This window comes from Panthera tigris, chromosome A1 (assembly GCF_018350195.1).
Source record: "Panthera tigris isolate Pti1 chromosome A1, P.tigris_Pti1_mat1.1, whole genome shotgun sequence".
Lineage (NCBI taxonomy): Eukaryota > Metazoa > Chordata > Mammalia > Carnivora > Felidae > Panthera > Panthera tigris.
Genome location: NC_056660.1, coordinates 19,962,531 through 20,106,709, shown reverse-complemented (window position 1 = coordinate 20,106,709; position 144,179 = coordinate 19,962,531). Strand labels below are relative to the sequence as shown.

Sequence of the window (144,179 nt, the reverse complement as noted above, 5' to 3'; positions counted from 1 at the left end):
TAAAATGAAATCTATGAGTCCTTTTAATCCTGCAGGTCTTTGAATTCTTGTTATTCTGTGGGGCACAAAACCCCCCTGGGACCAGGAGCTATAGAAATAACAATGCCCCATTTATTGTCAATTCCTACTTCATTTCCCTACCATGATAAGAATGAGCCACGGGAAAAAATACATCTTTTATGTCGTGTCATCTTATGTTAAAATGCTACCAAAACTCTACCCTTGATATGAGCTAATAGAAACAGATTTGAGGAGTTGGGCTCCTGGCTAAACACCTATATGTGATTGGGGCTCCTGGGTGGCTCAGTAGGTGAAGCATCCAACTCTTTTTTTTTTTAAGTTTTTTTTTTTAATGTTTATTTATTTTTGAGACAGAGAGAGACAGAGCTTGAACGGGGGAGGGGCAAAGAGAGAGGGAGACACAGAATCGGAAGCAGGCTCCAGGCTCTGAGCCATCAGCCCAGAGCCCGACGCGGGGCTCGAACTCACGGACCGCGAGATCGTGACCCGGGCTGAAATCGGACGCTTAACCAACTGAGCCACCCAGGCGCCCCTGAAGCATCCAACTCTTGATTTCAGCTCCGGTCATGATTTCAGCTCAGGTTGGTGAGATTGAGCCCCTTGTCAGGCTCCGTGCTGACACTGCAGAGCCTGTTTGGGATTCTCTCTTTCCCCACTCTCTCTCTGCCCCTCCCCTGCTTCTGCGTGCGCGTGCACACACACACACACACACACACACACACACACACTCTTTTTTTTTTCAATATATGAAATTTATTGTCAAATTGGTTTCCATACAACACCCAGTGCTCATCCCAAAAGGTGCCCTCCTCAATACCCATCACCCATCCTTCCCTCCCTCCCACCCCCCATCAACTCTGTTTGTTCTCAGTTTTTAAGAGTCTCTTATGCTTTGGCTCTCTCCCACTCTAACCTCTTTTTTTTTTTTTCCTTCCCCTCCCCCATGGTCTTCTGTTAAGTTTCTCAGGATCCACATAAGAGTGAAACCATATGGTATCTGTCTTTCTCTGTATGGCTTATTTCACTTAGCATTACACTCTCCAGTTCCATCCACATTGCTACAAAAGGCCATATTTCATTCTTTTTCATTGCCACGTAGTACTCCATTGTGTATATAAACCACAATTTCCTTATCCATTCATCAGTTGATGGACATTTAGGTTCTTTCCATACTTTGGCTATTGTTGAGAGTGCTGCTATAAACATTGGGGTACAAGTGCCCCTATGCATCAGTACTCCTGTATCCCTTGGGTAAATTCCTAGCAGTGCTATTGCTGGGTCATAGGGTAGGTCTATTTTTAATTTTCTGAGGAACCTCCACACTGCTTTCCAGAGCGGCTGCACCAGTTTGCATTCCCACCAACAGTGCAAGAGGGTTCCCGTTTCTCCACATCCTCGCCAGCACCTATAGTCTCCTGATTTGTTCATTTTGGCCACTCTGACTGGCGTGAGGTGGTATCTGAGTGTGGTTTTGATTTGTATTTCCTTGATGAGGAGCGACGTTGAACATCTTTTCATGTGCCTGTTGGCCATCTGGATGTCTTCTTTAGAGAAGTGTCTATTCATGTCTTCTGCCCATTTCTTCACTGGGTTATTTGTTTTTCGGGTGTGGAGTTTGGTGAGCTCTTTATAGATTTTGGACACTAGCCCTTTGTCTGATGTGTCATTTGCAAATATCTTTTCCCATTCCGTTGGTTGCCTTTTAGTTTTGTTGGTTGTTTCCTTTGCTGTGCAGAAGCTTTTTATCTTCATAAGGTCCCAGTAATTCACTTTTGCTTTTAATTCCCTTGCCTTTGGGGATGTGCCGAGTAAGAGATTGCTACGGCTGAGAAGGCTGACCACACTCTTTAACAAACCTGCATTCCTAGCCCTGGCACCTTGATTTGGAGGTCTCCTTATTGGAAACCTTGAAGACATCTTTCCACTTCTAGCCCTCCCTCCTTCCCTCCTTCCAGCCCGTAGATTAAACATGAGACAGGTCACGTTTATATATGATCCATAAAACCATAGGAGCCATTAAACTGCAAGAACCTTGCACGTCATGATCTCGAAGTTTGTGAGTTCAAGCCCCATGTCGGGCTCTGTGCTGACAGTTCGGAGCCTGGAGCCTGCTCCAGATTCTGCGTCTCCCTCTCTCTCTCTGCCCCTCTCCTGTTCGTGCTGTGTGTCTCTCTCTCTCTCAAAAATAAATAAACATTAAAAAAAAATTTTTTTTTTCACTGCAAGAGCCTGTGCTCCCTCCCTCAACAGTGAGACGATCCCCATGTCTGCTCGATCCACTTGAACCTTGCCAGGAGCATCACTCCATGGGAAAGCGGAACAAGGGGAGCTGGAGTTTTCCTGAGTTAGGCCTCTTGCTCACGCTGTCACAATAAGCGATTAAAGGCTTCCCTGTTGCTTTTGTGTTTGGGGTTTTAGTCGGCTACTCTGACACCCTTCGGCTCAGCTGAGCTCCGGACAAAACACACAATCATGATAATATGCTTTAAAGATATCAGAGGTTAATTTTAGATCTCATAACACACATCATTGTGAACTATTCCTGCATTCACTGATACATGCTTTTAGGGGCACCTGGGTGGCTCAGTTCGTTAAGCATCTTGACTCTTGATTTGGGTTCTGGTCATGATCTCACGGTTCATGAGATCGAGCCCTCCTCTGCAGGGGGGCCTGCTTAGGATTCTCTCTCTCCCTCTCTCTCTGCCCCTCCTCAGCTCTCTCTCTCTCCCTCTAAATAAATAAACAAAGATTTAAAAAAATAATAATACATGCTTTTATGCTTGTTAGGTCTCCTAAGAAGGCCCACTGTAGCCAGACAACCTTTTTCTTCTATTACGGTCATTACAGCCTTGATAGCTTTTCCGAAGTCTGCTGTCAATACGCAGAAATCTTACTGTGACTAATAGTTAATTTGAGACTCCTCTGTTATTTCTATGTCTTGTCCTTTTAACCTTCCCTGAGCCCCTTCCAGGTACTCGTCTTCCTGTTCTTGGCAGCCCCCGCGTGAGTCTCAGCTTACCTACCGTTCAAGCGAGGCTTATAATGGCGTAGAAATACATCATCAACCTGCCTATCACTCCTTCCTTCAGGAGAAGCATTCTCCTTACAATCAAAGTTGTCAAGGTGGGGACCATGCTGACCACACTTTAGTGCCGGGGATGGGCATGTGACTCAAGCGAGGACAATCAGAAGGCTCGGCTCTATGGCCATCATGATGGTCTCAGAGACAAGACGTGTAAGCCAGGCTGAAGCATAGTCTTCCCAAGGATTTTTCTGCCGCGGATATGGAAAAGGTTTCTTTTTCTTGTTCTGGGAACTTGAGTCCTAAAATCTATAAATTCAAGATGCTTTGAGACAGCTTCCTTGATTGGAAAAAGCTGCCTGCTATGGGAAGAATAAGGCCAACACTGAAAGGAAACAGAAGAAGAAGACAGAGAAAAAGATTGAATAATCAACTCTTTGGGTCCAAATGTACCTCAAGTGCACTTCAGTTCTACAGTTACATGAACCAACACATTCATTTTCCTTTGATCTGAACCAGTATGAGTTGAGTTTGTCGCTTGCAAACCAAGAATTCTGATTAATATATACAGTACATCACAGTTGTGTGTTCGTTTGACATAATGCTCTCCTAGATAATTGTGTTAATGAGACAAGATCTGAAATTAAAACTCTAAAGTGAAGATAATAGCATTCAATTAATTCTGTCACATATTCATTTATTCAATTGTCATCATGAAGGGTAAGATTTGGGAAAGAGGATAAGAAATCATTTATAGCATAAAGCCCTGATATCTCCATTGCAAAATTCTAATCTCTGTAAGATGACTAGAATATAGCTATTTCTGCTTGAGAAATGAGTGGTTTCTGCCTAATTTTGAATTTTTGCCTTATTGTGTGTTCTGAATTAGTACTTCTATGAATGGAAAATATTAATTCTCATCAGAACCCATTTGAATTCTGACAATAGTTGTGATTTATATTTGCATCTAATTACGTTTTACTAAAAGGAACAAAATAGGAGGTGGCAGAGACTGAATCCCATTCAGTCCTGAAGAGGAAAGGGAGTCTACAGAAATTATAAGAGTCTGGTAAAGTTGGACGAGAGTAGATGTGTGAAGAGCATTATATTTTCACCACCTGAATGTAACACGAGGCATAGCACTCATGCAGGATGTCAGTATTTCTTGGCTCTGGGTTCCCAGTGAAAGTAGGGCTTCTCTGACTAAATGCACACACACACACACACACACACACACACACACACACACACACACATACACACACACACTTTCACTACATGCATGCTCATACACACATCAGCTCAGATACTCTCTCTCTCTCCTTCTCTGTCTCCATTCCTGGCTCTTTAAACACAAGGAGTTACCGGCCACATTTATTATCCAAAAGATTAAAAATATAATTAAAGACTTTCAAAAGTGTAAACGTGTCTACAGATTCACTCATTCCATCTCTCCTTTTTTATCCACTCCAGGCCTTTAACATCTTCCAAACAGACACTGTATGGTTTACTAAAAACATACCAGCCCCTCTCCAAATTTCTGATGGCTGCCTTAGATATTTTATACAATCATCTACAATATTTTTTCTACATGCTGCTAGGGAAAAAATAATTTTCTTTGAAGAGGCTTTATGATTCTCCTTCCTGTTTCCTCCTGTTCCTGTATTAATTAATCTCCAAGGTTTTCAATCGGTTTAGTTCCAAACTCCTGCTGCATATCAGTACTACCTGGGGAGCTTTTTTTGGAATCCAGGTGTGCAAGCCTCTACTCTACAGCCTGTCACTCACAGTGTGGTCCAGGGACAAGCTGCACTAGCATCACCGGAGAGCTTTTTAGAAATGTAGAATCCCTGGCTCCACGACAGCCATGCTGAATCAGAATCTGCAACAAAAATCCCCATGTGATTCTTTGCACATCAGTGTCAAATAGCGTCTACAGATCATGGTCAACAGACCTGCTCCCTTACCGCTCCATTCCTATTATCAAAAATTCTGACTTCTACTTAATTAAGAATATTATGTAGTGCACTTCAATTTGATTTATTCTTCATCCGTACCTTGCTCCAACAAAATTTAAATCCGATCTTAGACCACAGGAAGAATAGGCTTTAAACTTTGTAAAGGTCCTCTTTAATGTCTCATTCCATTTATTCTCAGAAGTATATTCCCTGTAGGCCTGGACCACTAACGCGTCCTGAGCTTTATCTTCTTGTATTTCTTGACCTTTGCTTCCCATGTAGGTTTTACTTCCAAGGCTGTTTTATCTTATTCGTGACATTGTCTTTCATCTTCTGCTACTAAATTTTCAAAATCGTTCCTTTGACAGACTTCCCAGGCTCTTGCCTTTCATCTTACTGACCAACTTTAATTTTGGGTAACACGGAGACCCCATTTTCTGTAGGCTCTCAGGCTAGATGCAACGACCTATTCCAAGTATTCAATTTCATCTCTAGGAAATTGTCAATATCCATTTTCTGGCTGTTCCTACTTGACTTCAAAATGTCTGGATAAAGGTGATTCATCAATCACTGTGACATTTTATCTTCCCACTGCTGCATGCTTGGTGTTACTCAAACCACCTTCTGAGTGGTCCTCAACTTTTCACTTTTCATCTGGAGATTTTGACGTCACATAGAGGCAGTAGATTGAAAACATACACCCAAAAGTGATTGGCTGGTTATAATGAAAGCCATACGGAGTAAGCAATGATAATCAAAATATGAGGGTTGTTATGAATGAATTCTGCCTCTGTGTCTTTGCTTCCTCACTTCCAGAAACTTCTGCCACACCCTTTCAATAACCCCTCCCATGACTAGACCCTGGACGAGGCCATCAACAGGCATTGTCCACCTCTGACACCCTGAAGGCCAACTTCCCGCTTTCTTATCAAAAATCGTTTATCGGTCAGACTTGTAGTCCTTCGTCCATGCCTATTGACCCTGAATCAGGTGAAATCAGTCAGAACATGAACTCAGCCTTACTGCGGTTTCCATAGGAAATCGAATGACCTAAGAATGTCAGGATTTCTGACGTCATTGCTAAAGATTTTGTGAAATCACGCAGAAAGGTCACATCCCATATGGTATAATAATTACTGTTCTCCAAAGTCCAGACCTTCCCGAAGAGGCCTCCACCCTCCTCACCCAACGAAAATAGTATGTAAATCAGAAAGGGTGTAAATGTACTTAAAGTATTCCAATGTCCTTATATTAGCCAAAAGGAGACGAAAAGTATTTAACATTAGACCTTGGTAAGGTAACAATGCATGCTGTAATTTCTAGTGTAACCACTAAAAGAAAACTGATATAATATGGTTGACCCTTGAGCAACATGGATTTGAACTGTGTGAGCCCACTTACACACAGATTTTTTTTCCAATAAATACGGCATAGCATTGTAAATGTATTTTTGCCTCATGATTTTCTTAGTAAAAAGAAAATTATCTTTTCTCTATCTCACTTCATTGTAAGAATACAGCATATAATACATGTAACATACAAAATATGTATTAATCTACTGTTTATGTTATCTGTAAGGCTGATAGTAAAAAACTCATTTGTGTGTGTGTGTGTGTTTGATTATATCTTTATTGAGACTCCTACTTTATGGGTATTTTAGCTAGATACAGACATCTAGACTTTCTTAATTCATTGAGGAAGTAAGTTCACTGCTTTCTGACTTCTTTTATTGCTCACGAAACGTATTGCCATCAATTCTTTAAAAGCAATATGTCTTTTTTTCTTTAATCGCTTTTAAGATAGCCTCTTCGTCTTTAGTTTTCTGTCAGTAATTCTTGGCTCTGGGTCCCCAGTGAAAGTAGGGCTGTACTAGGTGTGGCATCCTTTTAACTTTCCTTCTTGGGAGTCATACAATCCTTAAATATGTGATTGGCGTCCTTCCATAGAAAATAGTCACTGTCTCAAGAAGTAGAGCTTCTTCCTCATTCTCTCCACTCTTTTTTGGTCTGATTTAATGTAGGTTGAGATTTTCTTACTGTATACTCCTTCTGCTACTTTCTAAAGTTTTCTTTTTTTTTTTCTGGGTAACGACTATATTTTCGGTTAACGTAACCAGCCCCTGGGTACGGTAGTCAGAACCCTAAAGACTATTTCACTCCAAAAATATCATTTAAATACCAAACCAAAACACTGTGGGTTTTAATGGTGGTTTATAGGAGAGCAGGTTATTTTAGACAAATTAATAACATGCCTTTAAAACCATGTAAGTGGAGGAGGGTCAGCAGGAAAGTACAGACCTCAGCTTGCCCTGCTGCGTGTGACCCATAGAGGGCTCTGTTGTGCTCACTGCTGCTTCACAACTCTCAGTCCTAAAGGGCAGGAATAAAGGTTTACCATGCAACCCTTCATAGGGCAATAATGGACCAGCCCAAGGGGGAACACGTGGATAAACTTCAACTCCATTACGGATTCAGGATTTTGGTGGTAGAAACTAACCATCGTGTTTAACACGGTTTATACAGGAAATTACTTTCTGGGTTCTGGACACATGAAATTTGTACATTTCTCTATGCACTCATTTTTTTAATTAACATAGTTATGATTATGCTTTCTAAGAGTATCTGGAGCTGTTAACTAAAAGCCAAGTAAAGCATACTCTTTAAAAACAGGAAGGGGGCGCCTGGGTGGCTCAGTCGGTTAAGCGTCCGACTTCAGCTCAGGCCACGATCTCATGGTCCGTGATTTCGAGCGCCGCGTCGGGCTCTGGGCTGATGGCTCAGAGCCTGGACCCTGCTTCCGATTCTGTGTCTCCCTCTCTCTCTGCCCCTCCCCCGTTCATGCTCTGTCTCTCTCTGTTTCAAAAATAAATAAACGTTAAAAAAAAAAATTTAAAAACAGGAAGAAAAAACAATAATTTTAAGAAAGTATAGTAGATGTTATCAGGAGGTTAGGATAAATTGGTTACTGTGGTTGAGAACAAGAGTTACTGCCAAAGACTCCTGGGAGGTCTGTATGGTGAAGAAACATCTCCTAGCATTTCCCCACTGGGCATGACCCGAGGACTGGCTGGGCGGAGAGATTGCTGCTGAGGAGCCCAGGACATCAGCAGGTTCTTTAACATCTCTGGGACTGCGTTCTCCTCTGTAAAAGTAGTGGGATTGACAAGGTTAACTTCAGGTCATTTTTAGATCTACAATGCTGTGATTCATCCTTGATTCACAGATCGGTATTTTTAACTGCCCCAGTTCATCCAGAGAAGCAATTTATTTTTCCTAGCATTGATTTGTAGAGGAAATTTGTCACAAAGTTCTTTATATAAGGCACATTGACTAACTTAACTGATAATGTGCTTACTATCGTTTTGCAAAGGATAAAGAAATGCACATTTAGCGAATTAGAGAAAGACAAATGTCATATGACTTCACTCATATGAGGACTTTAAGATACAAAACAGGGGCGCCTGGGTGGCTCAGTCGGTTAAGCGTCCAACTTCAGCTCAGGTCATGATCTCACGGTCCGGGAGTTCGAACCCCGCATCGGGCTCTGTGCTGACCGCTCAGAGCCTGGGGCCTGTTTCAGATTCTGTGTCTCCCTCTCTCTCTGACTCTTCCCCGTTCATGCTCTGTCTCTCTCTGTCTCAAAAATAAATAAACGTTAAAAAGAAAAAGATATAAAACAGATGAACCTAAGGGAAGGGAAGCAAAAATAATATAAAAACAGGGAGGGGGACAAAACATAAGAGACTCCTATATAGAGAGAACAAACACAGGGTTGCTGGAGGGGTTGTGGGAGGGGGAAATGGGCTAAATGGGTAAGGGGCTTAAGGAATCTACTCCTGAAATCATTGTTGCGCTATATGTTAACCAACTTGGATGTAAATTAAAACAAACAAACAAACAAACATGGTTAAAATTTTAAAAAGTACGAAAAGAAGAAAATAGTCAAAAAAAAAAAAAAGAAATGCACATTTAGTAAGCTTTTCTCATGATCTCCTCGCATAAAACTTGAGGACAAAAAGTAAAAGTGAACTCAGTATTTCCTAAAGTTTGTTCCATTAGTCTTGGTTGCAAAATACAATTAAAGTCAAAATTTTAAATAAAAAAAGAAAGAAAGAAATGTTAATTAAAATGTAATTACAATTCTTGAAAAGAGAAATTAAAAGATTTTAAAGATAAAGAAAGCTTTCTGTGATCAAACAAGGAGGAAAAGTCATAATGCACATTAGCTTGCCAAGGCTCTATAAGGATAGGTCGTAAAGACTTGTTTTTAGAGCTACGTTTCTCAAAACTTTTCGTTTGCGGGGCACCTGGGTGGCTCAGTCAGTTAAGCATCAGGTCACGACCTCCCGGTTATGGGATGGAGCCCCACATCAGGCTCTGTGCTGACAGCGCAGAGAGCCCTCTTCCGGGGTGCAGACTGCCATCTTGTCATGGTATTCCCATGTGGTGGGGAAAGTGGGAAAGAGCTCTCTAGGGTCCCTTGTAGGAGGGTACCAATCTCACTCATGAGGGCTCCACCCTTCTGACCTCATCATCCCTCAACGATCCCGCCTCCCACTACCATCACAGTGGGGGTTAGGATTTCAACATGTGAATTTGGGGGGACACGTTTAGTAATAATTGGTTTCATGTAAATGTAAAGCTTTAAAAAATGTTTATTTTGAGAGAGAGAGGGTGCGTGAGCACACTAGTGGGGGAGGGGCAGAGAGCGAGGGATTCAGCAGATGGCGGCTCTCGCATTCTGGAAGCCTTCCCTTCGGTAGCATTTGTGTCGTTGTGGTTTCTAGTTCCCCTCTTCCATCACTGCCCTCCCTCCCTCCCTCTTCTTTCCCCTTCATACTTCCAAACAGGGTGTGCCTCTGTGCACCAGGTCTCCCCATCCCTGCCACCCGACCGCTCTCTCTGGATCACCTTTTACTTCCCCCACAGTGTTAATGTCATCTTTGGGTTGATGGCTTCACAGTGTTATCTCCACCCAGCCCCTTGGTCATATGCGCCTCTGAAACACACTTCCCTCCTTCCTACCTCGGGGACTTTAGACTTGCGTTATCCAGCATAAGCAAGGGCCCTGCCAGTCATTCTCAATCACATACCCTATTTATTGTCCTTGTAGTATTTGCTGCAAGTTATCAACATTTTGCGTATTTATTTGTTACTTTGTTGTTTGCCTCCTTCAGTAGGAGGCAATCACCTGGAGTGCAGGACCATATCTGTCTGTTCTCCCAAGTATCCAGCATGGTGCCAGGCACACAGTAGGTGCCACTACATTTTTGTTGGATAGATGAATATGATTCTTGTGGCTTCTTAAGCTAAGAGTCCCCTCACACTGTTCTCTGGTGATTGAGTCTAGAACATAGAGTCTGGAACACCTCAAAAAAATGGATAGTTAACAGAGCTTTTAGATGTCTCCCTGAAGGATCAAAGCTTCAAGGGAGTTTGGGAGAACTGGGTGGGAGTAATTCCCAGTCTACTTCTCTGAAGAGTTCCCTAAATGCCAATTCTGACCCATTGTATTTTTCCAAAAATAGCCATAAAAATACCTCCCATTCCACATAATCTTCTTGAAATGTGGCTTTGATACTCCTCCTATTGAGAGGTAGCATCTATATTCCCTCCCCTTGAACCCTGATGGGCTTATAATTTTAGCAATGACATTGTGTCTTAAAAACTCCCTTGAAGAAATAAGCAAATATGAAACAAGGCTACATCATAAAAGGCACTACAGCTTTGGGGCAGCTGGGTGGCTGAGTCAGTTAAGCGCCCAACTCTTGATATTGGCTCAGGTCATGATCTCAAAGTTTTGTGAGTTCAAGCCCTGCATCACACTCTGCACTGGCAGCATGAAGCCTGCTTGGGATTTTCTCTCTCTCTCTCTCTCTCTCTCTCTCTCTGCCCCTCCCCCACTTGAGCTCTCTCTCAAAATAAATAAATTTTATTTTTTTAAATTTTTTCATGCTTATTTATTTTTGAGAGAGAGACAGATGGCAAGTAGGGGAGGAGCAGAGAGAGAGGGAGACACAGAATTGGAAGCAGGCTCCAGGCTCCAGGGTCGGAGTTGTCAGCACAGAGCCTGTTGTGGGGCTTGAACTCACGAACTGAGACATCGTGCCCTGAGCTGAAGTCAGCTGTTCAAACGACTGAGCCACCCAGGTGCCCCTAAATAAACTTTAAAAAAAAAAAAAAGCAATACATCTTTCATCTAGTTCTCTGGGAATGCTTGCTCTTGAAACGTAGCTGCCAATCTATGAGAATGCTCAAGCAGCCTCATGGAGAGGCCGTTAATAGATGCTCTGGCCAACAGCCTCAGATGCAGTAACAGAGGAAAGCCAATGTCGGCCACCAGATGTGTGAGGAAACCTGACAGATGATCCCATTCCCCCAGTTATCATACCCAGCCTTGGAGTCTTCCTAATTGAGGTCCCAATAATATAACAGAGGTAAGCCATCCCCAAATCTCCCCTGTCCAAATTCCTGATCTACAAAAATCTGTGAGCATTATAAAACAGGTATTTTTGTTTGTTTATTATTTAAGTCCACGTTAGTTAACATATATTGCAATAATGGTTTCAGGAGCAGAGCCCAGTGATTCTTCACTTACATACAACACCCAGTGCTCATCACAAAAAGTGCCCTCCGTAATGCCCTTCCCATCTAGCCCATCCCCCCACTCAACACCCCACCAGGAACCCTCAGTTTGTTCTCTGTATGTCTCTTATGGTTTGCCTTTGTCTCTGTTTTTATCTTATTTTTCCTTCCCTTCACCTGTGTTCATCTGTTTTGTTTCTTAAATTCCACATATGAGCGAAACCATATGACGTTTGTCTTTCTCTGACTGACTTATTTCGCTTAGCATAATACACTCTAGTTCCATCCACGTTGTTGCAAATGGGCAAAATTTCCTTCATTTTGATTGCCGAGTACTATTCCATTGTATAAATATACCACATTTGCTTTATCCGTTTGTCAGTCAATGGACATTTGGGCTCTTTCCATACTTTGGCTACTGTTGATAGTGCTGCTATATATATGGGGGGGGGCAGTGTGCCCCTTCAAATCAGCATTCCTGTATCCTCTGGATAAATACCTAGTAGTGCAATTGCTGGTCGTAGGGTAGTTCTATTTTTAATTTTTTGAGGAACCTCCAATCTGTTTTCCAGAGTTTCTGCACCAGTTTGCATTCCCAGCAACAATGCAAAAGGGTTCCTCTTTCTCCACGTCCTGGCCAGTATCTGTTGGTTCCTGAGTTGTTACTTTTAGCCATTCTGACAGGTGGGAGGTGGTGTCTCATTGTGGCTTTGATTTGTATTTCCCTGATGATGAGTGATGTCGAGCATCCTTTCGTGTGTCTGGATGTATTCTTTGAAAAATTGTTTGTTCATGTCTTTTGCCTATTTCTTCACCCGATCATTTGTTTTTTGGAGGTTAAGTTTGATAAGTTCTTTATAGCTTTTGGATACTAACCCTTTATTTTTATTCATATGAAATTTACTGTCCAATTGGTTTCCATACAACACCCAGTGCTCATCCCAACAGGTGCCCTCCTCAATGCCCATCACCCACCCTCCCCTCCCTCCCACCCCCCATCAACCCTCAGTTTATTCTCAGTTTTTAAGAGTCTATTATGGTTTGGCTCCCTCCCTCTCTGACCATTTTTTTTGCTTCCCCTCCCCCATGGTCTTCTGGTAAGTTTCTTAGGATCCACATAAGAGTGAAACCATGTGGTATCTGTCTTTATCCGGCATGTATTTGCAAATCTCTTCTCCCATTCCTTGAGTTGCCTTTTAGTCTTGTTGACTGAATAAAACAGTTTTTGGACTTTATTTCTTTTTCAATGTTTATTTACTTTTGAGAGAGAGAGAGAGAGAGAGAGACAGACAGACAGAGTACAAGTGGGGGAGGGGCAGAGAGAGGCACAGAATCTGAAGTGGCTCCAGGCTCTGAGCTGTCAGCACCGAGCCCGACGCAGGGCTCCAACTCACCAACCGCGAGATCACGACCTGAGCCAAAGTCAGCCGCTTAACCGACTGAGCCACCCAGGCGCCCCTGAATGAAACAGGTTTTCGAGGCCATTATGTTTTAGGGTTTTGTTAACAGCGATGGCCACTGGAACACTGATATTCTTTGTTGTTAGTTATAAAATGATCCCTAACCTCTATCAATTGGACAAGTGGCAATGTTGATACAGTTGTGAAAATCTGCACACGAGGGTTCTTTCTGTCTGGCGACGGGAACCGTTCTTTCACTTCCGTGTAAAGGCAATGTGCTGTGGTGTGCCAGGGGCAGTTCATACTGGCTTATGAGCCTGTGCATACCTTCCAGACTGGCCACAGTGGAAATACTTACGCCATAGGAATTGGCAAGCACTACAAATTAGGGCTTTTTGCTCCCCCTCCGGAGCAATGGCTTAGCAGCACACCATTAGAAATGTGCTGCTGCATTTTTTTTGATAATAATATTTCCACCTGATTGCAAAAAAAAAAAATAATAAGTTTGACTTCATCGGCACTTTTTCTCCCAAGGCTGCTCTTAAGCCTGTGATGTTCTAAGAGCTGCTCGTGAGACTGAAACTTGTAGGTCGGCTCCCCGACTCTAATATTCTCTGCAAGGACTTCCACATGGGCTGTTCCATCCCTACAGTGTACCTGACACGTGGTTACAGACAGAGGCGGAGCGAGCCCAGATGTTCTGGGAGGGGCTGGATGCCCCGTGATGCCCTAGGACGCAGGGGTTTTCCTCCCCCCACTCAATGTGTTCATAGAAAGCTCTCCTGCTAACCACAGCAGTGACAAAAATACCTTCAGTGACAAAAATCAAGGCAGCACAGTCTGTAATAATGTTGCAAATTACCTAAAAAATATATTCTTGTATGTGAGCATGTGCATGAAAAATGTCTGAAAGGAAGCAGAAAAACTGTTGGAGGGAGTTAGGTCGAAAGGACAAGATGTTTGGGGTGGAAAAAACCTGACTTTGCATTTATATGGTTTTGTTCTATTTGAATTTTTTTTTTTTACCATATGCATCTATCCTAAAGCTTAAGAAATCACATCAATGACTCAGTAATAGCTTAATATAACTTAATAAAATCATGTAAGATGCTTGAAGTCCTTCTAGACAATTTTGTCCTGTTCATTTTTATTGTGCCTTCAGTTAGTATCCGTTACTCAACTGTGCCTGTTTAGATTCACTCCAACCCCAAGCAGTAAACCAGAACCATTCTTCCAAAAAGGGCAAGTCTGTTTTGCTTGCTTATCATTGTATCTCACAGCACTTAGAACAGTACCTCGTGCACAGCGAAGGCAAATAAATAATGAAAATATATAGTATGGCAGATGGTGGCTAGCGCTATGAAGAAAATTGAGCGGAGGTTGGGAGGGATAAAGTATAAGTTTTTAAAAGGTGACTGGAGGAAGTTTTATCGATAAGTTGATATTTGAGTGAAAACAGCGGATTGAGTAAAGCAAGGCATGAGACTATTGGAAGTAAGAGATTTCTAAACAGAAGAGTAGCAAGTGCAAGGGTCCTGAGGTAGGAGAGGTTGATCAAATAATATGCTGAATTTCTTTCAAATTTTACATACATGTGTACGAGATCACTTTAAAACTTAACGAACGAATATGAATGCAATAGATTTTGTGTATTTCATCATTTCTTTAATTTGCAGAGTTAAACACACTAACCAAGTAAATAGTTTTGTTATTTCAAGCACATGGAGATTACTGTTCTCAGGGGATTAGAGCTGAGGTTACTATCTCAAGAGAATTGGGGTGACTCGAGAAATCCTGGGTGATTCCTGAGAACCAAAGCTGCCTCTTAACAAGTTGCAGCTATGCAGGGCAGTTTTGCAAATGACCCTGAGCCACAAGATTTGAGCACCCTTTTATGGACATTATCCCAGTAAGGACACGCGGTCCACACTGGTGTAATGGAGTAATCTCTTAGCTCATACCTGGATTCAGGTTCACATTGCCTAATTCTCAAGTCTGATTTGAGTCTGCAACCCCATGGACTGGGATCAATAAACTCTATTTCGCCTTCCATAAGATGGTTTCCCACTCATCTAGATCTTTCCGAGTCTCCTCCTTGTGCTCCTCGCTTCAACAGTGATGTTCCCAGGGTCTGTTGGACTCTGTTCTTTCTCTTCCTGGCAACGGCTCTCAATTAAATGTTCATAACATTCTCCCTGTGTTAATCCACCTCTCCAACACCTGATTCCCAGCATGTCTGACTATGAGCTATAGCTTCTCCATCACTGTGGTAACACCTTGTTTTGCTTTTCTGCCAGGGCTTTCTGATTCTCTCAGCAACCTCTTCATCTCATTCTACTTGACCTCCTCGTGATATTTGACACTCTTTTTTTTTTTTTGAAGTATAGTTAATGTACAATGTTGTATTAGTTTCGGGTGTACAACATAGTGATTTGACAATTCTTTACGTGACTCAGTGCTCACCAAGATATCTGTAGTCACCGTCTCTACCACACAAAATTATTACGATATTATTACCTATATTCCCTACGCTGTGCTTTTTATCTCCATGGCTTACTTATTGTATACATGGAAATTCGTACCTCTCAATCCCTTTTACCTATTTGGCCCATCCCTGACCCCCTTCCTCTCTGACAACCAACCACCGGTTTGCTCTCTGTATTTACGAGTAGGGTTCTAGATTTTTATTTGTTTGTTTGTTTTTTAGATTCCACATATAAGTGAACTCATAGGGTATTTGTCTTTCTTTGTCTGGCTTATTTCACTTAAAATATCATGTTCCAGATCCACCCATGCTGTCACAAATGGCAAGATCTCCTTCTTTGTATGGCCGAATAATATTCCATTGTGTACATATTTTATATATTTTATAATTTATACATATTTTATATACATATGAATACACACACACATATGTACCACATCTCTATTCAGTCATCTATCGATGGACACTTGGCCTACTTGCATACCTTCTTGGTTCTTACAGATTATCTGACATTCTTGATGACAAAGGTCCTTGCCCAAACTCTACTTTGGCTTCTGTAAGATAGTTTCCCACTAATCTAGATATTTCCAAGTTTCCTCCTTCTTGTGCTCCTCTCTTAAACAGTGATGTTCCCAGGGTCTCTTGGACTCTTTTCCTTCTCTTCCTGGCAACGGCTCTCGATTAAATGCTCATAGCATTCTTCCTATATTAATCCACTGGGAGAAGTGAGACAATTTCCACCCCATCCCCACCACCACTGTCAACATAACTCATGAGTAATGTCACCTGCTCAGCGTTAAACAGAAAAGTCAGTAACGCAGAGAATAATATTAACCATATATAGAAGAAAATAGAGAGATGGCGCATAAATACAAAACTAAAGCTGTTTGTGTCTGTCCAAGCCCAATAAACTGGCTTGGGAGTACCTTCCCCTCCCAAAGGCACAACTGGAGATTTTTAACTAAGAAAGCCGAAATCTGAACTATCGCACTTTGTTCTTGCTGAAGAAAGACTTGAATAGAAGGGTGTGGCTAGCAGGTGGCCTAAAGAAAGAGTAACAAGACAATGCCAATCTGTCCACGTGTCCAACACACAGACCAGAGGAGAGGGAACCCTTGTGGCCAGATCTGAGAGCTCACTGCCATGGTTCATACCCTGTTTTCCCACCCCCCTATCCCATAATCTGCCTGAAGTAAGCAGCCCAGAGCCAGGGTACTTAAGAAAAGAATCTCATCTTTTGCTATGTGGGCAAGAAAGAAAAAAATCAAAAAGGCACCAATGTCCCAGCCCCTACCTCAGCCCCTTCCTTATCTTGGTCCTCCGGTGGAACCCCTCCATGGGTGCGGGCATATGTCCCCTCAAACTGATTGTGGCTTCCTGCAAGCAGATGTAACGGGCTCTTCCAGGACCATAAATCATCAACTTGAGATTCTGTCACGTCCAAGGAGAGCAAAAGGAAGAGGCTGGGATCTCGAGACTGTTAACTCAAGAATCAAACCTCCTACGCTCAAATCCCAGCTCATCCACTGACTGGTTATATGCCTTCAGCAAATTACCTGCCTCACGGTACCTCATTTTTCTGGTCTGTCAACTGGGGATAAGTAGAGCATCTAACTCACAGGGTTTTAAGCATCCAATGAGTTAATATATTTGAAGCGTGTCGAACAGTGCCTGGCTCGGAGTTAAAGTCTCACTATCCTCCTAATGGGCAGGGAGGAGCAGGAGAAATACCACAAATCTCAGCAGTCTTGTGCTCAGAACATTCATTGTGCCTCTCCTAATTTCTGCTCATTAGAGCAGAGCTTGCCTCCTCACTGATTCTTTTCCCCCCATGGCAATTACATCAGAAGCATGGCGCTTCTCTCTCTGGTTATTTTTTTCTAAGACCCAAGCAGAAGAAAGGAATCAAAGAACTATTCGCTCAACTGCTTTATCTTCCTCAGGGTAAAAAGTTTAATAAATTAGAACATTCTTCCAGCTGGTTCCTGTGGAGAGTACAAAGTTACCTTTTGAATTATGATATATTTTGAGCTAAATATTTCTGTCTAAATGCAGAACATTTCTGCAGCCTGGTGTCTTCTAGGTTGGTTGTTTGCTTTTTTGTTTTTATAAGGGAGCAAAAACCATCTGTAGAAAATAATTCTCATGTATAGACAGAAACTGCTTCATTATTTTCACCCTAACCTCAAGTTTAGCTAAAAGCACAAACAACACTTTAAGACACAGCCTCAAACAGTGCCTAGAAACTTGTATGTGATTGTTCTGGACCAACAGTTCAAAAAGAATCATTAACCTCACTTCTCTATCATGGGTTTTATACTCACCAAACAGCCTTCTGATTATAATGTGTCTTACACTGATTTGTCCTCAGACAGGGAACGTACTGAGCAGTGAACTTAAGTCTTTGGGAGAACTTAGTGGTCCTATTTCTCACTCTAAATTAATGAACTGACGTGTTGGCCATACATCAATCACTTGTGAGTTAGATGTATACAAAACAGCCCCTAAAACACCGGTTAGTTCTGCGGGGCCTGGCAAAGTAGAGTTCTTCATCCTCTGAAGCTTCTAGAATGCCATGGCCACGTTCAATTTTGATTGCCATTTTGTAAGCCCTGATGGGGATCCACCTGGTTTACCTTTATAACATCTCCATTTGGTTCTTTGTTCCTGTAGCGACTACCATAGCTACATCTCCTGCTATGGCCTCTATCTGCCAGGGAACCCTAACTGAATCCCACAGACATGTCAAGGCTCAACATTTTTAAGATATAGTGTGTAGTCTTGTCCTGCAATCCCACTCTTCCTTCTGCCCCTAAGGGTGCTGGGAGATTATGGAAGGGATTTAAGCAGAGAAGTAGCATGATTGGGTTTGCATTTCTATAAAACTTCTTTATCTGGTGTAGAGAATATATTGTTAGAGGGCAGGAGTGGGTACAGGGATGCCAGTTGAGAGCGATTTCTATCATCTAATTAGCAACAATGTTGACTGAGTTCTTTCCATCGGAGATGAAGAAAAGGGGACAATTCAAGAAACATTGACAAGGTGTACTTATGATGATTGGATGTGAAAGGTGGGACAGATGGAAGTACCAAAGATGATTCCCTGGTTTCTGGTGGATGGTGGGATTGTATACTAAGAAAAGCAGCAGGTTTGTGGAGAAGGATCATAATTTCTGTTTTGGACATGTTGCGTCTGACATATCTCTGAGGTATCTGAAGGAAAAATACCAGGTAGGGAATTGAACTTCAGGTTGGAGCTCAGCTAGGAGAAATGGGTCAAAGATGCAAATTTAGGGGGCACCTGGGTGGCTCAATCTGTTGAGTGTCAGACTCTTGATTTCGGCTCAGGTCATGATCTCACAGTTCCTGAGTTTGAGCCCCACATCGGGCTCCAAGCCGACAGGGCGGAGCCTGCTTAAGAGTTTCTCTCTCCCTCTCCCTCTGCTGCTCCCCTGCTCTCTCTCTCAAAATAAGTCAACAAACTTTCTTTTTAAAGATGCATATTTAGAAGTCATCAGCATATTGATAGTGCTCGTATTCGTGAGCTTGCATAGGGTCACCAAGGTAATGAGTGGAGAATGAGAAGAGAGAGAGAGAGAAATTAAGACAGATTCTAATACAGGAAGTCAGATTGATCTGTAGGATTTGGCAGAGGAATCTGAGAAGCAATTTTCAGAGATGGGGGAAGAGAACCAACAGGGGACGATATCAAGGAAAGGGAGTGCTCCAGGGAGGAGGGTGTGGCTGCCTGTGTGGGCTGCTGCTGAGAGGTCAAAAAGTTTCTATAGTCTTTCTGTTGGGAAAAATTCTATGATAGGATTGGAAAACACTTATTAAAAGAAACAACAACAATAACAAAAACCTCTCTGGACAGCCCTAGGTTATGTTTTGAAATGCAATGTAAATCCTAGTTACATATAATAAAGCAACTTTTCAAAAATGATTTATGCAGCACCAAAATAAGGAATTGAAAAAAACAAAAAACAAAAAAACAACCCTCACATAATGGTTCATCCAGAAAGTTGGTCACTGCGATGTCACACATTTCAATGTTTCCAAATATCTCAGTGTTTGGCATCATATAAACGAAATGGGCAGATGTATGACAGTCTTTTTTTTTTTTCCATGAATCATCCCAATATTTAGCATCATGTGCAAAACAACCCAAAACTTTCCACAGCACACTGACCCAGATTCCCTTCCTTTTAGCATAAAACCAGGGGGTTGCGCCTTGATCTTTTGGGTTAATGCACTGTTGGTTTCTTAAATCACTTAGAACACCATTTGTCAATGTTCCCAGACTCACAGATGAACCATCACATGTGTTTCCTCCCACCGTGAAGCCAAATCCAGATCAATTTTGAGTCAGCCGCACACGCCCTCTGAGGTTGCCATATCAGGCCTCGCTTGTTTCCAAGGTGATGAAGCTGTGCAGTTAGTTACTATTCCAAAGCACACGGCTAGATTCCCATCACTATGATATATTCCATTTTCTATTCAATTTCATCCCCAGGAGAAAACTCAAGGGTTATATGGAATTGCACATTTAGACTTGCCCTTCTGTCAAACATTAATAGGATCATGGAATCATAATGCAGAGGGAGGCCTGGGGAACTCACGGGGTCAATACACTCCCCTTCAGCGGGAGAACATCTCACCTGACCCCAAGGAACTAAGGAATCCTTGTATTTAAAAGAGCTGCTTTCCCTTTCAGAAGAGAAGATTCTACAACCTCTGGCAAACAGTTCTCTGTGCTTAGCAACCTCTACCCTGTGAGAATCCTAGGTGCCATGTCAAAGCGACCATTGCAGTCGAAGACCGCTAACCAAAGATAGAATGGGAAGAAAATGACCTAATTTACCTCGAGATGACTCCGTATAATACTTTGAATTCTGGAAAACATCATGGAACAGTGAAGGCATCAAAGCACAGCCAGTTCACAATGTAATGTTTTCCACATTATATTACTCACGCCTGGAAGAGTCCAGAGGTCACTTGGGTCAACTCTTGAGAGGCTGTGGGAATTAACCACTGTCACTCATGGTACCCTTTTTCCAGACTTCTTCCAGTAAGTAAATCTCCCAGTGGGATGAAACTTAATTATTTTGGACCATGTCTGCTCTGTTACGTATTCTGCCTTGCCCATGATGAATGCTTTAATAAAACTGTAAGTCTTTTTTCTAAAACAAGGTGAACATCTTTGAGAATTTTCTGGTTTCCTCCAAGCGCTTAGAACACTCACAGCCCCTGTGTTCGGTCACCCTTTCAGCAACATTTGCTGAATGCCTGCTGTGTGCCAGACTCAGTATCCAATGCTAGGCACAGAAGTATCTGTGGTAGTAACACTCACCACGTGTGAAGCCCCGTTTTAGACCGTGAAGGTTCAGGGGTGAGCAGAATAGCCTAGTCTTCGTGGAGCTCGTAATTTACAGGTGGAAAAAGGGAATGATCAAGGAACCACCAAACCAAATGCAAAATCACCTCTTCGTTAAGACCCTCTGAAGGCATAAATAGGGAGATCCATCTAGTCAGGAAGGAAACAATTACTGACAGGTGATCTGATGATGACCAAGTAGGTAAAGATGGGCCAGGAAGAGTATTCCAGATAGAGAAACCAGCGTATGCAAATTCTCTAGGCTGGGAGAGGAAGCACAGTTGGTCGTCTGAGGAGGTAACGAAGGCCGGTGTGGTTGGAGCACAGAGTGGAGAGAGAATGGGGTAGGGGTGGCTGTGATGACATGTGACTGGAGGTTTGGTACCATTCTGGTCTCTGTCCTAAGAGCAACAGGAAGCTATTACAATCCTTTAGGCTGTGGAGGCGGTGACACCACCAGACTTGGCCTTCAGGAAGAGTATGGTGACTCGATGGGGACAGAGGGATATGGATGTGCGGAGCCATTTGGAGGCTAGCCTAGAGAGGAGGAAGAAAGGACTGACATGATGGCAGTGGAGTTGGGGACAAGTCGAAGATTTCAGGGCACCTCTAACAAGCAGAAACGACAGGACTTGGTGAGGCATTGATAAGCAGTTAAGGGAGAGAGAGTTTTCAAGGAGGACCCCTAGATCTCTGGCTGGCGAGTAGGATACATGCTGGTACTCTTCACCGGGATGAGGGATGGGAGCATCATGGCAGGGGTGAGGGTGGGGGAGGTGATCATGAGCTAAGTTTTGTATACCTTTAATTGGAAGTGCTTTTGAAACATTCAAAGAACGATGCCAAAGAGATAGTAAGGCGGTCAGGCCTGAGGCACGGAGGAGGTGTCAGAGCTGGAGATTCATGTTAGAAGTCCCAGCTGAAACCATAGGCCAAGGGAGAGAATGCAACAGAAGAGGAGAAGGGGGCCTAGGGACAGAGATGAGACCTTCGGTGAAGACCGAGGGGGAAGCCCGCGTGGGAGACAAAGCAGATGTGATCAGAGGGGTGGGAAGAAAATTAGGGAGTGTGATACCAAGGGAAGAGTCTGTCCAAGAAGAAACGACAAGTTAACAGTGTCTAGGGAAACGAACACCTACCTAGAGTAGAAAGGAAACAGGGGTTGTAAACAGAGATAATGCTTTCCGAAAATGTGCTGTGTGAGGAGTGGCAGTTGATGAGAGAAAACATGGCGGTAAACAGGCTAAACAGGCTGGGGATTTTCTTTCCTTTTCTTTCTTTCTTTCTTTCTTTCTTTCTCTCTCTCTCTTTCTTTCTTCTTTCTTTCTTTCTTTCTCTCTCTCTTTCTCTCTTTCTTTCTCTCTCTCTCTCTCTCTTTCTTTCTTCTTTCTTTCTTTCTTTCTTTCTTCCTTTTTTTTAAGTAGGCTTCACACCCAGGATGGGACCCAACATAGGCTTTAACTCATAACCCTAAGATCAAGACCTGAGCTGAGACTGAGTCAGCCACGTAGCTGCCTGAGCCACCCAGGTGCCCTGGTCTTTCTCTTTTTCAACATGAGACAGATGAGTGTATTTCAATGTCAGTGGAGAGACCCATGAGAGGTTGAAGAGACCTCAGATAGAAGGAGCAAGCAATAGAGAACAATTTCTGAGAAGGCTAGAGGGGATAGAAGCCTTAAGTGGAAAGACTATATTTTGAAGGTAGTCATTGTGGGTGTTGACAAGGTCAGTTTCTTAGACTATAAAAAAAACAATGACCACATTACCAGAGCAAGTAGCATCATTGCCAGTGTCAGGGAATCCCAAAGATACTGTCAGTTGATCTTGTCCTTGCCATGCTGAGGACAGCCAGTCTGGTCAGGGCATTGTCTACTGGTCTACCCAGGACGGTGGTTGCCTGAGCCTGAGCTTTGCTCAACAACCCCAGGCACCCCAAAAAATAGAGCAATCTTCTCATTCTGTGGTTCATGATACTTGTAAACATATCTCACAGCAGTCTCCAGGGGTCCAGACATAGTTCTGGAAAAAAATAAAATAAAATAAAATAAAATAAATAAAATAAGGGAACAAGGTGAGTACACCAATAGGTGTTACATAAAAGGTCTGGGAGGTCAAAGAGGTAAGGAGAGCTCCCTCAGCCTGGCTTTGGATTTGAGAAAGGTTATCACATGGTTTCCCAACTGTCTAGTTCCTTTTTAATTCTTGGATACAGCTGGTAGCGGCTTAAAGGCATGGGTTGTGCCCCATGTGTGTGTTCACAATGCCCAGTGCTGTACCTGATACAGAGCAGTTGATGGACCAGGAAAGATTCATCACAGGGAGTAGAAAGAAGGTAGAGACAGAAATGACGCTGGAAAGACAAGTGTCACGTCGACGTGTTTGCCTGTATTCCATGAGTCAGGCGGTAGTGATGAAAGTTAAGTGCTGTGCTGTCGGGCGACAGCAGCAGATCTATCCGGACCCATTTCAGGGTGGTTTCACTTAAAGATGTGCAAATAGAAGTCTTTGTGAGGCTAAGGAACAGACCGGGAGACAGAAACGAGAGTGGGAAGGTTGGAACTGGCAGTCATAGATTTGCATCTGGGAATTGCCAATTGCATTTGGAGCAGGTGGAAAATGAAGGCAGGGTTGGGATAGAAAGGATGAATGTGGGCAAATACTAGGGTCCTTGTTGGACCAGGGGAGGAACCAAGATGTCTGTAATGTCCACTCCTCAGAAGTGGGGTCCAGGGAGTGGGAAGGGAGCCTCAGAGAAGCAAGGTTTCTGCCCTTCCCCTGTCTGTCTGTGAACTCTATTCCTTCCTTCAATCTCAACAAACATCTTTTTCTTTTTGTTTTTTTACGGAAGAAAGTTTATTCTATTTTAAAGTTTTTATTTTAATTCCAGTTAGTTAATAAATTAATCATCAACATTAATATATATAAACTAATAAACAGTGTTATATTAGTTTCAGGTGTAGAATATAGTGATTCACACTTCCATACATCACCCGGTGCTCATCACAAGGGCACTCCTGAATCCACACCACCTGCTTAATCAACCTACATCTTCTAGTCTGTGAAACCTTTCCCTGTCACTTCACCCTCCTTCCCCCGCCCCTCCCACGCTGCTCAGGATGTATTGTTCGCTCACGTCCACTGGCTCTAACAGCGTTTTGTACGTGTTTCTAGACTGAACCGCACACACGTCTGTCATAACGTTCATTACATCGTGTTGAGGATTAGGCTTTACTTGCCTGGATCTCCCACTAATGACTGTCAAGATTCAAAGGCAGGATCTCTCTCTCTCTCTCTTATGTGGACCAGATCCTACGGGATCCCCAAGTCAGTATCATTTTGAGGAGTGAGTGAGTGCATGGCATTTGCGTGGAGAGAGTCAAGAGCATTTGGATGGTCATACATGGAACCCAAGAGAGCTCACAAAGAGAGATACGGATTTGGAACCTGACTGTAGAGCAAGATGATAACGCCCAATGCTTCTCACACACCAGGCACAAGCTCTGCGAGGTAGCTTCTCCATCCTCCCAAAGCCCTAAGTATGCCCGAGATACAAGCAAGGGATCTGTCCCTTAGAGAGCTTACTTGCCCCAGATCACAAACGTAGCAAGTGATGGAGGGACAGTTTAAACTTGGGCGGTCTGGCCAGCATCAAAACTCAGTCTTACCCATTATACAGACTATCCTGCATCCTACATGAGACTCCTTCAAAGGTAGTGTGATGCGCTCAATTGTGTGCCTTCTAATCCATAGACCGAAGCCTAACCCCCAGCACCCCAGAATGTGACTATATTTAGAGATAAGGTCTTTAGAGAAATAATTCAGTTAAAATGAGGCCATTAGGGTAGACCTTAATCCGATCAGACAGGTGTCCTTATAAAAAGAGGAAATTTGGACACAGAAAGAGACACCAGGAATGTACACGCACAGAAGAATGACCACGTGAGGGCACAGAGAGAAGGTGGCCATGTGCAAGCCAACGAGAGAGACCTCTGGAAAAACCAAGCTCATCACCACTGTGATCCGGGTCTTGTAGTCTCCAGAACTGTAACAAATTCCTGTTCTTTAAGCCACTTGGTCTGTGGTACTTTATTATAACAGTTCTAGCAGATTTTTTTAATGTTTTTATTTCTTTTTGAGAGAGAGTGTGTGAGCAGGGGAGGGGCAGAGTGAGAGGGGGACAGAGGATCCGAATTGGGCTCTGTGCTGACTGCAGAGAGGCTGATGTGGGGCTTTAACTCATGAACCGTGGGATCATGACCTGAGCCAAAGTCAGACGCTCAACAGAATGAGCCACTCAGGTGACCCTGACAGGTCTAGTATATTAATGCAGGCGGTCAGAGCTGTGGAAGATTGGGTCACTGAAGGAAAGTGTCAAAATGTCAAGAGGACAGACAGCCAACCTTTCCAAGTCTAGATCATTAGTATGATGGCGAATGGGTGACCTGGCCATAATTCCCAGGAGGTGTGGCTATCCTCAGTGTCCTGAGTCGCGGGTTTCATTGTACTTTTGAATTTCCACAGCACTTTTCCAGAGGTCTTTCCCCACCCTGTCTCACTTTTCGGCCACCCCTGGCGGTTGGAGGGGTAACCGTGGGTATACCGTGGGGTGTCTGACCTTAAACTCCAGAGCTTACACCGGGAACTGTAGGCTCAGAGTCTTAAGAAGCCTCCCAGGCCAGACCACTGTCTCTGCTGTCCCTTATCCAAGCCGAGTCATTTATACTTGAATGAGATTATTTTCCAACTCAACCGGTTTATCTTTAGTTTCCTTTATCCCTTGGCCATCTGGTCCCCTTATGCTTGCATGTAAGGCTAGTGGCTTTCTTTGTCTAAGTAGATTTGTCAATAGTTGATAATTTTTCTTGTCATGATCATAATATTTATTTTTCACATCAGACAAACTCTTCTGGAGACTTGGAAGAAAGAGATTTCCACCACCCCCCCACCCCACCCCATATCTCTCTTTAACCTGAAATGTTTGCTTCTGGAACACATGGTTTATAAATAAGGTATTAAATAAAAGTGAATAGGGTGCCTGCGTGGTTCAGTCAGCTGAGCGTCTGACTCTTGACCTTGACTCAGGTCATGATCCCAGGGTCGTGGGATTGAGCTCCACTTCAGGCTCCATGCTGATCATGGATCCTGCTTGAGATTCTCTCTCTCTTCCCCTCTGCCCCTCTCCCCTGCTCACTCTCTTTCTCTTTAACTAAATAACTAAATAAATAAATAAGAATGAGCAAAACTTCCCAAACCAACATATCTTCCCGTTCTATTTGCTTCTGGATAACCTAAACTAGTATTTCATTTCAAGAGCTTATCTTAGATCTGGGCTGGCCTCACAGCAAATGGTCCAGAAGGTTTACACTCACAGAAGGTGTGGCCCAGCTTCCCTCCAAACTGAAACTTAAACCCAGGCAAATCCCATGCCCAGGAGATTTAAATGTTTATCTTTCTCAATCTGTATTGCTTCAAGTTCTTATTCTTAAAGCTACTTATCTTCTGGTTGTTCCAAACCCTCAGCCCCTCCCAATTACTTGTGACCTTGTTAATTACTAATCTGTGTCTTCCATCAGTAAAATTGATGCTCTTACTTACCATCAGATTAGTTTGAGGTTCCCCCCCCCCCCCACCGCCTCTGGTTAAAGGCTTTGATATTCCGGTCCCATTCTAGTGACAACAGCACCGTGCACCTGTCGGGAGCACTGTGGGGCTCTGAGGGGCCCTCTAAGGGAGGCTAGGCTTGGTAGGAAACCAGCTCTGCCCTGGGGGCCCGGAACCTGATAAACTGCCCTCTCCTGACCTCGAAAGCTCCATTAGGCCAGGCCCCGCCTCTGGCTCGTTCTCCATCCTGTCCCTGGCATCCAGCCATTGCCTGGCACACCGTGAGTGCCCAATAAATAAATGGATCAGTGGCCTTATTTTCTAACACACCGACACAGGCAACAGCATCAACAGAGACTGAAATGGGCATTATAGGTGAAATACAACATGAGAATGCTGTTCAATTCGTCTGAGAGAGAGTCATTAAAAAATCAGGGATATCTTGTGTTGGTATGCTTCGCAATTTCTAGAGGGCTTCAAGTCTCCTGCGAGATTGACACCAACAGCCCTAGTTTAAGGACGAAGGAAGCCTCACGAGAATTTTGTGAGGATTAAAGAGATCGTGTATGTAAAGCCCCCTGGCACAATGCCCGGGATGCAGGAAGAGCTTTTAAAACAGTTGCGAGGCACCCTCTCTTCTAGTGACATGACGTTCAGGTCCAGAACCCAGGGTTTACATTTCCTGGCCTATGACACCATCCTCAGACAGACTTGATGTCTTTCAGGCAGCAGGCACACCACCTTCAGAAGACCACTGCCCCCATCTTACAGGGGGGAGGGAGGAGGGCGTTGCGCCTCAGGACTAAAGCCATCGATGCTCAGTGACTGGAAGTAGAGCCCGGGAACCATGTACAGGTGACGGGCAAGACACCCCCTGTGTGGTTGCCATAAGGTCCTCATGCTGATTACCTGCTGGCGACTCTTGTACCAAATAAACCAAATGAGGCTCCTAAGACCCGAGGACTGACGTGGGAGCCCTCCTGTAACTGAGACACGGCTGCTCAGAGGGACCACAATTACCGTTCAAACCTCTCTTCCCGATAACAAATGCATCACTGAGTTACCATGAGCCCTTGTGCCAATGATAAGCAGCACTTGCGGCCCCCGTGGTTGAGGGGGCCTGAATCAGTGCATCATGTTGAGGGGCAGCCCGGGGTTTTGGCCTGGTCTGACCTTTTTCGAGATATCGGAGGAAAACGGAAGTAATTCAAGGAGCACCCATTTTCCATGGCCTTCCTTCTTGGGGCCGTACTTAGTTCACCCTTCCTCCTCCGCCCTTTTCTCCTGCCATCCTTCGAGGCTGTGCCTGGCCTACCGGTCGGCCTTCCAGTTAGGTGACGTAGGTTCCGTCCACACTAAATGGGCACCCTGCTCCTCTGCTCCCCACGGGTGGCCTGGGGCAAGGCGCCTAGACTTGCTGAGGTTTAGTTTCCTCGACTGTAGGATGAAAAACTGAACGTACCTCACCGACCTTTACTGACGACTAAATGAGGTGGCATTGGGGACAAAAATGAATCGTCCCCACACAGAACTGACCAAGTAGGTTTCCTCACAGCTCTAAGGATAATAACATGGTAGAATGTCTGTTACTTACACATTCCGTCCGTTTTATCCATTTTTTAGATCTGGTTGCATTGACACAATTTGTCCTTCTACTTTGCACATAGGCTATGATGGTCTGTTGACCTCCCGGGGATGTCGTGTTTACGTTGAAATGCCTCCCTGCCTTTGCCATTTGGTGTTCCTCTCATCACCCAGCTTTCCTCCACTCTAACTGAATGCCTATCGCCCCCGCCTGCCTCACACCCCCGGGTCTCTACCTGGAAAGCTCTCCTCACTCCTGCCTCCACCCTGGGACTGTTTCCCTTTCATTCACTGACACATATTCATTGCTCCAGATATTGGGGATGTGGCAGTGAACTAAACAGAGTCCCTGCTCTCATGGAGCTGGCATTCAGAGGGTAGGGGAGGGAAGAGCAGCTAATTAGTAAATAAATCTCTCATACGCCCATGGCTGGTAGAGCTTTAAGAAAGACTAGCAGGATAAGGGGATACTGTGATTCAGGTTTAGCTAGGAAGTGTTCTCCAAGGAAAGGGCCATCTGAACATAGTCCTGAAGGACACGTGGCAGGAATCTTGCAGAAAATCTGGGAAAAAGTATTCCAGGGAGAAGGAACAGCAAGTGCAAAGGGCCTGAGGCAGAGGAGGGCTAAAATATCCCTTCCTGAGAGAGCTTTCCTTGACACCCCAACTTAAATTGTGTTCTCTCTCTCTCAGGACACACCATTCTCCTTGGAGTGTTTTTCTCCATTTGTGTGTTTTATATTAACATATGGAATTTAATTAGTCTCCCCCCTCTAGATTATAAACCCCATGATGGCAGGTGTCCTATCTGTTCCCATTTTCTTTTATTTGTGTATCCAGAATTCACCCTCTTGTCTGATATTTAAATAGTTATTGAATGAATTGATACATTGAAAATGGTTATTAATGGCATTGGGCAGATCACTTACACAGTGTAATTTTTTTAAGTTTATTTATTTTGAGAGAGAGAGAGAGAGAGAGAGAGAGAGAGAGAGAGAACAAGTGGAGGAGGGGCAGAGAGAGGGAGAGAGAGGATCCCAAGCAGGCTCCGTGCTGGCGGCACAGAGCCCAATGCAGCGCTCAGTCTCACGAACCAAGAGATCCTGACCTGGGCTGAAAATTAAAAGTCAAACGCCAACTGAGCCACTCAGGTACTCCTCACACAGTGTAATTTTGCCTCGTGTGAGAATTTTCTTTTAAAAGTCAGTACATAGGGTGGGGTGAGGGGAGTTTCCCCTAAAGTACTGGCACTCTTCTTTCTTCCAGCTAATGAGCACAAATTGAGTATAATACACCCATTTCTGTTTTCCATGCAAGGAATTTTATGTCCAGTAAAGATAATTCAGTTAAGATTTGGCGTTGGCATGTTTACCTGTGCTCGGAGGTTGCACTTGTATTCTTTTATTAATTGGATTTCTCTTTTGTGTAATTTAATTAAGATACAAATTACAAAGAGTGATATTTAGGTAGGTAAGGAAGGAAGAACAGAAGAGAGGGGAGAAGGAGGGAGGAAAGAAATTATATTCCTCTTCAAGATATAGCTTATCACTGCTTTGCAAGTTAGGATTGGAAATGTAGCTAGCTCATGCTTTCAATGTAACAATAGCTGCCGGTGAGTAGTACTTGACATTATCAGGATAGATGCTAAGTATTTTTACATGCGTGTTCTCATTAAACTCACAACAGGCTCTAAAATAGATATCAATAGCCCCATCTTTTAGTTAAGTAAATTAAGGCTCAAAGAAGTTAAATAACTTGGCCTTAACACAGAAGAAAGTAGAAATGAGTGCCTTGGAGAGGGCTGTCAGAATGAAATCCGAATTGTTTTCATCCCGCCTCCCCTCGAGTTTCCTTTCAGCCTCACACTACCTACTAGGGAGAGGTGTGCCCCTCCAAGAGTGATCATTACCTCCCCCCAAGGCGCTGATGGGGGTCCTTTACAAACATCCATTATCATATCCTTACTGCAACAACCCCTGCAGGTACATCCAATGGTCTTTATTTTTAAAGGCATTTTTTAAAAATAGCAAAAGAATGCATGACACAGATTGTAAGTGTCGTGGGGTGGCGGGAAGCCACTCAGACCTGCGCTACGAAAGGCGATAATGAATTCAGTGTTGGCAATTCTCAGGAAACTATACGAAAACACCTAGGTGTTCCAATTGGTCCCAGTAGTGAACCAGATCCCTCCTTGCTTTCGCGGTGCGGTCGGGGTCGGGTTATTCCTCGGTGCTGCTCCCAGCTACGGGGCTCGGGCACCTTTGGGCAATCCCGGGGACGCAGAATTCTGGGGCTGTGGGCCCCAGCGGGAGGGGCGGCTCCTACGCGCGCGCGCGCACACACACACACACACACACACACACACACACTCACACACCACCCGCGGTCGCAAGCGCGCACCGACGAACATCTACCTCACCCAACCACCCACATCACACAACAAGGGGCACGCGACTTCACACGCCTCGCCCGCTCCTGCACTCAAACCACACACGGAAGCGCAAAACACGAGCTGGCACAGGCTCGCGCACACGCTCACACCCCGGGCACACACCCTCTCGCGCGCGCGCCCACCCCCTCGCTCGCCGGCACGCGCGCGCGCACACGCGCACACGCCCCGTGCACCCACCCTCTTGCGCGCGCACGTGCCCCCGCTCACCCGCACACACGCGGGCGCACCCCCGCGCGCACACGCACACGCTCACACGGCCGAGCGGCGAGGGGCGGGGCCGGGCGGGGAGCGGCAGCCAGTGCGCCGCCGGGCGCCGCCAGGAGAGGGCGCGGCGCCGGGCTGCGGAGCGCGGCTGGCGCCCGAGTTGCTTCCCGGAGCCCGGAGCCCGGAGCCGCGAGACGCTCGCAGTGAGCCCAGCCAGCTCGGGCCGGGCTGGGCTAGGCGGGGCCGGGCGGGGCGGCCCACAGGGAGCTCGCCCCGGGTCACGCCGGCGCCCGCCAGCCGAGCGCGGCGGGGAGCGCGCCATGGACCCCAAAACGGGCGGTGGCGAGGAGGATGACTGCGTGGACTCGGGCGCCGAGACCGGAGGGTGAGCCGCGCCGGGCCGGGCCGTGGGCGGGGGACGCTCTCCGAGTTGCGCTGCGGCTGCTCCCTGCCCGGGACCTTCCCGGACCCCGCGGCAGAACCGGAGCCGCTGGGGCCGGACGGGGCCGCGCGGGCTGCCCCTCCTGCCGGACCCCCGGTGGAAGGCAGAGGGGCTGTGGCGGGCCGGCTTCCTCCTGGGCGGTCCCCGAGGGCAGCGCAGCGTGGTCCGTAGCTGCCCCGGGCAGGGCGGGCCCCACCCCCCGGGGGAGGAAAGTGCAAGGACTCAAGGTTCAGAGTAACTCCCCCCACCCCCCGCACACCACCACATCCCGCCCCTCCTTGCCCCCCGTTATCGCGGAGATGATGTCGAGTACCCGGCAAATGCGGTGCCCCCCCCCCCCCCGAGATCATCGTTAGGAGATGCGCTTGCACTTGTTTCCACCTTCTACGAGGACTTTATTCTTCTAGCCCCGCAGCTCTCTGGAGTCCGGGCTCGGGGCTGGGGACGGGAAGAGGATAGGACACCCGGCACCTAAATTCTTTCAGAATCCTGTGAGAGGGTGACATTTTTCATTCCCGGCTTTATTGTGCTTGCTGAGACCCGCTGCTCGACTCCTATTTCTCCGCCGAACTTCTCTCTGCGCACCTGTCCCAGCCTTGGGTACAGGTGGGGTGAAAATGGTGCTATGATCCAGCCCTGCTTAAAGAAACAGCTTCATCGGACTCAAACATGTAGCCCAGACCTTTATCTCTGGGGACTAATTAGCCTTCTCCCAACGACACGGTTTTCCTGAGTGGGACAAAAGACCGAGTATCTTTAAGGAGATGAATGTCATTGTAAATGCTTCCACCCAGCTCCTATCGCCAGAGGATTTCCCTGTGCAGAGTCAGCAAACATCCAGGATGCGAATTCTGACCCAGGAGGAAAGGATGTCCTTTCCTCTCTGGAGTAACCCTGGGGGTGGGCTGGAGCTGCCCAGATTACAGAAAGCCTCATTCCTGGAAAGTTGAGGACATTTAGACTATAATCTCGGGGCTTGGCAGCCCTGTGAGGACAGGAAGAGAGTCCAGTCCCAGAATGGGCACAAGGGGTTAGGCTTCCTAGGCACTCACTCCTGCGGACCCAGCCCCTGCAGGCTCCACCCATTCCTAGCCCAAATCTGGGACCTTACACCCTACAGCAATGGGCTTTCCCTGTCATCCCAACTTGCAATCATTTATGGCTCACTGTGGAGCCCAGTTACATTCTGGTGAAGTAACCTGATTCCAAACACTGCACTCCCTTGTTTTTTCCCCCCACATGTAGTATATAAGGCATTTATCAATTTTAATTGAAGATCCTGGCTTTTTTTTTTTTCCTTCTGCCCCTAGTTAGCTAGGCCATGAATAGAAGAAGAAAACAAAGCAAAACAAACTAGCTCGTTTTCAGCTGGGTTAAATAAGGCACTAACAGGTTCATCCATTTTCAGTTTGCAAAGCTCACCTAAGACAGGTGTTTTCCCCAAAGATTCTGTCCCGGAGAAGTGGAGGGGAGGCCCTGACCCAGGAGTGACAACTCCCTGGGATCCCCGCGAACAACATGACAGCTGCCAGCGTTCCTGGGAGGGGCTTGCTGAACATACGGACACCAGAACTTCTGTTCACTGCTTCTGTCACTGAAGTGTGTAGTTGTAACAGAATAGAATTGTTTACTTATGGCCTTAGTAGCATCCTTAAGCTAAAGATCAAAGTAAAATGGCATGCACTAAAATAAAAGAGTTTTGATGTAGAGTTAGTAATCTTGCATTGGCCACATAGTCATATATTTCCTGAAATTTGGTTTGGTGACGAAAAAGCCGCTCGCAGTTTCCTAGCTTTTGCAGAGTTTGCCCCCTCTAGCCCTCTCTCGCTTTCCTAAAACTACCTGTCGAGACTATCTACCAAGCATGTAGAAAGCACTTAATACGTGTTTGCTGTCATGACTATTTTTAAAATACAAACCTGATTCTCTCCCTCTCCCTTCCAAACTTTTAGCGGCTCTGGCATCTATAACAAAGAGCTTAGACTGGCCTATGAGTCCCCCTGGTGTTACTGGGTCCTTCTCTGTCTCTCTGGCCTTATTTTTCGGCAGGACCGCCCTCGTACCCAGCATCAAGCCACATGAGCAAGGTGTTTCTGATTCCTTGCCTTTGTCGGGCCGCCCTTTTCGCCAGCTATGCCCTTCTCCACCTGGCATGCCTGTCCACCGGGTGAAACTCTACCTTCATTCCAGACTCAGCTCAAGTGACACATATGCTCGGGCAGGGATCGTTAATTTGAGGTCCATGAATTGTTTGAAATTTTATGCAAAATGATGTTCTTTGTGGCTTTTTGTGAGAAGAGACTGGTTTTTCATCAGATGCTCGAAGTAGCCTGTGATCCCCTCCAAAGGAAGTTGGGTAGCGTAGGAGAAGTTTCATTTTCAACATGTTGTGTCTGAGGTATTGGGAGACGTCTGAAAGGTGATGAGCCAGCCGTTGAGTGTATCTGTCTTAGGAGGTCAGCCTGATGACACTGCATCGGGGGAACCGTCGGCCTAAAAATGGCAGTTGCAGTCCTGGGAGCAGATTTAAATCAACTAAAGGCAGTAAATAGCAAACCCTTACTAGCATTTACTCCATGCTGGGTACTGCGCTGAGCCTTTTATGTAATCCTTCAACAACGCTGTGAAGCAGGTACTATTTAAGACCAGCCTTGAGAAGTGGGTGAAGGAGGAGGAACTAATAAAGGGTCCTAAGGGAAAGTAGGCATGGGGACCAAAAGGAGGACTGTGGTTTTCTAGAGGCCAAGGGGAAGAAGGGAAAGGCATCAGCTGTGCCACTGAGAAGTGCATTAAGATGCAGGAACTCGAGGTGCTCTTTTTCTCAAACGGAGGTAATGAAGGAAGGGTGGAGTAGAGGAGTGGTGGAGGCGGAAGCCACGTCCTCTCCTCCTGACTCCAGGAGGGAGCAGAACGTGCTGCAGAGGAGGTCGCTAGAGTGCTGTGTCCGAGACAGGGAGGCGCGAGGAGAGGCCGTAGCAGGAGGAGGGTAGAGGGGGTGCAGGAAGGATTCCCGAAACATAGGCAATAATCGGTCTCCTATAAATACGTGTTTATAGAAAAGACTCTGTGAAAGGGAAAGAATGGAGATACAGAAAAACCGATGGTTTGTGACGTCCACTTTCTGAAAAGGTGGAGATACGTTGGACTTCAGACCCCTCGGTTAGATGGGCTTTGCATAGAAGGGGAGGCCCGTCTCTTCTTACAACCTGGCGGGGAAGATGGCTTTCCGTTCCAGGCAGGTGCGGCCCCCTCCCTCAGGAAAATGGAGGGGTTTTTTTTAATAATTTTTTTTTAACGTTTATTTATTTTTGAGACAGGGAGAGACAGCATGAACGGGGGAGGGTCAGAGAGAGAGGGAGACACAGAATCTGCAACAGGCTCTGAGCTGTCAGCACAGAGCCTGATGTGGGGCTCGAACTCACGGACCGCGAGATCATGACCTGAGCCGAAGTCGGATGCTTAACCGACTGAGCCACCCAGGGGCCCCAGGAAAATGGAGGTCTGAAATAGTTTGGGCACCACTGAGTGAGAACCCGCCTGGGATCACTGGGATCAGTGATTGTGACTGGATGAAGGTACCGCTCCACCTTGCTATTTACTTTCCTGAAGCGGTGGTCAGCTCCTTAGGGACAGGCAGTAAGGGAGACGGTGAGTGGTTGAGATCATCAAGGTTTGGGGGGAGAAGGCCTATTGCCAGGCCAGTGTGAACAAAACATAGGAGCAAGGGATTTGGAGGTATCGACGGAGCTATCAATCCTTTCGGCAGCATGATCAAAGAGAAGGCTCTAAGAATTTTTGTGCGTCCCAACTGCCGGTGGGCACATTGTGCTGTTCACTCTGACATTGACAATCAGGGGTGCCTGCGTGGCTCAGTCAGTTAAGCTTCCAGCATCGGTTCAGGTCATGATCCCACAGCTCATGAGTTCAGGCTCTGCATCGGGCTCTCTGATCCTCTGTCCCCTTCTCTCTCTCTCTGCCCCTCCCCGACTCACAGGCTCTCTCTCACTCACTCAAAAACAAATAAAAACATTTTTAAAAAGTGACAGTCAAAAGAGTCGGGTTACTGGGGTTCAACTCTGTGCCTTTAGTTTTCTCTGCTGTAAAACGGGGATGACGATAAAAGTACCCACCTGACAGGGTGCTTGTGAGAATTAGCCTCTACATTTAAAGCCCCTAGAACAGTGCCTGGTGTAAGTGAACCCTCAGTACGTTATTTCTCATCATGCTATTACTGCTGTTACGAACAACACTCCAAATGACAAACTTACAGTTGTATTTAATAAAAATGTGTATTTCCAGGTGCCCTCAAGATCATATGTTCTTTATACTCATCGCAGTGGATGCTCTGATGTTTTTCAATGCCCTAAGAAATTTGATCATCGTTCAGAACATCTGCGAGAGGATAGGATAAATGTTATGATTTTACAGAGGAGGAAATGGAGGTTCAGAGGGTGCACGACTAGTTAGTGGCCTAAAATGGAAGCCTGGGTCTCCAGCTTGCTTCCCACCTCGTGCCTCTCAAAGAGCCATCGATCTGCAATTAATTCTCGTTTCCTGCTCAGGCATTGTCTTTTGCTCGAAATGCTATCTCTGCTGTCTGACCCACCTAGTGCAGGCCAAGATTAAAGGCAAACTAGTATTCTTCTGTGGCAATTGATGTCATTTTGAAGCTCTCCTTTTCCAAATGCACGTGAAAGCAAGCTTTGTGCTTCTGTGTACTTTTCGTTAGAAAAAAACTGGCAAGCCAGTTACTATCTTAAGAAACTATCTTAAGAAACAGAATCCCTTAACAGAGGGACAGGCAGTGTTGTTGTAAACCAAAATAAAAGACACAGAGTGAGACAAATGCTTTACAACGGGTGTTTCATTAGTGGTGTCTCCCAGATTTGGCTTCTGAGACACTCTTTCAAATATGACCGTTATCTGATAAATTATACTTTTAATACTGTATAAACGTTTGTGTACTTATTTTGAGAGAGAGGTGAGCGGGGGAGGGGCAGAGAGAGAGAGAGAGGATTCGAAGCAGGCTCTGCGCTGTCAGCACAGAGCCCGACACGGGGCTCACACTCATGAGCCATGAGATCATGACCTAGGGTGAAGTCGGATGCTTAACCAACTGAGCCACCCAGGCGCCCTGGATTATTTTCATTCAGACGGTTGATCTGGCACTAATGAACCTCCACTTCCACGTCACCTGTCACTGAGCTTCTGAAAACATAGGGTCATACCATACCCTTTGGGTGACCTCCACCTGACATTTCAGTTGATTTAAGAGATAGCAAACAATTCACAGGTCTACTGTTTATAAAGCAGGTGAATGGGAAAGGTTAGGGGGAATAAATTTGAAGATGGGACAGGTTTAGAGAACAGTAAAAGGTGAAATCTTGCAGGGAAGACAGGATGATCTATTAGGCACTCTATTATCTTTGTGTTCAAGGTGGGGCTAGTTAGCTCTAAATTACCATGGCATCTAATTCAATGGACTGAGAGCTAACAGATGAGATCCATAATGCACTGAGCTGATGTTTTAGAGAAACCTCGAGATCAATATTACTAAAATGCCAAGATCAATTCTTCTGCCAAGATTTTCCTGGAAAAGAGAATTTAAGAAGGTATATGGCTGCTGACAGTGATAACCTGTCTTAAGTGCAGACCCTTTTATATATAATCCCTATATGTATAATTGTAAGTAAACTGCAGTGAAGGGACTGCATCTGACTTTCTGGTCATTATTGGCACAGGTACCAAATAAATGTAATGTTTGCAAATGTGTCTCCTATATGTGTCAGATGTGTGAAGATCTACAATCCTTGCATTATTCTACTTATCTGTGTCATGTGCCCATACATTTTCTTCCTAAAATTCATGGGTTCTCCTTTCATGCTTTATTCTCGTAGAGTTGAGTGTCTTGTGCAAAACCAGGTGGATCAATTCTTAGGATGTGAGACCAATAAACAGGATTCACTACTGTTCCCTCCTACCTTAAAAAAGCTCATTTGAGGTTGAGCGTCCGACTTCAGCTCAGGTCATGATCTCGTGGTCCGTGATTTCCAGCCCTGCGTCGGGCTCTGTGCTGACAGCTCAGAGCCTGGAGCCTGTTTCGGATTCTGTGTCTCCCTCTCTCTCTGCCCCTCCCCCGCTCATGCTCTGTCTCTCTCTGTCAAAAATAAGTAAACATTAAGAAAAAATTTTTTAAAAACTGGAGATTATCTGCCCCTAGAGAACTGTAGTCATTAGCTGAAACTTTTTGAACGTCTTTAAGCACAAAATTGTTTTAAGCTTTACAGTTTGTCTTTCACCAGCAATATAATAATTGCAGTAAATAATCTTTTGGAGTTATTTGGAATGTATTTTATGAGCTATAAAAGTGCCCATAGCTTGACTCAGTTCCTGTTTCCCCTCATGATAATTTTTGTAAGGAAAAGAAAGTAAATCTCAAGCTATATTTATGAGTATCTCATCTCTGTGTGCTTTCAGAAGTGAACAATCAGAAACAATCATATAGCAAACAACAGGCAAATGGTTGAATAAATTATAGTACATCACTTTACAATTATAATTACAGGAACTATAGCAACATGTCGTGACGGTATTTGGTGAAAAGAGCAGTTTAGAATTGTATCTCCATCATTATGGCAACTGTGTACAAATTACATAAACAGGATCAGCGGTTGGAGAGCACTGTGAGTCTTTAGGTGACTTTTCTTCCTGTTTGATTTCCGTTTTGATGGTGGACAGGGATGGAGGTTGGGGTGATGGATGAGACTGCAGAGCTGGACAGAGGCCATCATTCATGGAAAGAGGGGTTTATGTGGTACACTGTTGAGCTGGGGCTTCATCCAGAGAGTGACAGGATCAGATTTGTGCTTCGCAAAGACTGGCTGCTGTTTGGGGAAGGAACTGGAGCGAGACGAGAGTGACAGTCAGGAGACTGACCAGCTGTCAGGCCTGACCCAGGCGGTGCCTTTAGTCACAAGAACTACATACAGATTGATGCACGGCCGGGACCTTTGTTACACAAGCACCTAGCCTAAAAATACTGCCGTTATACCTTAAGATTCTCGAAATAGTGTCGCATGTAAATTCCATTCTTCATTCACATCCATCTGCATGCATGCCCGTATGCATTTGTGAAACGCATCTGCCTCAGGAGTATTTGGAAAATCCTAGCTGAAAATACACATTTTTAATACATAGTCCAATCACACATTGCCATTGAATGTTTCATTTGAATTGTCATGAAATTGCTTTAAAGCCTGACCATCCTAAGATGATCATATTGGATTGGGATTGTTTGGTCGTTGCAAAATGCCTGTTGACCATTTGTTGCATTCATATACAATTACATTTCTTGTTTGTTTTTTTTTTAAGTTTATTTATTTTGATAGCAAGAGACAGGGAGGGAGGAAGAGAGAGAATCCCAAGCAGGGTCTGCTCTGTCAGTGCCAAGCCCGACATGGGGCTCAATCTCACAAACTGGGAGATCAGGACCTGAGCTGAAATCAAGAGTCAGGTGCTTAACTGACTGAGCCATCCAGGCGGCCCTACAGTTAGATTTCTAAGTTTTGTCCTAAAGTTAATTTAGTCCCCCTGGTTCCAGAAAGAATTTAATGCCCCAACACTGGGGTTAATGATCCTGACCGTCCTCCCTTGCATTTTCCTTAGCCAGCGTGTCACCATGCCCCAGCCAATCCTTCCACCTTTCAGCTCCTGTCTTGCCATCACCCTGCCCTCGTACTTCAAGTCCCTATTGTTGCTCACCTCCTGGTCTCCTCGCCAATAGTATCAGTTTAGTTTCCTAACCAGGAATGTAAAAACTTGGATTAGATGTAGGCGGATGCAGTTTGTAATACATAAAGGGATTTGCAAATGTTAGTAGTTGCTATTCTCTCCAGCTTTAAAATTCAGTGATTCTGTAACTGCTAAAGCATTTCATTTGAAAAGGGGAAACTACATGCTGTTTTCCTTCCATTTTGTTCCTCTACCAATAAATCAGTGCATCATTTGGCATGAGAGATGTAGGTTATTTCAACGGGTAAGAGGTGTGTTTTTTTTGTGATGTTTTTTGAAGCTTTGTATATGCTTTGTTGATGTGGTAACAAAGTCAGTGGAGTGAAAATTGGATAATTTAAGAAAGGCAACATGAGACTAAGTAAATAAAAGGAGGGTGTATGTAGAAAATTAAACATAATTAACTACTTTATTTGCATAACCATATCCCCTAACTACCACTTGCATAATAAATCCCTACGTGCTTGAGAGATTAATTTTCTACTGAGAATGACTGTGGGACACTGGGGGGAGAAAACCAAGAGCTTCTATACCATATACGTTGCCAGAGAGGGAAGGCTTCCCAGCCACACAAGTAGAGCAGAAACTTCATAGAGATTAAGCAGGCAGATCCTTGGCCAGATTCCCATTCTCACAGAGGCTGAGTGCCAGGAGCTGGTCTTTCAGCCTAGAAACTGATGGGTAATTTCACCCTGGCCCTTACCCTGCCTTTTTCCCTTTCCCTATCACAGCCCACATCCTGTTACTCTAATATGCAGCAGGATTTCTTCTCAGCTGGAACTGAAATCAGTCAAGCATCATTGTGCCTTTGTGTTTCCTGAGGGCCAGCCACACCCTGATTGTGGAAGCCCTCACAAGCCAGGGTCCCTTCACACTGCTGCCGCCGGGTTCCATCATCGCTCTGCTGATGGCAGCCAAGAAACATTTCCCCGTGGTGTGGAGCTAACTTGAAGGGTGCTCATTTGCAGAGGTTTAACCTTCTGGAGAATCATGAACCCCCTTGAGAATGTGTTGAAAACTTTGAGCCTTCTCCCCAGAAAAATAAGCTTCCATTCAAAAATTTGCCAGTGAATTTAGATGGTTCAGGACCCAGCTGGTCTGCCATCTTGGAGATCCAGAGAGCCCACATGAAGGAACCCCACTTTCTGAAGTGCCTTTGGGGGTGCCTGAGTGGCTCAGTCGGTTGAGTGTCCAACTGCGGCTCCGGTCATGATCTCTCAGTTCGTGGGTTCTAGCCCCATTTTGTGCTGTCTGCTCTCCGCATGGAGCCCGCTTTGGATCCTCTGTCCCCACCCCATGTTTGCCCCTACCCCACTCGCACGCGTGCTCTCACTCTCACTCACTCTCTCTTTCTGAAAAATAAACATTTAAAAAAATTTTTAAAAAATAAAATGCCTTTAAAATTTTGCCTTCACATTCAGACGTAATTTTATTTTACACAAAATCCCTCTGCACTACAATTTTTGATTTGTGGTATTTCCTCACATTTAAATGGCTACTTACTACACTGTAAGACTGTTTTTTAAAATTCTGGCATGAAGAAATCATTTGGATAAAGAAAAATAATGTCTAATCCTACTAACACCAAGGTTTTGTGTTTCAGGTCTGACTACAGCCACATGTCCTCCACCAGCAGTAAGTATGGTTTAAATGTCCTTCAGCACTGGCCTCTCAGCCCCACCTACCTGTGTAACCCATGCTTTAACAGAAGAATCACCCAAGGTATCCTTGCCGAAGAGCATGATGCAGGATCCTCTGACTCTGAAAGTTGGGGCTTTTCCTGGAGAATTTAATTGTACCTTGATTTCAGAACTAACTAGCTCTAAGAACTAACTAGTTCTTAAATTCTCCAGGAAAAGCCCCAACTTTCAGAGTCAGAGGATCCCGTATCATGCTCTTTGGCAAGGATACCTTGGGTGATTCTTCTGTTAAGGCCACTACTTTCCCTTTGGAAACTGAGTCTAGAGGAAGTAGCCTAGGCTCCGTTAGGACGGATGCTTCTAAAACAGCCTCTCTGAATAATCTGAGGTTACTCATTCATTCAACAAACATTTATCAAAAACCTACAGCCCAAAGGCTAACAGCTCAGAGCATGCATGGGGTGGCCTCGGTTCATCTGTTGGGTCAATGTCCTCCCTTGTAGTTTTGTATCTGCAGACAGTTGTCATAGGTGATTGTCCTATGTGGTTAAAAAAAGAAGAGATTGGGAATATGTTTATAAACACACTGTAAGCATAGAAAAATATGCCTGTATTAAATGCTAATTTACAAGTAAATCTACTCATGGGAAATTAGGCCTTATATCTAGGAACAATTTGCAGTGATTAGGATCACTACATAAATGACCAAAGCCATTCAGATTAATTAAACACCTATTTTAAAATAACAAAAAATTGTCTTACAATAAAAGCCCTGATTATTTGAATCAGTAAATACTGAATCGTTTTTCCTATCTTACTTCCCTGTTAAGCCTCAATTCTAAATAGTACTCAAATGGAAGCCCACTTAATTGGATTATTCTATTTATTGATGTTCTTGCTTAGTTTTCCTTTGCAATAAGAGACTGTGCAGAAAGCTGTATTTCTGGAATTGTAATTTAGTGTCAAATTATATTTAGTTATTAGTATAACTGCGGCAAATAATCTGTGATCATTTCAGCCAACTGGAGACCCAACATTGCCCCTTAGTTATTAAGAACCATTAGTAATAATGAGAATAATGCTCCAGTGATTTGCATTCCCTCCCAGAAGCTTCTGGATTCCTACAAACCAGGGAAGCCTGTCTTGAACTCTCTCTCTCTACGCTGCCATTCTCATTCCACTCAGTTTTGCCCAGAAGCTACATTTCTTTAAGAATGATTTTTATGAAATACTTGCCTAAAGCCTTTGCTCAATTCATAGCTCTCAAATCAGTCCTCTGGGTCACAACAAAGCACCTCTCTTGTCAGCGAAACCGGTAATTTGGTTTGGGACGCTTTCCTCTCCATTATTTTAATTGCGATCTCTGAGTTGGAATTTCTCTCAGTGCAACTGGGATCAATAGCCGTTTATTGCTCTTCCTTTTCTCTTTAAATGTTTGGTGATTCCTGCCTCAGTCTTCAGTGTTGGGACCTCTAGGTAAGTGAGGATGTGTATGCATTTCATATTTTAGTTAGGACATGTATTTGGCTATAAATAATAGAGAAAAAAATAAGGACTTAGGTAGGGGTTTGTTTTCCTCTAACATTAAAAAAAAAAAAAACCTCAGAGGAGACAATGCAGGTCTAATAGGGAAGCTTCTTTTATCGTTTTGCTTGGCTTTTGGCTTCTGTCCTTAGGGTTGCCTCAGAGTTACAAGATGGCTGCCTCTACCACAGGCATCACATCCTTGTTCTGGGCAGGAAGAAGGGGTGAGTGGATACTGCTGGGTCCCTGGCTGTCTTTGCCTAGTGTTTGCCTGGCCTGTCTTTCCTCCCAGCCCGGAGCACAAATCCTGGCCACACCCAGATGTGGGAGAAGGCCCCTTTAGCAGTCAGTGAAAGGTTAACAGAGTGGGCCCTTTCTGAAAAGAAAAAAAAATTAAGTCTGAAGCCTTAAATCTGTCCTTTAAAAACATAAGTTTGACAGTGCTCTAATAATAAAAAGTATTTTCCAGGTAGATGTTAAAAACCTCATTTCCCCATGAACGAGATAATCACATTCAGAGGACTGAGTAGAGAGATTTTACTGTCCATCCTGAAGGATTCAGTTCTAGGGTCGCTCCTTGTCACAGCCCCACCTGTGCCAACACCCTCTATGTGACTGGCAGGACCCACAGAGCTGACTGGTCCCAGTTCCCACTTGTCGTCCTGACCCTGCATCTCATCGTCATTCCCCTGCCCTTGGGCAGTCTCTCTGAATGACTCAGTTCTGATTTCTGGTTGGGATCTGAGCCTTGGTTCTAACCATTTACTGTTAGGAAATGGATTTTTCTGTCTTCTAGTGGTTCCTGTTCAACATTCACATGATGCTCTTTTATCCATTCATTCCTGAGTTCACAGGGGCATAAGAACTTGCGTGGGTTGAGCTAGGGTTAGAGTCCGTTTGTCCACGGTCGGGTTTCATCATTGCTAGAATTGGCAGGAAAGCTTCCTCCGAGGGCACTGGTTGCTATTTAGGTATCCTCTTTTCCCTCAGAATGCAGGGGCTGTTTCCTCATGCTGCCTGCCCCTGATGGCAGAAGAAGAAAGGTCATCACCAAGACAAAGTAGTGAAGCAGTGGTGTGGCATGGGACTTAGGTCTCCTACATCCTACTTCTGGAATGGAGTCAGGGAGGGCATGCGGCTCACTGGGCATTCTGTTTTCCCTTGACCTCAAGGATCACAGAATCACATTTCCATTGAATGTGTTTGGTGTCACTTTCAGTTCTTGGGGAAGTGGCTGAGGAGGCTTCTTTAATGGATAGTTTTGTAAATGGGGTGAATGTCAATTTGGGTACGTTTTTTTTCTACTTGCAATGGGTCCCTTTGCCTTTTTTAGATTGACAGAGCTGACAAGCTTTTCCTTCGTGCTTTCTACAAAGCGAAATACACTGTTAACACTCAGATCTCAATAAATCACAATACTTCCTAGGAAGGATGAATTTGATTTATACTCCCAGAATTTTAGGTGGTTTTTCCTGAAAACTGGTTAGAAGATCATCAAGCCAGTATGTACAATTTGCATTCTTAAGTGATTTAAATAAAATTTATAAACAGGATAAGATAAAAACAATAATTATGCTGGGAGAAGAAAATCAACTGTGCCAGGTAATGCTAATGAAATTCCCATCATGTATGATTGAATATTTTCATTCAAATAAAGATTATAATCAGACTTGGAGAATTATTCTTAGAATACGTTGGGAGCTTAAAAATGGTATCTTTAGGACAATGTGACATTTCTTGAGGATCTCTAGCCCCAGGATAATGCCAGGAGAAGGGGGTCAAAGAATTAACTAGTTCTCTTTATTGGAGACTGTTCTCCAACAGCCTCCTCTGTTTGCCCTCCTAATCTGTGCCTTAAAACTGCTCCTTCTCACAATTCAGGTATAGTCATTAACTCTTTACCGTATAAACTGCCAGTGGCAGCAGAAATGCCTCACAATTTTGTGCCACTTCATACTTTTCAAAATGCAAATGGTAGAAGATCCTTTGAAGTGATACCGAGGCCCTTGGCAATGCCCTGAGGAATTCCCCGTATCTGAAATTATGGAGAAAGGGTCATGTACAGCGTGTTCTGCTGATTTGAGCCTCAGACCGCATACCAAGGTATGCAGGGAAGGGACACATCATGGGGTGGGCAGGAGTCACGGAATCTGTTCTTCAACCCACGCAGCCCTCAGATTCCTGCTCTCCTGTTGTTTCCCCAGCTTTCTTTTCCTAGCTCCCTGCTCTGTCCTTCCAGTGACTCAGGCAGCTTCCCTGTTTCCTGCCTGCATTCTCCCTGCTGGTCCAGAGTTCCCACAGGCTGTAAGTCCGGTGGAGTTCTGTCCTCTTAGCTTTCCTGGGTCCGCCATATCTGTGACCTGATGCCGCGGGCCTCTGGACACAATCTCTTCTTGAGGAAAAAGGGTCAAGTGATCCCAGGCATTTTTCAAATAGGAAAGTCAGGCGTCTTCAGTTCATCACAAGGCCTTGTGGCTGGTTTAGAGCTGCTACAGGGGCTTGTGGGTCTTGCCTTCCTGCTGTCTGCGAGGACATCTTATCCCTTCCTAAGGCTGCCTCGTCTCACAGGCACATCTTTCCACATAAATACCATCTTCTCCCTTTCATGTCTTCATAGTCTCATCATTTCCTTGAAGTTTTAAGGTATTAAAATACCCCACGTTTTAATTTTGTCTTCGGCCATATCTGTGCCTCCCCTCAGCACAGAGGGAAAGGTCAGCCTCATTGCGATTTAATTAGTAAAAGTAAGGAGCCTTGAAGGCAATACACTGAAAGGACATGGGGTGCTCTGTGGAACTTGTTGCTGGTGGGGAAGGTTGAAATAAAAATGATCTGTGGCTCTGTATCCAAGAGCTAACTTCAGACTTGGGATAATGAAATTCATTGTTTTCTTTCTGGGTTTGTTAGACAAGTTATTGACAGATGGATGTTTTAAAGAAGCCAGTTGTGCAAATAAGGACGGTCAGTATCTTAGAGAAGGTGATGGTAGCCAATTTAACTTTGATCCATGGGTAAATTTCATAGTTTATATTTTTTTCTTCTGTGTACAATACTTTCTCCATTATGATTTTCAGAATAAATGCTTGCTCCTGTAGGCCCTTATTTCCTAAGATCCGGGAAAAACCCAGATCTATTCGTTAATCCTTATGAAGAACAATTTTAGCCATTGCCTGTGCATAATTTTGTGACCAGCATGAAGTTGGCAATGTACACAGTTTTTCAAAGAGACTTAAACATCCACCTGTCCATCCCCAGCTAAACACTCCTATTGCAGTGAAACCATCAGAAGAAAAGTCACGAATTTTCTCTAGATCAGAATGTGGCCTTGTAGGCAAAGTTGGTTATGGATAGTAATATGGTCTGTGGGGCTAATCTGACAAGTGTCTTAAGTAGCTTCATTCAAGACTATCACGACTGTCATCCATTTCCCACATCTTCAGTGTCCTAGGGGCTCATTAGTGATACTAATGATGTTTGATATACTGTCATAAAGCCAACAGGTGACATAAAACAAAGCATGGGAGAAACACTCTACTTATTTCCAAGTAGAGGAAAGTCAGGGTTTTGAACTCCTACTTGGTCATTCCATTGAGCCGGGAGCTCTTAATTTTGCAGCATCCAGAAATGAACCCTAAATAAGAACGATTTCCATCTTCAGTGTGCATTAAAAGCACGCTCGCGTCCAGAACTGCTCTCGAAGGAGATTCAGGGTGACCTGCCACATAGCTGGAATGAATCTGCAACCCTAGGCAAGGTCTCCGTGAGTGGCCTTGTGTTGGACGCTGGTGGCCCTGATAACACAGCCCTCCTAGACATGTGGCCATGGCTGCAGAGACCAATCGGAAATCATGAAGATGTTTTGCATGTGGACAGATAGTCTGCTTGCTTTGTCCATTCTGTCCTCCTTTGTGGCTCTGCCTTCCACGGTGACTGTAGGATTAAAGCTTGGACTCAGAAGTCTCTATTGTATCCCCTGGCAATGGGCACCTGGTACACTTACAGCCATTGCTTCTGTCACTACGTGAGAAAGAGCCCTTAAGGCTTCTTCCCTCCTCCTGGGAATGCTCTGGCCTCCTTCCAGCTTGCCCTGACTTTTAGAGAGAGGGCCCTGCTGTTGGTGGCTCTTCTCATGCTTCCAAGTGTCGAGGCTTTCTGTGACAAGCATGGCTCCTGGTTTGAGACGCTCATTATGTTCCTGGACCTTCCTCTTAGATCTGGAGCCACTTAGCATGTAGCTTGCAGGAAACTAATGAAAAGGCCACTTGCGTCATTTTTGGCAAGTCTGGGTCTTGAAGCCACTCAGGTGGAGGCTTAGCCGCAGCCTGAGAGCCACAGAATGCCAGCTGGTGCAGGTTGGGGTCCACTCGGTCAGCATTTTGTCAGCTGCCCAGAGAAGGTATTCTTGGTCTGGCAGAGCACATAAATCTCCAAACTGGAAAACTTGCTACTCAGAGTATGGTCCACAGACCACTGCTTCAACATCGCCCCGGAGACTATTAGAAATGCAGAATTCCAGGCCCCGCTCCAGACCCCCTGAGCCATGTGAGTTGTTTGTACTGAAGTTTTAAGGGGCACTAATCTAGCTCATCTCCCCAGTGAGCAAGGTAGGTATGGTCTATCCAGATTTCTTTTAGATTCTGATTTTTAATGGCATAATCTGTATACTCTTGGACTTGTATAATATCTACATGAGAAAAAAAATTCACTTGACAAATGTTTAAATTATAGATTATTGATCATTTAAAAGAAGAAAACTGTGTTCCTCTCCTGAGTAGTTCATTTTAAAACATAGAATTTTTTCCTTATCTCCTGAGTAGTTTGTTTTACAACATAGAGTTTGTCCTTATCAAGCAAGCTAGAGATGTGTGTTTGGGGTTTTTTTGTTTGTTTTGTTTTTGTTTTGTTTTGTTTGTTCGTTTTTGAGCAGCAGGCGCCAGCCTTATCTGTAAGATCACAGACTAGCGAATGAAGCCTGAGATGAACGAGGGTACTGGAGCTGAAAACCAGTGCACTTAGACGTTATTGGACAGTGTGGGTTCTGTACGGCCAAAGTCCTCTGCATGGGAATCCGGAAGGCTGGGAAACACTGGTATTTGGCAGTTGGTAAGAAAAAAGCGACAAGCAAAGGTACACATTAGGAAATCAAGCGGCGAAGACCATCTACCACCTAAACAACTCCTTTGATGCTCTGTTACGCTGGCATCCGCTTCCCCCCAAATAGGGTGCAGTCCAATGGGTCCAAAGATAAGTTCTAACTGTGTGACTTCAGCTCCTAGAGGTGGTGTCAGTTTCTGTCCAGGATAGGAAGGAAAAATGGGGGCCGACTTCTCACAACCACGTTCTCCTTTAGAAGCTGAAGTAACCCTTCAGGGACAGCTGGTCTACCGGGGTCGTCCGGACTACCCGCCCCAAGGAGGGAGGGAACACAGTCTGCAGTGAGTAGTTTCCATCCCACCTTCCTGACATGCTTGGTGCTTTTCTCAATTTTAAGTAATTATCATTACTCAAATAATACATAGTCATTGTAGACAATTCAGAAAATACATATTAGCAAAAAGAAGAAAACTCAGATTGCTACCATCTAGAAATAACCAACAGTCGTAATTTGCCTTTATAGATTTTTTTCTGAGCATCTATATTGCTAGAGTTATATATTATTAGCAAAAATAGTATAGTTTTATAGTCTAATTTTCTCAATAAGTATATGTGAACTTCTTTGTTGTCAGTAAACTTCTACAATAGTTTGTGCAGTATTCCATTATATTTCTTTACATTCACCAGTGCCCAGTTGTTGGCTTTTTTATTATTATAAACAGCATTGCCAGGAGTATTTTTATACTAAATCCTTGTGTGTATCCTTCATTATTTCCTTAGGATAAATTCCTACAAGTGAAATTGCTATAAGCATGTAAAGCTTTTGATGCTTACTGTCAGCTCATTCTCCAGGGGTACCATTTCACTCGCCCCCCACCCCCGGCATGGATGAGGGTGCCAGGGCCTCATAAAAACTGTGATTTTTGTGAATGAAAAACAATATTGACGGATACACACACAATAACAATGGTCAAAAGTGCTCTGAAGAGACGGTGATAAATGGGGAGACTCTTGGGTTTTGGAGACCTGCAACCTGAAGTCTTTTCTGTGTTTCTCCTGAAAAGTACAGTATTGATTACACTCCCACTGTGACATAGCAGCAGGAACAGCCAGCAAATCCATCAGTACTCTGCACAGGCGTTATGACAAGTTGGAAGTGTTTGGGGACTATTGTGCAAAAAGCCAGGTCGTACCCACTAAAGCTTACGATATTCAGAATTGATTAGGAAGGCAAAGAGGATCCTGCCCATCTTCCTTCGTTTCTTCTTTGTAAACTTTCTCTCCTTCCTCCACGTCGATCAAACGTCTATTTTGTACGACCCGCTAGTTACGGGAGGGAAGGAATATTCCATCTGCTCTCCCTCCCCCTCTTGTTTTTATCTCACCTGGCATCTCCTGCCACTATTGTTTGCACAGAAAGGCAGTGCAGCCTGTGACTGGAAGGCTTCTCTGTCCTTTGTAACAAGAGCAGTTGTGAGAAGTCCTTCATTTGTCTGTTGCAGAAAGAGCTGGGCTTCCTCTGTGATTCGTCTTTATTTCACAGCCTCAGGCTTGAGCACAGCGAGGCTAAAATGTGTGTAGGTCACGGATAACCTGGACTCAAGCTTGGACGCATCTTTCTATGAGGTGGCATGCTTCAGGAGTCACATTCTAGCATTTTCTACTCTCTGTTGAGAACTCTATTTGAACCTCCTGTTATAGTGAGTATGAATTTTTACAGTCACATGCTCAGGCATAAGACTAGAACCACTGTACTTACACTGAAGCTGAACTTCACTCTGAGCTGCCCTCACGCCTAGCAGCTGAAGGCACGGTGCTCTCTGCTGTGGGACCTCCACCCCTGCAGGCCTTGGCCCAGAAGTTTCGGTACATGATCCTTTCTCAGAAACCCTCTGCCATCCAGACGTCGGTCAGGTCCCTTCCAGTCTTCTTCCTTCCACCGGAAGCCCAAACCTGACAATCTCTGAGCTGAAAAGGCCACTCTGGCAACATGGCACGGGTGATGCAGGGGGAAAACCCTCTCTGCTCTAGGTTTTTAGCTTTTCTTAGCTCAGAAAGCCTCTTCTGTCTCCAGAGCCCCAGCCCTTGCAATAGAGAGCCTTTGCCCTTCAAGACTGTTTTCTCTGCTGTGATCTGGAAACTATATATGAGTTCAGGAGCTTGACTCATGGGCCTATCTGCCCCCACCCTCCTGGAAGCCATGAACAGCCCTAAATGTGCAGGTGGAGGGCCACAAGGCAAGAAGAAAATTGTGGTAAATGGGAACTTTGGGTATTCTCTCTAAAATTCATCTGCTGTGTCATTTAGAACACATCTCCCACTTTGTTTTCCTTCTCTTTGTCATGTGTGAATACCTTGCTTTCTGAGATTGTGAGCTCCAGAAGGGACATGTGTCCTCCTGCTGTGCAGTCGTTGGGGCTGTTTACAGGAGAGCTGAAGCAGAGCCCCGAACTGGGAGTCTGGGAGATGTCTGCTCCTTTCTAGACCTGCCATTAAGTGGCTGGTCAACTTGGGCAAGTCGCTGGACCTCATCTGTGACATGAGGAGGCTAGACTAAATGCCTCCTCCACTTTAATTTTCTAGTCCTGTCCAGTAGGCTTGTTCTTCAGGGGGTTGGAAGGTACATATTTTCTAAGGAAATGGAAACAAGGACCAGGAACATGTCAGTATCATGTTGAGATTGGTCAAGCAGTGGAACATTTGATCGAATTTTAAACCAGAAAGAAAAAAAAAAGTCCGCAGGCTCCCTTCCCTGCATTGCTAGTTTGATCCTGAGCAAAGCCAGCACCAGATCTCATCACTGGTCTTCCTCCTGTGGCGGTCAGGATATATTTTATGAGCACCTACGTAGTGCTTTTTCCTAAAACGGTTGTAATAGCTAAACGTTTGATTTTTCAACATCCTGCCAGAATAAATCCCTTTGTAAAATAAGTCTTAATTGCTGTAATTGTGAGGACTTCTCCCACCAGCTCCAGTTATTAGAGGTCTGGGGTTGGTTGATGAACAAATCATTGGGGTAGGTTTTGGTCACCGTCCTCCTCTTTTGTCTGTTCCGTTGCGATAGATGTAACTTACCTCTCAAAACACAATGAATATCCTAACCCTGTTGTTTGCGAGCCCTGCTGCCTCATCTCCCAGTCTGTAGAATTTTCTTGAGCTCCTGGCTCTCAGGATGACTTTGCTACTGCTGAAAATGACAAGGTATATATGAAGCGGTTGAAAACGAGTGCACATTCCTGAGTAGAAGAAAGGATTCTGTGTCAAATACTAGCATCGCTTCTGTCATGTTGAGCCCTTTACCTTTTATACTCCGAGGGTCTTTGTCCAGTATTAAGCATCAGACTTCGGTGGGCAACAGACCTGTGTTACCTTCTCATAAACTTTCAAAATCACTACAGTCGTAAGGACTTAGATAACAACTCTGCCATCAAGAGATGGCCCTCGTTCCTACCGCTTTTCTACCTTCTCACACTAATGGCCTAGCAACTTCCTAGTCCCCTTTCAGAATTTTTGCCAGGCTGTGTTGGAATTTAAAGGGTCTTTGTCGTTGCTCTCTGGTGAGTGGCTGGCCTTTGCTTCCCCCTCTTCTTCCTATCTGGAGGTTTATTTCAGAATGAAACTTAGAAGTACGTACAAAATAAAATGCATATTTCCTTTTCAAGGGGAAAAAATATGCAGGGTGTCTAAAGACCCTGTCTTACTTTCTCTATTATGTCGTCCTTAACAGTGTCCTTAATAGGGTCTCAATAGTGTAGCAGGACACTGGCACGCCAGTGCCACACTTCCAGATCCCTGACATCGTTCCTGCAGCAGATGGTGAGAATAGAGAAGGCAGGCAGCTATCGTTACGGCTGTAAAAGGCCTAAGGATCAGAAAGATTCCACATTGTTTTCCTCTGCCAAATGAAAATATAGGTTTTGGCTTAACCACCTCAGCCTATATTCCATTTTTCAATTACAAGAAAGTACTGTGAACTCAGGCTGAGAGAGGAGAACTTTTTTTTTTTTTAATCTTTCTTTATTTTTGAGAGAGAGAGAGAGAGAGCACAAGCAGGGGAGGAACAGAGAGAAAGGGAGACCCAGAATCTGAAGCACACTCCAGGCTCTGAGCTGTCAGCACAGAACCCCATGCGGGACTTGAACTCACGAACCGTGATATCATGTCCTGAGCCGAAGTCGGAGGCTCAACCGACTGAGCCATCCAGGTGCCCCGAGGAGAACTTTTTTTTTTTTTTAATGTTTGTTTATCTTTGAGCCAGCGAGCGAGAAAATGTGGGCAAGGGGCAGAGAGAGGGAGAGACAGAGGACCCCAAGTGGTTTCTGCGCTGACCACAGAAAGCTTGACGTGGGGTTTGAACTCGTGAACCGTGGGATCATAACCTGAGCCAAAGTCGGACGCTCAACCGACTGAGCCACCCAGGTGCCCCGAGAGGAGCACGATTTTATCTGCATTATTCAGATCCCCAATGTTAAAAAACCTTGCGTGTCACCTTGTTGCCACCAGATTCTCGCTATTCCCACCCTGCCTCTAATTTTGGCTTCGGCTGGGGCTGGCACTGGGGTCAGCCTTGCCACTTTCACAGCCCAGCATTGGAGGTCAACCAAAAGCCTTGTCAAAATCCTAAAACTACTAAGGATTGAGAAAGCCTGAGATTTTATCTTAGCTATTGGCAGGGGCAAAGGGAATTGCTTCAGTTTGTTCATTAGTTCAGAGGTTTGAGGAACTAGCTTTAAAGGAAAACTGTTAAAAAAGAAAAAAAAAAAAAACGATGAAGGCAGGTTATTCATTACATTCGGGATGAATAGACTCTCTGGAGAAGGAATTTGGAAGCCCCTTTCTGAGAGCCTTCACTTCAGGCAGGCATTCCCGGGAAGACCAGGCAGCTTAGTGGGGGGAGGCTGGCTCTTTTGTGGCACTTGACAATGGAGTCGGTTTTGTGTTCGTCACCCTGGAGCCTCTTTTCCTCCCGCTTCCTGACCTAATTTTTCTTCCCAGCGTCCGCCTGCGCCCGGCCTGCCTTTGTTGCACACCCGATCCGCCGTCTCACCTGGGTTTTCTGCCACTCAGTCATGAGGGTCTGGTTGACCAGACCAAGGATCCAAGTCCCTGAACCGCTCAGTGCCACACAGAGGGGCTTTAGAAATGCAAATAAGGAGTTTATTCAGCCTCCTGCATATGCGGTTCCAGAAATGTCCAGGCAAGCTCCAGGGCCAAATTCCCTAAACCGGCAGCAGCTGGAGGTGCCCTTGGTCTGATTCTTTTAGCCTCTTGTGGCACTGGAATGGCACATGGTAGTTTATTCAGGTGATGCTAACTGGTTGTGGCTGTTGCCTTGGGAACCTGTTACGGTACCACGTTCAGGATAGGTTGCTCCGTGAAGTGTCTGTCCCTTGCACTTAGCTGCCTGACTTCATCTTCTATATTTGCTTGCTCTGACTCCCCCACTAGATTATAAGTTCCAGGAAGGCAGAAAGTCTTTCGTTCCCCACTGTATCCTGCGGTGCCCAGCACAGAGTAGGTGTTCAGTCAACATTGCCTGGTTCAGTAAATGATTTGTATTGTAAGTTGTCGGTGATAAATGGTGGATAAAATGACAGAGACGTCAGCCATCGTCCAAAACTTCTAGAAGGAGGCATCTGAACTTGTATCCTGAGAGTTGGCTGGGCCTTGCCTTTGAAATGAGAGATCCGGACTTTGAACTAGACATACCTGCTGCTGGGAAGGAAATACTTTGGGGACACACAGTAGTTTGCCAGTTCTGGGAGGAGGGCCAGCCTGGCAGGCTCCAGGCAGTGGGAGACAGCACAGGCAAGAATGGGGTGAAGCCCCCCGGGTGCGAAGGATGGCAGGAGTCCCGGTGCAGGCAGCACTGAGACAGCTGAGTGGGAGGTCCGGCATCAGGATGTCCGTCAACAGGCAGAAGGACCTCAGTCCCTGCCCAGACTTTACCAGACTCCAGCTTAACGTGTCCATGCAGGCCCGGAATTGCCAGAAACTGCCCAGGCATAATGGTCCTCCTCCATTCACGGCAGAATCTCCTGCCGCATTGCCTGAAGGAGCTGAGCCACACTTTCAGGGCCCAGCCAAGCAAAGCAAGGACGGTGAGCTAGAGATCGAGAAAGCACATAGGTGCAGAGCACGGAGACCCTGTTCTGGGTGGGCCCTTGTCAGATCCGTGAATATTTCACCTGCAGCGTGGGGAGAATACACCTTTATCATGGTATTGTTTTAAACTAAATGAGATAATATATGTAAAGCTTTTAGGACAGTGTCTGGCAAATAAGAGCTTCATATATGGTTATTACTGTCTAAATTGTTATCTTTTGAACTTCAGAGACCCAGGGCACCTGGGCGGCTCAATCGGTTAAGCGTCTGACTCTTGATATTGGCTCAAGTCGTGATCTCACGGTTCACGAGTTAGAGCCTGGCATCAGGCTCTGTGCTGACAGCACGGAGCCTGCTCAGAATTCTCTCTCCCTCTCTCTGCCCCTACCCTAGTCATGCTTGCTTGCGCACTCGCTCTCTCTCTCTCTCTCTCAAGAGAAATTTCTATTAAAAAAAAAAAACATTTTTTCTTAATACCTAAATAAGAGACAAGGGATATACAAGAGAGGTGAAATATTGGGGGGAAATGTAACAAATACACAGATTCATAGTACACCTTCTGCCTCATAGAAGGCCTGACTCTTACAGTGCTTTACTTAGAGCTGCTTTTTGTTTTACATTATCAAAAAAAAAAAAAACAAAACAAAACAAAAAAAAACTTTGTATGATCACACGGGAAGGAATCTGACAGCTTTGGTAATACCTGTAAATTTGTGAACAGCTCCCATCCTCTAACCGGCCCTGGGGAAGTCCGTCTGTTGCCCAGTTCATGTCTGGTCTGTGTCTCACCCTAAGTGAACAGGTGCGGTCTGAGGCCCTCCGAGAAGACGTGTAATAGATACGATAAAGGCAGAGCGTCTCCCACAGTCGCAACATCCCTGCTTCTCCAGGGAGGCAGAGAGGCTTTCCGTGACAATTAATTATTCACATTTCCTCTCCTTCCCCTCAAATACTTGGTTTCCTATCCAGCTCCAGGAGGCACATTTTCTCTGGGGTGTGGATAACCCTAGCACCCAGCACCCAGTGACGGTTTGGAGCTGCACACTGTGGCTCCTGGGGCCCGTTTATTTTAGGGCCTCGTGCAGTGGGCACGTGCTGGTGATGGCTGGAGCCTATTGCCACCGCTCACTCTCCTCATTCTTCTCAGGGTAGGATTTTATCGACTTACATCGCCCTGATGCACGCAGTGCAAAGGGAGCTCGGGGGTCGGGTCTTCATCTTCCTTCCCTGCTTGCTCTTGGCTGCATCCCAGGCTGCCCAGGCGAGCTGGTGCTCGGTCAGATGCCTCTCGCCGTGCCCCCACCCTGCTCGAAGGCTGGGCATCTTGCCTTTCTGCAAAGCTGTCAACACGCACTCATCCGCGGGGGCTTCAGCATGGCCTTTGTTACTGCTCTCTCTGGGAAACCTTTGTGTGGCGGATGGAGGTGTCCTGACGCCAGGCACCCTGACAACTCTGTCTCGGGGACTCAGAAGCCACCTTCCCCGCGACCTCTCCACACCCAGGCCTCACGCTCGCCTGCAAGCATGAGAGGGCAGCACTCGGATGTAAAGACCTGGGTGTGTGCCATCGGGGAGGTGGTTTCTGGATTCTTCTTCTTCACACACCCAGGGCCAGAAGAAAGAGATGTAAATGAGTGACCAGGACATGGAGCTGGTGGCCGGTGGTTGAGAAGCCAGCCGGCCAGAAGGAGGCAGGAAAGCAGTGGAGAGTGGTGACTAGTAGTGTGACCAGAAATGATGGGGCGGGGCCGCTCTCCTCCTGCTATGAAACGAATACAGCGCTGGAGGGTAAGCACACTTCCCTGCAGAACTGTCCGTGACTGTGCAGACGCGCCTCGGATGCTGTGCGACCTTGGCAGATTACTTCGCCTCTCTGTGCCTCGATTTTCTGCTCTCTAAAATGGAGACAATGATAGTGCCCCCCCCCCCAGGGTCGTTTTAAGGATTAAATGAGTTTATATACATAGAACACTGAGAAAGTGCTGGCCCACAGAGAACATCATATGTGTCTTAGCTAACGTCTCTCCACATACGTGGCTACGCACACACCCTGAGAGTGGGCTCAGTATCTCAACGGGACTGCCTCACTGTTCTGACAGCTCCTTTTCTCAAATATTTTTTCTACTCCATATGTCCTTTTCTCCTCTCGCAGAAATCATCTGTAGTTTTCTCAAGTACATTTCTTCATCCCCTAAATCTTTCCAAGCCTTTCTACCTCTTTCTGTTCATGCTGAACATTCATAAATGTTCAGCAAAGTCGCGTGTCCCCACTGTTGGGAGATCAAGTGACCACGGAAAAGTGAAATACGCCTTTTACTTGGCTGTGGTACCTTCCCCTACCTTTGCTGGAGTTGCCGACCAGTGGGAAATTTCATTGGTTTGCCTTGTGCTGCACTTCTGCTGATAGTGGTTGTTCAGCGAAACAGAAAGTAGCCAGGTGAGCAGAAGAGCAAACAAAGAGAAAAACCACAAGAGCCCATGAATTCTGATTTGTTTCTTAAGCCACCATGATGATTTCCACTGATTCAGATCTATATGGGGGCACACACGTATCAGATCACTGCATGAAAGCGAGAATACAGTCGAAAGGTAACTTGATCCATCCTTCAGTTCAGCCCATGACCTCAACAGCGCGTAGGTCCCATTGCTAACAGGACATCCCTCCTGACAGTCGTTCCGGCTGTCCGTCTCACCAACATGGCCAAAGTGGAACTCCTTGTCTTTACCCACAAATCGGCCCTTCTTCCTCTATTTTGTGTGTCTTAGTTAAGCATCGATAACTGACCAGTTACTCAAGCCAGAAACATCATGGTACACTCCTCTCCTGCTTTCCCTGCCTCCCATCCCAGGCCTGTGGGCTCCAAAGCTAGTCCCCTGTGCCTCCTCAAGAGCCTGTGAATCTGGGCCTTTTCTGTATATCCACTGAAACTGGAAATATTGCTGTGTAACCACCACCCCCCCACCCCCTATCACTGGCTTGAAACAACAGCCAATTCTTATTTCTCACATGTCTTAGGTGCTCCAGACCAGGCCCAGCTAGGTGGCTCTTACCATGTTTCTTCTGTGGGTGTATGAGATTGGCTGATACAGGCCGGACTCAGCTAGGGCGGCTGTGATCCATGTGTCTCCTATCCTGCTTTCTGGCACTAATGTGCTAGCCTGAGCACGTTCTTCTCAGGGAAATGTCAGAAGCACAAGAAGGCAGGCCCCAACACACGTCACCATTGTGTCTTTCTGTTGAGCAGAGTTAGACATATGGTCGAACCCGAAGTCAAAGGGAAGGGAAAGCACTTCACCCATTAGTGGGAGGAACTATAAAGTCCCATGGCGGAGAGCAAGGATACAGGGCAGGAAAAGAACGAGGGCCAGTAACGCCATCTCCTCCAAGGCCAAGTCTTGTTATCTGTTGTCTAGGCTGTTTACTCATTTTATGACTTCTCACTTGGCTTCCCCCTGACTGGATTCCAGCATCCCTTTATTAAAACTTTCCACTGCCCCTTATCACTACCAAATTGAGCTAAAGCCCTGTACAACTTGGCTCCAGTCCATTTTTCCCCGCTGCGTCTGTTACCACGTTTCAGAATTACTCACCACCCCCTTCCAAATGTGCTTGTTTTTTTGCACCATTCTGTGCCTTCATAAACAGTCTTCCCTCTTCCTGCAGTGATCTCCCCCACATTGGAGGTTATTATGAGTGAGATGTTGTTTACCCTTGAAGGCCCAGTTCAGAAAACTCCAGAAAACCTTCCCAGAAGCAGTCTGGAAGAAAAGTTGCTCCGTCCTTTGTCACACAGTAGTAAATTGGAAGGACATCACGCTCATATTTAACTGGTACAAGTTCAAGAATACATGCTCAGCCATAAGGGGCTGGAGTTATATAATTTCACCCACCATTCTAGTCCACGATCATGGAAGTGCCGAGACTTGACTTTGCTGTTACCTTGGCCATCCTTATGTTCCAGAAGCCTCTCGCAGGGGGAAAGGCACAGCCTGCTGAGTAGGGATCTGGTGCTTACTGATACAAGACGATTCTTTTATAACATAAGCCATGCGGCAAGCCTGTTATTTCATCTGGGGTTCAGCCAGAGGAACACCTGTCTGACTATGCTGTCTTGTTACAAGCAGGACCTTCAGTGCCATATTGGAAATTTAAGGGACTTTTCAATAGTAATATTGTCTATAGGTAATTTTTAGCGCAGGGTAACCTTAGACTCTACCCCCTGCCTAAAATGCTACTCTGTCGTGTTTCCTATAGGCATATATCAGATTGACTTTTAATTTTTTATGACTGTATTTACGACGTTCTCATTTGTGACTTAATGGTTCTTTAGAGGGCTGCTGTTGTGGTTGTCCGGGTTATATCCTGCACACTTCTAGGGGAGCAGCACCATTCACACCGGGGTCTACGTAGACAGACTCCCATGGTACTCGATGACACCAGCTTCCTCGTCTCTCAAGGGTCTGCAACATACTGATTCCTCAACAACTGCGTAAATAAATGAGTAAACAAGAAAGGCCACAACAGACTGAATTCACTGTTCCCAAGTGAAATAATCTAACAGCCAGAGTTGGGATGGAAATTCAGACAGGTTTTGATCCAACAGAGTTAAAACCGTGTTATTACAGGTGAATATAATGAAATATACCTGCAAGCCCATTTGGCATGTCTTGCGAACCTAGAAAAAAAAAATTGACTTTTCATCCTGTGAATTGATCGAGTTTATTGTTCCTAAAAGCACATCACGCTTCTCAAACGTTATTGACTGCATGATTGACTTCGGTCTAATACCCTAGTGGACATTGTGAGGCATGTGTGTGATGACAGATCTACATTCTAAATGAATCTTGCCGCTCCCCACCCCCCCCCCCAAGTTGCAGTGGACTTAAAGATTTCTTGATTTCCCTTGGATGAATCATAAAGCCTGTAAAAATGCAAATAGAGTTACCTTTTAAAAGAACAAGTCTCTTTTTTTTTTAATGTTTATTTATAAGAGAAAGAGATAGAGTGTGAGCAGGGAGGGGCAGAGAGAGAGAGGGCAACACAGAATCCGAAGCAGGCTCCAGGCTCTGAGCTGTCAGCACAGAGCCCAACACGGGGCTCACAAACCGTAAGATCATGACCTGAGCCAAAGTCGGACGCCCAACCAACTGAGCCACCCAGGCGCCCCAAGAACAAGTCTTATATCAGGCTGAGAAAATGTGCTCAATATTTCCGAATTAGAAATACACCAGTGTGGCCAGCAAACTTTTCACCCTGTGGGGTAGCGTTGCCAAGTTAAATGGCCAACCTCACACTTGAATTCAATGCTCCCAGATGTTCTTTCTGCCAGAGACATCGGGAAGGTACACAACCCGTTCAGGATGTGTGGGCCCCTGAGTGGACGTTGCCGAAGGAGAAGCCCATAAGATAGCATTAAGCAGGCAGCAATGGCCCCGTCATGCGCCCCCCCATCCGTAACCACAGCCCCAGTAAGCAGCCTCAGCAAGAACACTGTGAGAACACTGTGCTCCCCGTGCACAGTCCCCTCCCCCACCCCCATGGTTGCTCCAGCAGCAAGGTGGTCAGGACCAGGCCACCCCACCTGATCAGCCTACTCAAAGGACACAGCGAGCCTCCCCTGCCAGGGCTTTATCTGTCAGAGTGAGTACCTGGCTCAGCACCTAGCAGGAAGTGTAAAGAAAGGGTTCCATAAATGTTTGTTAAATGAGTGAACAATGTAAACCAGCAAAACAAGCCAATCAGAGGAGTGTAGTGTTACAGGGACCTTTCGTGGGGCGAGGCCCTGCAGCTCCTTCGGGAAATACTAAATGGCCTACGTGCACTTAATGCGGCCGCGTCTCTTCTAATGGGCGTGCTGTCCCTTCCACATCCGTGGAGATTGGACTTTCTGCCGCCTAATACAAAGTAACACTGGACCTGATGAAGTCCGGCACCGGGGACCTCCTAGCACCGACCGGCGTGGGAACTTCCCAGCAGTAGTCAGGTCTCTGCTTCTCGGCTCCGAACGATCACGGAGTCGGCGCAGTGACGATTTAGCCTCTCCTCCCGTGAAAGCCTTGCATGTCATCACGGGACGCCTTTAATGACACGGCCTTTTCGTTTCTCTCTCTGCGCCCCCCAGGTGAGCTCTCCGTGGAGGAGGCGCAGGACCCTTTCCTGGTTAGCATCCACATAATCGCAGACCCAGGGGAATCCCAGCCCCTGCAGGAGGCCATCGACAAGGTCTTGGCCTGGATCCACCCGGACCTGCAGCTCTTCCGGGTCTCGGAGAGGCGGGCGCCCCGGCGGCGGAGGAAGTCCCCAAAGGTGGCGCAGCCGGCGCTGGCCGTGGTGCTGTTCCTTCAGGAGGAGTACGGCGAGGAGCCCATCCTGCAGCTGCACCGCACGCTGCAGCGGCCGCCCTGGCGCCACCACCACACGGAGCGCGTGCCGCGCAGGCTCCTGCCCTACCTGCCCTGCAGCCAGGACTTCTTCACACTGGCCCCTGGGACGCCGCTGTGGGCCATCCGGCCCGTGCACTACGGCAAGGAAATCGTGCGCTTCACCATCTACTGCCGCCACGACAACTACGCCGACATCCTCAAGTTCTACGAGCTGATCCTCCGGCGCAGCCCCAGCCAGAAGAAGACGGACTTCTGCATCTTCCCCATTTTCTCCAATCTGGATGTGGACATCCAGTTCTCCCTGAAGAGACTGCCCTGTGACCAGACCCCCGTCCCCACCGACTCCTCGGTGCTGGAGTTCCGGGTCAAGGACATCGGCGAGCTCGTGCCTCTCTTGCCCAACCCCTGCAGCCCCATCAGTGAGGGGCGCTGGCAGACGGAGGACCTCGACGGGAACAAGATCCTCCTGCAGGTACCTGGGGCGGAGGGGGGTGGGGCGGGGGGGAAGGTCTCTGTCTGTCTGTGTCTACCTCCCTGTCTGTTTGGGGGAACAGAGAAACCAGGGGGTTGGCTCTGCCGGAAACTCTGGTTAGTACCTGGTAAAGAGCAATGAGCTAAGAAACAAAAAGGAGGGATCAGTGGCCCCCTGTCTGGCTCTTAGACGAAATCGAGGCGTCCATACTGTGCCCGAACACAAGAGGAGGCATCAAGGGTTCTTTGCATGGGTTGTTTTCACTTCACCGCCTTGGCTCTGTGCCTCAGCAAGCAACTTCCAGGTCCTCTGCGCCCCTCTTCACCCACTGTTTGAGCATCGGCTAAATGCCAGTGACTCCTGGGGATTTCAGATGAGCTTATATCCCAGGGACCTTGCTTGTTATGGAAGGTTCCTGAATCTACTCCCTCACACTTAGGGAGTTTTTACCAGTGCATTCTTCCCTTCCACAAAGGACTTCAGGAAAACCCAGCTCTTTGAAAATTGTAAACTATATTGACATTCCGTAGAGAGGATGTGCTTGTTTTCTTCTTCCCTTTAGTGTCTCCCCACCTTCCATCCCTTCTACCACTAGGCAGTAAGTAGGTTGTTAGAATCAAGTGATCGCTTGAAAAATTACTTTCTCATAAATATTGTAAGGAGTAAGTGATGCCTTTGGAGTTTTTGGTTTCATTAAGTCTGGGAGGAGGCGAGTAAATACATTTTAAGGAAATGGATGCAGTAGAAAGTCCTGTTCTGTGGTTAATCCTTCACTCAATTGCTGGATCCCTTTCTCCTCCCATCCTTCCAGTGGCTGTCTGACACCCTTTCAGGATCATTAATCATACTCTAGAATTCAAAATGCAGCAGGTAGATTTAAGAATGTCCTGCACTTGGCCCTACCTGTAAATGCTTTCCAAACCCAGGCTTTCTGGAATTAACATGTAAATCAGTTCCAAGCACATAGGACTTTGTTTCTTTCTTTTTTTTTTTTTAATTTTTATTTATTTTTGAGAGAGAGAGAGAGAGAGCACGCACGCGCGCGAGTGGGGGAGGGGCAGAGACAGAGGGAGACACAGAATGGGAAGCAGGCTCCAGGCCCTGAACTGTCTGCAGAGCCGGATGCAGGGTTCCAACTCCAACTGTGAGATCATGACCTGAGCCTAAGTTGGACACTTAACTGACTGAGCCACCCAGGTGCCCCAGGACTTTGTTTTTCTGAAAAACCCCTGGCCTGGGCATCTCAGTTTTCACATTTGGCTGCCTAGAAGGAGAAAGTTGATAGCGAATTAGGGGCCATTATCTTGAAATCACCTCCTGAAGATGCTGATTGTAGTTACTTGAATCACAGGTACAGCTTCATAGTTCTTGATTTTGACATTAAGCATCAGAACTGTAATCCACACATCCCAAAATGAAGTGAGAATTTGGCACGTGTCAGATAGCTGGTTAAAACTTTAGGCGGGCCACACTGCTCAAGTCAGAAAGATCACCTTGAGATATTAACTGTTTATGGGACACAGATACTTTTCAGTTTTTTCTTTGAGCTATACAGATAAGAAACTCAATAATATTGCTTTATTATTCAGTGAACTGAACGCTAGCTAATTGTCTCTTTTGAAATGTGAGAAAAAACTTGTGTTTGAAGATTGCCGATGCTTGTATGCAAAATATAATGCAGTTGAATAAGTAAAAGTAAATGGAAGGGTTTTGTTTATGCTAAAAGACCAAAATGAATATGATTGTTTTGAAGGGACTCCTTCTTTTTTTTCAGTAATTAGAATACTTTTTCTCTTGAGGCCTGTAATAACGGAAGTGAAAGAACAAAGTATAAAAACTTGGCCTGGACTGTGCTCAGAGGAACCATTGAAAGAATATTTCAAAGATTCACACATTTAAATGGTTATAAAATCTGTACAGGTGCAGGCTTTTGAAGTTAGAGCATCAAAGTGTGAAAAAGGTAAGAAAAAAGATTTGTATCTTGGGTCTCAGGAATGCAGGCCTTTGTTCCATATAGTAATATGTCGAGGAGGCAAATTAATGCGGACAGAAATGACTAATATTCGCCCCCCCATAATTCTTGATTATGGCCATTTGTACAGGTTACTGTGACAGAATCAGTGCAGAAAGCAACCTTCTGCTCTAGCATGAAATATGCACCCGCCCATCTCTTTAAGTTACTTTTAAAATAAAAATGTACGTGTCAGTCTTTAGCAACATTAAGATAGTTAAGTCATGGAGAGAGGGACCTGCCTGGAAGAGTACCTTTTAGCCACATCATCCTTAGCAGTGTATGTCTCCCAAGTTATATTTTCAATTATAATTTCTAATATAAATGCTTTTGTTCAGTTGGGTGGAGTTACCATACACTGAAGCAAATCTTGGGTAGTTTTTAGTTGCTTTCTTAAAATACAGATTGCATTTTATTTCCTCATCCTGCCCTATTAACATTCCGTATTCCAGAGAACTCTTCCTTTGATTTAATTCCCCTGGAAGAGACGGAAGGTTTTTTTCTGGGAGTTACCCAGCCTTTTATAAGAATTTGGAAATGTTTTGGTTTTTATTTGTTTGTTTTTTAATTAAGTAGGCGCCACGCCCAACATGGGGCTTGAACTCATGACCCTGATACCAAGAGCCACCTGCTCTACCCACAGAGTCAGCCAGGCACTCCTGGAAATGTTTTTTACTAAAATACGATAAGATGGAAAGAAAGACCTCCTCCTCCTGAAACTCCTCTCTCCTTTCTTGGCACTGCTTGATTCGGCGGGGGAAGGCAGGGAAGAGGAGGGTGGGGAGTTGCTCGCACAAGCTGCCCGAGATCCCTCTGGAAAATGCATCCTAGAAATTTCCATTCGTGCTCAGTGACACTAAACTGCAGCTTTCTGGAGTCACGATCCGAGTTGTCTGAATCTTTCCGCATCCCCTAGAGCTAAACTAACATTGTGTGTTGGACACAGCAGGTTCTCTTTATAGGTTTCCCTTTACTTTTTATTGAAGAAGAAATCATATAGTAAAAGTGCATATATCCTAAGTGCACAGCTCAGTGAGTTTTCACAAAGTGAACATTTGTGTAAGAAACGGTAGAGAAGGCTTCTTCCCCACTCCTGCAATGCCCTTCCCGCAAATGAACATATTAATTACTCCGTTTTGCAGCAAGTGGGGAAGAAGTATCTAGTCCAAGAAATTGGGAATGTGGGTATGTTATCTTTTTTTTTTTTTGTACTTATAAGAAGATCTCAAATTTTAAAAAGATTTAAGGTAGCTGACAATGATATATACCACACAAGAAGATTATTATAAATAATTAGACAGCAAAGGGATTTGAAGTAGATAGAATATATTGCTAGGAAAATCACATAAGCCAAAGGTGATATCAGGATGCATGCATTTCCCGTAGAGTGTCTAGAGCTCATTGGTAGCCACTAGCCACATGTGGCCGTTTAAATTTAAACTCAGAATTAATTAAAATGCAAACTCCAGTTTCTCAACCTCAACACACTTCAAGGACTCGGTAGCCACACGTGGCTAGTGGCTACACTATTGACTAGCACAGATACATAAAATTGCCATCATCACAGAAAGTTCTGTTGGACAGCATCCTTCCAGAAGTAGTCCTCATATTTGATTTAGAGTTCTCTAGCAGCAGAAACACAGGGGACACTCATCAGTGACAGGATTTAGAGTCCATGGGGAAAAATAAGCCATGCCTAAGATGTGCAGGTTTGCCTCGTTCTGAGTCATGGGAGCAGTGCCACCCACACCTTCTCATGTCCACGGTAGGATCAACAGCCGCCCTCACCCGTACCCCTAGAATAACTGCACCGAGACCTTACAGACCTCTTTCTTATACGGTGTCCTCAGAGTGGGCCAGGGTACCTTGCCAAGCATAGTGTGGAAAAGCCACCACACAGAGGGTGGGCAAAACAAGGCAGTCTCTGCCAGCAGCCCCTGGGCACTTGGCTTAATCCTAAAAGGAGGGATACATCTTCAAGCAGTCTCCTCAAGTTTGTTTCTCCGAGGCCTGAATGGAGGGCCACCTGCCTCCTTTGGAGGCCCTGCCATGGGCAGGGCCGGAGCTGTCCTTAAGGAATGATTTGGGATGCACCCAAACTCACACGCAAAGCACAGTTCAGGGCGCAGGGCTCGGTTCCTCAAGAGCAAGTGACTGCAGCTTCAGGCTGGGGAATGTTGACAGCATCTTCAAAGAAGCAAGGTAATTGAACAATGCTGTCGAAGGCTTTGGGAGTTTTATTCCATAGGGGATGGTCACCAGCTGTTCTTTGTGTCCGCAAAAGGCAAAAGAGGAAATCCGTTTGGACAAAATGGGTCAGATAAGATTTGAAGGGCAAGAAATCAGGGGCACCCAGGTGGCTCGGTCGTTGGGCGTCCACCTCTTGATTTCGGCTCAGGTCAGGATCTCACGGTTTCTGAGTTCGAGCCCCACATCAAGCGCCATGCTGACAGTGTGGAGCCTGCTTGGGATTCTCTCTCCCTCTCTTTCTGCCCCTTCTCTGCTCATGAGTGCGCACGCTCTCTCTCTTTCTCTCTCTCTCAAAAGAAAATAAACTTTTAAAAACGGGCAAGAAATCAGACACACAATTGTTGAGATGCCAGGCTCGACCTCTGAGACTCTCTTCACTGGAGAGCTTTTAAGGCCTCATCCATGCCAGCTACTTTACTTGTCTTCTTACATAGTGAGGGGATTGAGTGGACCACCAGTCTCGGGACACGGGGGACACCGGTGCTGTGAGGTCATGGGGACAGAGGCTGATGAGGATGCAGTTGAGGGACTGAGGGGGCTCCAGAGACTTCTTAAAAGTGCTGAATTGTGGTAAAAGACACATAATAAAATTTATGATCCTAAACATTTTTTCTGTCTTTATTTTTTAAATTTATTTTGAGAGAGAGAGGGCAATTGGGGGAGGGGCAGAGAGAGAGAGAGGGAGAGAGAATCCCAAGCAGGCTCCACGCTGTCAGCACGGAGCCCAGTGCGGGGCTCGAACTCACAGACTGTGAGGTCGTGAACCCGAGCCAAAGTTGGAGGCTTAACCGACTGAGCCACCCAGGCGCCCCCATCCTAACCGTTTTAAAACGTGCAGTTCAGTAGTGTGAAGTGCATCCACATCGTGCCCACACCACCACCATCCATCTCTAGGTCTCTCTTCATCTTACAAAACTGAAACTTTACCCATCACACAGCAACCCCCGCGCCGCCTCCCCCAGCCCTCGGCAACCTCCACTCTACTTTCTGTCCCTGTGAATTCGGCTACTTTAGGGACCTCACATAAGGGGAATCATACAGTATCTGCCTTTCCATGACCGGCTCGTTTCACTCAGCATAACGCCCTCAAGGGTCATCCACGTGGTAGCACATGTCAGGATTTCCTTCTTTTCTAAGTCTGACCGATATTCCCTCGTGAACATGGCGCATTTTGTTTATCCACTCATCTGATGGGTACTGGGGTCGCTTCCACCTTTGGGCTTTTGCGAATGATGCTGCTGTGAACGTGAGTGTACAAATATCTCTTCGAGTTCCTACTTTTGCTTCTTCCAGGCGTATACCCAGAAGTGCAGTTGCTGGATCGTATGGTAATTTGTGTTCATTTTTTTATAGGGAAGAACCACCATACTGTTTCCTGTAGCAACTGTACTATTTTCTATTTCTACCAACAATGCACAGGGTAAGACTTATTTTTTACCAAAGAAGAGAAAGCCTTGCTCTTTGTTTGTGAGGCCACAGCATGTCATTTTCTGCTCTAGGAGGTTGGAAAGAATAGAGCAAACATTGAGGTGAGACTTGTCTTATTATGATGCGCCCCATGTACTCTAGAACCAGACTCTACAGCAGAAATTCTTGACTTGCCATCCTTGGACCCCACGCACAGGTTGTATGCATGTGTTTACGTGCATCATTGGAAAAGGTGCATCAGATCTGCCTCTTTCAAGATTAAGACTCTCCAGAGGTGTCTCATGGCCCTTGCAGGCCCTTCCAGACCTTCACCAAGGCCTAAAGCTTTACATCAGCTGGTCACTACTTACCTCTCCAGCTTTATCTCCCACTTCTCTCTCCTCTTGGTCCCTCATGCCTTCCATATTGGCCTGCTTTCTGTTCCTCCGATGTGGCAAGCTCACTCCTGCCTCAGGGCCTTTGCACCCAGTGTTCCCTCCACCTGGAATCATCTCCTCCAAGATCTTCTCATCATTTGGGTTTCAGAGATGCCTTCCCTGCTGCCTCACTTAAAGTAGCTCCGTTTGCCTGACCCCAGCACTCTCTATGATATTATCTTTTTTTTTTCACATACTTACTACCATCTAAAATTATTTTGTATATTTATCTGTTTACCTCTATATTATCTATCTCTACTACTAGATTGTCAAATGAATAAGTATATGAATGAACGTGATGTTGGGCAAGAGGGCCTAGAGCCATAACTGGAATCTCAAATGGGTCCATGACCGCCCTATAGCTTCTTACGTCTGGGTTGTGATCCCCTGTTGAAAACAAACTTTGGCAAACATTTATTAGATAACCCCTCTGTGCCAACAGTATCCCCGTCACCACCACCGCACCCCACACCCCCCTTCAGTAGCTCACAGGCCAGTGGAGGCAGCAGTCATGCAAACCAAAATATCCAGCAAAATGTTCCGGATGCTGTGATTTGAAATACTCACACAGGGCAGTATACGACACAGGCTTTGTAGTCAGATGAATTGGGATCGGACCCTAACTCTTTTACTTGCGAGTTGAGTAACTCCAGGCACGTGACATTACGTTGCTAAAACTCTGTTTTCCAATCTGAAAATACAGAATTATAACTCTTAACCATGCAAGGTTGGACATTTGGAAAGAATGCCTTTGCGCTACCTCTCAGTCAGCACCCATGAATCAGTGAACAGGGGCTATTGTTACACAAAGGGTGGATTGGTTGATGCTGGCCAGGGGTCAGATGGTCACGAGAGTCTTCTTAGAAGAACCGATGCCTGAGCTGAGCTGACTGAGGGTGGCCGTGGGTCCGGGGGTTTCAGGGGAGCCCCAGGGCAGCAGCAGACACAGAGACCCGGGCAGGGCTGCTGGGCCCAGGGCAGGGGTCAGGGTTCCGAGCTGCCGTCCTGAGGGCAGGGAGGCAGCTGGTGAGAAACCAGCTACTGGGAACGCAAACCACTCTTCAGATGCTCAGGACAGAGACGCCAGAGTCATTCTGGGGCCTTCTCTTTCAGGAGGTCCCTGTTTATTCCACTTCCAGAATACACGCAGACTCCACCTGCCTCTCACCACTGCCACCTCAGGCCGGCTCAGCCGCTGGTGTTTCCCGGGGAGCCCCTGAATAGTGTCCTGATTTCTGCAGCTGACTCTCCACTGCACAGCTAGAGGGCCCTCTCAGACATAAGTGACACCGTGGGAGTCCTCTGCTCAGAGCCCCTGGGGGCTGCCCATCCCGCCCCACGTGGAACACAAGCCTGCTTCTCCAAGGTCCACTGTTCTTGCCTCGCCTGCCACACTCCACCCGGCCACCGGCCTTGCTGTCTGTCCGGTGGAACACACTGTTCCGCTCTGTCCCCTCTGCCTGGAGCCACACAAGGGCCCTGTGGCTGCTCCCTCAGCCCCCTCGGGTCTCCGCTCAGCGTGCCCTCATGAGCAACGCCTCCCCAGCCACCCAATGAAAAACACCCGTTTCCTGTTCTCTCGCACACAGACGCTCCGGCTCCCTGCCCTGCCTTCTTTGTCTCCACTGCACTGTCACCTTTTAACCTGCTCTCTAGGGACTGAGCATAAGCACCTTGAGGGCAGCGACTTTATCTGATTTGCCCACTGGTGAATCTCTAGCGTCCAGAATAGTGTCTGGCCTATACTCGACGCTCAGTGTTTGAATGAATAAAAGAAGGAAAGACAGAAGGGGAGAGAGGTGGGAGACTTTGGGCTGTTTCGGACCTGCCCAGTGCAGGCAGACTGAGTGGTGGAAAGCCCGCACGTGGCTGTTAGGAGGAGGTTGGGGGCGAGGGGGATGTACAGAGACAAGGACCCGGAGGAGGAGACTGAGACAGGAGTGTCCTAGCTGACTGCGGTGGGACTCAGGCCACTGAACACTGGGCAGAGGGCAAAGAGGAGGGGTGGGCGGCCTCCCCTGGCCTCTCCCTGCCCGTCCCCCTGGGGCGTTATCACCAACAGCAACTGGGGGGACTAGCAGTGGTCCTCGGCACCTTTGACTCGTGAGCACACATTGGTCGTGCTATTCCGTGTCCTTGTCCGAGGGACCCGGTGGGGGCCTGGGCATTCCCTCTAGCGGTGCTTCTCTAAGTTCAGCAGGCATGAAAATCACAGATTGTCGGGGCGTGCCTGCAGAGACTGTGAGGCCTGAGATCCTGCATTTCTGACCAGCTCCCAGGTGCTGCGGCTGGTAACACCCTCTCTGTTCACCATACGCGGGATATTATAAGGCAGGACTACCCAGTGGCTGCTTTGTGTTCGATTATTGCTGCCTGGGGCATGTCCACTTTCTAAAGTATATTATACTTGTACTTAATAGCAGGCTTGGGACAGAACACCAAGAACACAAGTCACAGTTTTGTGGTGATCATTTCCCAATACATACACGTATTGAATCATTGTGTTGTACGACTGGAATGAACATAATGTTACGTGTCAGTTACGTATCATTCTTTTTTTAAAGGACAAAAAAGTCAAATCGCAGGAAGTATCTGGAGAGTGGGCAGAACTTCCTCACGCTGTTTTTGTTTTGTTTTGTTTTCATCAGAATGAAATTGCTACTGTGCTTTTTTCCTCTTAAAAAAAATATATTCTCTACCTCCCCTCAGTGACAAGAAACCCACTGGAGCCAATTTGTTTGTTGAGGGTATTTTTTATTTTATTCTATTGAAGTGTGATTGACATATTAGCTTCAGGTATACAACAGCGATTCAATGTTTATGTGCCTTATGAAGTGATCCCCACGAGAAATCTGGCTGCCATCTATCACCATACAAATGTCTATGAGTTCATTTCTGTTTTGCTTTTGCTTTGTTTGTTTGGTTTTGGTTTTTTTTCCTAACATTTTTTTTTAATGTTTAATTTTGAGAGAGATGAGCAGGGGAGGGGCAGAGAGAGAGGGAGACAGAGGATCTGAAGCGGGCGGGCTCTGTGCTGACAGCCGAGAGCCCCCTGCGGGTCTCCAACCCACGAGCCATGAGAGATCATGACCTGAGCTGAAGTCGGACACTTAACCAGCTGAGCCACCCAGGCGCCCCTCTGTTTTGTTTAGTTTGTTTTCTTTTTTCACATGTCTCGTAGAAGAGAAATCATATAGTATTTGCCTCTGTCTGACTTATTCATCATATTATCCTCTAGGTCCATCCATGTTGTTGCACATGGCAAGGTTGCGTTCTTTTTTGTAACTAATATTTCTCTGTGTGTGTGCGTGCACAATGCACGCACACACGCATACTTACATTGACCACATCTTTACCCATTCGTCTACTAATGCACACTTAGGTTGCTTCCACATCTATTGGAAAAACTGCTGCAATAAACATAGGGATACATATATTTTTTAGAATTAATGTCTTTGTTTTCTTCATACGCACACCCATGAAGCAGAATTGCTGGGTCATAGGGTAGTTCTAATTTTTTGAGGAACCTCTATACTGTTTTCCCCAGTGGCTGCACCAATTTACATTCTTACCAATAACGCATGAGGGTTCCCTTTTCTCTACATCCTCATTAACACTTGTTATTTCTTGTCTTTTTGAAAATAGCCCTCTGATGGGTGTGAAGTGATAGCTCATTGTGGTTTTGATTTGCATGTCCCTGATGATCAGCAATGTTGAGCATCTTGTCATGTGTCTGTTGGCCATCTGGACGCCTTTTTAGGAGAAATGTCTATTCAGGTCCTTTGCCCATTTTTTAATTGGATTGTTTATTGTTTTGATATTGAGTTGTAGGAGTTATTTATATATTTTGGGTATTAATCCCTTGTCAGACATATGATTTGAGAGATCTCCCACTTAGTAGGTTGCCTTTTTGTTTTGTGGATGGTTTCCTTTGCTGTGCAAAACCTAAAACTGTTTTTATCCTGTTCCCAGCGCTAAGCCTGATGTCCAGTGCACGGCAGCTACTCAGTAAACATTAGCTCCTCCCCCTTGGTCTCTAGTATTCTCAGGGTAGGGGTGCAGTGACCCAAAGGGCAAGGTATCTACTCACATCACGTGAACCAGAGGCCATCGGGCATGCCACTTGGCTCTACTCACAAGGTTTGTGGCTCCCAGTCCAGACTCTGAAGAAAATTACTGTTTTCAACCAACTACAGTGCCGATACTGGGCTATTTTATCTGTGCAGACTACCCAGGGTGGTTGAAAGTCGCCCCCTGAAAATCATTTCCCAGAGCATCGTCTGGCTTTGGTATTTCTGCAGAATGTGTAAGTGACATCATAGCTCTTTCAGGGTTGGAAGGAAGAGTAATTTTCTTCTTGGGGGGGGGGGGGGGTTGGGGGGGGGGAGAAGCAAACTGTGATTTTAAGCCTTGGCAAGACTCAGAATCAGCTCTCTGAGGCAGAGGGAGGAGAATGAGGAATTTTAAGCATGTTTTCTGCTCTTAGTCTTAGAGCACCTTTCCTTTTGGCTGCCTGTCTCACTTAGTTTATTTAGTTTGGTCTGTCCAGGGCTGTGCTCCCAAAGGGGTCAGGTTTGGTGGTAGATCTGGAAGAAAGTGCTGCTGTTTCTGCACCTGGCAAACGGCTCCCGGCCAGCTGGGCCAGTCCCCTCCAGGCCAACCTCACTGTGTCTGTAAGTAAACTGCAACAGATACGGATAGTCTGGCACTCTGGGGAGCCGTCTGAGTCAGCAAACACCTTGAATGTCTCCTCTCAAGACCAGGAGAGTCCCTGGGCTCCAAGTGCACAGCCAGTCCAGACCATTCCATGGAGCAGGATGTGTACAATGTGGTGCGGCCAAGTGGGGTGTGGTGTGTATGCTCCGGAGTTGGGGCGCCTCCCTCTGGGGCCGGGGACAACAGGACCTCGGCCGATGCCTTCTGGGAGCCAGCCGTTAGGAGTTTGGGCTGCACATCTCACAGATCCAGACCGAATCCTATTTGTCTGATACCCTGCCAGCCCTGTCAGCTTGGCCAAACCGTGAAACGCCACACCAAACACCTACTTGAGTCTCCAGTGACTTTTCCTCCTGTGTTAATAGACTTTTTTGTCACCTTCCAATTAGGCATTCTTTGATATGTTCATTACTTTCTAAGTTTCCTTAGAAAGTAATGAAACCAAATTCCCCAAATTTACTTTTGGAAGTGAGAGTTTTTCTCAACGACGCTGTTGCTACCACCATAACGGAACGTTTTTGTGCATTTTCTTTCAGCTTTCGGTTTTTGTTTTATTTTGTTTGGGGTTTTGGTCACGTAAACCGTATACATCCATTTTCTTTAAAAACCTATTTTGTTCCCTTTCTCTTTCTCACCTGTCCTCAAAAAAAAAAAAAATGTCAGCAAAGACATTTTGCTAAAGGGCTTCAGATCTTTTGGTTGATTTTCTCTCTCTCGCCTCCAACCTTCTACCCAATGAAATGGAAATTCAGATGTTACTTTGAGTTTAAGGAACTTTCTGCCTGATTCTTGGCTTCATGCCGGGAGAATGAGCCCCTGGACCCTCTGAAACTTTATGCTGAGGGAATTTCTATCTCCCTCTTTGTATTCACATACAGCTTTGCCACCTGAGAAGCCTAGGTTCCACTAGTTTGGATTTTTGTCACCTAAGAGGAATCACTTTCTTCCCAAGGTGGTCTGGAAGGGGACATCTGGGAGGATCCGGTTAATATGTACCAGAGTGGCTGTCACAGAGCCCGCTCCTGGACCCAGTATAGCCCCTGCTGATGTCCGTGGGAGCCAGAAGGTCTGCAGACCCTCGGGGGGGGAGCCCTAACCTTTCCCACTGAGTGACCTTGGGCTGTGACCTTTCCTTCTGCTGTGTGGACCAAGGGTGGGGCAGGGTGATCAGTAGGTCCTGAAGGGAGGCAGGAAGGAGTGGAGGGTTTCAGTCACGGGGAGGGGCAGTGGCAGCAGGAGGAAGAGCCTGGACAACCCCCAGGCCTGGCCCACAGGGCTCTCTCTCCAGCCAAGTGAGCCTTTTCTAAATGGGCTTTAGACTCAGTGACTTGTAAGTAGGGGGGATGTGGTTAAAACTAGTGTAGCATTCCACGTGGGCACACAAATATCTCCAATCACTTTGGGAAGGAGGCAGGCAAGCAGTATCCCTCATTTTACTTCTACTTACTGATAATATTACATAATCCTGCTTGGTTTTACTTTTTATTTCATTAATACTTCTTAATGTCTGTATTTGGTATATATAAATTATGTACTGCCTTACTTCTGCAAGTGTTTTAAGTGTGTATATCGCAGAATAGTTGTCTTGAGAGATCAGAAAACATATAGAGAAGGGCAGAGAAAAAGGAATTGGGGATTCATTGTTGAGCTTCCTGAAAGCCAAAGCAGAAAGAGAAGTACAATTTTCATTGTTTGATTTAAAAAAAAAAATCCAGATCTGAAAACACAAATGTTTCTGGGTGCTGAATTTCAGCAGGTTCCTTTTATAACAATCAGTCAAGATAACAGTGGATGGTCTTCAGCTATGACTTTTAGAAGATGCAGAAATGTTTTTTGTGTGGCCAGGGATAAAGTCGAGGATGACCGATGACTTTAGTTGCTGTAACCATTGCTGTGTTTAGGTGAGAGATGCTGTCCTGTTTGCTCTGGAAGTGTTTTAATGCTTGTTATTTGTCAAAGACTTGGGAAGAGGAAATAAATTATAGATGGCGTACATAAAACCTTATTGTGGCAGGATGGGAGCAACCATTCAGGTGGACCCGTGAGGCACCTTCTTTCCCTGCCGCTTGTCCTTGTTCCTGTTCTCATAGGGTCCCTCAAAACCCAAGTCACCTTCTGCTGGTACATCCTTCGGGACTCAATCCTCACTCCTACCCAACACCCCCTGCCCCCACATATCAGTCCCCTTCTGTCACTGGGTTTGGTGGCTCATGCTTTAAGATGTGTCTCTGCTGAAACCAATGGCTTCCACTTAATAAGCGTATATCTGCCTCTCTTGTGGATATATATCACCTTTAATCTCCAAAAGCTGAGAATCATTTTTTTTTTTTTACCATTTTGCATATTAGAAAAATGATTATCCCAGGTTTGGCCTCTGAGCCACAGTTTGCATTTGTATCCCATGTCTTCCAGAAACTTAACTCTATGACCCCGGGCAAGTTACATTCTCTCTGCCTCAGTTTCTAGATCTGTCAAGGAGGGTAATAAAAATAAGCACCTCGTAGGACAGCTGTATCAACCAGGGCTCACTCAGGCTTATGAGTGACCTACCATAAGGACTGTACATAATCATGGGAAGTGGCAGAGAAGGCTGTGCCCCTGGTGTTGGACCTGAGATTTCCCCAGATCTGATCAACAGTTAGGAGAAAAAGCTGAGGGGAAGTCAAGGTCAAAGGTGTGCTGGAATGGACCTGAAATGCACCTGACACCTGACCAGGGCCAGGAGCAGCTGACGATGGAGGTCCAGTGGGAGCCGGAGTCCACAGGCCCCAGGGGCAGCCACATGCCCACCAGGCAAGCAAGCAGACCAGCACTGCATGTACAAGCTGCCACGGTGCCTAGCACCCTGCTCCAACCTGTAGAGCGTGAAAAATGGCTGCTCCTTCGTTTCCACCTCACGTCCCAAGCACATTTCTCTTGTGACCAACCTTACACAGAATCATGCAGAGAAGGGAATTCCAGGAAACATAGTTTCCACATAGCTAAGTTGACCCAATGCAAAGCCGTGATGATTATGGGATGAAGTCACTGAAATACAGGGAAGGATCTTATTTTTATTCTTTTCTAGTTTTATTGAGATATATTTGACATATAGCACTGTATATAAGTATACAGCGTGATTTGACCTACATGTATTGTGAGATGATCACCCTGAGATGTTTAGTGAACACCAGGCGTTTCATATAGTTACCAAAAGAAAAAGTTTATTCCTTGTGATGAGAATTCTTCGGATTTGCTCTTAATGACTTTCAAACATGCCATATGGCCTTGTGAACAGCCATCATTTTGTACGTGACATCCTTAGTACTTATTTTTCTTATAACTCCGGGTTGGTACTTTTTGACCAGTTTCATCCAGTTCCCACACACATCCCCCTACCCAACCCCTGGAACCACAAATCTGATCTCTTTTTCTATGAGCTTGCTTTTTCTTAGATTCTACTTATAGGTGAGATCACATATTTGTCTTTCTCTGTCTGGTTTATTTCACATAGCATAATGCCCTCAAAACCTTTCCATGTTGTCGCAAAGAGCAGGATTTCCTCCTTTTTAATAGCTCAGTAACATTCCAGTGTGAATATATACCACAGCTTCTTTACTCAAAGAAGTGTCCGTCACTATGGACACTTAGGTTGTTTTCATGTTTCAGCTGTTGTGTATAATACAGCTGTGAACATGGTGTTTCCGATATCTTTTGACATCATGATTTTTTGTTTCCTTTGGCTATGTACCCAGAAGTAGAGTTGCTGGGTCATAGGGTAATTACATTTGTAATTTTTTGAGGAACCACCATATTGTTTCCCATGGTGGCCCACCGCTTCACAATCCCACCAACAGTACACAAAGGAATTTTCCACACACTTGCCAGCATTTGTTATCTCTTGTCTTTTTGGGCATGGCCATCCTAACAGGCATGAGGCATTGTCTCATTGTGGTTTTGATTTGCATCTCCCTGATAACTAGTGATGTTGAGCACCTTTCCATGTACCTGTTAGCCATATGTGTGCCATTTTGGAAAAATTACCATTCAGATTCTTTGCCCATTTTTAAATTGGATTATTTGGTGTTTTGTTATTGAGTGATTTTATATATATAAATATATGTATAAATATATATTTATATAAATATATATAGTTGTATAAATATATACATAAGTATATTTTTATATACATTATATTTATATAAATATCTTTATATATCGTATTTATATAAATTTATATTTATATAAATGTAAATTTATATGTAAATATTTGTAATATTTTTATATTTGTATGTAAATCAATGTAAAAATGTATATATGTATATATGTAAAATGTGAATTTTTAATATTATATAAATATGACATATAAATATAAATTTATATAAATTTATATAAATATATATAAATATATATTATTTACATATAATTACTATATATATCTTTATATAAATATGTTATATTTATATATATATAAGTGTGTGTATACACATATACATACACGCACACATATATTTATATTTTATATACAAATAGTATACAAAAATAACCAGATATGTAGTTTTCAATTTTTTTCCTATTCCATAGGTGTTCCTTTCACTTCTTAATTTTTTTTCTGTGAAGAACCTTTTTAGTTTGATGTAATCTCACTTATTTTTTATTTTGCTGCTGTGCCTTAGGGATCATATCCAAAAATTCATTGCCAAAACCCATATCATGGAGCTTTTTTTCCTATGTTTTCTTCTAGGAGTTTTATGGTTTCTAATTTTACATTTAAGTCTTTGATCCATTTTGAGTTACTTCGTGAGTGGTAAGATAGGGGTCTAATTTCTTTCTTCTACATGTGAATATCCAGTTTCTCAACAGCATTAATTGAAGAAACTATCTTTTCTCCATTGAGTATTCTTGGCCCCCTTGTCATATATTAGTTGACTACTTATGGGTTTATTCCTGGTCTCTCAGATGTGTTCTGTTGTTCTCTGTGTCTGGTTTTATGCCAGTGCCATACTGTTTTGATTATCATAGCTTTATAAAATAGCTTCAAATCTAGAAGTGTGATACCTCTAGCTTTGTTCCTCTTTTTCAACAATGCTTTGGATATTCAGGGTCTTTTGTGGTTCCATGTAAACCTTAGGATTGTTTTTTCTACTTCTATAACAAATGGCATTAGAATCTTGATAGGGATTGCATTGAATCTATACAAGTCTTTGGGTGATGTGGACACTTTTAATATTAGTTCTTCTAATCCATGTACATTGAACCCCTTTATGTTTGTGTAATCTTCAGTTTCTTTCATCATTATCTTGTAGTTTTAAGTGTAGAGAACTTTCATTTCCTTGGTTAAATTTATTCCTAAGTATTTTGCTGGTTTTGATGCCATTATAAAATGTCATCGTTTTCTCTATTTCTTTTTCAGATAATTTGCTGTTATATAAATGCTACTGATTTTTGCATATGATTTTGTATCCTGCAACTTTACCGAATTCATTGTTAGATCCAACAGTTTTTTTGGTGGCATAATTAGGATTTTCTACATGTAAAATCATGTCACCTGAAACTAGAGACCATTTTACTTCTTTCTTTCCAGTGCTGATTCCTTTTATCTTTTTTTTTATTTTTTTAATGTCTTATTTATCTTCATTTAATTAATTAATTTATTTGCCTGATTGTTCTGACTAGGAGTTCCAGTAAAGTGTTGAATAGGAGTAATGAGAGTGGGCACCATGGTCTAATTCCTGATTATAGAGGAAACGCTTTCAACCTTTCACCATTGAGTGTGATGTTAGCTGTGGGTTTGTCATATGTGACCTTTATAATGTTCAGGTAGTTCCTTCTATACCTAATTTGTTAAGAATTTGTATTGAAGAAAAAAGAATTTTATCATAAATGGATGTTAAGTTTTGTCAAATGCTTCTTCTGCCTCTATTGAGATGATCATATGATTTCTTTTCTTTCATTCTATTAATGTATCATATTTGTTGATTTGCATATGTTGAAACATCTTGCACTCCAAGGATAAATCTCACTTGATCATGGTGGCTGATCCTTATAACATGCCACTGAATTTCGTTTGCTACTATTTTATTGAGCATTTTTTGGATATATATTCATCAGGAATAGGTCTATAGTTTTCTTGTGGTGTCCTTTTCTGGCTTTGGTGTCAGGGTAATACTGGCCTTGTAAAATGAGTTTGGGAGTGTCCCCTGCTCTTCAATGTTTTGGAAGCATTTGAGAAGGATTGGTGTTAATTCTTTTGTAAATGTTTGGTAAAATTCACCTGTGAAGCCATATGGTCCTGGGTTGTTTTTTTTTTTTTTGGGGGGGGGGGGGGGGATTTTTTTTATTACATATTCAATGTACATATTCAATTGGTGTTTTTAGATTTTCTATTTCTTAACGATTCAGCCTTGGTAGGTTGTATGTTTGTAAGAATTTTTCCATTTCTTCTAGATTGTTCAGTTTGTCATGTTCATAGTAGCTTCTCATGATCTTTTAAATTTCTGTAATATCTGTTGTAATGTCTCCTCTTTTCCTTTATACTTTTGTTTATTTGGGTCCTCCCTCTTTTTTCCTTGGTGTCTAGCTAAAGTTTTGTCAAGTTTGTTTACCTTTTTAAAGAGCCAACATTAATTTCATTAATCTTTTCAGTTGTTTTCCTTCTCTCTGTTTCATATATTGGTGCTCTTTACTAGTGCCTTCCTCCAGCTGAAGGACTTAGTTTTCTCTTCTTTAAGGCATAGACTTAAGTTTGTTATCTTGTTGCTTATGAAGGTATTTATTGTTAAGAACTTTCCTCTTACAGATGCTTCTGCTGCATCCTGTAAGTTTTGATACATTATGTTTTCATTTTCATTTGTCTAAAGATACTTAGAAATTTCTCTTTTAATTTATTCTTTGATCCATTGGTTGCTCAAGAGAGCATTAATTTCCATGTATTTGTGAGTTTTGCAGCTTTCTCGTGTTACTGATTTTTTAGTTTTATACCATTGTGTTCAGAGAAGATACTTGGTATAATTTCAGTCATCTTGAATTTGCTAAGACTTGTTTAGTGATGTGACGTATGGTCTGTCCTAGAAAATGTTTCATGTGTGCTTGAGAAGAATGTGTATCGTGCTTTGTTAGATAAGCTGTTCTGTACATGACTGTTAGGTCCATTTGGTCTATAGTCTTGCTCAAATCTTCTGTTTCCTTATTAATTTAATGTATGAATGACCAAACCATTGTTGAGAGGGTTTTACAAAGACCCAAACTATTATTTATTGGTGTTTATTTATGTTAGTTTTTGCTTTATATATTGAGGTGGACCAATGTTGGCAGTATAAATACTCAAAATTGTTATATTTTCTTGAAGGATTGACCTCTTTATCATTTTATAATGGCCATTTTTGTATCGTCTTTCCATTATTTGTTGCTTTTTTTAATTAACACTTGCTTGAATATCTTTTTCCATTCTTTTACTCTCAGTCTACATGTGTCTTTAATTTAAGTCAGTCTCTTGTAGGTAACATATCATTAGATCTTGTGGGGTTATATATACATGTATATATACATTCAGCCATTCTCTACCTTTGGATTGGAGAAATTAATCCATTTACATTTATAATAATTATTGATAGATCCTTAATATTGCTATTTTGTTCATCGTTTTCTGACTGTTTTGTATATCCATTTTTCCTTGTTTCTTTTGCTTTTATGTATATTCATATATAGTATATATATTTTACATATATTTATATGTACATATTTTATACATTTTTATATGTATATATACATACATATGTAAATATATCGATGTCTTTCAGGATCAGTATGACTTGACTTCTGTATCATGCTCCTTTGTGTAATTACTACAGATTTTTCCCTTATGGTTACCATGAGGCATACATAAAATATGTTAAAATTATAGCACCCTATTTTAAACTGATAACAACTGTATACTTTTACTTCTCCTCCCACTCACATTTTAGTATTTTTGTACTTTGCGTTCCATAACAGATTATTGCAGTTGTGACTATTTTTATTTTGTTTGTATTTTTAACTTTGAAACTAAAATTGTAAGTTTATTATACACCACCTTTAATTACCCTATTACAGAATCTAACTTTGACTATATATTTACCATTACTAGTGAATTTCACTCTATCTTCTTATGTTTTTATGCTGTTAAATAGTGTCCTTTTACTTTCACTCCAATAACTCCCTTTGGCTTCCTGTAAAACAGGTCTAGTCATGATGAACTTCCTCGGCTTTTGCTTGTTTGGGAAAGTCTATCTCTCCATTTCTGAAGGACAGCTTTGCTGGGTATACAGTTCTTGGTTGAGAGTTTTTTCTTTCATTATTTTGTATATATCATCCCATTCACTTCTGGTCTGAAAAGTTTCGGTTGAGAAACCTGATGATAATGTGATGGGAGTTACTTTGCACGAAACTTGTCTCTTCTCTCTTGCTACTTTCAGAATTCTTTGTCTTTGACTTTTGAAATTTTAATTATAATGTGGGGTGGTGGTAGTCCTATTTAGGTTCAACCTGTCTGGGGTCCTTTGGGCTTCATGGTTCTGGGTGTCCATTTCTCTCTACAGGTTTGGGAAGTTTTCAGCCATTATTGTTTTTAAATCTACTTTCTGTCCTTTTTCTTTTCTCCTTCAGGAATTCCCATAATGTGGATGTTTTTTCTTTTGATTGTGTTGCACACATCCTGTAGGCTTTTTTCACTATTTTTCACTCTTTTTTCTTTTTTGCTCCTCTGACTGGATAATTTCCAATGTCCTGTGCCAGGTCATTGATTCTTTTTTCTCCATGGTCAAGTCTGCTTTTGAAACTCTCTATTGAATTCTCTAGATCGGTCATTGTATTTTTTTAGCTTTAGGATTTCTGGGGTGTTTTTTTAAATGGTTTCCATCTCTTTATTGAACTTATTTTTGTTCATGCATTGTTTTCCTAATTTCATTTAGTTGTGTGTGCGTTGCTTTAGTTGATTAAATATCTTTAAGAGGATTATTCTGAATTCATTGTCTGACAGTTCATCGATTTCATGGATCTCCATTTCTTTAAGTCAGTTATTGGAGCTTTATAAATTTCCCATGATGATTTCATGTTTACCCAATTTTTCACAATCCTTGATTCCTTACATTAGTGTCTGTGCATTTGAATAAGCTATTTCCTTTTCCAGACTTTGCACATTCACTCTGTCAGACAGTCCTTCACCATTCTGCTTGGTGATCTGGCCATGTCAGCTGATAACATACTCAAGCAGGTGGAGGTTGCTATCAGAGTCTATCTTTGGTTTTTTGTTTTTTTTTTTTTTTTTAATTTTTTTTTAACGCTTATTTTTATTTTTGAAACAGAGACAGAGCATGAACAGGGGAGGGTCAGAGAGAGGGAGACACAGAATCTGAAACAGGCTCCAGGCTCTGAGCTGTCAGCACAGAGCCTGACACGGGGCTCGAACTCACGGACCGCGAGATCATGACCTGAGCCGAAGTCGGCCGCTTAACCGACTGAGCCACCCAGGTGCCCCCAGAGTCTATCTTTGGATGAGGCCACTGACAAGGCTCTGAGGTCATGGGTGGGTGGGAGTACTAACTGGCTGATAACACTGGATAGGACTGCTCCCTGTTCAAGCAAGGCTGTAGGATAGGCTCCATGATTCCTGGAGTTTTCTGGTCAGGCTTCCCAGGTGATTGGGACTGGGTACTATACTCTGTAGTAGGCACAGCTATGAATTAGCTTCCCTGTCCTGGTGGGGTACCAGAATAGGCTTCGAGGCCCATGCTGCTCATTATCTGAGGACTGGATATCCTGGTCAGACAAGGCTACCAATTTTGCCGTGCAGATGGGCAAAGCCCTGTGTTGTGCTCTCCATTCATGTGTCACTGTAAGCAGGGCTGTAGGGTGGACTATACAGCTTCTCATGTGCTCTGTTTAGGTCTCCTGGTTGGGTGGGCTGACAGCTGTATTCAGTAGTGGATGGGGCTACAAATTAGTTTCTCTGCCCAGGCAGGGCCCCATACAGGCTCCAAGACTGGCAAGGCTCTTGTTTGGGGATCACATTAGTCAGAACTATGCACCAAGTTCTGTGGCCTGACAGAGCACTGTCCCAGCTCTTGAGATGAGTGGGCCCACTGGCTGGGCTCTCCACTCAGTGCTTCTATAAGAGTTACAAATTGGGCTATACAGATTCTTGGGAGCTCTGATTAAGTTTCCAGAGCTGGAGACTCTTCTGCTTTGGGTGTGGCAATAAATTCTCTTCCCTGCACGGTTGCAGAGCAGTCCCCAGGTCTGGCAAGGCTCCTTGGGAATCAAATCACACAGACCTACATGTTAAGCTCCCTGTACAGATGAGGTTACAATATTGGCTCTGTGGATACAGAGCTACTAGTTGGATTTTCTGCTCAAATGCCATAGTAATCAGGGCTGCAGGGTGGGCTACTGAGATTCTCAGGAGCTCTTGTTAGGTTTCCTGGTTAGCAGGGATGGAGGCTGTATTCAGCACTGGACAGGGCTACAGGTTAGCTTCCCTGTCCCAGAGGGGTAAGGGGTCAGGGGACATGGCACACAGAGTATACCCGAAAGCTGACAAGACTCTTGTCTGGAGAGCTAATCAGGCAGACTTGTACACCAAACTCTCTGCCTAGACTGCGTCACCAGCTTGCCTCTGAAGACAGGCTGGGCTGCTCATTGGGCTTTCTTCTCTAGCACTGCTGGGCCAAGCTGTTACCCAGGCGCTCAGGCCAGGCTTCCCTGTTGGGCAGGGCTCAAAGCTACCCTCAGTAGAGTGAAGCTATGAATTAGCTCCCTTTTCCAGACAGAGTAGGAGAGCTGACTTCATGTAATTTCCCAGGTGTTCTGATGGAACTCTGAATTAACCCCCTTACCTGGGTGGAACAGAGAACTGGCTCCAAGCCTGACAAGGCTCTGTGTGGTCTTGACTCAAGTCAACACACATCTCAGGTACCCTGGCTGAATGGTGCCACTGGCTTTCTTCTGTGTCTCTTCTGCCTGTGGGACTCCACTCAAGTGTGGCTGGACTGTGCAGCTTTCAGGTGTTCCAGTGTGGCTTCCTGGTTAGGCGGGACCAGGAGCTATACTCAGCAGTGGACGGGACTGTGACTCAGCTCCCCTGCCTGGGTGAGAGGACAGACCGGGCCCCAGAACTGTGAAGGCTTGAGTCCTGAATCAGGCAGACCTGTGTTTTAGTTCCCTGGTCAGACTGTGCCACCATCGTGGCTCTGCAGATGAGCAAGGTCGGTTGGGACTACTACTTGGGTGCTGCAGGTAGAAACTCAGCCAAGATCCGACTACTGGTGGTTGCAGTCCCCTCCCACCTTCTCCATCATGATCAGATTTCCAGTCGTCAAGCTCTGCAGATGCCCTCATGATCCTCATGAGGTGAGACAGGAGTGGGGGCTCCCAAGGAGCAACGCACAATGCTGGCAGAGCGGGATGTCCACCCTGGGCTCTCTCTTCACACTGGAGGCTCAAGGGAGACCTCTCTGCATGGTGCTGTGCTGTCCTGGGGATGGGGCAATGCGGTCAAGGTGTAGTTGCTTCTCTTACCCTTCTAATGAATCTGTCTTGTTTTCTGTGGTGCAGGGGGTACATCAGCCTTGCCCCCCAGGTCTACGATTTTCTCAGTGGTGTCTCATTCACAAATAGTTGTTAGTTGTGCCTATTCTTGTGAAGGGGAGTAAAGGTAGCAATTACCTATGTTACCATCTTGGAGATCTCCTAGGGAGAAGATCTAGAATAGTAAATCCTGGCACATAGTAAGCTAGTAGGTGTTTGCTGCTGTTATCGCTATCATCATCTTCAGAGCTAGTGAGCCACTTGCCCCAGGCCACAGAGCTAATAAGTGGCTCACTAAGGTTTCACATGCACACAGGTGGCTCTGCCATTAGCTGAACTGGTGGCTGCCAGGACCTCCCAACCTCTGGGGCCTCTCTCCAGAATATAACAATTCTGGCACCTTTCTGCCTGAAACAAGAATTCAAGATACTTGACTGGTACATATGAACATGCGCTCACCTCTGCCACATAAATGGGATATGCCTACATTATTCTTGGGAGATGCAGGCTGCAATATGTAAGAATAAAATGTTATGAGAGCCACAAATTGCTTTCAGGGGGTTCAGCAAAAAGCTATATATAGATCCTACTACATATACATATTCTCATAAATAGGTGTATACATATAGACAAATTGAAGGGTAAAATATACACACGTATAAAATATATCTGTACATATATAAATAAAGAAAATGAGACAAAATAACTGTGGTATGTGGGGCATTCCTAGTACTATTCTTTCAATATTTTTTCTATACTTGAAAAGTTAAATAATAAACATTGGCAAAAAATACACATATTTTCAGTCATTTTTAGGGATAGTTTGGAGGGCCTTTCATTAAAGTCTACTGCATAGACATTGTAGGGTTTGTATTTAGAATATATAAAAACTACAATATACTAGGTAAAATATAAAACAAATACAGTGCTCCTTTACTCTTGAATTGGATGTCTAAAGCAGCATTTTAACGTGCATTAGTAACCAGGAATCCTCTTATCTGACCCCAAAGCCAGTTGAGCGAGTGGGGCTCAGTAATGCTTAGTAAGCACGTGCAGTTTGCCTATCGCAGCACTTGGCAGCTTGACTCTAAAGAAGGGGATGAGGCCCATTATGGGCGATATAGGTTAATGATTTACAATACCATAAGTTTATAGCCATTGTAAAAATGTCTATAAGGAATGGAGGTTGCAAGAGCAGAAACTTGAGTATTCTCCCAGTAAAAGAAAAGGCCACCCACCTAGGGAGAGTATGGCCTGCCTCCTGTGTGGCCATGTTCCTTGGGCTCTGCCCACAAAAGGCCCTGTGGCTTCCACCGGGCGCTGCTGTTCTCATGCTGGCCCTTGGGAATAAGATCAGTCCTGCAACGCCATCCGCTCCCATAATTAATCCTTACGGCAGTTTGTGGCGTCAACACAGACCTGTAATCTGTAGGTCACAGGGAATTTACATCATGCCTAAATTTAACCAGTTGTTCATTCACCCAATTTACAGACTACCTACTCTGTGCCAGGCACTGTGAGCTCAGAACACAGCAGTAAACAAGGCAGAAATCCCCACCCTCATGAAATTTCTATAGGAGCAGGAGGAGACAGATAATAAATTCTATAGTATGTTAGGAGATACTTTGGGGGGACAAATGGATTCACACTTTGTAAAACTTGCAGTGCAAGGCTGATTCTGTTTATCAAAACACTGCTAATTAAACCTTCAAAGCCTAAGAATTTTGATTTACTTTAGTCAAGCAGTATTTGTCCTCATAGATGCTAAGATTCACTGTCACACAGAGCAAAAACTTCTAGAAACATCTGGATAAACTTCCTTTGGGAAAAGTGACCATATTAGCTTTCAAATGCCCTCTTCCGCTTTTGCAGAACATATTATACAAAATATATATATAGAATTTATTTTTCTGAACACTTGCATCAAAATCTCCTAGAGTATTTGATAAAAATGCATATACCATCATACCTACCGATTCATGTTCTTTTGACTGAAGCTAATGAATCTGGACCAACATGTTTTGTTCTATTCTATGCTTCAGGAACCTTGGTGATGATTTGTTTCTCTGGCGTTTGCTAATTGAGGTACAATTAACAAAAATAATAGTAGTTTCAGATGTACAACATCATGATTTGTATGTGTCGCAAAATGATCACAGTAAGTCTAGTTAACATCCATCACCAGAACCTTTTTTTAAGTTTATTTATTTATTTTGAGAGAGAGAAAGAGATCACAGACATGGGAGGGACAGAGAGGGAGGGAGAGAGAATCCCAAGCCAGCTCAGTTCTGTCAGTGTAGATCCCAATGCAGGGCTCAAACTCACAAGCCATGAAATCAAGGCCTGAGCTGAAATCAAAAGTTGAATGCTTCACTGAACCACCCAGGCACCCCTCCATTACCTGAACTTTTAAGATCTACCCTTAGAAACTTCCAGTAGGTAAGTGAGTATTATGTAGCTGTAGTCACCATGCTGTATGTTATATCCCCGTGACTTACTTATTTCCTGACTGGAAGTTTGTACCTTTTGACCAGTTTCATCCATTTCGCCCACCCTCACCCCCTCCCACTGGCAATCACCAGTGTGTTCTCTGTATCTATTAGACACCACAGAGAAGAGAAATAACACAGCCCTTGTCTTTCCCTGACTTGGTTTCACTTAGCATAACGTCCTCAGGGTCCATCCATATTGTTGCATGTTCTCTTTTTTATGGCCAAGTAATATTCGTGTGTGTGTGTGTGTGTGTGTGTGTGTGTGTGTGTGTGTGTGTATTACTTTTCTTTATCTGTTCATCCACCAGTGGACACTTAAGGTGTCCGTGTCTTGGCTATTATAAACAGTGCTACAAAGAACATGGTGCAGGTATTTTTTCAAGTTAGTGTTTTTGTTTCCTTCAGATAAATACCCAGAAGGAATTGCCAGATAGTAGGGTAGCTCTATTTTTAACTTCTTGAGGAATCTTCATACTGTTTTTCACAGTGGCTGCACCAATTTACATTCCCACAAACAGTGCACAAGGGTTTCCTTGTCTCCACGCCCTCCCTCGCCAACACTTGTTATTCCTTTTCTTTTTGAAAATAACCATTCTGACAGGTGTAAGGTAATATTTCATTATTGTTTTGATTTGCATTTCCCTGATGACTAGTGATGTTGAGCATCTTTTCGTGTGTCTCTTGGCACATCTATATGTCTTTGGGAAAAATGTCTTTTCAGATCTCTGCTCATTTTTCAATCAGGTTGGGTTTTTTGTTTGTTTCTTTGATATTGAGTTGTAGAGTTCTTCATAGATTTTGGATACTAACCCTTTATCAGATAAATGATTTGCAAATATTTTCTCCCATTCAGTAGGTTGCCTTTGCATTTTGTTGATGATTTCCTTTGCTGTGCAGAAGCTTTTTAGTTCGATTTAGTCCTACTTATTTTTGCTTTTGTCACCTTGGTATTTGGTGTCAAATCCAAAAAGTCATCACCGAGACCAATGTCAAGAGCTTACCGTCTATGTTTTCTTCTCAGAGCTTTAGGTTTCAGGTCTTACATTCAAGTTTTTAATCCATTTTGAGTTTTTATGTATGCCCATTTGTTTGTTTTAGCTTTTGTTGCCTGTACTTTGGGTGACTACCCAAGAAATTATTGCCAAAACAGTGTCAAAGATCTAGGAGTTCTATGGTTTCAAATCTTACATTTTAATCTTTGATCCATTTCAGGTTAATTTTTGTGAGTGGTGTAGGATGGTCGTCCAGTTTCCTTCTTTTGCATGTAGCTGTGCAGTTTTCCCAACTCTATTTATTAAAGACATTATCTTCCTCATTGTATTTTTTTGCTCCTTTGTCATAAATTAATTGACCATACATACATGTGACATGTGTTTATTTCTGGGCTCTCTGTTCTGTTTCAGTTGATCCATTTGTCTGTTTCTATGGCAATACCACTGTTTTGATTACTCTAGCCTTGTAATGTAGTTTAAAATCAGGAAGCGTGATGCCTCCAGCTTTATTCTTTCTGAAGATTGCTTTGGCTATTTGGGGTCTTTTGTGATTCCATCCAAATTTTAGGACCGTTTCTTCTATTCCTATGAAAAATACCATTGGAATGTTGATAGGGATTGTATTAAATCTGTAGGTTGCCATGGATAGTCTGGACATTTTAACAGTATTAATTCTTCCAACCCATTAGCATGGAATACTTTTCCATTGACTTGTGTCATCTTCAGTTTCTTTCATCCAACGCCTTACAGTTTTCAGTATACAAATTTGTTATCTTCTTGCTTAAATTGAATCCTAGCTATTTTATTTTATTTCATTTCATTTCATTTCATTTTTGATGCAACTGCAAATGGGATTTTTAAAATTTCTCTTTCTGGTAATTCATTATTTGTGTATATAAATGCAACAGATTCTTGTGTATTGATTTTGTATCTTGCAGCTGTACTGAATTTATTAGTTCTAACTGGTTTTTGGTGAAGTCTTTAAGGCTTTCTATATACAATATAGTGTCATCTGCAAATAGGAGACAGTTTTAATTCTTCCTTTTTATTTGGATGCTTTTTATCTCTTTTTCTTGTTTAATGACTCTGGCTAGGACTTCCAATACTATATTGAATTAAAGTGGTGAGAGTCGCCATCTTGCCTTGTTCTTGATCTTAGAGGAAAAGCTTTCAGTTTTCACCATTGGGTAAGATGTTAGCTGTTCACTTGTCCCATATGGCCTTTATTATGTTGAAGTATGTTCCCTCCATACCTAGTATGTTGAGAGTGTTTATCGTAACTGGGAGTTGAATTTTGTCAAATGCTTTTTCTGCATCTATTGAGATGATCGTGTATGTTTTATCCTCATTTTGTTGATGTGGTATATTGTATTGATTAATGCTTAACCATTGTAATCCTGGAATAAATCCCACTTGAGCATGGTGTATGATCTTTTTAATATCTTGTGAATTCAGTTTGCTAATATTTTGTTAAGGAATTGTATATCTACGTTCATCAGGAATATTAGCCTGTAATTTCTTTTTCTTGTCGTACCCTTGTCTGGTTCTGGTATCAGGGCAGTGCTGACCTCATAAAATGAAAGTGTTCTCTCCAATTCTATTTTTTTGGAAGCGTTTGAGAAGGAATTAGCATAAATTCTTTAAATGTTTGGTAGATTTCACCACTGAAGCCCTCTGGTCCTGGACTTTTTTTGTCGATTGGGAGGTTTTGATTACTGATTCACTTTCCTTACTAATAATTGATCTGTTTAGATTTTCTGTTTCTTCATGATTTAGTCTTGGTATGCTGTATGTTTCCAGGAATTTATCCATTTCTTGTGGGCTGTTTAATTTATTGCCATATAATTGTTCACAGTAGTATCTTTGATCCTTTGTATTTCTGTGGTATCAGTTTTAACACCACTTTCATGTCTAATTTTATTTGAGTCCTCTCTTTTTTTATTGGTGGGTCTGTCTAAGGTTGTCAATTTTGTTTATCTCTAAAAAATCACCTCTTCATTGTTGAAATGCTATACTGTACACCTGGAATGAATATAACAGTATGTTAACTCCACCGGAGTTAAAATTTAAAAAAAAAACAAAAACCTCTTAGTTTCATTGATCTTCTTTATTGTCTTTTTGATCTCTCTTTAACGTATTTCTGCTCTGATCTTTGTTATTTCCTTCCTCTACTACCTTTCGGTTTTGTTTGCTGTTTTTCTACTTCGTTGAGGTGTTGGGTGAGGCTATTTGAGATCTTTCTTGTTTCTTGATATAGGAATTGATTGTTGCAAAATTCTCTGTCAGAACTGCTTTTGCTACATCTCACCGGTTTGGTATGTTGTATTTACATTTGTGTTTTTCTCAAGGTAATTTTTGAATTCTCGTTTGACTTCTTCTTTGACCCTTTGGCTGCTCAGTACTGTGTTGTTCAATCTCCATGTATTTGTGAATTTTCCAGTCTTCTTCTTGTAATTGATTTTTAGTTTCATATCATTGTGGTGAAAAAAAAAAAAAAGGTTGATAGGATAGGATTCAAAACTCTTAAATTTATCAAGACTTGCCTGTGGTTTAACATGTGATCTATTCTAGAGAATCTTCCATGTGCGCTTGACAATATATGTATGTAACTTTGAAAATTACAAAATACATGTCATCTTAGTCTGATCCCAATATATCGCTTATCTGTAATATTTGCTGTCAGAAACTACAAATGGATTTTTCTCCCTTGGACCTCAAAAGAGAAGGGTATCTTCCCTAAAAAGAGAAGTAAAGAAGATGCCTAATACAGCCAGGCTGAAATCACACCTAAGTCATTAAGTTATTGACTACACTCCCTACACATTTCCAGGAAATTAGGCTTTTCAATTTATTTGTCACCTAACTTTCACGTAAGTAAGATTCTTTTTTATGTTCTACCTTTTCAGATTCTAAAGACATGCAATGTAAATGAGAAATGTAATTTATTTAAGACAAAGCCTGATGTTGAACCATCTAAGTTGTGATATGAAGTATAAGGGTTAAGACGTTCTTCTGTTCATGTTTAGCACTGGTCATCTCTGTATCGTGGCCAAGTAAGGTATTCCCTTCCTAGTACTTGGTTGTCAAGAGCCCTCTCCCCCATTCACACAGGTACATGCGGAGCACCAGGGTAGGATAACCCAGTCCTGCCTCCCACCTCTAGTTGAACTATTTAGACCGTGCATTGATGTCATTTTGGCATTGGGGAACTGGTATTGGCTGGGAAAGAAAAGTTAGTCTCCCTCCAGGTGGCTGAAGCTCTAACATGTAAAGCTATGGAGCGGTTAGCAGCTGTGTTTTCCACCACATAGAGAAAGCCACACCACCGTGAGAGAGAAGAATGGTGCTGACCAACAAGAAAAAGCCAGAGAAGAGAAAAGAATGGACCGCACTGCATGTGAATCCTTAGCTCCACTTATTCCTGTGGCTCACTGCACTTCTGCAGCTATGAGTGTTTCTTCAGTATTACATTTTCCTTTATTAAAAAGCATGAGGCGAGTTTCTGTCCTCGACAACTGAAAGGGTAGTACGTTCAGTCTTATAGGACAAAATTCAGTTTGGATCACCGTCTTTTGAGAAGGCTGTAGAAAGGATCAATGAAAACAGTTAAATAATAAACACGATCATGGAGGAAGCTTCCAGAGCTTGGGCATTGTTGAATAAAGAAACAACTTTATAACCTATTCCAATACTATGAAAAGGCCTTTCATCTCCTTTTCATCAGAATAAATGGGGTAAGGTCAGAACTAATACTTTTTCTGTTAGACATAACTTCAGCCTCCTGCTATGCTGTTTGTGTGACCACCCTAGGCTGTGTGTATTTGTTCAGGAGCGAATCCAGTTACCCACCCCATTGTTTTGCTTCCTTTCCCTTAGGGAGGGGGTTCTTTCTTGGCTCTGTAACCGAGGTAATGGGAGCAGGACCATGTGGCATGAACATGCCCAAGCGGGACCTCAGGAGGAGGCAGAGACTCTAGAAGCCTGTGGGCCCACAAATGGCCCCAAGAAGATGCCAAGTTTTTAGGGCCCTGGAAGCCAGGGCATCAAATTGCTTTTCCATGATCCCATTAAGTTTTATGGGGTTGCTAGTTGAGTCCCGAGCAGCTTAGCACCTTTCTTTCCTGACCCTTCCTCTCTCCTCATTTCCCACCTGCTTTGGGGTCGTTCCATTAACACCAGATTCACATGGGATATTTCAAATAGCTGGGCCTTACAGGCTCCTCTGCTTCATGAACCCAAGAATATCTGGTTATCAGGGGACTGTAGAGTCAGCAAAGCCTTAAAAGGTAGGAATCCAATGGGGTAACATGTAAATATCTTCAGAGAAACAGACATGGAGACCTAATGAAGCAGTGATGGAAGTTAGCCACAGACTGAGAGCAGGTTGCAGAGGCTGTTAGTAGAGAGAAATTACATAATGAGCGAACTTATCCAGGGAGATGGGCCCTTTAAGTCCTGGAATCCCTGGTATAGCAACCATAGAAGAGGGTCCTACTTCTCTTTCCCTGTTGGGACATCTCCTGGCCAAACAGCTATCCATGTGTAACCTCAGTCCACTAGAAAAGCAACCCCAAATTATTTGGAATAACATAGTTATCCCCTTAGTGGATATTTATGTTTTAATCCAAGAAAAAAATTAAGTACAGAAATAATAAAGTAAATAAAATCTATAATATTAAAATTTCTGCTTTAGGTTCAGAAATAATTTGTTCATGTTTGATATTTTAAGAATTTGTTGGGGCACCTGGGTGGCTCAGTCGGTTAAGTGTCCGACTTCAACTGAAGTCACGATCTCACAGTTTGTGGGCTCAAACCCCGTGTTGGGCTCTGTGCTGACAGCTCAGAACCTGGAGCCTGCTTCGGATTCTGTGTCTTTGTCTCTCTCTTCCCCTCCCCTGCTGGCACTCTGTCTCTCTCAAAGATAAATTAAAAAAAAAAAAAAAGAATTTGTTGTGTTTTAGAGAATTTGGTCTATTAGAGCAAGAGATCAACTTTGTGATTCCAATTTAAAATGTAGTTTATAATTGATTTATACTTGCAGTATTAAGTTGAGGGGTATAGGGTAAAGTTTTAGTAAATTTGTAAAATTGAAACGTTTAAGAGGATTTAATATTCACCATGTTTATATGTTTAATCAGCTTTACACGAATATTTAAAGTATTTTAAAGGTTTTTCTTGTTAAATCAGCAGTCACTGAACTAACTACTTAGAAAATCAGTACATTAAATATGTAAGTGTATTTTAAGATGTTAAAGGAAATTAGTTAATTAGGCTACAAAAGCCCTTTTAAAAATAAGTGTTAATTGTTAACATTTGATAGATTAGGAGAATAATAAGATTTGGGAGTTGAGCTCAAATCAGTAAGTTTAAGAAGAAATTGGACTTGAAATTGGTAACTTTAATTAATGGGATATTAATTTTTGGAAAGTAGTTTTGGATATTTTTCTGTACACAAAAGCAGATCAGAAAACTTCTAGAATTTTAAGTGAGTAACTAATGGAAGATGAGTTTAATCCCAGCCAGAACGAGTCCATGTACAGCTGGAGTCGTCCCCAAGACTGGAGAAAGTCCAAGGACCCAGCTACTGAACTGGGTGAGTTTAGGACCAGTGAGACAGTTCTGGGGACCCACTCCCACTCATGGCATTCTGGGAGAGGTTCTGTTTACTTAGGGCTCTCCAAGATCCCATGGAAATTGGGATCCAGCCCATCCCTTTGATGATCCTCTGCAACCCCAGGGTGGGCCCAACCCCAAGCAGTGACCCTGGACCCGTATTTGTCCTCCGGGCCTGATATCTGGTTAAGTGGCTAATATTTCTTCAGGCAAACAGCCAACTGAACATATGTCAGGTTGTCGCCGTATCTGAAAATACAAGCCTGAAATGACTCATCCTTTGCAACATATGAAGATACTTGCATCCCATCTTATTTTCAGTAAAAGTGGTTATTTCATTGACGTATTTGTTGCACATCTATCAAGTTGTTCCATCTTTAGGTCCTTCTGTTTCTGCATCTGTGTCTTGAATAGTAAGCTCTTCAAAGACAGGATTTTTTTTTTTTTTAACTTACTTTTCATCACCCAGGAAAGCCCACACACAGTTCTAGCCAGGAGAGCACCTAAGGACATAGTACTGCTGCATTGCAAATAATAGCAATAGAGAGTTCTTGACATGTTACTAACCCATGAAACTTTCAGGTGCTGTCCTAAATTTTGTTCGCTGAGTGGAGGCATTGTTATTACAAGACTAATCTCAGCAATCAGTGTTTTTCCCCAGTGAGGCAGATTCACGGAAAAGATTAGATCCATCTTTGCTCTTTAGAATGTACAGTGCCAATGACGTCTGTGTGTTCTGGGGAAGGCTGGATGGGGCTTTTGTTCAGCCTGGGTCTTTGTTCTGTAGGGCAGTTAGTTGATCTCTTCTGATGGAGGCAGCCTTGTGTTCTGGCGTAAGCATTATAAATGCATTCAATAGTTGTGTCTGTTCTAAGTGAGTTAACAGATAATACTGCAAGAAGAAACTTATGTAAGCCACAGCAGTGGTTGGGACTGATGAGGATTCAAGGCTAAAAGGCACATTTTGTTATTAAAACAGATTTTCAGATAAGAACAGAGTAAAAAATTACTGAAAGGGGAAGGTGGCAGTGGAAACTTTTTCTTCGGAATTTCCATTATCTGTATCATTTTCCAGACAGAGGTTAATTCAGAGAACAAGTTCAGTGTACTTAAGCCAAAATAATTGTATAACGTGAGGAAAAAGTGAATGCTGTTCTGATTGATACGAGAGGGGTAAAAAAGAGAAGAGAATATTCCTGTGTGCTGGCTGCACCTCTCCCACTAGCTTTCTCAGTGCAAATTATACCAGGCTCAATTTTCTGGGTCTTGGTTTTCGTGGTGTTTTAGAATCACAAATTTTGGGGGCTGGAAGGTTGTAAGAGTTCATTTCACAAAAAGTAAGAAAGAGGGTTTGTTGTGTTTTTTTTTTTTTAATTCCAGTATAGTTAACATACAGTGTTATATTGTTTTCAGAGGTACACTATAGAGAATCAACAGTTCTCTGCATTACTCAATGCTCATCATGATAAGTGTACTCTTAAATAAACTTTTTAATTAAGTTTATTTATTTTGAGAGAGAGAAGGAGGGAGGGAGGGGCAGAGAGAGGGAGAGAGAGAATCCCAAGCAGGCTCCATGCTGCTAGTGCAGAACCCGATGCAGGGCACGAACTGTGAGATCCTGACCTGAGCTGATACTAAGAGGCAGACACTTAACTGACTGAGCCCCCTGGGCGCCCCAGGCTTAGTGTACTCTTAATCCCCTTCACCTGTTTCACCCATCCTCCCACCCACCTCCCCTCTGTCAACCATTAGTTCTCTATAGTTAGTCTATTTTTTGGTTTGTTTTCCTCTGTTATGTTTCTTAAATGCCACATAGGAATGAAATTGTATGGTATCTGACTTATTTTGCTTAGCATTATAACCTCTAGATCCATTACTGTTGTTACAAATGGCAAGACTCCGTTCTTTGTTATGGCTGAATAATCTTCCATTGTATATATATGCCACCTCTCCTTTATTCATTTATGTATCAGTGGATACTTGGGCTACTTCCATAACTTGGCTATGGTAAATCATGTTGCAATAACCATAGGGTGCATATACCCTTTTGAGCTAGTGTTTTCATATTGAGTGAATACCCAGAAGTATGAATCCTGAATCATATGGTTGTACTATTTTTAACTTTTTGAGGAACCTCCATACTGTTTTGCTCAATGGTGCACCAGTCTGCATCCCCATCAATGGGTGCAAAAACGGCTCCTTTTTCTCTACATCCTCACCAACACTTGTTCCTTGTGTTGTCGATTTTAGCCATTCTGACAGGTGTGAGGTGATAGCTCATTGTGAGTCTGATTTGCATTTCCCTGATGATGAGTAATGCTGAGCATCTTTTCATGTGTGTGTTGGCCATCTGGATATCTTCTTTGGAGAAATGTCTGTTCATGTCTTTTGCCTAATTTTTAATTGGATTATTTGGTTTTTAGGTGTTAAGTTCTTATATATATTTTGAATACTAACCCTTCATCAGATATGTCATTTGCAAATATCTTCTCCCATTCACTAGGATGCCTGATAGTTTTATTGATAGTTTCCTTTGCTGTGCAGAAGCTTTTTATTTGATGTTTTTTACTTTTTATTTTTCTCACACACTCTCTTATTTTTGCTTTGTCTCCCTTGCCTCAGAAGACATATCTAGAAATAAGTTGCTTTGGCTGATGTCAAAGAAATCATTGCCTGTTTTCTCTTCTAGGATTTTATGGTTTCAGGTATGACATTTAGGTCCTTAATTCATTTTCAATTTCTTTTTTGTATATGGTGTAAGAAAGTGGTCCAGTTTCACTCTTTTGCATGTAGCAATCCAGTTTTCCCAGTGCCATTTTTGAAGAGATTGTCGTTTTCCCATTGCATATTCTTGCCTCCTTTGTCAAAGAGTAATTGGCCATATAATCATGGGATTATGTCTGGACTTTCTGTTTTGTTCCATTGACCTATGTATCTGTTTTTGTGCCTGTATCATACTGTTTTGATTACTACGATAGATCTGCAAATCGGGAATTGTGAAGCTTTGTGTTTCTTTTTCAAGGTTGCTTTGGCTATTCAGGGTCTTTGTGGTTCCACATGGATTTTAGGATTGTTTATTCTAGTTCCATATAAAATGCTGCTGATATTTTGATAGGGATTGCATTAAAATATGTAGATTTCTTTGGGTAGTATGGACATTTTAACAATATTTGTTCTTCTAATCCATAAGCATGGAATATCTTTCCATTTGTTTGTGTCATCTTCAATTTCTTTCATCAGTGTTTTATAGTTTTCAGAGTACAACAGGTCTTTCACCTCCTGGTTAAGTTTCTTCCTAGGTATTTTGTTATTTTTGGTCCAATTGTAAATGGGATTGTTTTCTTAATTTCTCTTTCTGCTCTTTCATTATTATTGTATACAAATGCAACAGATTTCTGTACATTGATTTTGTATCCTGTGACCTTACTAATCTTAGGGCTCTGTATATATGGTATCATGTCATCTGAAAATAGTGAAATTTTTACTTCTTTCTTACCATTTGGATGTCTTTTATTCCTTTTTCTTGTCTTATTGTTGTGCCTAGGACTTCTAGTACCATGCTTAATAAAGGTGGTGAGAGTAAACATCTTTATCTTGTCCCTGACTTGGGAAAGTTCTCAGTTTTCCACCATTGAATATAATTTTAGCTGTGGGTCTTTCATATATGGCCTTTATTATGTTGAGGTTTGTTCCCTCTAAACCTACTTTGTTGACGGTTTTTATCATGAATGGATGTTGTGCTTTGTCAAATGCTTTTTTGTGTGTCTGTTGAAATGATCATATGGTTTTTACTTTTCTTTTATTGATGTGATGTATCACACATAGATTGATTTGCAAATACTGATCCACCCTTGCAACCTAGGAAGGTTGTGAATGATTGTTTTAATGTATTGTTGGATTCAGTTTGCTGATATTTTATTCAGTATTTTTGCATCTATGTTCATCAGAAGTATTGGCCTGTAGTTCTCCTTTTTTGTAGTGTCTTTATCTGGTTTTGTTATAAGGGTAATTCTGGCCTTTTAGAATGAATTTGGTAGTTTTCTTTCCTCTTCTGTTTTTTGGAATAGTTTGGACTCTTCTTTAAATATGTGGTGGAATTCACCTGTGAATCCATCTGGTCCTGGACTTTTGTTAGTTGGGAGTTTTTTGATTAATGATTCAATTTCATTGCTGTTAATCAGTTCAGATTTTCTCTTTCTTCCTGATTTTTTGGAAGGTTATATGTTTCTAGGAATTCATCCATTTTTTTTCTAGGTTGTCCAGTATGCTGACATATAGCTTCTCATAATATTCTCTTACAATCCTTTGTATTTCTGTGCTGTTGGTTGCCATGTGTCCTTTCTCATATCTGATTTTGTTTGAGCACTCTCATATGCACGTTCTCACACTCTCTCTTTCTGACGAGTCTGGCTAAAGGTTTATCAATTGTTTTTTATCTTTTCAAAGATAAAAGGTTTATCTTTTCAATTGATAAAAGGTTTATCAATTGTTTTTATCCTGGTTTCATTGGTCTGTTCTATTGTTTTTTTAGTTCTGTTTCATTTATTTCTTCTCTAGTTTTTATTATTTCCTTTTTCCTACTGGTTTGGGGTTTTGTTCTCTTTCTAGCTTCTTTAGGTGTAAGTTTAGGTTGTTAATTTGAGATTTTTCTTGCTCCTTGAGGTAGGCCTGTATTGTATAAACTTCCCTTTTAGTAAAGCTTTTGTGCATCCCATACATTTTGGACCATTGTGTTTACATTCTCATTTGTTTCTATGTATTCTTTTTATTTCTTCTTTGAGTACTTAGTTGACCCATTCTTTATAGCATGTTATTTTTTTTAAGTTTATTTATTTTGAGAGAGAGAGAGTATACACGAGTGAGCAGGGAAGGGGCAGAGAGAGAGGGAGGGAGAGAGAGAATCCCAAGTAGGCTCTGTACTGTCAGCCTGATGTGGGGCTCCATCTCATGAACCGTGAGATCATGAGCTGAGCTGAAATCAAGAGACGCGCAACTGACTGAGCCACCCAGGTGCCCCAGTAGCATGTTATTTAACCTCCATGCATTTGTGCTCTTTGCAGATTTTTTCTTGTGGCTGATTCTTAGTTTCATAGCATTGTGGTCAGAAGAGATGCATGGTATGACTTCAATCTTTTTTAATTTGTTGAGACTTGTTTTGTGGCCTAATATGTAATCTATTCTGGACAGTGTTCCATGTGCACTTGAAAAGAACGTGTCTTCTGTTTCAGGATGGAATGTTTTGAATATATTAATTGAATTATTGAATTAATTCAATAATTAATTATTGAATTAATTATTGAATTAATTGAATATATTAAATCCATGTGGTCCAATGTGTCATTGAAAGCCACTATTTCCTTGTTGATGTTCTGTTTGGATGATCTGTCCATTGATGTAAGTGGGGGGTTAAAGTCCCCTACTATTATTGTATTATTATTGATTACTTTATGTTTGTTATTGACTGCTTTATGTATTTGGGTGCTTGCATGTTGGGAACATAAATATTTACAATTGTTATATCTTCTTGGTGGATTGTTCCCTTTATGATTATACAATACCTTCTTTGTCTCTTGTTACAGTCTTTGTTTTATAGTCTGTTTTGTCCAATATAAGTATTGATACCCTGGCTTTCTTTTCACATACATTTGCATAAATGCTTCTCCATCCACTCACTTTCAATCTGCATGTGTCTTTAGGCCTGAAATGAGTCTCTTGCAGGCAGCATATAGATGAGTTGTTGTTGTTTATCCATTCTGTCACCCTGTGTCTTTTGATTGGAGTGTTTAGTCCATTTGCATTCAAACTAATTATCAATAGGTATGTATTTATTGCTATTTTGTTACTTGTTTTATGGTTGATTTTGTAGTTGTTTCTTCCTTTTTTCTGTTCTCCCACAATTAGTTGGCTTTTTTGTGATATATTTCTCTGGATTCCTGTCTCTTTATTTTTTGCATACCTATTACTTTTGATTTGTGGTTACCATTAGGTTTGTATATAACATCTTCTGCATACAGCAGTCTATCTTAAGTTAATGGTTGCTTAAATTTCAACCCATTCTTTACTCTTCTCCCCCAGCCCAGTGTTTTAGGCATATGGTATCATACTTTACATCTTTTTATTTTGTAAGTCCCTTGACTCATTTTTACAGATATACTTGTATGACTTGTATACTTTGCTTCCTCCTTTTCTTACTTTTATTTATGGTCTTTCCTTTCCACTCAGAGAGTCCCCTTTAACATTTTATGTGGGGCTGGTTTAGTGATCATGAATTTCTTTAACTTTTGTTTGGGAAACTCTCTCTCTCGCCTTCTGTTCTGAATTATACCCTTGCTGAATAGAGTATTCTTCACTGCACATTTTTTTCCTCCCTATACTTTGATTATATCATGCCCCCTCCCTTCTGGCCTACAAAGTTTCTGCTGAAAACTCCACTGATAGCCTTACGGGGTTTCCCTTGTGTGTAATTGTCTTTTCTCTTGCTGCTTCTAAAATTCTTTATCATGACTTTTTGCCATTTTAATTACTATGTGTCTTGGTGTGGACATCCTGAGGTTGATTTTGTTGGAGGAGCTCTGTACCTCCTGAATCTGGATTTCTATTTCCTTCTCAGATTTGGGGGGTTGTCAGCTATGATTTCTCTCTCTTCTCCTTCTGAGAATCCCTATAATGTGAACGTTAATTACACATGATGCAGTAGCTGAGTTCCCTAAGTCTACTCTCATTTTGCGTAATTTTTTTTCTGTCATCTGCTTAGCTTGATGACCTTCCAGTACTCTGTCCTTCAGGTCATTGATTCGTTCTTCTGCTTCCTCCAGTCTATTTATTCCATCTAGTGTGTTTTTCATTTCATTTATTGTGTTCTTCATCTCTGGTTGGTTCTTTTTTTATGTCTTTGTTAAGGGTCTTACTTGTGCCCTCCACTATTTCCTCAAGTAATGATCATTACTTTAAATTTTCTGTCAGGCATATTACTTATCTTCATTTTGCTTAGGTATCTTGCTGTGATTTTGTTCTTTTCTTTCATGTGGGACATATTCCTGTATCTCCTCATTTGTTTACCTCTCTGTGTCTCTTTCTCTGGGTTAGTAAAGTCAGCTACATCTCCTGCTCTTGAAAGTAGTGGCCCTGTGAAAAAGAGGTTCTATAGTGCCCTACAGTGCAGTGTCCCCTGTTCACCAGAACCTGGTGCTTCAGGGGTGTCTCCTATGTGTTGTTGCTTGTGCCCTGCTGTTGTGGCTGAGCCACTTTTGCCTTCAGTCATTTGCAATGGTTTTTGCCTGTTTGGGGCAGGGTTTGGTCTCTGTGTTGTTAATGGGCCAGTCTGGGGCCACCTTGGCCTTGAGTTGAGGCCGACCAGCCATCTGCAGTAGGACCAAACGGCAGGGCACTTTCCTCTGTTGTACCTTGAGAAGCTTTTGTTGGTGGGCAGGGCCTGCAGTCAGACCAGCTGTCTGCCCTCAGCCCACTGCTGGGGCCATAGTCTGACTGGTGTCTGTGGTCATCTTTTCCTCTCCCTGGGGTAATAGTCACTTTGAGGTGGTGCTGGCCCCTGTCGGGGCTGCTTGCCAACAGCATCGCTTTGGATGGACTTTAGCCAGGAATATATGGAAGGAGGCAGATCCCCAACTTGTGCAAGGGCAGGACACAGTGTTAGCAAGGTTTGAGCTGGTCTTCTGGGGAATGGAGACCTGCAGGGCCAGGATTGAGGCAGGCCTGGCTAGAGGAGATGGATCCACTGAAGTGTGGGGGGGTGGGTAAAGCAGGATTTGCGGTGTTAGCAAGTTAGGTAACAAGAGTCAGTGCCTGCTGGTTCATGCAGGTGGCTCTGTGTTTCTGCCAGGCTTGGGGTGGTGGGGGGGCGCAGCTGAGGAGGGAAATGGCACCAGCCAGCTCCTTTGTTCCTGGAAGAGTCTCCCAAAGATCTCTGGCCCTCTAGGATAGGCTCTGAAATTAGTAAACAATTCTCCCTCCCATATGCCCCAGGCATTTCTCAAACTGCTGCTATTGTGATCTCCCCAGTCTGTTTTTTGTGCTGTCTCTTTAAAGGCAGGGACTCAGTTTCCTCTTGCCCTACCAGCTCTCCCAGAGCTGAGCTTGCTGATTTTTTTAAATTCCAGTTTTTAAGTCCTGCTGATTGTAAGAACTCATGAAATTCAGCCCTTCTGGTTTTCAAAGCCAAATGTTATGGGTATTTATCCTCCCAGCATGGGCTCACTAGTGTGACAGTTTCACCCACAGGCCCCTCCTTCCCACAGACTGTTGTACAGATCCTTTAGCTCCCCACCGCCTCTCCTGCCCTTCCTACCCTCTTCAGTGTGGCCTCTTCCCTAAGTTTAGTTGTGGACTTTGTTCTGCCAGTCTTTGGGTCATTTTCTGGGTTACTTACACTGATGTGAGTGCTACGTAATTGTGTATGTGGACAAGATGAGCTTAGGGTCCATCTTCCCAGCGATAGAAGAAGGGTTTTTAAAGTTTTGAAAAGTATACAGCCCTGAAAATATACACTTTCAGTAGCCATAAAAATAGGTATGGGACCAGGCCCAAGAGAAATAAAGCCAGGGCTAAGGGTAAATCAGGAAGTTGAACTAAAACAGCAGTCCCTGGGGGCGCCTAGGTGGCTGTCCATTAAGCGTCTGACTCTTGATTTCCACTTGGGTCATCATCTCACAGTTTGTGAGTTTGAGCCCCACTTTGGGCTCTGCGCTCACAGTGCAGAGCCTGCCTAGGATTCTCTCTCTCCCTCCGCCTCCCCCATTCAGATACACATGCTGATACACAGTCTCTCTCTCTCCCTCAAAATAAATAAACTTTAAAAAAATAAAACAGTCGTTCCTGTCCTGGCTTCACATTACAATCACCTAGGAAGTTTTTCAACTGATGCCCACCCCAGAGATCGTTTCAGTTAGAGTGGAATATTGTTTAAAAGCTTCCCCGGTGTGTACAGCCAGGATTGTAAACTATCGACCTAGGCAATACGATACATTCTGCTTTCAGATAACTTGGGTTTTAAGGACTCTGTTCTGGAAAATTAATGTATTAAATTTGTTCTGGTAAACACGTATTCAGCGATCCTGATGATGGTGTCGGGGGCCAAATTTGAAGACAGCCAGGAGGGGACCATCATGACCAGCAGTAGTCTAGCAGTCATGTACATTGGCCAAGCCCACTTCAAGTTTTCGAAGATGGTTAGTAGACGTGCCTCTGTCTTGCCTTATTTTAGGTGCAGTTCCTTGTCGGATATGGACAGCTAACTCAGCCTTGAAATACTACTGCCTTTGAGTTTTGATAACCCATTTTTATTGGTTTATGTTAGAACGTGGTAAGGAACACACACTTATCCATAAATTAGTAATTGGAGTCCAGGCCAAAAAACAAAGAAGGTGATAAGTACCCCACACTTGAAGTTCACAGAAGCTCCAACTGTGAAACCAGCCATTTCCCTTTTCAAAGCATTCTGGGGGGCCCAATTCAGCAGAACCAGAGCTCCTTCCACCCCCGTCTCCATATAGGAGTGCTGGGGGCATGTCAGGTCAATAGGTTATCTTTGGGAGAATACATCCCCTCTGCTCCCTACAGGATCAAGGGTCCCCAAACCACATGCCCTACCTCCCCCCACAAACTATCATTCCAACCCACTGAATGCCCAAGATTGGATGGCCCAGGCCCAGTGTCGCCAGGACCCTGAGGAAGGAGGATGACCAAGGTAAATGGGCCGGAGTACATGCACAGTATTTCTGGCCTAGGTGAGGGGGTGGTAAAATTGGTTCAAAAGTTGGTATAAAAAGCTTTGCTGACAGAATTCAACAAAGCAGAACCATGGGCCACGTCTGGCCTGTTGCCTCTTCCTGTAAACACAGCAGTTGAACCCCAAATCAGCCGCCTCTTCCTGATTCCATCAGAATACTGAAGTTTATTCTCTGGAAAGGGGGGACACCAAACCTAATGGAGGGTAGCAGTGCTGTACTGAACCCAGAAAAAAACAGGTGGAATTCTGTGGCCTTGACAGCCATGCACCAGCCAAACGTCCTTCCTGACTGGATTCAAGAATATAAGCTACCGGATTTCTAAAATGCCAAAGCGAAAGATGGAGAGAGACCAGGGAAAATGGACAGGTGAGTGCCTAACATACCAGAGAGTACAGATCTAGAATGTTTCTCTCATTGCATAAAGTTCTATTGAACAGTGCTGCTCTAAGAAATGAGACTCAGCGGTCAGAGCAGAACATTTTTTTTTTCCATCATAAGCTTTGTAGAACTTTTTTTCCTAATGTTTATTTTTGAGAGAGTGCACGCACGCCGGCAGGGGAGGGGCATAGAGAGGGAGACAGAGGTTCCCAAGCAAGCTCCACACTGATGGCAGAGAGCCCGATATGGGGCTTGAACTCAAAAACCTCAAGATCGTGACCTGAGCCAAAGTCAGACTCATAACCAACTGAACAGCCCAGGTGCTCCAGCACTACTTTGTTTTTAAAAGTCTGCCCACATTTCAGTTGATAAAAATAAAAATTTAGTTTAGAAAAAAATGATGGAGAGACATTCCCATGGAATTTTGATCCCTGAGCTAATAAAAGGGCATTATGTTTCCATAATACAAAAGACTAGCTGTGCTTCTCAACTGAGGGAATCTCTCCACCCCTGCCATGTCTGGGAACATTTGGCAAAGTCCTGAGACAGTTTTGGTTGTAACATGTTTGGGGGGAGGGGGGGGCGGGGGCAGTGAGTAGGATGCTTCTGGCATCCTACAGTGTATAGAACACCTCCCCCCACCTGCAGCAAAGAACTATCGAGCCCAAGATGTTAGTTGTGCTGAAGGAGCGAAACCTTGAATTAAACTAATCCCTGTGATCCAGTCAGGCCCCCAAATGTTTTTTGGTTTTTTTTTTTTACTTTAATGAATAATCCCATAGCCTGCAGTATATTAATTGGCCAAGGTTGAGTCCCCCAGTCTAGCATTAGTGCACTAGAAAATTAAAAGGAAGAACGGCAGCAATTACTTGGATAATTCAAACCAAAAATAACAAAAGCTGAGTTCTTTCCATATTTTTGAGATATGATTGACATATTGTGTAAGTTTCAGGTGCACGATGTGTTGCTTTGAAAACATTGCAGTAGGATTACTACAATAGCATTAGCTAACACTTTTATCACATGACATAATTTTTGCTGAGAATAGTTAAGATCTAGTTCCTTAGCAACGTGGAGGGTTATAATACAGTATTGTTGACCATAATCATTTTGTTGTATGTAAGATCTTCAGAACTTGCCTATTATAAGTTTGTAATCCTAAATAATGTCTCCCCAGTTCCCCCAGCCCCTGGTAACCATCGCTGTGTTCTGTTTTTACAAGTTCATTATTTTTAGACCCCAGATCTAAGTGATATTTATCTTTGTCCAACTTATCTTAGCATCATGCCCTCAAAGGCCCCCCATGTTGTCACAAATAGCAGGATTTCCTTCTTTTTCACGGCTGAGTAATATTCTTGTGTATATGTACCAATTTTCTTTATCTGTGCATCCATTGATGGTTACTTAGCTAAGATATGGAAATAACCTGCTGCAGTGAATATGGGTATGCAGCTCTCTCTCCAAGATACTGATCTCAATTCCTTTGGGTATATATCCAAGAATGGGAATACTGGATGATATGGTAATTAGATCTTTTGTACTCTGAGGAACCACAATCCTGTTTTCCATAATGGCTATACCAGTTTACATTCCACCAACAGTGTATAAAGTTTTCCTTTTCTACATATCCTCGCCAAAATTTGTTATCTCTGGTCTTTTTTCTGTAAATCATTCTAATGGATGTGAGGGGATACCTCATTGTGGTTTTGATTTGCATTTCCCTGATGATTCCTGAGGTTGAGCATTTTATCATATACCTGCTAGCCACCTGTGGGTCTTCTTTAGAAACATGTCTATTCAGATCCTCTGCCCCTTTTTTACTCAGATTGTTTTGTTTTTTTTCTTATTGAGTTAGGACTTTAGTTTGTTGGATATTAACCCTTTATCAGATATATGATGTGCAAATTTTTACAAGTATTTTCTCTCATTTTATAGGTAATCTTTTCCTTTTGTTGATGGTTTCCTTTGCTGTGTAGAAGCCTTTTAGTTTGATGTGTTCCCACTTGTCTATTTTGCTTTTGGTGTCAAATTCAAAGATCATCACCAAGACCAATGTTAAGGGGCTTACCTCCTATGTTTTCTCTAGAAGTCTTTAACCATTTTTATTTCTTCATGATTCGGTCATGGTATATTGTATATTTATAGGAATGTATCCATTTCTTCTAGGTTGTCCAGTTTGTTGGCATATAATTGTTCATAGTAGTCTCTTATGTTTCTTTATGTTTCTGTGGTATCCGTTTTAACATCTCTTTCATTTCTGATTTTGAGTCCTTTTTGTGGTGAGTGTAGCTAAAGGTTTGTCCATTTTACCTTACAAAAAACGACACTTGGTTTCACTGATTTTTTTAATGTATATTTTTGAGAGAGCACAAGCAGGGGAGAGGCAGATAGAGAGGGACACACATCCAAAGCAGGCTCCACGCTCTGAGCTGTCAGCACAGAGCCCAGCATGGGGCTCGAACCCACAAACTGAGATCAAGACCTGAGCTGAAGTTGGATGCTTAACCGACTGAGCCACCCAGGTGCCCTTTCACTGATCTGTTCTATTAACTTTTCAGTTACTGTTTCATTTATTTCTGCCCTGATCTTTATTTCCTTCCTTCCACTAACTTTGGTGTTAGCTTATTGTTTCTCAAGTTCCTTGAGGTTAAAGGGAGGTTGTTTGAGATCTTTTTTTGTTTCTAGATGTGGACATTTATTGCTCTGAACTTTTAGTACTGCTTTTGCTACATCCCATAAGTCTTGATAGATATTTTTTACTTCCCTTTTGATTTTTTTCACCCATTGCTTTTTCATGAGTATGTTGTTTAATCTCCACAATTGTGAATTGTGAATCTTGCCTCCTATTACTGTTTTCTGATTTCATGGCATTAACATCAGAAAATATACTTGGTATTATTTACTCCTAAATTTGCTAAGACATGTTTTGTGTGCACTTCAGAACGTATATTCTGCTGTTGGATGGAATGTTCTGTATCTGTCTCATATCCGTTTTGTCTGAAGTGTCATCAAATCCATTTCCTTAGTGATTTTCTGTCTGGATAATCTGCCCATTGTTACAAGTGGCATACTGAAGTCTACTATTATTTGTATTGCTGTCTGTTGCTCTCTGTTAACAACTGTTTAGTATTTCTAAGTGCTCTCATATCTGGTGCATGGATGTTTAAAATTATTATATCCTTCCGATGAATTGACCGCCTTACCATTAGTTACAATTTTTGACTTACTGTTTGTTTTATCTCATATAACTACCTCTGCTCTTTTGGTCTTCATTTACTTGAAATATTTGTTCATCCCTTCACACTCAGCCTGTGTGTCTTTCAATGCTTAAGTGAGTCCTGTGTAGACAGCATATAGATGGGTCATTTTTTTTTAACCCATTCAGCTAGTCTGTGTCCTCTAATTGGAGAATTTAGCCTAATTATTGATAAGTAAGCACTTACTGTAGCCATTTTGTGAATTGCTTCCTGATCGCCTTACAGTTCCTTCCTTGCTGTCATTTTTTGTAGTGGTTTCCTTCCTTTCTCTATCATTTGTTTATCTGTCATAGACTTTTGCTCTGCAGTTACCATAAGCTTTCATAAGGTATCTTATAACCTTCTATTTTAGGCTGGTAAAAACTTCAATTGCATGAGAAAGTTCTACCCCTTGACTTCATGTCTCAATTTACATCTTTTTATATTGTGTCCATTAACATAATATTGTAGCCATGGTTATTTTCAACCCTTTTGTCTCTTGTATGCTAGATTGCAAAGTGATTTATGTACTGCCATTGTGCTATTTTGAATTTCAATATATATTCACAGTAAATTTTATACTTTAATATATTTTTATGTTACTAATTAGCATCCTCCTATTCCAGTTTGAAGACTCAATTAGCATTACTTGTAGAGCAGGTCTAGTGGTGATAAATTTCCTCACCTTTTGTTTGTATGAGAAAGTCTTTACCCAGTAAGAAATGAAGGATAAAGCATTCTTGGATGAGTTTTTTTTTTTTTCTTTAAGCACTTTGAATATATCACCCCACTCTCCTGCAAGGTTTCTGTTGAGACATCTACTGAAAGCCTTATTGGGAGTTCTTTGTATGTAATGATGGTTCTTTTTCCTCTTGCTGGTTTCAAGTTTCGTCTTTGATTTTTCAGAAGTTGATTATAATGTGTCTTGGCAAAGATTTCTCTTTGGCTTAAATCTTTTTGGGGATCTTCGAGCTTCCTGTGCCTGGATGACCATATTTCTCCCCAGATTTGGGGGAGTTTTCAGCCATTAAGATTTCTTTTCCTTTCTCCCTTCTTATCCTTGTTTTAGGAGTCCCAGAAGGAGTTGGTTTCTTTGATCATGCCCCATAGTTCAAATAGGATTTCTTCATTTTCTTTGAATTTCAAAAAATGGGATTTTTGTTTAAGTTGTTGGTAATCATTTCAGCCAGCTACTTCTAAGATCTCTTCATTTGAACTATGACAAGGGATGTTTCTCTTTTGAAAATACTTAATCAAATTCTTAACGTTCCTTTGTTAATACAAAACTCAGCTCGGTTTGCCTCCTTACTTTACAACCAATAGTAAGGTAATACATAAAGCATTCAGGGAAAATTGTAGGACTTAGACCAAGCTTAACTTTTGGGCATGATATGCTCCTCTAATGAATCGTATTTAGATACAGATTCTGTCATTAAATTTATCAGCCTCGGGTCCATTTTTCTCAGATTTTCTCTATTGTTCCTCAAATGGATAGCTTTTTAATATATATCCAATAGCCTGGTAGGTTCCTAGCAGTTCCAGCTGTTTATAGTCCCTTTCTATGTAGTGTCTTCTATGATGCTTGCCACATATTCCCAAGAGCTGCCACTGATATTAAACAAAGCTGGTCCCTGAGGCATTCCTTGACTTGAAAAATTTATTTTTATCATAGATGCTGCTGCCACTTTACCATAAACCCAGAGTTCTCATGATTTCTTTTCCTACAAAAACCATTTATGAATACTTGTGTGTGTGTATATATACGTATACATATATGTATATGTATAAGCACTTTAAAATTCCCTTGATAATCACTTTTAGAATATCTGTATTTTTACCTCACATGTATTTTTGTATTCATTCAGTAGGAATTTATTAAGTGACTGTTATGTGCAAATATGAACATTTATACCAATATTAGAAGTCATTCAACCCAGTTGCTAAAAGCCTTGCAGCACCGGGATTTTATAGTTAAACCAGTCCCTCTAACTACATATAAATATACATTTCTGCAGAATGGCTCTGTTTTGGCGATTTGCAAGGTCAGGCTTATGAAAGGACAGATAGTGGCTTTAGTAGATACATGCTGCTTTCTCTGTCTTATGTGTGGCAGTCCTCAGGGTTCCAAGCTTTTTTTGAGTTAGGTTCTCCACACTGTGACTTAGCACAGCTGGTAGATGGGTAGCAACAATTTCTTAAAACACAGCATAGTAAGTACCAGCCTTAAATGATGATATTTACATCTGAAAAGAGAATTGAATCCAGAATATACACAAAGAACAAACACTTCACTAAAGAGGATATCCAAAAGGCCAATAAAAATATAAAAAGATACTCCATATCATCAGTCATCTGGAAAATGCCAAACCCACCAGGATGGCAAAAATTTTAAAGAACAGTAACACCAAATGTTGGTGAGTGTGTGAGGCAACTGAAACAAATTCTTAGTAGAAGTATATATTGATACAGTCAGTTTGGACATTTGTTTTCCAGTACCTTCTAATGCTAAAAAAATAAGCTCACCTTTAGATATACACCCAAGAGAAGTGAGTGCACATTGTTCACAAAAGAGGGAAGGTGGCCATAGGAGGCTTCCCACCATCACCTTGAGTTTGGTTTCTGAAGATGGGCAAGTGTTCTCTAAGCAGACAAGCATGAAGTCATGGAGATATAAGCCTACCTGGTGTGTTGGGGAACAATATCATTTCCAAATAGGTGCAAAACACAAAGATTACTCCTTCAGTCTTGTGTCTTTCTGGAACTGTACAGTGTTGCAGAGCTTGCTACTGGGTCTGTTCCGCCAAGGGACACGTTCAGATTTGTCCTTCTCCACATCACGCAGATTGGTGTGTGCCGTGAAATTAGGGAGGCTGTGTGACTGTTAGCAGGAAGCCAGGCAGTGCGCATGGTTATCACTTGGCTGCCATTTGGCCAATTCTGGAGAAAAAGTACTTTTCTTCTATTATAGAATGACACACAGGATAAAATAACCATCTAGCCAAGATTTATATGGCCTAGAAAAATCTCTTTGACACTATTCAAATGTCCTATCTAGAAATGTCACTGATTTCACCAAATGCGCACAGGTTTTGTTTACCTTTACAGTGTGATTTTCCTCTAAACCGTCCTCATTTCTTTCCAATGACCACTCTAAAAAACAACACAGGGTTTCAGGTTGAGCTGGTGACATAGGAGGGTCCCAAATTCACCTCCTTCCCTGGACACACTAAGACTACAGCTGTGAGATTTGCTTTCTTCTGAAGGAAACCCAAAAACTAGTTAAGCAGATCCCCCAGATCAGGCAAACAAGAAGCACACCCACATTAAAGTGGGTAAGAGCGGGAGTTCTGATCCAAGATGACAATGTAGGAAGACCTTGAACTCACCCTCCTCCATGGGCACACCAAATCTGTACCTGTTTATGGAGCAGTTCCCCCCTGAGGGCTGAATGAACAGCTTCTGCATAACAGAAGACCAAAAAGTCACATATCAAGAGAGTTGGGGGCATGAAGGGAACCCCCCCCCCACCCTTGACATTATGAACTGAAGTGGGAAGAGTTAGTACAAAGGGGCTGTGAGCGGATCCATCTGTCCTAGGGCACAGAAAAAAAAGGCTGCAGTTTAAAACAGCAACTACAATACAAAGGAACTAGCACTATAACCCGGCCGCAAGGCAAGAGAGCTGCTGGACCTCTCCCTGGGTCTAAGGGGCAGGCTTCCCCACCCCTAAGCTTGGCAGTACGGGTGGGAGCAGGGTCCATGTGCCCGAGCCAGCCTAACTCAGTGACCTCCAGGTCCCTAGCCCACAGCACACCAGCCGTCCCCCTGAGGTGGCCTCAACACAGTGCTGCACACACCAGGACAGCCCTGCTCAGCACTTAATACATTTTCAGCTATTGCACGAAGGTGACACAGGCACAAGCAACCTGAAGTACTCCAGGCTCATACCACTTCAACTTCAGCTGGGTACCCCCAGTACAGAGTGCTCTGGAGCAGCTCATGCCTGCCTCAGCTCTTAGTTCTTAGTCCAGAACATCCCAGGACCCCCCAGCGGCACCATGCCTTAGTTCCAGGTGCCCTACCAGAGTGCCCTCTGCTGGAGAGCCCAGGACACCCTGGCTTGCACCCACAGTCTACAAAGGGGATGACTATACCCAAGACCGTTCCTTTGAGTTTAGAAGTAGCTATTCTACCTAACTCATGGATCCACAGAAAGTCAAGCAATATGAGGAGACAGAAGAATACGTTTCAAATAAAAAAAAAAATTTCAGAAAAAGACCCAAATTAAATGGAGATAAGCAACATGCCTCATAATGGCTGTAAAGTGATGGTACATGAAGGTACTAACTGGACTGGAGAGAAAAGTAGAAGGACCCAATGAGAACTTCAACCAAGAAAAAAATGTAAAAAAAGAATCAGAGCTGGAAAATACAATAACTGAAATGACAAATATATTAGAGGGAGTCAGCAGTAGATTACCAGATGCAGAAGAACCGATCAGTGATCTGGAAAACAATAGAACAGCTAAAGGAGAAAATAATTTTGAAAAGTGAAGTAGGTTAAGGGATTTCTTGGACATCAAACAGACAAAAACTTGAATTATAGGGGGGGTCCCAAAAGAATAAGAAAGAAAGGTATAGAAAACTTATTTGAAGAAATAATTTAAAACATCCTTAACCTAAGGAGATAAATAGACATCCAAGTTGAAGAAAGAGTTCCAAACAAGATAAACCCATGGAGTTCTACACCATAACACATAATAATTAAAATACCACAGGTTTAAAGGTCAAGAGAATTTTAAAAGTTGCAAGAAGCAAAAAGTTACATATAAAGGACACCCCATAAGGCTATTGACTGATTTTTCAGCAGAAATGGAATGTATCATGCTACTCCCTTCTGGAATGCAAAAAGCTGGGAGAGAAAAAAATCTTACAACCAAAAATATTCTACCCGGCATGGTTATCGTTCATAAGTGAAGGAGAGATCACAAGTTTCCCAGATAAACAAAAGTTAAAGGACTACATCACCACTAAACCAGCCTTAAAAGTAATGATAAAGGGACAGGTTGATGTGGAAAAGGCCATAATTAGAAGGAAATTATGAATAAAAAGATATAAAACTGACAGCATTTTTATATGTGGAGGGGGAGTAGAAAAGTTCTTTGGACACATTCTAAAACTTAAGTGACCATCCACTTGATATAGACATGATGCTATATATAAAGCTCATAGTAATGATAAACCAAAAACCTGTAACAGATAAAAGAACAGAGAAAGCCAAGCATAACACTACAGAAAGTCATCAATCACAAGGGAAGAGACCAAGAGAAAAAAATGAGCGGAGAAGAACTACAAAAACAACCAGAAAACAATTAACAAAATGGCAATAAGGACATACATGTCAATAACTCTGGTTTCTCTTCAGATCGCATAAATCTTCCCCCTTTAAAAAAAATTTTTTAACGTGGTATTTATTTTTTGAGAGAGAAAGAGACAAAGCATGAGTGGCAGAGGGGCAGAGAGAAAAGGAGTCACAGTCCAAAGCAGGCTCTGAGCTGTCAGCACAGAGTCTGCCGCAGGGCTCGAACTCATGAACCACAAGATCATGACCTGACCCGAAGTCAGATGCTTAACCAACTGAACCACCCAGGTGTCCCAATATTACGTTAAATGTAAATAATCTGAATGCTCCAATCAAAAAGCATAGGGTGGCAGAACAGATTAAAAAAAAAAAAAAGAACAACACCCATCTTTATGCTGCCTACAAGAGACTTACTTCAGATCTAAAGATGCCTAAAGACTGAAAGTGAAAGGATTGAAAAACATATTCCATGCAAAAAAAAAAAAAAAAACCCAACAGTCTTTATCTTTTGTTTTAAAGAAGGGCATTACATAAGTAAAAGGAATCCAACAAGAGGATATAACAATTGTAAATATCTATGTACCTAACATTGGAGCATCTAAATACATAAAGCAACTATTAACAGGCATAAAGAGAAAAATTGACAGAAATACAAGAATAGTAGGGAATTTTACCACCCTACATATATCAATGAATAGATCCTGCAGGCAGAAAATAGGGAAACAGTGTCTTTGAATGACTCATTAGACCAGATGGACTTAACAGATGTAAACAGAACACTGCACCTAAAAACAACAGAATAACATTCTTTTCAAGTACACATGGAATATTTTCCAGACTAGATCACATATAGGCCAAAAACAAGTTTTAATAAATCAGCATCTTTTTTCTCCATAACAGTATGAAAAGTAGAAATCAATCACAAGAAAAAAAACTGGAAAAAAAACCCCAGAAATATATGGAAGCTAAACAGCATGCTACTGAACAACCAATGGATGGGTCAATGAAGAAATCAAAGAGGAAATCGAAAAATACATGGAAACAAATGAATACACAATGGTCCAAAATCTTTGAGACACAACGATGACAATTCTAAGAGAGGAATTTATAGTGAAACAGGCCCATCTCAAGAAATAAAAAAAATCTCAAATAAACTAACCTTACAAATAAAGGAACTAGAAAGAGAACAAAACCCAAGGTTAAGTAGAAGGAAGGAAATAATAAAGACCAGAGCAGAAATAAATGAAATAAGGACTGGAAAAAGAAAAAAAAAAGAAAAACAGAAAAGATCAATGGAACCAAGAGCTGGTTCCTTAAAATATAAACAAAATTGATAAGCCTTTGGCCAGACTCAAAAAAAGAGAGGCCCCAAATAAAATCACAAACAGAAGTAAAAACCAACACCACAGAATGTGTGGTTCTAAGAGACCACCACAAAAAAAAATTATATACCAACAAATAGGACAACCCAGGAGAAATAGGAAAAAATATAAAATCTGAACAGACCAATTACTAGTAACAAAATTGAGTTGGTAATCAAAACACTCCCAACAAAGTCCAGTACCAGATGGATTCACAGGTGAATCTACTAAACACTTAAAGAAGAGTCAATACCTATTCACTAGCTATTCCAAAAAAAAAAAAAAAAAATAGAAGAGGAAGGAAAGCTTCCAAACATGTTCTTCAGGGCCAGTATTGTCCTGATACCAAAACCAGACAGGGACACTATGAAAAAAATAAAGCTATAGGCCAGTATCCCTGATAAGCACAGATGTAAAAATCCTCAACAAAATGCTAGCACACTGCATTCAGTAGTACATTAGAAGGATCAATCATTCACCTTAAGTGGGATTCATTCCAGGATGCATGCATGCTTTGATATTAGCATATCAATCAACACGATACCCACATTAACAAAACTAAGAATAAAAATCATACAGTCATCTCAATAGATGCAGAAAAGACATCTGACAAAATTCAACCTTCATTCGTAATAAAACTCAACAAAGTGGGGAATTTAGAGGAAACCTACCTCAACATAATAAAAGCCGTATATGACAAGCTCACAGCTAACCTGCTACTCATGAAAACCTGAGAGCTTTCCCTCTGAGATCAGGAGCAAGACAAGGATGTCCAGTCTTGCCACTTTCATTTAAAATAGAACTGAAAGTCCTAGCCACAGCAATAAGAAAAAGAAATAAAGGTTATCCAGATTGGTAAGGAAGAAGTTAAACCGTCACTACTTGCTTGCTGATGACATGATACTATATGTGTGGAAAACCCTAAAGATTCCACCAAAGGAACTATTAGAAGTGATAAATGAATTAAATGAGGTTGTAGGATACAAAATGAATACACAGAAACTGGTTGTGTTTCTATACACTAATAACAAAGTAGCAGAATAACTAAGAAAACAATTCTATTTATAACTTCATTAAAAAAGAATACATACGGGGGCGCCTGGGTGGCTCAGTCGGTTAAGCGTCCGACTTCAGCTCAGGTCACGATCTCGCGGTCCGCGAGTTCGAGCCCCGCATCGGGCTCTGGGCTGGTGGCTCAGAGCCTGGAGCCTGCTTCTGATTCTGTGTCTCCCTCTCTCTCTGCCCCTCCCCCGTTCATGCTCTGTCTCTCTCTGTCTCAAATAAACGTTAAAAAAAAATTAAAAAAAAAAAAAGAATACATACGTACCAGTAAACTAATCCAAGGAGCTGAAAGACCTACACTCTGAAAACTACAAAACATTGGTGAAAGAAACTGAAGACAAACAAATGGAAAGTTATTCCATGCTCATGGATTAGAAAAATATTGTTAAAATGTCCATATTACCCAAAGCAATCTGCAAATACAGTGCAACCCCGATCAAAATACCAATAGTATTTTTCACAGAACCAGAAAAAATGATCCCAATATTTGTATGGGATCACAAAGACCCTGAATGACCAAAGCAATCTTGGGAAAGAACAAAGCTGGAGGTATCACAATCCTTGACATCAAGATATACTACAAAGCTATAGTGATCAAAACAGGATGGTGCTGGCACAAAAATGACAGATCAATGGAACAGAATAGAGAGCCCAGAAATAAGCCCACATTTATATGGTCAATTAATCTCAACAAGAGAGGCAAGAATATACAACAAAGACAGTCTCTTCAACAGATGGTGCTGGGAAAACTGGACAGCTACATGCAAAAGAATAAAACTGGACCGCTTTCTTACACCACTCACAAAAATAAACTCCAAATGGATTAAGAACTTAGATGTGAGACCTGAAACCATAAAGCTTCTGGAAGAAACATAGGCAGTAATCTCCTGAACATGAGCCTTGGCAACATTTTTCTAGATATGTCTCCTAAAAACAAAAATAAACTACTGGGACTACACCAAAAATTAAAAGCTTTTGCACAGCAAAGGAAACTGTCAACAAAATGAAAAGGCAACCTACTGAGTGAGAAAAGATATTTTCAAATGATATATCTGATAAGCAGTTAATATCCAAAACATACAAAGAACTTACACAACTCAACATCAGAAAAATAATCTGATTAAAAAATGGGCAGAGGATCTGAATAGACATCTCTCCAAAGAAAACATAAAGATGGCCAACGGACACATGAAAGGACACATGAAAGGATGAAAGGATGCATCACTAATCATCAGGGAAATGCAAATCAAAACCACAATGAAATATCAACACCTATCAGAATAGCTAGTTTCAAAATGGTAAGAAAGAACTGTTGGCAGGAATATGGAGAAAAGGGAACCTTGATGCACTGCTGTTGGGAATATAAATTGGTACAGCCACTGTGGAAAGCAGTATGGAAGTGCCTCAAAAAATTAAAAGCCAATACCCTATGATCCAGTAATTCCACTACTAGGTATTTAGCCAAAGGAAACAAACACACTAATTCAAAAAGATATATGCACCCCTATGTTTAGTGTAGCATTAGCCAAGATATGGAAGCGACCCAAATGTCCACTGATAGATGAATGGATAAAGAAGATACGTGTGTGTGTGCGCGTATACACAAATGCATACATACACACAATGGAATATTAGCTATAAGAAAGGATAAGATTACCATTTGTAACAACATGGATGGACCTAGAACGTATTATGCTAAGTGAACTAAAATGAAAGAAAAAACAGAAACAGACCCATTAATACAGAGAACTGATGGTTGCCAGAGGGGAGGGGAGTGGGAGATACAGGCTTCCTGTTAGTGAATGAGTAGGTCCTGTGGATGAAAGGTGCAGCATAGGGAACACAGTCAATGTTATTGTCATAGTGTCTTATGGTGACAGTTGGTAGCTACAATTGAGGTGAGCATAGTGTAACATACAGACTTGTTGAATTACTGTGTTGTGTACCTGTAAGTAATGTAATGTGGTGTGCCAACTTCAATTAAAAAAAAAAAATTGGTCAGAGAGACTGAGACACAGTCTCACAATGAATCTCAGCCCTGGCAAGGTAACCCACCATCAAGAGGGATCTCACAACTCATAATCTCTCCCTGTGGAGTAAAGGCTTTGAACTCCTCCTGTGGTACTACAGCTTCTAAGACCTGAACCTGGGAGATAAGTCCCCAAAACATCTAGCTTTGAAAACCATGGGCCTCATGTCTATGAGACCCACAAGGCTATAGTGATCTGGGAAATAGTTCTTTTTTATTTAATTTTTTATTTAAAAAAATAAAGTTTACTTATTTTGAGAAAGGCAGAGACAGTGTGAGTAGGGGAGGGGCGAGAGAGGTAGAATCCCAAGCAGGCTCTGCACTATCAATGCAGAGCCTGACTCAGGGCTTGAACTCACAAAACCATGAGATCGTGACCTAAGCCAAAACCGAGAGTCAGATGCTTAACTGATCGAGCCCCAGGCGCCCTGAGAAATAGTTCTTAAAGGGCTAGACAGTGCCCTGATTTTTGCAGCTGTCATCCAGGAGACACTCCTTGGCTGCTTGCTCTAGTGTCCAGGGGGTCTTACTTTCATGGGTTCCACAGGATTTTAACAAACTGAAAAAGAGTTCTTAACCAGCTATACATCAGGGCACAGCAAAGAAGCATCAGACTGAAATACTCTTTAAAAGAAGCTTATTAGCATATCTTTATAGCTATGGCCTGTGGGGCATGCTTTTATTTAAACACTTGTATAGGAGCTGACTACAGTCCTCTCCAGAGACCGGGAGGGCTGGTGGGCACCATCCTTGTGCTCTCCATCTTCACACTTTTCCTCTTCCTGGCCCAAGTTTGCCAGTGTCTCCACGAAAGGAGCTTTTATATTTTTTGGTGCCCTAGGTTTTGTGGCTGCCACCCTGAGAAAACATTCCTTGATAGCTTGGCTCTGGTGTCCAGCAGGGCTTGTGTTCCCAGATTCAGTGGGATGGTAGCAAACAAAGAAATGGTTCTTAACTGGCTGTCATCCCAGAGCTCAGTGCAGAGGGAGCAGACAATAATGCCTGTCACCCAGTCTTCTGCTGAAAGAGGTATATTTGCATACTTTCAAATGTGCTGCTTGAGGTTCTTGCTTTCCATCAGCCTGAATCTAGGTGCTGACTGAGATCCTCCCTCTGGGATATGCACAGGTCTTAGAGCGCCCTCAATTGTTTGGAGCAATTAGGAATAAAATGGGCTGCGTGGACAAACACAAAGTTTTTGAGATAAAGAGCTAGAGCAAGGATGAATAAGTCCTTCAGACTGGGAAGTGTGGCTCTTTTCTCTAACACAACCAACACAGAAAATCAAAAAAAAATGAACAAAAGAACATGTCCCAAACGAAATAACAAGATGAAATCTCAGAAAAAGACCTTAATGAAACAGAGATAAGTTATTAACCTGATAAAGATGCTCACTGAGCTCAGGAGAAAATGAATGAACAAAGGGAGAAGTTCAACAAAAAGAAAATATAAGAAAGTACCACATAAGGAGTCATAGAGCTGAAGAACAATTATTGAACTGAAAAATGCACTGGACGGGTTCAACAACAGACTAGATGAAGCAGAAGAAAGGATCAGTAAACTTCAAGACAGGGCTTTAGAATTCCTCCAATTAGACCAGCAAACAGAAAAAAATAAGAACAAGAGTGAAGATAGCTTAAGGAACTTATGGGACACTATGAAGCTAACTAACATTCATATTATAAGGGTCCCCAGAGGGAGAAGTGAAAAAGGAGCAGAAAATCTGACAAAATAATGGCTGAAAACATTCCTGATCTGGGGAAGGAAACAGACATCCATATCCAAGAAGTCCAGAGAGTTTCAAAGAAGATGAACCCAAAGAGACCCATGTAAGACACATTGTAATTAAAGTGTTAAAAGTTAAAGACAAGGAGAGAATCTTAAAAGCAGAAAAACAACTTCTTACATACAAGGGAACCCCTGTAAGACCATCACTGGATTTGTCAGCAGCAACTTTGCAAGCCAGAAGTGTGTGGAATGATACACTCAAAGTGCTGAAAGGAAAAGAAAAAAACTGCCAACCAAGAATACTGGGTGAAGCTGTCCTTCAGTTGAAGAAGAGAAAGTTTTTCACACAATCAAAAGCTAGAGTTCATTACCACTAAAGCAGTCTTACAAGAAATGTTGAGGGGACTACTTTTAGTTGAAACAAAAGGATGTTAATGAGTAACAGGAAAACAAAAAAGTATAAATCTCACTGCTAAAAGTAAATATATAGTAAAATTCAGAAAAATCTAATTTTGTAAAGGTGATGGGTTCATCATTTATGATGCTAGTATGGAGGTTAAAAGACAAAGTTGTAGGAATAACTATAACTACAGTAATTTGTTATTGGATATACAGGATAAAATGATATAAATTATGGCATCAAAACAAAAATGTTGGGGTGGAGCATAAATATTTAGAGCTTTAGGATGTGTTCAAACTTATTACATTAAAATAAACTACAGTATATAAGTTGTTTTTTTGTAAGCCTCATGGTACCCCAAAGCAAAAGCCTGTAGTATATACACACAAGATAAAGAGAAAGGAATCTAAACACACCACTGCAGAAAATCATTAAGTCATAAAGGAAGAGATCAAGAAAAGAAAGGGATTATAAAACAGAAAACAGTTTTAACAAAATGGCAATAAGTACATGCCTGGCCATAATGGCCTTAAATGTAAATGGGGGAACTTGGGTGATTCAGTTGGTTAAGCATCTGACTCTTGATTTCAGCTCAGGTCATGATCTCATGGTTCATGAGTTCAAGCCCTGCATTGGTCTCCATGCTGACAGTATGGAACCTGCTTGGGATTCTTTGTCTCCCTCTATCTCTGCCCCTCCCCTCCTTGCTCTCTGTCTCTATCAAAATAAATAAATAAGCAAATAAATAAGCAAGTGTGAATGGACTAAATTCTCCCCTCAAAGACAGAATGGCTGAATGGATTTTAAAAAACATATCTCTATACAAGATGTATCTATATACTACCTACAAGATGCTTCTGGACAGAAAGTAAAGGGATAAAGATTTTCCATACAAATAGAAATGGAAAGAAAGCAGGGGTAAGCTATACTTCTATCAGACAAAATAGACTTTAAGAAAGACTGTAATAAGAGACAAAGATCATTTTATAATGATTTTATAGTGTCTCATTTGTCAATGAGACAAAATGGAAATTCCACATGCTAAAATGTGCAACACAGCTACAGCATTTCTGTGACAGAAGTTCATAGAGATAAATGCCTACATCAAGAGACCACAATGAGCTCAAATAAACAACCTAACTTTACACCTCAAGAAATTAGAAAAAGAAAAAAAACCCAGATTTAGTAGAAAGGAGATAATAAAAGGATCAATGAACCTAAGAAAAGCTAAAACAGAATTGACAAACCATTAGTTCAACTCATCACAAAAAAAAACAAGGACATCCTTCAAAAAAAAAATCAGAAATGAAAGAGATGTTAAACTGAGTACCACAGAAAAAAAGGATCATAGACTACTATGAAAAATTATATGCCAGGGCACCTGGGTGGCTCAGCCAGTTAAGCATTGAACTTTGGCTCAGGTCATGACCTCACAGTTCATAACTTTGAGCCCAGCATTGGGCTTTCTCTCTGCTGTCAGCACAGAGCCTGCTTCAGATCCTGTGTCTCCCTCTCTCTCCGTCCCTCCCCTGCACACTCTATCAAAAAAATTTTTTTTTAATTTTAAGAAAAGAAAGAATGGATAAATTGTCAGAAACATAAAATCTACCAAGACTAAATCATGAAGAAATAGATAATCTGAACAAACCAATTACTAATAAGGAGACTGAATGAATAATCAAAAACTTCCCAATGGAAGTCCAGGACCAGATGTCTTCACTGGTGAATTCTACCAAACATTTAAAGAAGTATTAATACCAATCCTTCTCAAACTCGTCCAAAAAATAGGAGAGAAGGGAACACTCCAAACTCATTTTACGAGGCCAGCATTGCCTTGATACCAAAACCAGACAAAGATGCCACAAGAAAATTACAAATCATTATCCCTTATCAACATACATGGAAAAATCCTCAACAAAATAATATTAGCAGACTGAATTGAACAATACATTAAAAGGATTATACACCATGATCAAGGGGGGATTTATTCCAGAGATGCAAGGATAGTTCAAAATCTGCATATCAGTGTTATATACCACATTAACAAAATGAAGGATAAAAATTGTATGGTCATTACAATAGATGCAGAAAAAGCATTTGACAGAATTCCACATTTACAAAAAAAAAAAACTGGGGTTGGGTATAGAAGCAACACACCTTAACATCATAAAGGTATATATATAACAGTTAAGCCCACTGCTAACATCATACTTAGTGGTAAAACGCTGAAAACTTTTCTTCTAAGGCCAGAAACAAAAGATTCCCACTCTCCCCACATTTATTCAGTATAATATTGCAAGTCTTACATCAGTTAACGAAGACAGAGAAATAAAAGGCACCCAAATTGCAAAGAAAAAAGTAAAACTGTCACTATTGATGGATGATATACTATAAATAGAAAACCCTTAAGCCTATACTAAAAAAAACAAAAACAAAAAAAACAAAAAAAGCCCTGTTAAAACTAATGAATTCAGTAATACTGCAGGATACAATATCAATATAACAAATTTCTGGCATTTCTATGCACTAATGAACTATCAGAAAGAGAAATTAAGACAATACCATTTATAATTTCATCAAAAGAATAAAGTACATAAAATGAATTTAACCAAGTTGAGAGACCTATACATTGAAAACCAAAGACATTGATGAAATTGAAGAAGACACAGATTATGGAAAGGTATTTCATGCTCATGGTTTGGAAGGAAATGATCAGTATTGCCAAAAAAAAAAAAAAATGTCCATACAGCCTAAAGCAATCTACGTATTCAGTGCAATCCGTATCAAAATCTCAATGGTATTTTTCATACACCTAGAACAAATAATCCTAAAATGTGTATGGAACCACAGAGGATCCTGAATAGCCAAAGCAATCATAAGAAAACAACAAATCTGGGGACTTCACACTTCCTGATTCCAAACTATATTACAAAGCTATAACAATAAAAACAGTATGGTATTGGCATGAAAACAGACACAAAGAGTCATGGAACAGAATAGGGAGCCCAGAAATAAACTCACACTTATGTGGTTGGTTAATTTACAACAGTGGAGCCAAGAATATACAATGCAGAAAGGACAGTTTCTTCAGCAACTGGGACTGGGAAAATTGGACAGGCAGCCACATGCAGAAGAATGAAACTGGACCACTTTTTTATACCACACACGCAAACAAACTCAAAATGGATTAAATGCTTGAACTTAAGAACTGAAATAAGATCCCTAGAAGAAAACAGGTGGTAAGCTGCTTGACATTGGTCTTGGTGATGATTTTTTGGATTTGACACCAAAAGGAAAGGCAGCAGAAGCAAAAATGAACAGTGGGGCTGCACCCTAGAAGGCCTCTGCACAGCAGAGTAAAAGCAACCGTCAACAAAATGAAAAGGCAACCTACTGAGTGGAAGAAAATATGTATCTGGTAAGGGGTTGATATCCAGATAAAGAATTCACGTGACTCAGTAGCAGATAAACAAAAAAATCTTATTAAAAAATGGGCAGAGATGCTGAATGGAGATTTTTCTATAGGGGGCTTTCAGAGGGCCAGCAGGTACATAATACGGTGCTCACGTCGCTAATCATCAGGGACATGCAAATCTAAACCACAAACGCTATCTACCTCCTCCCCCCAATCAGAATGGCTGTTACCAAACAGACAAGAAACAACGTGTTCTCAAGGATGAGGAGTAAAGGCTGTGGAATGTAAATTGTTGCAGCCGCTGTGGAAAACATCATGGAGATTCCCCAAAAACTAAAAATAGAACCACCATGTGATCCAGCAGTTCCTCTCGTAAGCGTTCATCCAAAGAAAATGAAAACAGTAACGCAAAAAGATATCTGCACGCACCCTCCCACGTACACTGCAACATTATTTAAAATAGCCAAGGTACGAAAGCCACCTATGTGCCCACCAGCAGATGAACGTGTAAAGAAAAATGGTTTTTTTTAGCCATAGAAAAAGAAGGAAATTCCACCAGTTATGACAACAGAGGGTCTATCTATGCTAAGGCAGTATGCTAAGCAAGATAAGTCAGAGAAAGAGAGGTACCATATGATCTTACTTATATGTGGATTAAAAAAAAAATCATAGATACAAGGAACTGACTGGTGATTGTCAGAATTGGGAGATGGGGAGTGAAGCTGTTCAAAAGATGTAAACGTTCAATTATCAAATAAGCCCTGGGGATGTAACACAGCTTGATGACTGTAGTTAACAATACTGGGCTGTATACTGAAAGTTGCTAAGCAAATTAAAAGTTCTCATTACAGGAAAAAAAAAGTCTATCTGTGGTGATGGATTAACTAGGCTTATTTCACAATATACATAAACATCGAAAAATTATGTTGTACACCAGGAACTGTTATATATCAACTATATTTTAATAAGAATTGTTTTGGTAAAATAATTTTATTCAAAATTTTTTAAAGAATTTCACAAACAACATAGGCTTTGCCTGTGTGTATCCCTCTTAGTGGTTATATGGAAACTTCCCAAAGGACAGTGAAAGGAGAAGGAGGATGTGTTTTTCTTTAGAACAAACATCTGATTTCTCATGTGAACCCATTGCCCAATTTCCTTGAATTGCCCCTAATTTTTTTTTTTTTTATTAGTCCCTGGGTTAAAAGCTCTATTGCTGGCTTATTACATAGCAGACAATGCCACAGTAGTTGTGTTTGTGCCAAGGACACAACAAGAAATGACCTTTCTCAGAAAGGAAGTGTGAGGATGAACATGAACTCTGGTGTGACACTGCCCAGGGTCACTGGGTCAGGGGCAGAATCCCCTTCACTGGGGAATCTACCCATGTGCCAGGGAATGAACCTGCTGACACCCAGATCATTGAAAAAGATGCTTCGGCTCAGACTCCTTTACCTCCCTAACTGCAAACTGTTTATGCTCAAAGTTGCATGAGAAGCTTCTGGGTTGATTACTGCAATTTCAAGTTTTTGAGGATTTCAGAGACATAATCAGATCTCCTGGCTAGCTGCCTTAAGCAGATTCATTTATCTAATGCCATTCTGTTCCATAAATAGCAAAGGGGGGAACCACTGGCTTCCAGTGAGTCAGCTAGCCTGCACTGCTTCAAAGAGAAAGGAAGGTGACCCCGAGGTACATTGCTGCTGTCACAGAAGGCAGTCCTGAGAGACAAAAGCCAGGGCAGAGAGAGGCTTCCAAGGAAGGAGGGCACATAGGGTATTGTTTCAACTCTGGAAAGATCATCTGGGGAGGGGTTTCCTGAGACATCTCCAACCATTCATTCTCAGCCTCTAGTGTTCCTGGTCAAGTTAGACGAGCAGACGAGAGAGTCCGGAAACAGCTACCGCAGCCAGGAGGACACAAGAAAGCAGCTCCGTGTTTGGTCTACGCGACTTGTCTTTCAGACAGACAAGACCCTGCTTCTTCTGTACAGAGCTGGGGAATACCACCAGGGAATACCAGATGTGCTGCAAACACATCCCACGTGTGCTCAGCCCGAGAGCTGGGGTGTGGAGGCTCGCAGCCACCCTCCTGCAGCTCCCTGCCCCCAGACCCTGTCATTACCACCAGCCAACACCGGTCCAGTTGGAGCCCCACCTGCCCAGCTGGCACTTCCACGGTGCACCTGGGCCCCCCTCTGGTGACAAACACCAGGTGCCTCCTCCTCTCTTCAAAGCAGCATAATTTAGGGTTTATCTGAATTCCTGCCTTCATAATGGAGTAAAAATAAGAGAGCACAGGTAGGTTTGTTAAACAAGCACAGCGATGACAATACCTGCCATCAAGTGTTCCTCCTCTGCCAGTTGTTCCTGATTTTAAGTCAAAGTTAACACCACACTGTCCCTGACAGCGGAAAGATTGAGATGTCTCCTAGCACTTTCTTTCTTGGGAAACTTGGCCTTTGGCTTCTCAGGAAGTAATATTCAGAGGCTCCCTTTTTCAAGCATACTGAGAATGCAAACATGCTCGCCAAGAGCGTGCGCCTCGAATAAGGCTCCAAAGATGGAAGTGATAGGGTAATGTGTAAGAAAATTTCCAAATAAGAAAATACACCGGGGCACCCCGGGGAATTGGCCCTGATAGACATTTTAATTAATAAACATTGCCTCTCCCCTCCCAAAGCATCCTCCATCCCCGAGGACTTCCTTCTGTAAAGAGCTTCATGATTTATCTTCTCTTGTTTGGCCAAACTCCGGCGAGTAAGAAAATCAGTTTGCCTCCCCGACAGCCACCTCGCTGTGATACCTCTTGGGCACAGCTGTGCCTTCAGAGGCTGCTCCTGTCCCCATCCCAAAGGTAGGACTCTTCATGCTTACCCTTCCAGAGTCAGAAGGGCTGGGTGGGAGTCCGGGAGATGCCGGAGCATGGAGAAGCAAGCCCTACTGAGTGGATCGTACCTCCAGCAGGAACCAGCTCGGCTCCAAGTCTTCTTGCCGTGTTCAGCAGGGTCCCCCGTGCACATAAAAGCTGGGGCCGCTGCAGACTGAAGTGTCATGGTGAGGACAGCCTTGTGGAGTGCTATCTTTAGAAGACTGACACCGAACCCACTCACAACCTGCACTAAAAGCACTCTGCGTCACATTCTTCAAGCGTCAATAATTTCAGACCGTCAGAAATCTCAATTGCCGCTTTCACCTTTAGCTCCTTAAGCCACCCTTGGCAGAATGATTTGGGAATTTCAGGATGCTCTCCAGAGCCTGGAGGGCAGGAGCAGAATCGGCAGGACAAGGGTACACATCCACGCTACAGGATGTAGAGACTGAGAATTAAGGAGAGGATCAGGAAGGGTGGACAGCAAAGCCATACAAAATCCTGAATATCTGAACTGATGTTTAAGAAACTCACGCGAGCAACTGAAAATACAGCTTACTTGACATGAATCTTAAAAAGTGAAAGACTACAGCAGTATCTTCCAAATGCTCTTTCTGCCACCAGTCTTGCCCCCCCTCCCCATCCAGTCCTTTCTCCTTTAGCCTGCTGCCACAGATTTGGCCATGCCACCATCTTGCTTTCAGGCCTTTGGGTTTTGAAATGCAGGTGCCTTATACATACTACATGATTTGGGGCCCACCACGACAAGACTCCTCTCGCCTCTCAGAGCTCACCTCTTGGCTTTGGTTCCTGCCTCCAGCCTCTGATCAGGCTGCTTTTGTGCCTGAGTGTGCTTCCATGCTTCACCTGTTGCCCTCCAGGTGGCAAACACTTCTCCCACTTCTAAGATTTCATCCAAGTGTGACCCTACCTTTCCCCATGCTGCCTCGCCCCTATTCAACCTCTCCCTCCTCTGTGCCTTAACATGGCTTGTATATTGCCATTCGCTTCATCATCAGAGCTCACTTTATTATACTTGAACATTGTATTGTTAATTGTTGGGGGCTAAGACCATGTCTTACGCAAAATTATCTGGCCTGGCCCTCCAGACATCTCTCACACCAAAGAGCACATAGAAAATGACAATAATATTTATATAGTGCAACAGGCTGCTGGTGAAAGAGATCCAGATCTCAGCTCGCCTTTGATAACCCATTCAAAGCGTAAACACACCAGTGAGGAAGCCCTGCATAAAAGACCCTCCTTGATGTTGATTGAAAGAATGAGTCAGTGAGTCTGTTTATAAGATTAAGAGATATCAGGGCCCCTGGGTGGTTCAGCCATTAAGCATCTGACTCTTGATTTTGGCTCGGGTCACGATCTCATGGCCGTGGTATCAAGCCCCACATCAGCGCAGATCCTGTTTGGGATTCTTTCTCTCCCTCTGTGCCCCTCCCCCACATGCGCGTGCCCTCTCTCAAAATAAATTTTAAAACTTTAAAAAAAAAGATTGCAATATCTGCAATTAGGCAAAGATCTTAGAAATCGATGAAAGGAATGGTCATATATTCATATATTTGTTGGTCAAAATAACTCCAACAATTAAGACTTCAACATAAAGAGAAGTATGTAGATTTCTTACCCAGTTAGTCAAGGTCTCCTTGACCACTATGGCACTAGACTCCATTTGCAACTTATCTTCTGTCACTGCTTTTCATGCACCTGCACTGTAATCAAGCCAGACTACCAGTGCCCCCTGCAAGTTCCTTGCTTACCTGCCAACAGTCAGCCTCTGTTTGAGTTGGCCTCTCTCCAGAACAGCCTCCTCTCCACTCATGCCATCCACCAGGAGAACAGCTGCCCATCTCAAAGGCTCACCTTGAGGGCCACCTCCCCTGAAGACTCCTCTGCTCCTACCGGGTAGGCATGGTCTTGCCCTCATAGCCCTATTATTGTGCCCGTCATCACAGTCTCGTTCTTGTCTGACCAATTTCTTTTTTGTCTCCTATCCTTTCAATGAAATGTAAGTTTCATGCGGTCAAAGACTGAGTCTCATCACAGTCCTTCCTCCTTTGCCTGTAACAGATGCACGATAAATGTATATTACATTCAACTATTTCCCAAGTGGCTGTGGGAAGACTCAGTTCCCATTTAATAGGGAGGTAAGAGTGCTTGTTGTGTAGGGAAGGGCCGGTGTCTCATAGCCTGCTGGGTGCCAGGAAATATCTCTGATAGTAAACCATCCTCCTAATCCTTATCTCAAGGATTCATAAATCAGATGATCCTGTACTTAATAGAGCCAAACCTGCTAGTCCCAAAAACCATTATTTCATGGAAACTTGGCATAGTAAGGTTGGCCCGTAAGCTTGGGCACTGAGCTAGGCCAGGCGGAGAATCTCAGAGAAGCAGACCCAAGTGTGAATGTGCAGCGGAAAGAGAAGTCCCCAGTTCTGTGCAACGGAAGCAGGTTCCTGGTGCGCCACAGGGAGGGTGGGGGAATAGCACAACAGGGTGAGGTGTCAAAGGCAGAGAGACAGCTTATCCAAGGTCTGTGGGGCATCCACGGTGTCAGGCAGTAGTCAGCAGCCCCCTTTCCTGTCCAGGTCCTGGAAGGCAAGGTCTGTGGAGGATCGGTGGCCCCAGACGGCAAGTAAATAAATGCTAATTTCCTGATAGCCCCTCACTCGTCACAGATATACTGCCCTGAGCCACGGGCCACCCCTAGGATATGTCCTGGCAATCACACATGTACTGGAATCAAGTCCCGTGTTTTCTGAGCCGAGATGCTCTGTGCTACCCCACCCTGATCGCCCTCATCTTCCCATGAGTTACATGCAAATAGCGGTGCTCTGGTTGGAGAGAAACACACCCTCCCAGCATCCTGTTTGCACTTACTGGTAATTCTTATCTCCCTCCTCCGTGCGCAGCCCAACCCTCATTCTTGTGGCTAATCCGCTGAGCGAGCAGTTACTCCCTGCAAGGCCAGGGCCTGCATCTCCTCCCAGGTTCAGAGAGGGCTCCTCAGGCTGAGATGAGCCACACTCTCCCCAGCTCTGCCGCCTCTGTCTTCGCGTTAGAGTTCGGAGAAGGAAATTCCTGGTCTTGTTTGATGGCCGTGACCCTGCTGGAATTTTCCAGTGACCAGGAAGTGTGTCTCGTGACAGTCCCGCCCACCGCTAACCTGATGCGCCCTCTTCCCCCTACAGGCGCAAAGGGTGCACAGGAAGTTTCCGAAACCCGGCAGAACTCAGCCCCCGTCAGAGCAGAGACCTCATCCCGCGCCTCCGCCGAGCACCGCGGCCCCGGCCCCGAGCAGCACACCTGGCGGCAGCCAGCAGCCCCTGCCGGAAGGGTCACACCTGGGGCCCGGCCCCACGGGCCTGCCTCCTGGGCCCCAACGAGCCAGCGGCCCTCCCAGCCTCCCCTGGTCTTTCCAGAGAAGCAAGTCCTTGTTTTGTTTGCCCACGGGAGACCCCTCCCCGGGCTCCTCGGCCCTACCACAGTGGTTCTCAAACACAGGTGACGCGGGGCACAGGGCATCGGAGTGGAGGCATGGCTGCCTCCTCTCCATCGATGACTTGGAGGGGGCCCAGGAGACGGACGTGGACACGGGCCTCCGCCTGTCCTCCTCGGACCTCTCTGTGGTCTCTGCGTATTCCGCACCCAGTAGGTTCTGCGGCACCGGGGAAGCAGCCCTCCCCTCTGCAAGATGCGGCGGCCACTGGTCCAAGCCCAGGGGTTCCAGAGACGGACCCCTGCCCGCTGGGGGCGGGGTGACCACAGACACCTCCTGGGCTTCCCTCCCTTTCTTCACCAAAGGGCCCGCCAGCTCCTCCGCGACAGCTGCTGCTTCTCCCACTGCTTCCGGCCCCTCCTCGCTGACAGAGTCCGCGCCGGAGCCTCCCTGTGCTGCTCCCAGCGCCGAGCAGACCGGCGGGGATGCCCCACCGCCCCCAGCGTTGGCCGGACCTGTGGACAATGCCATGGAGGAATTCTACATCTGAACACCCTCTGCCCTTGCTTTTCAGACACACTGGCTCGGGTCCTACTGGCCCCGCTGGGGCCCGAACCCCGCCCGCGTTCTCAGCCCCGCTCCCCGGTCTGTCTGGGATCCGGCTCATCACACGTTGGCCGCACGGCCCATGCTTACCTGAGAAGGGGCAGGTTTCTAGACACTCGGTGGAAAAAAACCAGCGTTTTTATGCAAATAAATTGTCAAGCTTCTGTTGTAAAAATTTTTTGAATCCTCCGTTCCCTTTGAGATACGGTCTAGTGCACTTAATACAATTTAAATGCTTCCTATAATTATTTGAAATGAAAAGAAAACCTAGTCAGCCGGAGCTGATTTGGCAATTTTTCATGCTGTGAAGGAAAAACAATTAAAGCCAAAACGTTGAATGTGGGAAAGATACTAAGTGACCTGTAGGAGAGATTAGTGCACCATAACGTAACGTACAGCTTACTGGATTCTGCGTACGTATTTGCATTACCAGGGACCAGTGGCCCTGAGAATTTCCAGGGAGTGCTTAATAGTGAAAAACCTCAGCTTGATAAAACAGTAAACATATATCAGACTATGGTAGCGTCTCACTTGGATGCCGTGCGACATCGGGAAATCTGGATTTATGCGAAGGTAGCTAATATATTTTAGAAGGCTTTATCCTGAGTGACAGACTCTGTGATTTGAGTTCCCAAAACCAGACTGGCATCCACCTTTCAGTGACACCTTCACCGTAACAAGGAGAGTCTGCGGAGGACCACTCCACTACCCGGATTTATTTGGATCACTGAAGAATTGCTCATTGGAGTAGGTAGTGTTAAGATTCTTCAACTTTAAAACCCACAGTCCAAGGGCTACGTGTATACGTCTCTATATAAATGACAGGAGCCACATTTTATACCACTGTCTCCAATAAACGTGCATTGTCACACACCCTGATCTTTTCGTCCTTAAATAATTTGTAACATTTTTTAAGCGGCATTTCGATTGCACAAATTAATAAATGCCCCCGTCTTCTCCAAATGGGAAGCTTTACAGGAAATGCCGCCCTGGACGAACACTTTCATTGCTAGCCTCCCATGAGTACATAGAAGCCTTAACTGAAGCAGGAGCTCTAGCCCAACCTTAGCCTTTTCTGCCTGTTGTCTGCCTCTGTCAAGCTTGAATGGTAGTTCAGTGTCACCTTTCTCACTCCAGTGAGGGTATGTTTACAGTTCCAAACGCAGCAGTGCCAAGTGCTTTCACCTTTGGGAAAGAAGGGCATGGATTTATTTGCCTTGCTTATTTCCTCATCGGGTGCTCCTCGCCTACATGACTCGTAGCCCAGCTCTCACCTCTCTGGAAGTGCCCAGACCAGTCCAGACACCGCCTCAGAATCCTCGTCAACACTGTCCTCCAAGCTGCCGTTAAGCCTCTGCCTTCCCTGTAACGAGAAGCTCAGATCCTGTCCCAAACATCCCGGATATTCCCGGCCTCCCAAATCATAATATGCTCCATTTTAAGTAAATAAAAACATGATCTCTTATAATTCTGGGCCAGGAGAGAGCAAACTTTTTTCTAGAAAGGGCTAGGTAATGAACATGTTAGGTTTTGCCAGCCATTGGGTTTCTGTTGCAACTACTCAACTCTGTCATCACAGTGCGAAAGCAGCCATGGAAGATGTGTACGTGAATGGGCGTGGCTGAGTTCCAGTAGAGCTTTCTTCACAAGAACCGGCCTAAGCCTCGTGCTGGACTGAGGTTGATTTACGATCTCGGGCACAGTCCACAGTAAAGCTTCTCAGTCTGCAGCCCTCTGCTGCTGTGGGGTCCTCACGTCATGCCAGTGACTACAGAACCACAGGGCTCAGAGCAGTGAGGGACTTCTTTCTGCTGAGATGGTTCCTAGAAAGCCACTAGCTGTGTACCTCCTCTCCGGAAATGTGACTCACGGCAGCTGAGGATGAGAAACATGTTAACGTTAGGGAAGAGAAAACTCCGAGGTGTCGATGCAGCCTCTGAGGAACAGGAGGCAAGCTCATGCGTAGCAAAGGTCCATGAGACATAAAGAAGTGGACCAACTGCCAAGTTTGGTTCCTCCTGGCTTCCCCCCCCTACCAGTACCCTTATTATACTTGCATGCACCCCCAGGATTGCTTCGGAGCCCAACCCTGATGCTGTCTGGTCCGATCCCTTCTTTGTGACCCACCCTCGGCACAGTCCAGTCTACCCAGTTCAGCGACCCCAAAGGATGTCAGCGATGCCATTTAAAAGCAGGAAACGCAAGATGCCCCTGTAACACAAGGGGAGCACTGAGGGAAGCCCACTACACACATTCATGCATCCCCCCCCCCCCCCGCCTTCCCTCCCAGGCTGTGGTCAGAAGTGCCCGTACACCCTGTGCAGAAGAATGTCACAGAGAGATGTTGACAAAGCCCCAGCTTCAACTTCTGGCTGTGCACCAGCATTTTCCTCATCCAGGAAGTCTCCTGACACGCACTGGGGGATCCTCATTACTTTTGTCGTGATAGATGCTGACATACTGTAAATGCTCAATAAATTTGTTCAATTGAAACACACGAGGCAGTCTCAAATTATTTCCCTCCTGGATTAGGCTCTGTGGTGTAGGAAATCTAGATTTTAGCCCTAGTTTTTTGTCATTTAATGGAGCCCAATCTCTTGTTGACCTTATATCTCCCCCCAGCGTTGCACAGGTGGTGGGGCATGGTGCCACATGTCCTGGTCTAGGACAACCCATCTCTTGTCTCTTTTCCAAAAAGACTCCCCAAATTACTGCTTACGGTCCCACCGTGGTCTACTCTAAATACCACCCAGTATGGGCTAGAAAGATCAAATGCTTCTTAGGTAGTTCCTAACTGACCTGCCAGCCCCTACAGAAATCATCTTGGGTCACCCATGGGGGGTGGGTTGGTGAGCTACCAAAGATAATTTTGTGATCGGAGGGCTGACGTGTGTACAAAATGGAATATAGTCCTGGGTGTTCTTTGAGCCCTGTGACCCAAGAACAGGGGAACGGTCACACGGAAGTCAGTGGGACCGTGCTGTAAAGTACGTTCCAAGTAAGACCAAATGTTTACTTTTATTGGGAAAACCATGTAAATCAGGAAAAATACAGGAGTCTTTCTTTCCCCCTGCTGGAGTCTGTGTAGATGAATGAATTCTCCAATTCATCAGGTAAGAAACACCTAAGTAGATTCAGAATTCCTGGAAGAGATTCTTTAGGACAAATAAAAGTAATCGTGAAGAGCTCCTCCCTCCCAAACCCCCAGAATGCTATCAACGAGCCATTGTGGTCAATGATCTCAAATCTGAATTTCAGGAGAGCAGTGGAGAGAGCTGAATAGTCCTCTTTCCCCCTCCCTGCCCACCACATCTCTCCGTGTTTCTGGTCTCAACACAAATGCCTCTTATGATTTATAGGGTTCTGTTTCTCTTTAATTCCTTGGAAATATAATTGATCAGATACAGTAGAGGCTTGAGAAAAATAACATGAGAAATTGACTTTACCTTATAAAAATGGATTCAGGAGGGGTCAGGAACCTGAATTTAAAGATTTTTATATAATTAAACTCTTCCAACTTTTACTGAAGGCTGTTTTCTAATCCTGGGCATAGAAGTCTAGATACAAAATGTCTTTAAATCACATAATTTGAGTGAATAACGGAAGAAATATCAATGGTAATGTTGGCACACTTTGGTCTTTAATAATTTTTCTAGAGATGTGATAACTATTGTCCAATTATGTGCCCAAAATTAGGATCAACATATCCATTTCAGAAGTCTCCAGAGTTATTTGGTGAAACTGAAAAGGCCCCTTCTCTGGGTCCCTATGGCATGCTTTCTGAACTCTCCATCTGTGATGAGGGTCCCACTCCCAGCTGCCTAAGATGATATAGAAAAAATGCTTAGATAGATGAGGCACAGGCCCCAACTGGCCTAGTCCAGTTGGAGATTGCTGCAACCACCCCGTTATTTGAAACACTGGTCTTATAAGTTGAGCATCTGGAAGAAGCCAGCCAGGTTCCCCGAGGTCAGCCTTGCCCAATCTCTAGAACAAAGCTCAGAGCATTTTGGAACAGGAGCAACTCCACATGTGTGTGGCACAGTCCAAGAAAGGGCCTGATGAACGAAATCCTTCAGGCCAACTCACCTCCCTAGCTAGCTGGCTGTGGGAAAGCTTTGGTGCCACCTGCTGGCCGCCATGCCCAGGAGGGCCAGCAACCACCCTTTTCGTTGAAGACGGCTCCACCCAGATGAACGAGAAAGCATTTCATTTCCACTTATTATTCTGCATTTATTTTATTTCTACAAGGTATCACAGCAACTGAAATCACGACTGAATACAATGCAAATAGAAGTAGAAAAGCAGGGCTAAGGGCTAAAGGGTCCATAAATATGCCAACCATAACGAAAGAAAAACCTAACTGTTGTGGATGACTCTCCCAGAAGCCAAAGCAAAAAGGGAAACGTGAGTAGCCTGGTTCTCACATAGGATTTGAAAATCTAGTGACATTGCCTTAAATTCATTATAATTTAAGTTGCCTTGATGGTATTCCTCAATGGGAACCAAGTTTTCCTTAGCACAGATTTCTAAAAATCACTTAGAAAGGGATTTCCAGGAGTGATTTTCTCTCAAGGGATACCAGTTTGGTCCAAGTTGATAGCTTTCTTGATTGAAGGATGGAATTTACAAGATCTGGAGGAGCAGACACAACCATGGGTTGACTGAGCCTTGCTAGACATCTCCAGCCACACTGTGGGGAGAGGGCAGAAAGCCTGAAGGCTGGCTTCCTCCACTCTGGAGACCAAATCTATAGTTTGGCACGTGGAGGGCAGGTGATGAGGCCAACATCCCACTGAGAAAGCAGAGGCTTCTACCCATGGTACACGCAAAGAGAGACCACATCTTCTGGAGGCCCCTCTGCATCCTCACCCATGCTCTGTGGTTCCAAAGTCTACTCCACTCTCTACCCCTCTCCCTGGCACTTGGAAGCCCTTCCTGATAAGTTACAGATCCCCTCAGCATCCCTCCCCGAGCTTCCTGAGAATTGATACGAATTCAGGTCCCCGTACTTCTTTCTTCATTGCTCTGAAGAGATTCACTTATTCATCCAACAAGCATTTACTGAGCTCCACTACGTGTCAGGCTGGGTGCTCAGGACCCGGGACTGAACAGAAGAGACGTCGTCTCTCCCTCAGAGAACCAGGCGCCCCTACTACCATCATTAATGTTTAGATTTTATAGTCCCGCTGATCGCTCTGATGGAATTAACCTCTGGTGCAAGTACCTACGTGTTCAGATTTTGGCATCAAGCAGGCCTGGCTTCCAATTCTGACCATCACCCACTGTGTGAGCTGAGGGCAAGTTATTTCACTCTCCTGGGCCTCAGTTTCACCATCTGTAAGATACGGACAACAATACCTACCTTGGGGGATAATTAGGAGACTTAAATTGCGTAATTTGCATGAAAGCCCTGCGATGCCTACAGCACAGCCATACTGAGTGAAGGCTGAGGTTCTTTCCTCCTACGTATTGAGTGAAGGCTGAGGTTCTTTCCTCCTACACTGGGGCTGCAGGATGGCACGTGTTCTGACCCCAGGGCTCCAGGCTCCTCACATTCCCAAGTGCAGGGAGCACGGCGAGGGCTGGCTTCCCAGCGCTTTTTACAACACAAGTTCCGCTGTCCCCTCGCCACTGTCTCTCTGGACGATTCCCCCCGACAGGAAAATGCCTGTCCGTCATCACATCCTCAGCTTCCCGGCTTCTGTCTCTCCTCCATCTCAAGTGGCTGCCGGCAAAGCCAGACCTTGTGCTTGTGCCCACCTGCCGCCGCTGCTGCTCCCAGATCTCCAGCTGAGCTTCCCTTCGCCAACCCCCAACGCCTCAAGCCTGTGCAACCCGTTGTGCCTTCCCGCCTCTTCTCTCCTTCGGGCGCCGCGGGCCGTGTGGCACCTGCAACGCTCCCCTCTGTCCTGTCCCTGCAAGCACTGGCCCGGCCTCACTGCCTGGCCTCCCCGGGGCGGGGGGCTCACCCGTCCACCCAACCTTCATCGCTGCTTGGCCAACTTCCACGCAACTCACAGGCTCCAACCGTCCACACCTGCTCCGACTTGCCAACCACCCCTCAACTGCCTGGGTTTGCACTGCCCTCAGCAGCGAGCCTGCCCCCTATCCGGCCACGACCAGAACTGCCCACCGTCCCCTCCGCCTCCCTCCTCATCACCTGCCATGTGTCTGATTCTCATCAGAGAGGACACAACACTAATGGGTAGAACGGATTGACCGCCAGGTCCTCTGCCCTTGGACGTGGTTTAAAGACCGGAAATGCAGCCTAGCTCAACAGAGGAAGCTTATCTGTTGAGCAAGGAGAGTCCTGGTCCTATTTCCACTCCGACAGTTATGTTCCACTTCCTGCAAAATGAGCCTCCTGTGTCCTATACAAGTAAATCACCCCATGCCAGCAGCTCTGGAATTCTCCTTACCCATAAAGCTCAGTGGCAGTCTGGGTCTATGATCTGAGCTGGCTGTGCGGACCCACAGGGACCCCTTTGCTTCTTTGGTCAGTGTCCGAGCTCACGGCCCTGCCCCGTACTTCCCAGGAGTGATTCCCTGTCCAGCTTCGCCTTTGTGCCTTTGCTGGATCCAGGGAACCGGCGGCAGCTGTGGAGGCAGGCTCAGGATCATGACCCAACCACATGTGACCAGCTTCCTGCCACATGGACACATCTGGTTCCCAAATCAGTGTGACCCACACCCAACTAGCACCACACTCACATACCAGGCAAGACCAGCTCCTTCTGCCGTATGAGTCCTCAGTTCTGTTCATGGTTTCTTCTCTCTTCAGCATTCACATCCAAAAAACCAGATTTGAATGTCATCACTGAGACATACTGGCCGTGTGACCCGAATCAAAATACTTCATTTCTCGGGGCACTGGGGTGGCTCAGGTGGTTGAGTGTCCAACTCTTGATTTCAGCTCAAGTCATGATCTCGGGGTCGTGGGATCAAGCCCCGCGTCAGGCTCTGGGCTGAGCATGGGGCCTGCTTAAGAGTCTCTCTCTTCCTCTCCCCTGCTCACTCTCTCTAAAAAAATTTTAAAAAGAGACAAAAACAAACCACCTTCATTTCTCACCTTTGGTTTCTTCATTTATAAAGTGGAGGAAATCAGAGCTGGGCATAGGGCACTCGCCTCAGGAGCAAACTGAGGCAGCAAGATTAATAATATTTTAAGAAACGAGGCCTTCTTCATAGGGTCATTCTAAGGAACAAACGAGATCAAGTGGCCAAGTCCGGCACCACAAGAGGTCGTTTTCACTTTTCAAGTTAGCAAAGGTTCTCAATACTCAATTTATGTTTATACATGGCTCTTAGCAGTAATTGGTGCAACCTTTTTGGAGAGAAGCGTGGCAATAGATCTCAGTAGCCTTACAAATGCTCATGCCTTGTAACTCAATTTCCAGGCCTCTATCCCTGGATGGATAAAGAAATTATCCAAGACGGAAGTAAAGCCTTATGCATCTGTTGGTCATAGTACAATTTGTAATAGCAAACCACTAGGAAACAACCTGAACACGTGTGTATAGATTGCCCTTGACCATGTAAAACAGTGCAGAGAAACACAGACTGCCAAGGAGTATGTCAAAGCAGAACAGCTTTTGCTTCCGGATAGTATCATCGTGGGGGTATTTTTTCTGTTTCATTTTCTTTTTTGCACTTGACACATTTTCCATGATAAACATTTATTAATTTTATAATGAACAAATAAGGATTGTAAAACTAGAGAAACCCAGCCACTTTGAGGGTTCTCAATTTTCACATCACATCTGCCCCCATTCCTGCTTCTTTGCCCTCTCCAGGTTTTACGTGCCTTCTGTTCCTTCCCCCCAACCCTAGCCACACAGGTGTTGTAGACTAGTTAGTGATTAGAGCAAGGGTCTTCTAATCCTGGCTCCTTCCTTACTAGCTGTGAAGCCCTGGACAAGTTCTGTAACCTTCCATGACTCCATTTCCTCATCTGTAAAGTGAGGGCGGTCAGATGCTTCGCCTCTCAAGAAATTTGTCTACACCATACAGAAACCGGCTTCAAGAACGCCTCTGGGGCTGAACGGCAAGGATGACAAGGTTGTCAGTAAGACTACAAGAGACCAGAGACCCTTCCCCAGTTCACCTACCATTAATCCTCCTGGACTCCTGTATGTCCCCAATCGGGGGAGGGCAGCACTCAATTGTAACTACAGTGGAACTTCCCTACGACACACAGGATGATGGCTCCACATCCGAATCAGTTTGATTTACAAAAGTATTTCTGCACCCCTGATGTTGCTGCCTGAGAGCCACGCCCACTATCCAGTGTCTTTATAAACCGTGTTACCACTGCCCTCGTCTACGGCCACAGACTCCCAACTAGTTTCATGGCCCCCACATCTCCCCACTCCTGCCAATTTTTTTTTTGAGAAGTGCTTTGCACACCCTCCTGCCATGGCCCCTTCTTGCCAACCAAGCAAAAGTACCCGCTCCCCAGATACACCCTCAAGGTTCTCACCACCTGGCCCCCGTCACCTTGTACATACTAGCACTATTCTATGCTCTGGCCAAACAGGCTCTTAACTCTCCACTAAATATACCCTGTGCTTCCCCACCCGCATGCCAAAGCTCAGCTTATTCCTCCAACTCTCCGCCCATCCAACACCCAAACCCTACCTTCCACCAAGGCCAGTGCAAACAGCGCCTCCCTCAGGAAGTCTGACCGGTTCTTGCTGCCAGAGCACTTTCTGGTGCCATTCTGTGTAAGCACTCGGTCGTCCGTAACTCAGGACAAATCACAGGTAGTCTTGCTGTTGTTTAGGTACAAGGCCGATCTACCCAGGCAAATTATAAACTAGTCCTTGGTCCAAAGCAGTACCTGAATAAGTAAGATTCAAATGAGCACATGAGGGAGGCATTCACATTTGTCACAGCTCTTCAGCGGCCTCGCTGGTGTGCCACTCATGATAAATCCCCATTTTCACATTCCCAAGTCAAGGCCCCTGACCCGCCTCAGGCTGTTCACTTCGTGGTTATTCAACCCAAATGTCCTGCAGGGGGGGCGGAGAGGAAGGAATTGTAGGCAAGGAGGAAGACTCACGAGGCCATGCTGAGCAAGTCTGGATGTACACAGAACCTCCGCCATTTTTAACTTTGTTTTCTGTTTTCAATCCCATCTGCCTTTATGCTTCCAGACTGAAAAACCCTGACTTTTCTGATCTGTTTGTATGAAATTTTCTCTGTTCCCCCCTCCTCACCTCTGTTTAAATTTCAGTTATTATTTCTGGGCCCTTCGTTCTCCCCATTACGTATTTCTGAGTCACTCTATCCACACCCACATTTGGATCCAGACACACCCTGGTTTGGACCAAGAGTAACACAGACTTGTTACTCTGACCTCTAAAATGTTTCTTGTCTTTACAAACATTCGGGGCTAAACACTGAGGGCACTTGCTCACGGAACCTTTTTCCAGCCTAGAATTTGCCCATATTTCCCTACAGACATCCTATGTGTACATAGCTATTTTTAAACTCTACACCCACAAAACTCTTGGCAAAAACACCAACTGAATGGATTTCAAACCCAGCTGGCTTAAATCCACATGTTTGAAGAACACTGAAATGGCATAAATGCACTTACTTGCTCTCTTTAATGTTCCTCAGGTTAGAATCCCAGCCTTTCAAGGAAGATCTGAGGGCTCAGGTATTTGACCTGTTTCTTAGCCTCAGACTGAAAGTCATTTCCATCGTCACCTTCCAAGATTTCCCTCAGGGTAGACCAACCCAAGCCCTTGGAGATTTTGTACCCTCCAATGCCACATGTGTAACACAAAACAGCCCGGGGTCCCCTCGGATGGGGCTGTGCATGGAGAATCTCATTCAGAGCCACAGCCGCGCCCTGGAGCTGCGGGTCCCGTTTTCATCATGCCCATGCACTTACCATGCAATTATTCATATATTTTAAAAAATCTAACAGATGGGACATCTGGGTAGCTCAGTCGGTTAAGCATCCAACGTCAGCTCAGGTCATAATCTCACAGTTCATGAATTTGTGCCCCATGTCGGGTTCTGTGCTAACAGCTTGGAGCCTGGAGCCTGCTTCAGATTCTGTGTCTCCCTCTCTCTCTCTGCCCCTCCCCTGCTCGGTCATATTTTTCCTCTCTCTTTTTCTCTCTCTTTTTCTCTCTCTTTTTCTCTCTCTTTTTCTCTCTCTCTCTCTCTCTCTCTCTCTCTCTCTCTCTCTTCCTCCCACCCACCCAAAAATAAATAAAACAGTAAAAAAAAAAAAAAAATCCAACAGCTAGCAGACTCAACACTAGGGTACTAGGAAATGTGGTGCAATAACCCAGCAGTGTGAGGCAAACAATGATCGAGGAGGAGGGAGGCCACCTGTCTGTTTCAAGGGCAGTTCTCAGAGCCCTGGCCTCCCTCTTAGTGCGCCAGCAGCTTTGAGGCCACCTTCCTCAGATTGGTCAGACCTCAAGAGGGCCAGCGTGTCCCGCTCTACCCTGGGAGAAGAGGCAGCACCAGATCGCCTGGGAACGTGCAGTAAGAACCTCCCTGCATAAGACACCGCAGGAGCTGGTGAGGCATTCACAGCCCAGTAGAAAAATAAAGAGGAGAAGGTCATGGAATCTGTGTGCTGGGCCACGTCACTGTCCCATTTCAAGTCCTTCAGTGGCTTCTCATTGTCTTTGGACTAAAATTCCATTTGCCTGTCCCCGAGCCACAGAGGCCTACATGACCTGGTCCCTCATCTCTCTCAACCTCCCTCCCAACCCCCCTCTCTGCCTGGCTCACTCTCTGCTGATGCAACATACTTCTTACAGGTCACCCAACACTACGTACAATCTACACATGCAGTCCCTCCACCCGTGATGCTCTTCTGCCTCTGCTTTGCGCCTTGATTGCCTTATTCTTTTGGACTCCAAGAAAATGCCATCTCTTCTGAAAGGACTTCCTTGATGGACCACTTGTCTGTGTCTTCTTGCCACCTAACTATCTACACACACGTGCATCCCCTTCCCTGCATTCCTTTTCAGCCTCTGGCCTTTCTTCCAGATATGGATCACAATTTTTAAGTGTCTTCTCCGTATATTGCATTATTTTTTATTTGGCACCCTGACTAAAGTACCCTCCTGACAGCAAGGCCCTCCTCTAACTCGCATACCGTTGGCCTTACATTTGACAGGTGCTCAACAAATATTTGTTGAAAGGATGAGTAAATGAATATCCACACAAATGAGGAGCACTTATTAGGTATTGAATGACATTCGTCCACATCTCTACAGTACATGATCTATTGGATTCCTTTGTTTCCATAGATCAAATGTCATCTACTGAAGCACTGACCTGCCATGTGCATGTCCCCATAGGAAATTTATCCTGGCCTTCACTGGGGCTCCCACACCCTCTCCAGGAATCACATAATAATGTGGGCTTACTCGGTGCTGGGAAATCAGGAGAGGGGTTGGGGCTGGGGCTGGTCCATGGTGGTAGCCATCATGGCCATTGGAGTAGCACTCTGGTCCCAAGTATAACAAGCACTTTGCCCCAAGGAGGCTCAAAGAAGACTTCAGAGATGGTCTTCTCACTGTCCCCAAGCCCTCCTGTTACAGTGTTAGAGACATAAACAAATCCATACTTTCTAGTGGCTCATAGTCTACCAATAGACACAAACCTTTAAACCTTGCCCTACGGTAAGGTAATGGCAGTGACCCAGGTAAGAACCATATGCGTTGCCCAGAATGAGGACAACTAACTCTTCCTGGGGAATAAGGAAAGCTTCCTGGGGGAGGTGAATGTTTGGGTTTTGTTCGGGAAGATGAGTGAAAGCCACGATGCCAGAGAAAAGGGATACAGAATGGCTTTGGGGTAATTAGGGAAGGTAGAGAACATGAAGAGAAAACATGCTGGATACAGCTTTTTGAAAAAAGGATCTCTAGTGAAGAAACTGCCCCCACACCTCATTGTCCAGAGATATTAGCCAAACCTACTTGATTGTTGACTTGAGGGTCATAGATCGCAAAGGTCTCTGCTCGCTATGGGAAATGAACGCAGAGAGAAATAAGGCATTAATTCAACCTTCCTTGTAGAGTCCTTTTCAAAGAGCAGACGACTCAAGATACCACCAAAGGCACACTGGATCACAGGGAGACCAACGCGATATGCACTCACTTGATAATGGACAAGATTATCTTGGCTATAGATCAAATTTATGATGAGGCCGAGTTGTATTTTTATGCGGTGAATGTATGCTTAAGAGTACATTGGGCCCTTCTGGAAACCTGCCCATTATTGTATAGAGAACTTGAAGCATCATTTTACCAGTTGAAATGACTCTAGCTTTATTGCTGTTACTTTGCTTTTATGAGATACTGTGATCATATCTATCCTTCATTTACCACTAAGCCCTTGGTCAGCAAAGAAACCACCTCACCTCCAGGTAGCCACTGAAAAACTGCATTCCTTGTCAATGATGATAAAACAAACAGCTGACATTTATTGAGAATTCAATGTGCCATGCCTTGTGCTATTTTATACACATGATCTCATTTAATCTTAGACGTATAAAGTTGTAGTTTTCACCATTTTACTCACAAGGAAACAAGCACAGAGTCGATAGGAAATTGTCCTAGATCACATAGCTAGGAAATAATACATTATTATCATTCATTCATTCATTCTGTTAAATAAATACACTCAGAATTTCTAAATGACATCAAAACATACAAAGTTCTATGTAACTTGAACTTCCCCCTGGGGAATTTGTGGTACAGCAGGTGAAATGAAACAACACCGACAACCTAGGAGGAAGAGTGAGGTGCCTGGGAAGTGATAGGAGCGTTCTGTTCTTGTAAAGAAGTGAGGAATCACTCCTGTGAAAGCAAGTAACAACTGTGCTGCGTTGTGAAGAAGGCTGAAATTTTAAGAATAAAATGTGAGAAAGTTTTTCTAGGCAGAAACACTTCTTAAGTTGAGATTTCCCAAAACAGGAGTAATTAAACCAGCTACATCCAGTATAGCATGCATCATTTTCTCATTCTTTTGTTAGCAAAATATTAATGCATTTTATTTACTTGTTCACAAATTTAACTGTAAGCAGAATTCACAGGATGGTTCTTCTCAGACACGACACCTGATGGGGATTAGCCCAGGAGGAGCAGCACACAGTTGTCCAGGGCTAAATTCAGGTTTCAGGAGTTATCAGCAGATTCTATTAGAATTCTATCCTTGTGACTTAATTATGGTCATTAACAAGACTAACTAGAGAGAAACCCGTCTCCTTTTAAATAAGAGGCCCTGCTTACATCAGATGGAAGGGGGGTGTGCCAACTTACAAGTCTGACCCTGCCTTTGGAAGGTCATCAGGAATATCCAGGTATAACACATGAAAGATCTGGTTCTAGGAGAGTCAAACACACAAAATTCCAGGCCCATCCGTAGTCGGCACACTGAGGACCACATAGTTGCGTTTCAACGGTCTTGGTCACATTTGTGATTTGACTGGGAGACCAGCTGTTCTCTCTGCAACCACAGAGCCTGGAAAGGGGGAGGAGTCTCTGCCTTCCTTCCACCTTCAACCAAAAACCAAATTCTTCCCGCCATTTTGATGCTTGAAGCAGAAGAGAAGAAGACATGGAAATAACTAGGGGGTAAGAGGAGCGAGGACAGAAGAAATGAAAGCAGAGCTCCACACTGAGCTCCCCACAGAGCTCCTCACTGCTGTGGTTTTGAGGGTCAAGAGACATGGGGAGGCCTTAGCAGGGTACCTGGGTGTTCCTAGGAGGCCCTGACTCAACCCTGTACATCAACACCAGGAAAGCACTCTTCACACTCTTTACTTCAAAGTGGGATGGAGAATTTGCATCTCTACAGTGCCTTTTGGTGGCCATGGAGAGCAGGTATTTTAAAACGCTCATCATTGGGTCACCTGAGTGGCTCGATCCGTTAAGCAACCAACTCTTGATTTCAGCTCAGGCCATGATCTCACGGTTTGTGGGTTCGAGCCCCACATCTGGCTCCACGCTGAAGATGCGGAGCCTGCTTGGGATTCTGTCTCCCTCTCTCTCTACCCCTCCCCTACTCACTCTCTCTCTCTCTCCCTCTCTCAAAATAAATAAATATAAAAAACATTAAAACACTGATCACAAATTAGCACGATCAGGCATTGAAAAGGCATCATAATGTGTGCACGATCACATAGTTTATAAAAATCAGATCTGTGACATTTTCAATTAGGTCAATAGAGGTCACAAAATTTTCAAAACAAAATTCATTTTCATTTGCTCTCTTTGGAAAGTTATAATGTCTACCTCTGGAATCAGGAGTGGAGTCGAGGGCTGGGAGCATGCAGCTGAGCCCAGGGGTCATCAGAACAAATGAAGCAACGAGATGAGGCATCTGGAACGCACAGGCAAACGAGTCCCATGGTCCCACACACAGATTTCACTCCTGAATGAGGGGCATTTGCGCAAAGCCCGTCACAGAGTTCCCTCGGACCATCAGAGTTCATCCAGCCTTTCCCCAGCTAAGCTCAATCAATTTGGGAATGGGAGTATTTGATTTTCCTATCACAAATAGAGGGTCCTCAAAGCAACCATCCTGCCTGTCTGGATTTTTGTCTATTCATTTAATGACACTGTCTAAAATTCCTGCAGCGGAAACATAGCACTGTAGTTAAGACCGTTCTGCTGAATTGCAAATGTCTTCCATTGCATTTGGCAGCTTCCTCCCCTACCACATATCTTTAGCAAGGCACCATAAATCAGCATGTTCTAAACGGCTGAACCAGAAATAACCGAAGAGGATGTTTGGACCAAATGGAGAGGGAGACCAGGAGGAAAGATTTAAACACGAAGGAAAAATGCATGATGAAGGAACAAAGAGATATGAATTAAGCAGAAGCTGTTTTTATAATGTGGAATAAAATATCTTTGCAAAAGGCTCGAGGAAGTCATGACTGATACCAATTTTTTTGTTCTTCCCCCTCTGTCCCATCCAAATTACTACTTTCAGGGTCACTGTAGCATTAGCCTAATCAGAGCCAGTGATAAAACCAACGTCTAGTGTAGAAAGACCTGACCACATTCTAGAGAGACAGTACCTGACCCCATTACTGGCTTCTGGAGAATTCCAAACACCCTCTGAAACATGACAGGTGGAAAAAATATCTACAGGGGACAGAAGGAGGAGCTTTTACTTCCAGCCACTTCCAACCTTTTGCTTTTCATCTTTATGACTGGGGGAAAAAAAATGTTTTTAAATAATCTAGTAGGCTAAAAGAGAAAATATATGTATGGTTCACTGGAAAAGTTACCCTTTCATTTACTGAGTATCAACTACGTGCCAGGCACCATGCTAAAAGCTTTATAATCATTCTATTTTTAATCCTCAGAACAACACAGTGTGATAGCTTTGATTTGATCTATGAGAGAACAGAGATTCGGTGGGATTTCGTAAGCTGTCCAATGGCATACAGCTAGTTAACAGCTGGGTCAAGTTTCAGACCCAGATCTGTCTGATTCCAAAGACCAGGCTCTTAATCACTACACTGTACTTCCTCCCCACCGCTTGGTTCGAAGTCGTTCTCCGCCGCAAGCAACAGAATCCAGTCTCTTACTTGAATCTGGAAAGAGATTTCTTAAAGAATGCCAGGCAGAGTCTCTGGAAGGGGCAGAGTCCCAGGCTTGACTGCCACACAGCCAGGAATAATGCAGCCAGGAGCGATGCCAAACTGCTCTGTGGCGTTCTTCTGGCAGAAACACCGCTGCTGCTCTGACCCATGACTGGCGCAGGTTATGCCCAGGACTGGACATCAGATTCTCCACTAAAACTGCCCCAGAAGAGCCAGAGGCCTCTGCTGCCATGCTTGCCAGGAGATCAGTCTCCCTGTGTCGCCTGCCATTGCTGATTTTCCATTCATATCTTCTGTGAGTGCTTCTAATTAGGAGACTTTGAATCACGTGTCCACCCGTAGGTAGAAAGGGAGGCTGGGAGATGTATCCTAGGGACATTTTTCTTGGGAAGGTGAGACTCACAATATGGAAACTATGAAAATAAGGAGAGAGTGAGCGAAAAGATTTAGGTCCACTAAAAAGGGCATTAAATAAGCAGTTACTGAGAGCCTACTACGTGCAGAACAGCACACTAGACTCAAGGCTTTCAAGTATGAAGAAACATGGTCTGAGATCTGGTCCCTGGAGGAACGGAATCTGAATGGATAATGTGACCAATCACCCAAGGCAGCCACCCCATGGAAAAGCCAAATAAGCAGGGCTGTGTGCAATTCCTATAAGCTGGGGCTTTAAGATGTAATGGATGAAAAGATCTCTCCAGAGGGATTTCACTTGAAAGGCACAGATGTCATCCACAAAGAGAGAAGAGAAACGGATAGAGATGCTGGCCCTCTTCTCCATGCTAGCCTCCACGTGTGTGGGGCAGGGAAGAATGACCACACCCCCTCTACAGAGGAGGGGGATCTAGGATCTAAATTTAGCCAGACAATAGAGGGTCCAAGAGTGAAGGAACTTCACTGTAGTATTTAAGGGATCGCTAAGCAGGCCTGTGAGGGGAGAAGGAGGCCACCGACGGAGAGGGAAAGCACAGGGCATGGTGATCATGCAAGCGTGGAAGAGGATAAAGGTCCAAAGCGTCTTGCATTTTGGATAGTGGCCTAAGGACGGCAGGTTGTAAGGTTGTGCCAGGCAGGGTTAGGAATTCCAAACAACAGTACCCACTCTAGCTTGTTTAAATAGCCAGAACTTGTGAATGACATTAGTTTGCTCACCAAACCTCTGGGAGGGCCAACGGGTCAGGTTAAAGGTCATGCAGCCGGGAACCACACCCAGACTCCAACCTGGGACAATTTCAGCAAAGACCCTCTGCTGCTGCCGCTAAGAGACCAACTCACAGCCCCCTCAAAGCTTACAGTTCTTTCCCCAGAGCCAGCCCGCCATTCTTTCCAGGAATA

At 43.7% G+C, this 144,179-nt stretch overlaps 1 protein-coding gene across 1 annotated transcript; it reads left to right on the top strand.

Moving 5' to 3' along the window:
* The first annotated feature begins 30,881 nt into the window (after positions 1 to 30,881).
* On the top strand, positions 30,882 to 128,806 carry FAM124A (family with sequence similarity 124 member A). Its single transcript, XM_042963988.1, has 4 exons — positions 30,882 to 31,070; positions 40,522 to 40,553; positions 59,404 to 60,137; positions 126,390 to 128,806. Exons 1-4 carry the CDS (start codon positions 31,006 to 31,008, stop codon positions 127,185 to 127,187), a joined length of 1,629 nt encoding a protein of 542 aa, XP_042819922.1. The 5' UTR covers positions 30,882 to 31,005; the 3' UTR covers positions 127,188 to 128,806.
* The last annotated feature ends 15,373 nt before the right edge of the window (positions 128,807 to 144,179 follow it).

Coding starts and splice junctions, on each gene's coding strand:
- FAM124A (XM_042963988.1), top strand. CDS start 31,006: ATGGACCCCAAAACGGGCGGTGGCGAGGAGGATGACTGCGTGGACTCG. Junction 40,554..59,403: donor CCACATGTCCTCCACCAGCA/GTAAGTATGGTT, acceptor TGCGCCCCCCAG/GTGAGCTCTCCGTGGAGGAG. Junction 60,138..126,389: donor GGAACAAGATCCTCCTGCAG/GTACCTGGGGCG, acceptor TTCCCCCTACAG/GCGCAAAGGGTGCACAGGAA.